This window comes from Alosa alosa, chromosome 5, assembly GCF_017589495.1.
Source record: "Alosa alosa isolate M-15738 ecotype Scorff River chromosome 5, AALO_Geno_1.1, whole genome shotgun sequence".
NCBI lineage: Eukaryota > Metazoa > Chordata > Actinopteri > Clupeiformes > Clupeidae > Alosa > Alosa alosa.
Genome location: NC_063193.1, coordinates 17,244,685 through 17,386,921, shown reverse-complemented (window position 1 = coordinate 17,386,921; position 142,237 = coordinate 17,244,685). Strand labels below are relative to the sequence as shown.

The 142,237-nt window shown below is 43.1% G+C and overlaps 8 protein-coding genes, 2 long non-coding RNA genes and 2 other non-coding genes across 20 annotated transcripts in view; 7 read left to right on the top strand and 5 right to left on the bottom strand.

The window, feature by feature from the left end:
- The window catches only part of LOC125294325 (tripartite motif-containing protein 16-like), a 7,525-nt gene extending 4,960 nt beyond the window's left edge, over positions 1 to 2,565 (top strand). The window contains exons 5-7 of one of the 3 annotated variants that reach the window (XR_007193514.1): positions 112 to 168; positions 421 to 1,951; positions 2,240 to 2,565. Coding sequence is in view for 2 of the 3 variants with exons in the window: in XM_048242900.1 (XP_048098857.1) it covers positions 112 to 168; positions 421 to 938 (575 nt within the window). In the remaining variant the exon portion in view is untranslated. Of the gene's footprint in view, positions 1 to 111; positions 169 to 420 lie in introns of all 3 variants that reach the window. The other 2 variants (XM_048242901.1, XM_048242900.1) reach the window with 2 other exon arrangements.
- An 11,083-nt stretch (positions 2,566 to 13,648) lies between these two features.
- LOC125294320 (E3 ubiquitin-protein ligase TRIM47-like) lies at positions 13,649 to 20,157 on the bottom strand. Of its 2 annotated transcripts, none has more exons than XR_007193513.1 (10): positions 19,537 to 20,157; positions 18,318 to 18,413; positions 17,773 to 18,006; positions 17,421 to 17,595; positions 17,182 to 17,220; positions 16,395 to 16,862; positions 15,818 to 15,918; positions 14,685 to 14,873; positions 14,385 to 14,436; positions 13,649 to 14,182 (listed from the first exon to the last, which is right to left on the bottom strand). XR_007193513.1 is itself a non-coding variant. In XM_048242895.1 (10 exons), exons 1-9 carry the CDS (start codon positions 20,122 to 20,124, stop codon positions 14,427 to 14,429), a joined length of 1,887 nt encoding a protein of 628 aa, XP_048098852.1. In that variant the 5' UTR covers positions 20,125 to 20,157; the 3' UTR covers positions 13,649 to 14,182; positions 14,385 to 14,426. The 2 variants fall into 2 exon arrangements, 1 of the variants encoding a protein (XP_048098852.1); XM_048242895.1 differs by having other exon boundaries at positions 14,698 to 14,873.
- Positions 20,158 to 27,097: 6,940 nt separating this feature from the next.
- On the top strand, positions 27,098 to 29,199 carry LOC125295022. Its single transcript, XR_007193619.1, has 2 exons — positions 27,098 to 27,183; positions 29,061 to 29,199. It is a non-coding gene; the product is annotated as an uncharacterized LOC125295022 (long non-coding RNA).
- Positions 29,200 to 29,457: 258 nt separating this feature from the next.
- LOC125295021 lies at positions 29,458 to 30,183 on the top strand. Its single transcript, XR_007193618.1, has 3 exons — positions 29,458 to 29,512; positions 29,635 to 29,724; positions 29,936 to 30,183. It is a non-coding gene; the product is annotated as an uncharacterized LOC125295021 (long non-coding RNA).
- Positions 30,184 to 30,638: 455 nt separating this feature from the next.
- On the bottom strand, positions 30,639 to 33,654 carry LOC125294888 (GTPase IMAP family member 7-like). 2 transcript variants are annotated; one of them, XM_048243936.1, is made up of 5 exons: positions 33,627 to 33,654; positions 32,917 to 33,013; positions 32,064 to 32,279; positions 31,857 to 31,880; positions 30,639 to 31,749 (listed from the first exon to the last, which is right to left on the bottom strand). In XM_048243936.1, the coding sequence occupies exons 3-5, from the start codon at positions 32,272 to 32,274 to the stop codon at positions 30,932 to 30,934; spliced, it is 1,053 nt and encodes a 350-aa protein (XP_048099893.1). In that variant the 5' UTR covers positions 32,275 to 32,279; positions 32,917 to 33,013; positions 33,627 to 33,654; the 3' UTR covers positions 30,639 to 30,931. The 2 variants fall into 2 exon arrangements, with proteins under 2 accessions (XP_048099893.1, XP_048099894.1); XM_048243937.1 differs by lacking the exons at positions 32,917 to 33,013; positions 33,627 to 33,654 and having other exon boundaries at positions 32,064 to 32,368.
- Positions 33,655 to 38,805: 5,151 nt separating this feature from the next.
- Positions 38,806 to 50,489, bottom strand: LOC125294608 (GTPase IMAP family member 9-like). Its single transcript, XM_048243489.1, is given in 2 exon segments — positions 38,806 to 39,782; positions 50,291 to 50,489. Coding segments are annotated over 2 exon segments (1,176 nt in total).
- Positions 50,490 to 52,341: 1,852 nt separating this feature from the next.
- Positions 52,342 to 56,952, bottom strand: LOC125294607. Its single transcript, XM_048243488.1, has 7 exons — positions 56,881 to 56,952; positions 56,133 to 56,270; positions 55,865 to 55,898; positions 55,578 to 55,750; positions 53,159 to 55,478; positions 52,785 to 52,965; positions 52,342 to 52,487 (listed from the first exon to the last, which is right to left on the bottom strand). Exons 2-7 carry the CDS (start codon positions 56,255 to 56,257, stop codon positions 52,342 to 52,344), a joined length of 2,979 nt encoding a protein of 992 aa, XP_048099445.1. The 5' UTR covers positions 56,258 to 56,270; positions 56,881 to 56,952.
- A 902-nt stretch (positions 56,953 to 57,854) lies between these two features.
- On the bottom strand, positions 57,855 to 67,797 carry LOC125294176. 3 transcript variants are annotated; one of them, XM_048242600.1, is made up of 7 exons: positions 67,031 to 67,797; positions 63,684 to 63,827; positions 62,941 to 62,974; positions 62,676 to 62,848; positions 58,995 to 62,556; positions 58,743 to 58,839; positions 57,855 to 58,050 (listed from the first exon to the last, which is right to left on the bottom strand). In XM_048242600.1, the coding sequence occupies exons 2-7, from the start codon at positions 63,812 to 63,814 to the stop codon at positions 57,935 to 57,937; spliced, it is 4,113 nt and encodes a 1,370-aa protein (XP_048098557.1). In that variant the 5' UTR covers positions 63,815 to 63,827; positions 67,031 to 67,797; the 3' UTR covers positions 57,855 to 57,934. The 3 variants fall into 3 exon arrangements, with proteins under 3 accessions (XP_048098557.1, XP_048098556.1, XP_048098558.1); XM_048242599.1 differs by lacking the exon at positions 67,031 to 67,797 and adding an exon at positions 66,095 to 66,230; XM_048242601.1 differs by lacking the exons at positions 62,941 to 62,974; positions 67,031 to 67,797 and adding an exon at positions 66,095 to 66,230.
- Positions 67,798 to 69,985: 2,188 nt separating this feature from the next.
- On the top strand, positions 69,986 to 97,657 carry ulk1a (unc-51 like autophagy activating kinase 1a). 3 transcript variants are annotated; one of them, XM_048243224.1, is made up of 28 exons: positions 69,986 to 70,608; positions 70,805 to 70,897; positions 71,000 to 71,041; positions 75,071 to 75,103; positions 75,231 to 75,267; positions 78,392 to 78,565; positions 78,969 to 79,042; positions 79,487 to 79,588; positions 82,669 to 82,727; positions 83,439 to 83,521; positions 83,662 to 83,712; positions 83,923 to 84,014; positions 84,517 to 84,646; positions 86,710 to 86,767; positions 87,139 to 87,219; positions 88,425 to 88,532; positions 88,755 to 88,888; positions 89,479 to 89,547; positions 89,952 to 90,079; positions 90,451 to 90,596; positions 91,337 to 91,449; positions 92,131 to 92,226; positions 92,769 to 92,923; positions 93,132 to 93,307; positions 94,312 to 94,430; positions 94,728 to 94,885; positions 95,073 to 95,208; positions 95,411 to 97,657. In XM_048243224.1, exons 1-28 carry the CDS (start codon positions 70,519 to 70,521, stop codon positions 95,464 to 95,466), a joined length of 2,793 nt encoding a protein of 930 aa, XP_048099181.1. In that variant the 5' UTR covers positions 69,986 to 70,518; the 3' UTR covers positions 95,467 to 97,657. The 3 variants fall into 3 exon arrangements, with proteins under 3 accessions (XP_048099181.1, XP_048099180.1, XP_048099182.1); XM_048243223.1 differs by having other exon boundaries at positions 69,987 to 70,608; positions 87,136 to 87,219; XM_048243225.1 differs by lacking the exons at positions 69,986 to 70,608; positions 70,805 to 70,897; positions 71,000 to 71,041 and adding an exon at positions 74,243 to 74,806 and having other exon boundaries at positions 87,136 to 87,219.
- Positions 97,658 to 98,006: 349 nt separating this feature from the next.
- ep400 (E1A binding protein p400) lies at positions 98,007 to 139,202 on the top strand. Its single transcript, XM_048242789.1, is given in 55 exon segments — positions 98,007 to 98,335; positions 99,194 to 100,555; positions 100,882 to 100,992; positions 101,682 to 101,766; positions 102,181 to 102,297; positions 104,471 to 104,898; positions 107,705 to 108,004; positions 108,502 to 108,687; positions 108,893 to 109,033; positions 110,295 to 110,373; positions 110,469 to 110,533; positions 110,993 to 111,050; positions 111,172 to 111,261; positions 111,690 to 111,803; positions 112,239 to 112,432; positions 112,780 to 112,954; positions 113,175 to 113,311; positions 113,918 to 114,087; positions 114,346 to 114,520; positions 114,651 to 114,787; positions 115,419 to 115,605; positions 115,871 to 116,040; positions 116,446 to 116,636; positions 117,264 to 117,449; positions 119,565 to 119,756; positions 120,595 to 120,783; positions 121,124 to 121,224; positions 121,512 to 121,816; positions 122,564 to 122,766; positions 123,278 to 123,447; positions 124,203 to 124,399; positions 124,617 to 124,728; positions 124,954 to 125,277; positions 125,821 to 125,895; positions 126,104 to 126,238; positions 126,336 to 126,380; positions 126,575 to 126,728; positions 126,971 to 127,206; positions 127,614 to 127,787; positions 128,030 to 128,077; positions 128,267 to 128,403; positions 129,732 to 129,788; positions 130,063 to 130,139; positions 130,649 to 130,830; positions 131,136 to 131,181; positions 131,305 to 131,411; positions 131,633 to 131,825; positions 132,282 to 132,412; positions 132,672 to 132,908; positions 133,988 to 134,159; positions 134,401 to 134,549; positions 135,835 to 135,981; positions 136,483 to 136,560; positions 137,145 to 137,336; positions 137,338 to 139,202. Coding segments are annotated over 54 exon segments (9,552 nt in total). The 5' UTR covers positions 98,007 to 98,335; positions 99,194 to 99,226; the 3' UTR covers positions 137,500 to 139,202.
- On the top strand, positions 122,097 to 122,228 carry LOC125295374. The gene has a single exon (XR_007193665.1). It is a non-coding gene; the product is annotated as a small nucleolar RNA SNORA49 (small nucleolar RNA).
- LOC125295373 lies at positions 123,696 to 123,827 on the top strand. Its single transcript, XR_007193664.1, has one exon. It is a non-coding gene; the product is annotated as a small nucleolar RNA SNORA49 (small nucleolar RNA).
- Positions 139,203 to 142,237: the final 3,035 nt, after the last annotated feature.

Below are 142,237 nucleotides of genomic sequence, written 5' to 3'. Positions count from 1 at the left end.
CTTGGAAATGGGAGGTGAATGAACCTTGTCCAGACCCAATCTCAATTTCAATTGAGATACGGTTTGGTGCTAACCGCTCACTTGTAATTGGTTGTAATGTTTTCTGCTCAGTGTCTGATGTCCAGGCTGTCTTGCCTGAACCAGTGACCAGAGAGGAGTTCTTACTGTGTAAGTTGGACTTGGAAGCCATGCAAGTTAAAAACACACACACACACACACACACACACACACACACACACACACACACACACACACACATACAGTCAGATGCAAAGAAGCACTTGCATACATGTACTCAATGCATTTGCATGCACACAGACTCATACTTGTTAGTCACATTTGGAAAGGACTCCCCTCAAACACAAACACGCACAAAAGACAAATAAATACGTATCATTGTACTGGCTTCTCCCCCAACAGATTTCACTCCCTTCACACTGGATCCAAACACAGCACACAGAGAACTCCATCTGTCTGAGGGGAACAGGAGCGTGGAATGGAGAGCTAAGGTCCAGTCATATTCAGATCATCCAGAGAGATTTGATTGGCCTCAGGTACTGTGTAGAGAGGGAGTGTCTGGACGCTGCTACTGGGAGGTTGAGTGTAGTGGGGAAAATGCGGTTGATATAGCAGTCTCTTATAAAAGTATCAGCAGGAAAGGAGGGTGTGAGTGTGTGTTTGGAGGTAATGACCAATCCTGGAGTCTGATGCTTGTCAGCTCTAACTCCTCTTTCAGACACAACGATGAAGAGACTAAACTCCCTCTAGTCTGCAGTTCGAAAAAGATAGGAGTGTACGTGGATCACAGGGCAGGCACTCTGGCCTTCTACAGCATCTCTGATACAATGACCCTCCTGCACAGAGTTCAGACTACATTCACTCACACACTCTACCCTGGGTTTTTGGTTGGCTTTAGGTCATCGGTTAAGTTGTTGTGACAGAGATATACAGTATAGACACTTCTTCCAGAGCACATCCTTCCTGTCTATTCTGGGTTTTGGTTTTGGCGATAAAGGCACTATGTCGAGTTCCATAGGCTTTTAGTTGTCTTGAAAGCAGCCACATGTAAATCTTTTGTTAACCCATATTGTATGCAATACAGCGGCTACATGCTAACTTCAGTAGATATCTGGGCAACACAGCGCAAAGGGTTTTTGTTTATGACAAAACAGTTGTTTCTTCCCATTCTGATGCTATTTCTAGTTTTCTTTTGTATGATTTATACAAACGCTAAATAGCACCTCATCTGTGAAGCTATTGTGACTCAAAAATAACTAAGACTATTCACCCAACTTCTCTTATATAGTTTGTCTAGTTAAGTTTGCTTTGCTATTAGATATTTATAATTAAGTTTGGTTTGCTATTAGATAAGTTTGCTTTGCTATTAAACTGTTATGACACTCAGGTAGGACCACATGTTGGAAAATGTCCTGCAATGTGTTGGTGATATGGAAATAGAAGGTATCATCTGCTAAATCTCCAAGCCACTTTACTTTACATGTCCTTTGTATCTTATATACTTTATACTTCTTTGCACTTCAGACTTGACTTGACTATTTAAATGATACTTTAATGTTCCTATTTATATTACCTAACTAAGTTGAGCTGGTTCTGAGTCTAAAGAATTTCACTACTGGAAATTATGTTGCATCTTGATCAAGTGTAGGAAAGTACTGAAGACAAACTCAGAATTTATTTAGAATGACCAAAATGCAAATAAAGACAGAGGTGTAATTTGTTAGATTACCCTAATTACAAAATGATATATAGCCAAGGCATTTCATGTTTTACCTAATCGGTTTTCTTGTTTTTGAAGATATATGTTCATTTTGAAATTGATGCCTGCAACACGTTCCAAAATTTACCACAGACAATTGTGGATTAATGTGACATCACATTGAGCTCGGCAGTGAAAACAACTAATAGTGAAAAGAGAATTTGGGATTGACGGGTACATGTGCTTTAGTGGATTATTTCCATTTAATTTTTATTTATTTCCATTTGGATTTATTATACCAATCCACCACATTCCACAGGAAAATATGGTACTATTTACTCTTATTTTACAGCATTAGTTACTAAAATAAAACACATTTGTAGCCAGAGGTTTCCAACCATTTGGGCTTCTGATGTCTCACAAACACATGTAATGTACACATTTAATGTCCAGGAGAGTTGGTAAAAGCCTCCACCGAACTGGGATGTGTCCCTCTAAACTTCACATATGATTTTATTTCAGGGGATCCAGCAGCAGAGCTTTGCCTTCTTCCATATCATTTCATGACCCCTCAGATTTTTTTGTTGTCCCTGCATATAAAACTTTTTTATTTTTTATAAAACTTTTTTTTTTTTTAACCTCTACAACTGTAAAATATTGCTTACATGCTGATCTTTCAATACTGGTGATCCAATGATGTCATTTGATACACAGAGGGATCACACTTTTACTTAAATACATTCCTATGCCATGTTTTACTGTACTTTTCATACAAGATGTGTACTTGTAATACAGTATTTTTGCATTGCTGTATCTGTATTCTTACTTAAGTAAAGGATCTGAATTCACCCCTGTCAGTCTCTCATTACAGCACTTTTCAGTGTCAACCAGTGGCGATTCTAGAAAAATGTTGATGGGGTGGCCGGGCTGGGGCACAGACTCAAAGAGGAGTGGCACATAAACATAACAAAAGTAAAACAATACATATGAATGCCTTCAATATCCATATTAAAACAAATCATGCATTATTAATAGCCAAACTGTTTTATGTAAATATTATTTCAAAACACAACTTTATGAAGTAACAAATAGCTTACGTTTTTGTAAATCACCTGAAGCACATAACTTCGTAGATGCAATGCAACAAGAAAGAGAGTATTTTCAGGTAAAGCAGTAGGGAGGTTTTCCACCATTATGTAAGCTAGATGTGCATAAAGAACAACTTCATTACAATGGTAGAAAGAGACATTTCATGCTGACAATCCCAACCATCCCAACTTTCATTTTTATTTATTTCCATTTGGATTTATTTATCTTCGGTAGGGTGGCGAACTGGATTCTGGGGGTGGCCTGTGCCTCCATCTGGCTCTGCCCCTGGTGTCAGCTCTGTATCTGATTTGGCATCGGGTGGATGGGGTAGTTTATATAAGAGCCCTTTAAGACATATATAGCCCCGGTACTCACCTGTTTCAGTCCTTTTTGCAGTGGCTGTGACCGTGTCATGGCCTTGGTGTTCCTACATCACACACATATAGCAAACCCAACTCTGATTGGTGCTACACCTTATGATGAGAGCAGATGCTCTCCTGTATCTGGCCTGTGGCATCAACCACTGAATGCTTTCTACCGGGGTTAAGATCATTGTGAGCTTTGAAGTGAGTTTCACAGTAAGACAACAGACAATCCAGACAGGAGTTCACTGCTTTGAGTTTTTGCCCAGTGTAGATGTACACAGACACTTTGGAAAAGGTCTGTCTGCACTGGGGACAGCTGTAGATGCCTCATTCTTGATCACAGCAGTCCTTAATACATTCAATACAATAGTTGTGTCCACATGGAATGGGGACAGGTCCAGACAAGCTGGACAAGTGGAAGACCCCTCTCTTTTGGCATCTGCCATTTCTTGTCCAGATCACACACACCCAGAAAGTAGACGGCAGTGTGAAAGGTCACTTTTGGTTTCCTGTATTTGTATCAGGAGGAGTGGCTGCCACATTGCTAAGGAGGATGGTCAGTAATATGCCCTATATTTTATGCCTGGTGCAGCATGGGTCGAGGTGGGATGTAACTAGTCTTTGATAGTTTGTGTATTGTGCCCAATTGTTCCTAGACATTCAAATCTGTTCCGAAGCGAGTTTTCCGTAGGACTGCAAGCCATGTTGTAGTTTGCAGATCTGGCTTTATTTCTGATACGAAGCTTGGAGAGGTCTGGTAGCATCTGAATGTGTTGGTGTTTTTTGGAGGTAATTACACTTCTTTTTGTGTATCACTTTGGCTCTGCCTCTGTCAATGGTCTGTACCCGCATTTTGCTTTGTGAAGTTGGCATTCATCCACTCCATAAACAGTGATATCAGTCTATCAGAGTGCATTCTCTATTCCCAGTTTCTGTTGCTGTACTGTATACTCACTTCCTGGAATGTCTCCCTTAGTTGATCCGTCTTTGATGGAAGGACATCAATCTCTGATTCCAAAATAGATTCTCTGTTCTAGCTCAGTTCATTTTTCACAGGCTCTACTAGGTCTTGCAGTGGATTTGCAAATTTTATTTTAATCTAACCTTGAGGCTGTATCATTGGCAGGGTTGGGTCAGATTACTTTGAAATGTAATCCATTACTGACTACAAATTACATGGCAATTTTTGTAATCAGTAACGTAATCAGTTGGATTACCAGAAACATGTAACTTAATCTGATTACTTTAGGATTACTTTTAGATTACTTCAATAAATATGTCCCTTAAGTAAAAGACACCACCACCGAATTGATGAAAGAATTCTCATTCTAAGAAATCTCTTTGCTCTGAGTAAAGCATTTCTCTGTGAATTAACTGATCTTTTCCTTCAAAAATCTTAATGTAGCCCCTTGTTTTAGTGTTACCATTTACTTTAAGATCACCAGGTCCCATTGTCTGAAAAACTAATAACATTTCTATAGCTATTCTTCACTTTGGGGGTGGTGTTTTGGTGGTTGAAATTTTCACCCCATCCCAAAATTGATCACTTAGTCATCATGGATGTGATCATGGATCACTATTCTCCTAACATGCACAACTCAGTTTAACCTTTATAAGGGCACACCTGGACAATGAATTTAGCTTTCGCTGGATTTTTTTGACCCAGGGACATGGCCTGAGATTGAATGACACCATGTCCATTTCAATTGTGGGGGGAGAAAATTTCTCAAAGTAAACGGTAACACTAAAACAAGAGGCTACATTAAGATTAGGAGGAAAAGATCAGGCAGTGTGCCGAGAGACCTGTCCCAATAGTAAACTAGATGTACCGCATAGTGGTACAAAATATGACCGCCGCTCAGTCCTGTACTCATGAGCATAGCGACTGGTCAGGGAACGTCAACCTGCTGCCCAACTTCCAGCACCCATATATATACAACTACATGATATTAAGTGTTAGTGCGTACACGCACGAAGTTTTCAGTAACTTCAAGTCGCTGCAGCAGGCCCAGGTCTTTTTTACAGATGGGTGGGTCCAGGACCTGGAGATGGTAAAAGTGGGGCAGAAAAACTGTCGCCCGTTCAAAGGTAAGCTTATGCTAATGTTTTAAGCACCACACTCCCCTCGTTCTCACTCATCTAACTGCATGCAGTCAGAATTCAACAAACCAACGTAACTTACTAAGACAAAACATCATGCATATGTTAAATGGTAAATTGTGAAAAAAATGACTCGTTTACTGCTCTTAATAAAAGCCGATTTCTAGTAAAACACTGTTGTTGGAGCTACTGGTGCATGAGCCTTTTGGTGGGTGTCTGACTGTATGATTATGATATTATGATAATGGGCTGCATTAAGATAGGGGAGGGATGAATAATGTAAAGGGTGATGAATGGTTTACATGTGGGGGCTGGGGGCAGTGTGTTGAAGGGAGTGAGTTTACTGGTGTTGTGGACAAAACAGTGTAGTATGCAGGTAAGCCCATCCATCCCCAGCCCACTTTCAACCACATTGTACCCTGATTGGCTGCATGCATCAAATAGCTCTTGTGTCTTGCTAGTACTGCTTTGTATTTCTCTACAAGCTATTAATAATGATGTTATGGTCTTAGGTGAATCACTCCATGCACTCAGCCAGAAGCCCCTACAGCCATGGGTCATACTTACAGCATGTGGGGAAGTGGAGAGCGCTCACTGCACTTGTATGGCTGGTGTGGCAGAGAAGTGCGCACATGTGGCAGCCCTCCTGTACAAGATCGATACAACTGTGCGTCTGCGGGGAAATGTGACTCCAACAGATGTTGAAGCGTACTGGGTGATGCCCTCCAATATAACCAAAGTGCAGGGAGTGCCTGGCCATACTATTGACTTTACAACAAGCTCTGCCCGAAAAAAGGCACTTGATCGGTCAGTGTGTGGAGACACCAGCACAGCACCCAAGATCCGGACCCGCTCAGGTGGCACATGTTTACCGCAGAAGACACTTGCTGATTTAAAACCCCTCACAGAACTCATGCATGCACACAGGTCCGGACTGTGCTCTGTAATGGAGGAATTCTGCCACCTCTATGTTGACCCCATTCAGCCATGTGTCCTGCCCAAGTCACTGCTGCGTCTTCGCGACCCACAAATGGATGGCTGTGACTTGTCGGTCCTGCTTCAACACTGTGAGGGCCTGACACACCTTGTGGCAGTGACAGCCACAGAGGCAGCTGCACTGGAAAAGAACACAAGACAGCAGCACAAGTCTGACATATGGCACAGCACACGGGCTGGAAGGATAACCGCCTCCATCGCCTGCGCTGTTGTCTCCACCTCCATAACCAGACCAGCAAAGTCAACTGTGCAAAAGGTGTGCTATCCACAGAAACCTTCACTGAGACAGACTGACAATGGCCCAGAGGCCATTAAATGGGGGAGAGAAAAAGAGGCTACGGCAAGGGTCTCCTACATCACACAGACGGAGCTGCGGCACAGGGACATGAAAAGTGGGAAGACTGTGGATTTATAATCAGCCCTTCTTTCCCCTGAAATAGGCCCAACTCCTGACGACTTGTGCATTGTGCATGTTGCAGGGAAAGGATGTGTGGAGATTAAATGCCCTTTTAAGCACAAGGACCATAACATTCTACAGGCATGTACTGACAAGGAGTTTTGTCTGCAGTTCACAGAAGGAAGGATGGAGTTGAAGCAGACCCACAAAATTACTACAAACAGGTACAAACTCAGATCTTTGTCACCGAAGTCACAGTTCTGTGACTTTGTTGTTTGGACGACCAAAAGCCTTGCAACTGTGCGTGTCATGCCTGGATTAGAACTATAGGAGACACTTTTGCCAACAGCACAGACTTTTTTTACAAGGTTGTCCTACCTGAGCTTGTAGCCCGTCACTACACTCAACCCCCACCCCCCCTGTGCCTTCAGCTGAGCTACCCTGTGCCTCCAGCCGATTCCCAGCCCACAGACAAACCCAAAAACGAGCACAGAAGAGCACAGTCAGAAAAACAGTGGCCACATTACAGCCAGGTAAAACACCCAAGCACAAGGTTGTCCCACCAGCCCCTACCAGCACCCCCTTCAGCTGACCTACCTGTGCCATTAGTTGATTCACAGCCCACAGACAAAACAAAAACGAGCCACTAAAAAAGACAATCAAAACACCATTGGCCACACTGCAGCCAGGTAACACCCCAGCCCAAAGAAGGGCATGTGAAAAGACTGTGTTGTGGTAACCTGACCTGTCATCCAGGTATGTTGTGAGCAGTGTCCCCTTTTAATCTGCCCTATGTCAGCGGTGATCCTGTGTGTTCGGGTTTCATGCCAATAAATTATTGAATCTTGAATCTTGTGGTGCTTTTGCAGACAGCCTGGAAGAGTTTGATGACATGGTTGCTTGTGATAATCAGAACTGTCCTATACAGTGGTTCAATTTAGGTTCGTAGGACTCAGCAGCAGCACCAGCCAGAGAAGAGTCATGGCAATGCGATGCTTGCACAAGTTGGTTGGTTGTTACTACTTTAAGTTATGCAATTGTGTTTTGCAACCAAAGAACACTGAGCACAATTCTTTCTTAATACAGATAAAGGGAGGCAGAATTCAATTCAGTCTTTGTGCATTTTATTTACAGAGATGGCTAAAATCATTACATGTTTAGTAACATTACAAAATCTTTTGGAAAACAAAACATATTTATATATGTATATATATATTTACATGTGTACATATTTACATGTGCATATTTACATTAGATGTGAGCATGGTGTATAATTCTAACATGACGGCTTCACAACAATACTTGGACACATATTGGTCAAAGCACAGCACACAACCACAATTTTATCCAACAAAGTCTTATCCTCCCCCTCACAAGGCACCACAAATCCAAGGCGTATTGTGTCATTTAATATGTTGAACTTAGAGCGCATACACCCTATCACTCGCTCCACGTGGATCCTAACATGAGCTAACTTCCTGGTCTCTTCCACATCTTTTGCATTAAGTTGGCTGTGGCCCCTGGTGAAGGCAGGTATTTTCAGTGTAGCGCCCACAAGGGCAACACTTTCTTTAATATCAAATCCACGGTCCGCTAACACAAGGTCTCCAGACGAGAGCTTCTGAAGAAAGCCACTGTTCTCGGTGATCTGCTTATCACTGTACGCCCCCCCACCCTTTGGAAATGAAAGAGATAGTACCTTGTGGTGTTATGCCGATGAGATATTTCATTGTGTACCTGCTTTTGTAGTTTGAATATGTCTGTGCCTTTGCGCGTAAATTTTTGTGCCCTTTCAATGAAAAGCTCAAAGCAGTCAATAATGACAGTAACACGATTCCCAAACATTTCTACATACTGATGTGGCATGCTTGCCTGTATACAATGTCGCTTTGGCCAGTACACCAAACGACATTGATGGTCTCAAAGAACAGATTGTATGCGGTATGTCGGCTAATGTCGAAGAGGTGTGCAACATGTTCGACAGGCAGATCAAGTCTTAAAGCGCATAAGGGTCAGGAGGAGCATTTGAAAATGGGAGAGTTTTCTTTCTTTTGTTTTTGGTAGACTGGGAATGATTTGCATCAGCACACCCATCAACAGACTGAAAGATGGAAGGCCAGTGTAGTACTTCACCTTTAAATCATTGTTTTTGAGAAAATTCTCATCCAGGGCCTTTTTGGAGAGCTCTTCCTTCAGTTTTCGATTCTCCTCCTGCAAAGCGGATTATTTCTTTGGTTTCTAAGGGCACACTTGGTGCACTTTTGCTGTTCATCTGCATTCCCCATTGAGTACCAGCATCCCTGATGTTTCAGTCTCCATATCTTCCTCTCTGCATGCATTGTCTGGGGCTGGTGGTAGGGGCTGAGTCTCTTGTCCTTCTATCTCAGCCACAGGTGCAGAGTAGTCTGATTGTAATAACAATAAGAAAAATAAATTGTCAATCTCTGTACTTGCCTGATGCCCAGGGCCCCGATTTGAAAATTCCATGTTTCTGCATCTGTGATCAGGGACCAGTTTAAAAGAAATCATTGATTCCACACATCAAGACATGGGATTTATGAATCTGGATTACTTTGATCCAAATGACAGTTTTGAAGAACGGCCCAGGGGTGTGACTTTCACACCATACTTTTGTTACTGATAGCTGCTGAGTATTTCAAGACTGTTACATTAGCATGCCAAATGCCTAATGACCTCCTAGAATGATTGGCCTTTGAGTCAGAAAAGCTACAACTCTGTGTGAAAGGTACTTACACTTAGGTTCAATCCGTTGTCTAGATAGAAACACCATTGGACATAAAATATATTGAATCTACTTGGCGTCTGTTACCAATATTTACCTGGGAACAAATGTGCTGGTTCATTCAGCTCAGTCTCAGGACCCGGTGTGGACAGTGCCCGGAGATGGGGTGGATTCACGAGACCTTCCATCTCAGTTGCAGATGTAGTGTTGTCTGACAGTAACAATAAAATAAATGTTGTCATATCACAACCACTATTCCAAAGGAATCCAGATTAGCTATACACAGGGGACAACATATATTGTATTATTTTAAGATTTACCTGGGTATAAAGGTGCAGCAATATCGAACTCAGCCTCAGGACCAGTGTGGGGGGGGGGTTGCGGTTGTTAGTAACTTTGACCTCAGTATGGCCGAGGTACAGGGAAGGGGCCCAGTCAGGATCACACTCAATCATTTCATAAGCAGGTTTGCCTGCAAACAGTCACCAAAATAAATTGCTATGTACCTACATGTACAACATTTAAAACTGATTAAGGTTAAGGTTACGTTTTACGCTAGCACATTGGAAAGCTAATTTTCTAGCCATTTCATGCTAGTTAACATTGGCCTAATGTCAAATCTAATGGTCTGGTTAAGTAAAAAAAAAAACGCTGGTTATTTGCCCACAACATAACATTTACAGAGAATAAGTAACTTACCTTTGTGAAAATGCTTTTGAACACACCATCATGTGTGGCGGACTGTTATCGAAGGTAATCTTGGGCCTCCTTACTGCTGCTATCCATGCCATTAAATTAGCCTTTTGTCACCTCTGAAACATGGCTTGTACTATTATTTTTCCACGCTGGAAAACGATAATAGGAAATTCGTTCTTAAGCTTTACTCCACTTCTATCATGAGAGCGACTATTACAGTTTATAACACAGCAGGTAGACGGCATCTTGAACACTTCCCAGCAATCAAGTCTGGTAGCGTTTTCCTACTTGTTGTTTGTGCTTGTGGATTCCCAAAATGCTTTGGATTTCACCACTGGGAATACGTCATGATGACGACACATTAGCGATCTTTTATAGAGAAATGGGAATTACACTTCATGTGAACATCGCCCTATCCTTATTAGATGTTCGCTGCGGTAAATTACAGTCCTTGTATGAAGCGTCCATTGTTTTTTCCAACCCACTTTTAACTTCCAACAAAATTACGTCTCACTGCAACGATCGCCATCTAGTGGACAAACGACTACTTCGCCAATACTGAAAATGCAGCCATGATGATGATGATGAATATTTATTTTTGGCTTTCTTTTAATCCTACTGATTTTCATTTTTTTTACGGGGGGGGCAAATCACAAATGAGTGATTATGAGCCAGGTTGATGTGGGCCCTTGAGACCAACATACCATAAAAGATTCACAGAGAACTGTGTCTGCCCTACCCTCCTTCGGGGGTCTAGTCCAGCGGGGGCTGCAGATGAAAGAAAAAAAATGACGGTTCCATGCTATCCATGTGGGGTACATGCTCACCAAGTTTTGTGTACCCCGGTCTTTCAGTGTCCGGGAATCCTTGTTGGTGTCGTCACTAAATGTACACATAAATTATTTTATTGTAAGGCCCCATGAACGAAAGTACACAAAACTTGGCATGCATTCAGAGGGTGTCATAATGATCCTACACTTTTAATTTCGTGCAGTTTTGACCTTGTCAGCCAGAGATATTGTGATGAAAACACCTAATTTTTTGCTTTTAATTTTTAACTAGGTGGCGCTATACATGAAATAAGTGGTAATGGGATGGGTTGACATGCCCCCTTAAGACCAACAATACAAAAATACGGTTCTCGAGATATTCACAGAAAACTGTCTCCGGCCACCTACAGGCCAGTTGGTGTATAGTAACATAAATTAATTTATTGTGTGGCCCCCATGAACGGAATTCCACAAAACTTGGCGTGCATACAGAGGGTGTCATAATGATCCTACACTTCCAATTTCGTGCAGTTTTGACTATGTTAGGTCACAGATACCTTCAATTACAACACCTCATTTTTACTTTTTTGTGTTTAACTAGGTGGCGCTATACATGAAATGAGTGGTTATGGAATGGGTTGACATGGCCCCTTGAGATCAAATACAAAAAAAAAAGGTCCTCCTAAACCCTACGGTTTTCGAGAGATATTCACAAAACTGTGTCTGCCCTACCCTCCTTCGGGGGTCCAGTCCAGCCGGGGCTACAGATCAAAATCAAAAAAACGATGGTTCCATGCTATCCATGTGGGGTTACATGTAAGTTTTCGTAAGTCTTTCAGTGTCGGGAATCATTGGACGGAAATTTGGGCATCGCGAAAAGAAAAAAAAAAAAAAAAACAAAAAAAGAAAAAAAAAGACTAAACCTATATGAGCCAGGCTAAGTTAGTAAATAAGTTAGTAAGTTAAAAGATAGCCAGGCTAACATAAAAAAGTTGTTTGCATGATAAAATGTAATTAGGTAATCCCCAACAATGTAACTGTCATCTGATTACACATTTTTTTTATTGTATCGGGCTGATTATAGTTGCTTGATTTTTGTAATAAGATTACGTAATCCAGATTACATGTAATCCGTTACTACCCAACCCTGATCATTGGTATCTGTGACTCAGTTATTATCAGTTGAATCAACTGGCTTACATAGAGTTTTCTGATTTTAACAGTAACTACTGAAGTTTAGTCTATGTGTGCAAAAAGGAAAGGTAAAGCATGAGCAGTGTGACTTGCTCATATGTGACCCTGCAAGGCGAAACCAGTCGCTTTGCACACGCACGGTGCTATTTCGAGAAAATCCACGATAAACAAACGTACGGGTTAAAATGTTGAATTTTACGTAAAAACGTAAGAAACAAATTTCACGGAAAAACATAAGTTTTGACTGTTAAATCCTGACTTTATTTAGGTGAAGATTCAACACATTGTCCACGCCGCTATAAGGTTTTACGGTAGAGCTGATTTACTCATTAGGCTACTCATTACTCGTTACTCAATGTGTCAGCTCTCTATCGTTCTTGGCAGATGTAACCGAATATGAATGTGTAAGACTTGCCTTTCAGGGCACGAACGGTCAAAAGCACGAACTTTTAGAAATATCCTGGCGTCATTTTAGGGACCAGAAGTTTTCCATTGACGTAGCGCATTTTAAAAGTATACACAATCTGTGTACACAGAACCTCTCCCCTTACTTCCCCCAAAATACATTAATTATATAGTGACACCTACAGTAATGGTCCCAGGTATTAACTAGGGGGCAGAAAAAGCTCATTGCACGGTTGAAACTGCATCGACTGACTATGCAGTTTCAACTGTGCAATGAGTCTTTTCGCAAAAAGTCTTTCGCAAAAGTCATCCGCAAAAAGTCATCCGCGAAAAGTCACGCTACCGTAAGGCTAATAATAGCTGTGCCCTCACATATCGCACGTGACAATTTACTTAAAAAGGTGATTTTCTCCTCTTCTGGTGTATCGTGACAGGAGAACCATGCCAACTTTGGATGCGGTTATCTTAGTGATACTTTTTGCAATACCCTCGATATACATATAGTTGGAAAGCTTAGTTTATGCCCGCTCGTCTAAGCACAATAACTTAATTTTGTAATTTTTACCAAAGCGACTGGTTTAGCCTTGCAGGGTCACATATGAATACACATGAATACACAGACTATATTAATTTTGTCCAAGAAAACTGCACTGTACATAAACATAAATACTACAAACTGCACCACATCACACAATTGCAATCAAATACTTAAAGGTAGAGTCAGGGATTTTATGCAATTTCAAGCCCATACATTTTTGTGTCACATTCAGCAATCATCTCACGACTGCTAGCTGCCCATTCCATAAGTACACTGTAAAAAGTAAAAAAAAGACAGCCCAGGCTCTGAAAACTGGAAACAAACAAAGTAGGGGCAGCCTGTCCCCTTAATAAAAAACGAAACCTTGTGTGGCATTTCTCTGGGAATACGTAGGAAGGTAAGGACAAGCTACCTCTCTGGCGTGTTCGTTTGGTCTATGGTTGAAATATAATGTATGTTTTTTTGCACAAAAGAGTCTGCTAATAAATTTAAATATAAACATAAACACAAACAAACCTGACTTCCTGCACAATCCCTGACTATAGCTTTAATGCTTTAAAGCAGGATCTCAAGAGGAAGAAGGAGAAAGGTATTAAACGGTGTGCTATATTATTCAGGACATGAAAGTGTCATTTGTTAAAGCAGAAACTTTTATTGAAGACAAACACGCTACCGTAATCGTAAACATGGTAAAACTGATACAAGCATGTGAGAAGATAATAAAGCCTCAGCTTTTAAACTGATCAATCAGAGTGCTGCTGAGTAAATGGTAGCGTTAATGGTGGTATCATTTTGATCAGAGTAAATTATGTACACTAGCCAATCTTAAAACCAATAGATAAAAGTAACTTGCTGCTAACATAAATGGGCACTATTCAGCCCCCAAACAGCTGTTAGCAAAAGTTGTGGTAAGTTGTAAGTTGTGGTTCTTGATGACAAAAATAGTAACGCACAGTGACTTTGATAGGTAACTTTAATCTGATTACTCGTTTAGAAATAGCAGCGCACTGGATTACTTGTTACCGAAAAAAGTGGTCAGAATAGAGTAACACGTTACTGCATCACTGTCACTGATCAGGATATTATCTGTATACGACTTGACTTTGGCTCTACCTTCCTCCCTCCTGTTCTCAGGTTTACACCGCTGTGTTTGGATCCAGTGTGAAGCGAGTCTAATAAAGGAGAAGATAGGACAAGCTTAGAACGTTTACTTTTGTAAGGTGTGTGTGTGTGTGTGTGTGTGTGTGTGTGTGTGTGTGTGTGTGTGTGTGTGTGTGAGAGAGATAGAGAGAGGGAGAGACAGATAGAGAGGGGGGGAGACAATGAGAGTGAGAATATGTTTGTCTGAGGAGTGTGTGTCTATGAGCAACTTACACTGTGAGAACTCCTATCTGCTCACTGGTTCAGAAAGAAAGCCTAGATTTTACTGAGACATAAAACACTGCATTACAACGACTAGTAAACATAATAACGTATGAATTGTATAACAAGATCACAGCATGCTCATTTCTAAATCAGTAGAGACTTCTAACCCTCCTGCTCTGTCACTATAGCTTGGCTGCATTTCAGAGATAAACAAGATTTTAAGTTATGTGGCTTCTTAAGTCCTATTACATACACACACACACACACACACACACACACACATACATACAGACACACACAGACAATCACCTCCCCAGCTCACCGGCGTAAAGTAAGCTTGACGTGACCAAGGTGGACAGCATTGGTCATGAGGTCTACCACCTCCTTGTGTGAGTAGCCAGTAATGGATGTGCCATCGATGCAGATGAGCTCGTCCCCCACCTGAAGCCGGCCATCCCGCTCTGCTGCTCCCAACGGCATGATCATCGCAATGTACACCTGAACAAAAACACACGCTCAAGTATATATTATATACATATATACACACTTATATTACAGGACTGTTTTGCTCTCCCTCTAATGTACCCATGCATTGTTTGTTGTTGTTAAAAAATATGTGACAAAAAATTGCTCTCAAATATGCAAATTATTTTTGCAAATGAATTAACATGGCTGACACCAATCCAACTCTCAATTGAGAACTGGTCTGGACACAGTCAGTTCTCTTTTGATTTCCAAGCATAACCAGCAGTGAAATGAAACTCTTAAAGGGACACCAGGCAAGCCTTTTTCTCTAAGAAACCCCCCCTCGCTAGGTCTGAAGCTCTTTTCCTTTTCTTTGCGTCTTCTGTCAAGGATTTTCGCTGCTTCTTCGCCGGCTCTGCCATTATACACACGTTTGCAACAATCTAGCGTTTCATTAGCCTGCCTGCTTCGGTCGGCGGGTAGGATACACTGAACTTGCAAGCGGGATATTCTTCCTACAGGCAGTAGGGGCAGGCGAGAGAGTCCTCATTCACCCTGTAACGAGTCATTTAACCATATACCGACTTACGAAGATGAGTAATTAACACGAAAACGTTGCCTGGTGTCCCTTTAAATACCTCCAGGAGTATAGCAAGAAAGCAAAATTGATGCCATCAGTGCAGCCATTGGCTGTGTGCGGTGCCAACCACCCTCTTCTGTCTGTCATTGTGTAAAGCTCGCTCCATGCTGGATATGTGGTTGTGATTAGTTTCTGAGATTGAATTCAAAGATTTGAATTCAAAATGTGCTCTCAGAATCATCTGGTCTCCAGGTTACAGTTGAATGGTAGTCAATCTTAAACAGAGCTTATGCTGGCAGCATTTTCCAACAAAGACTATTAGTGAGCTATATAGTGATATGGGCCATATTTAAAAGGTGGGCTGCCTGCTCAGAAGGTTCACATCAGAAATACTCACGGCCTGCCCGGGTCTCTCTCCTCCACAGATTTTTAGGCCAAAGCCTGACTCATCATGCAGTGTGATGAACACATCCAGATTCACAGTGTTCACAGCCGAGGCTGGAGAAGAGGAAGACGTCACTCAACACAAGTTAATATATATAACTGCTGAGAATGTGCTGTACTTGGGCTTAAATCTGATGCAAACATATGGTGGAATGTCTTGCCAGTTAAACAGATGTTCAGAGAAAAGAAAATTCTGATACTATTTTGTGACAACTAAATTAGCTCATTTATATTAACCACACCAAGGAGGTTGGTGTACACACATGAACACACAAATACACACACACACACACACACACACACACACACACACACACACACGTTTATAAGATTTGGATAGGACTGGCTAGGATTTCCCCATATCTTATTCTTAATCAAATCAAATGTCAAAGCGCAAAGTCAAAAAAGATGGCTTCAACACAGCAGTAAGTCTTCCAGACACCCAGAAACTTTTCACCAAGCACTTCATTCAGGTGGATGGCAAACAAAACTTGCAGATCTTCAGGCATTTATCCATCTCATTAGCTCACCTCCTCGGATCACCAAGAGTGTGACAGTGGCCCCTATGGGCACCTTCTTGAGCAGGCCCACCACCTGCGTGTGGCTGAGCATCTGCACGTCGCAGTTGTTGATCTCCTTGATGATGTCGTCCTTGAGCAGGCCACAACAGCTCTGCTCGTCCAAAAGCTTACTGACCCTCTGGCCCAGCGGGCTGTCGACGATGCAAAAGCCGAACCCACATGGCCCACTCTGCAGCACCACCTCTAATAGCTTCGGCCCTAGGTGGGTGCCCTCCACCCGACCCCAATACTCCACTGGGGATTCCAGGACGTCAGTGGATAGCATCTGTCTGTCCACAGTGCAATGCATGGGGACGGCTTTGGTCATGACCCTGCTGGTGGTGTTGGGCAGTGAGCAGCTGCGTTGCAGCCGCAACTCGGTCTGCTGGCCCACCACAGAGTGGGTCTTGCCAAACATGCTGCGACCTCCCATTTCCACTTGCACATCATATGAACAGATGAGGGGAGAGCAGAGGAGAGAAGAAGAGAGGGGAGTGTGTAAGAAGTAGTGAGTAGAGAGGAAAAGATAAGGAGATACGAATATTAGCGATTGCTGTTATAACTAGGAACAGCCAACTGTGCGTGTGTGTGTGTGTGTGTGTGTGGTGGCGGCATGCATATATGTCACCGTAAGATCTCTCTAGTCACTGGCTCAGGAATAATAACTGGTACAAATAATCACCAATTATATTATTTATACAGAGCATCTCTGATGTAAAACCTTAAAGGCTGTCAGAATCGCTCAGTGATGACTTACTGCGGTTTGTTCTTCTGACTGGGAGTTCTGGATCAGTATCTGGGAACCAGACAAAGAAGACCAAGGATGTGAAGATGAGACTGGCCTACTTATGGCCTAGTGCCCATATCATTTCAGCATATTTAAATGTTTAAAGTGTGTGTGTGTGTGTGTGTGTGTGTGTTTGATTAGATGATGTGGACTTGATCAGTCAGACCAAAATACTGTAAATAGCTCATGACTGTGGCGTTTTGTCCAACCTGCTGCAGATATCTTGACTACTCCTTGCATGATGATGTCATCTAGTTTCTCTTCCAGCTGCGCCTTCACTGCAGAGACAGATTCCTTCACAGCCTCAAATGAGAAACTTGATTGGCTGAATGTCTTGCTTGTTGTTACTGTACTGCAAGGAGCACTGGTGGCTGACACAACATTCTACAGAGAGATACACACAAAAGATCTGTCATGAAACAGACAATCATTAAATTGCAGAATGATCGAATGCTCCCTCAGGTATGATAGTAGCTTTATTGAGATTTCAGGAAATGCAACTCAGTACATGATCTGTAACTGCAACTCAGTATTTTTTAAAATTAATTAATGACATTATACCTTGAGGAAATGGATGTGGTCATTTGTGTGTAAAAGCTGCTCCAGCTCAGCATGTCTCCTCTTCATCTCAGCAATCTCCTGCTCCAGTTGCTTCAGCAGTCCTTTAGCCCGACTCACCTCAGCCTTTTCCTGAGCTCTGATCAGCTCTTTCACCTCAGAGCGTCTTCTCTTAATGGAACGGATCATCTCAGTGAAGATCTTCTCACTGTCCTCCACTGCTGTTTGTGCAGATCTCTGTTGGAAACACACAAAGAGGAGGGAAAGAGATGCACAGTCTCGCTCATGATGACACTCTTTTAGATCATGTGACAAATCCTGCCAGACTGACATTCTGGCTGTGTCCGAAATGGAAGGATATGGAAATATGTATCTGTATTACAGTATATTTTAATGTTATGTCAGATATACTTCCTGGCTGGCGTGATGTCTTGATAGCCATGACCTAGTTGTAGTGCATCATTGTGATAAACGTCACAGCACATATCATCTCAAACCTCCATCAGCCAGCTGTTGTGTCCTGTGTGCCTGTCAGTAGGCCAACTCACCCTGAGAGTAACCTCAACCTTCCTTAGTTCCTGCAGCTCCATCTCTCTTTTCTGTACCCTCTGCTGGAAGCTCCTCTGGATCTGCCCCAACTGCGCCTACAGGTATATTGAAGAAAACCATTAGATCCAAATCACAATGCTCATACTATGATAATATGACACTTTATGGTATCATACAGCTAAATATTAGCCTGGCGGGCCATCCTATATCATTGAAATGTATAGTCTGGAATCGAACCATTCACCTCGCTTAATCCAAGGGGCGGGCAGAGAATTGTCTTTCAAACTGCCTAGGCATGCAATAGGTCAGCGCTACGACCATATCCGTATCCGTTCGGCAAAACAGCAAATACATCCTTCTTCGAAAGGAATGACTTAAGTGCATTGTGTTGCTCAACTTTCAAAGAAAAGCACAAGTCCAACTCCTCCAAAGTTGACGCCAACGCCGATTCAAACAACCGCTCTTCGTTTGCCATAGCCACCTTCCTTGTTGTTCACTGTCGCAGGACTGTTGTTATCCTGTTAAGCCCACCTTAAGACTCTCTAACAAAATAGAGCGCTGTGATTGGATGACGTCCACAGTGTCAGCCAATAGAAATCCTTATGGTTTGGTACTAGACGTACAGGCTGAGCAAATTAATTTGCCGCCGCTAGGGTGCGTCTAGATTTCTAGGCTAGCTAAATATTGTAATGTTCCTGAATTAACATACTGTTTCACTCTGCTCATGTTGTTGAACAGACCATTTGTAAGAGGGCTATTTTCATTACATTGTGTTAGTGAGAAAAACACAAAAGATATTTTGTCAATCATCCATGGGCTCCTCACAAACTGTTTTATTTTTTGTAAGTATTACATCTGTGTGAATAACCCACCACCTATATATTGTTTTGTATATTGTTAATGAGAGATTATCTGTTTGATTAACAGATTTATGCATCAATTTGTGTTTTCAGCTCACAACAAGAGTGGTGGCAGCCTTAAGTTTGTGTAGAATTCTACAAGGAACCAATAAAATAATTCACTCCTCAACAGGTTAAGTTAACCATCTGGTTTTACAAGTTCACAACAGTAGAGGACCTCCCCCCGCCGCCACCCCCACCACACACACACACACACCACTTACATTCTGACATCACTCAACCCAACACTGGATTAGTGTTTACAATGTACTATTGTTAAACCACGACACAAAAAATATCCAGTGTAAACTGTCCCTACCTGTTTCTCCTTTCTCCCCGCAGAGGTGGACACAGTGTCATGGCCTTTGTGTTCATTCATCAGACAGAGAAAACAGACACAGCTTTGATCCGTACGACAAAATATCTCCAAAGGCTTCCCATGTTGGGCACAGATCCTCTCCTGTAGCTGACCTGTGGCATCAACCATTTTGTGGTTTCTTCCAGGATTAAGTTCATTGTGAGCTTTATAGTGAGTTTCACAGTACGAATGCACACACTCCAGGCAGGACTTCACAGCTTTGAGTTTTCTCCCAGTGCATACATCACACTCCACATCTCCAGGTCCAGCATAACAGTGAAAAGGAGGATTAACTTGAATTCTGGTCTTCGTAAATTTCTCCACCATTTCAGCAATCAGAGTATTTTTGTAGAGAACAGGTCTGGGAGTGAAGGTGTGTTTGCACAGGGGGCAGCTGTAGACTCTTTTCTGATCCTCCCGATCCCAGCAGTCATGAATGCACCTCATACAGTAATTATGTCCACAAGGAATAGCTACTGGATCCTTCAGGAGATCCAGACAGACTGGACAAATGAAAGACTCTTCGTCCTGAGAAATCGCCTCCGCCATTTTCAATCTCTCACCAACAACAAGCACACTTTGAGAAGCAGCAGCAGAGTGAGTTGAGTTTTGTTTCTGATTTGTCATCAGAACTCTCAGGAGAAAGACAGGTAAGGTAAGGTTGGGGAGTAGCCAATCAGAGCAGGGAGCTTGCCCGCCCTTTAAGATCTACCTGATAAAAGTGCATGTCATGGAGTCGATGAAAACAGTTTAGATCATGCTGTAAATATTGATCCCGTCTTTCACACATGGCCATTTCCCCATTTCCATGTTCCCCCACCCCGCCCTTACAAACTCACAAATATTAACTTGCACACAAAGATTCATGAAAACATATGCATGCACACAAATCTGCCTTTATACAGTGCCTATAAAAAGTATTCACCCCCCCTTGGATATTTCCCCTTTTACTTATTTGCGTTCACTTATTTTACTTATAAGTGAACGCAAATTTCTACAAAGTAATGTTAATGAACTAAAAATATAAAATGCAAAATAAGAGATTGCAGTGACTGACCTAAATCAACAGCGGTCCAGCCAATAGGTAGTGCTAATAGTCTCACAATTAGTGAAATGGAGATCGCCTGAGTGCAGTGAATGTATAGTATTGTAGCGACTGGCTGTCAATCAGCCATGTATAACCCTGGGCACGCTGATGGTTGGCAGCCTGGTGAGAAGGGGCGGACCCCCCTGGGTTGAGGAAGTTCTGTCTCTTTTCAGTTCTGGGCCTGACACAGCCTGCTGTGTTTTATGCCAACAGGTGTTATACGGTGGCTGGCTTTCATGTTAACTGGCTGGACTGTTTACTTTTGCCTCTGGAGTTAACATAACCGCCCCCTTCTCTTGCAGATGTGTTCAGCTGATGATTTAGCCTCCGATACCTGGTCGCAGATTCGTCTGACAAGAAGTTGTGTGGAATCTTGTGTCAGATAAGGTCTGATCTTCCTAATGACCGACATGATTTTGCAATTAAAGCTACATGCTCAGAGAAGTTAGATCAGTCATCAATTACACCGCCCAAGTTAGTAATATAAAGACACCTGTGTCTGGAAGGTCCAGTCATTGGTCAATAATTTTTCCTGGCTATAATTCCACCGTGAAGACAAAAGAACACTCAAAACAACTCAAAGAAAAGTTTTTGAAAAGCATAAGTGGGGGGATGGATACAAAACAAATAGTGAAATCCACCATTAAGGAATGTAAAAGGATTATGGAAAATGTGCAAATCTGCCTAGAGCAGGCTGTCATCACAAACTAAGTGAAACTAACCGTTCAAGAAGAATACTGGTGGGGAGGCCACCAGGGCACCTTTGACAACTCTGAAGGACTTAAAAGCTTCAGCAGTTGAGATGGGAGAAACTCTGCATACAACAACTTTTGCCCGAGTCCTTCAAGAGCCAAAGCTCTATGAGTGAGTGGCAAAGGTCTTATTATATCTCGACAAGTTCTCCCAAAGACATGTGCGAGACCGAGACTCCAAGGTCAAATGGGAGAAGGTTTCCCATTGAGTGACAAGAGGTTACAAAGAGGCTACAAGGGTAGCCCTAAAAAAGACATCACTTACCCCAATAATATTCTAATGACTGAATGAAAATCTTAAGTACATTCTCATCCAAAATCCCTGATTTGCAGTCTGAATTAAAGATGCAACATGTTATAAAACATATTTTAAAAAGGGGTATTCTGTAGACCTAGAAGTAGGCTTACCATTTACAGTGTTTCCATAATGGTCCTCTCTGCAGAATGCTCTGTTTACACAAACTCAAATCTCTACCTACCTTTTACAATGAGCTCGAAGATGCTGTGAGTGAGTTTACCAGTCACAACACTATGCAGCCTTCTTTTGCCACAAGAGCACCAGTTATACATTGGATGAGTAGTTATCCATTGGAAAACTAGATGTACCGCATAGCGGTACAAAATATGACCGCCGCTCAGTCCTGTACATCCGTTCCGCGAAAATAAATCACACTTCAATTTGTCTCCATATTTTACTCCATCCCCCACTCTTGAAACTTTTGTATATGCTTGTTTGGCATGCCTGAGTGTGTGTGTGCGGCTGCACAGAAAGTAGCCTACTGGTGCTGAAAAGGTAAATAGATTGTAGAATAGCCAAAGAAGATGTAGCATTGTTATAAAACCTTTAAAATCTCTAAACAATCACAAGTAGGGCAGTTCATCACAGTTCATCCATTGCAACTGGATTGATGAAAGGTCACTTACACCTGTAGGCTACATTGTATTTGGGAAAAGCAAAAGGTATCAGCATAATGTTATTTATTTATTTATTTATTTATAAACAAAAACATCTCTGTCAGTTCCATGCCGTTTTCAACAGCTATCAAAAACAAAGGTCATTTTTGGATGGATGGATTTTTTGTGAATGTTTCTTCTTCTACATAAGATTTTAGTCATCTTTAGTTCATGTAATACTTTGTCAATGCACAAATTAAGTAACAGTAGTCTGAAACGTTATTATTAATGCACAAATTAAGTAACAGTAGTATAAAAACGAAATGCTGTTTTACATCTAACCAGTGGTGCAAATAACTGACATGTCCAAATGGGCCTTGATGAAATGCGTCGCTAGACTGTTCATACACATTTTAACGGGCCAAAGTTGAAGAGCTGTTGTCAGTTATTGTTCGTGCAAATATAGGCTGATTCATGTTCCCTTGCATTGTGTAACTGAGGTCCATGGCTAGTCTGGCTTTCACCAGACCAAGCTCAATCTTTTAAGAAATCAAAAAATAAATAGCGGGCAGATCAGGCTGGGTTCACCCAGCCTAGTCCATAGGCACCCGATATTGTTTAATTTTCCGATTGAGATATCCACGCTCTGGCTATTCTAAATGCAAAAATGCATCAGGGAGTTATGACAAAACTGTAACTAACAAACTAGATCCTTAGCTTCCCTAAGCTACAGGTAGGCTTATAAGGTAGGCCTATATTTACAACATAAATTGTCAATATGCTATGCTGGCGACACAAATAAATTCTCCTTTGGAAACCAATGGCTTACGCCTTAGTATCAAGCGGACTTAAACTGCCATATCGTGGCGAAAAGTTGTAATAAAATTCACGCAGCTCCATGAGTCAAGGAAAGCGCGAATAATAAAGTAGCCACTTGGGACCAATGGGACCCACTACACAGTAGCTTAAGGTGTGTTGCTAAAGCAGCCATAATGAAATGAAGGTGTCATTGTTTGGATACTTCACACACACGTGCTTTTTAATTTCACAGACTACAACTACCAAGCTGGAATCAAAGCACATCGATTCCCCTCTCACACCCTGCACGCACTTAAAACAAAATAAACAGGCGTCTCAGTCTCACGCATGTATAGGCAAAACTGTATCAGACCGGTGTGTAACGTTGGTAAATCTTCCATTGCACAGAATGATTTTTGTAGCACGTGCAACAAATGACATTTGAAAGATACAATTACAGTGCTGCTATCAATTTGCTTGGTATAACCGCATTTATAGTTTTCTACAAATGCAATCAATCAAATTGGCCTCCATCACCATCACTCAACCAACGCTAACGGTAACATTACCTAGGTCCTTATTGATATTATAAGATTAACGTACCTGCAGTAAAAACCAAGCATGTCCGATAAACATCCTCAGATTTATTTCGGCTTCAAGAAGAAATGGGAATTACATTTCATGTGAACATCGTCCTATCCTTATTAGACGTTCTCTGCGGTACAGTCCTTGTAGGAAGCGTCCATTGTTTTTCCAACCCACTTTTAACTTCCAACAAAATGACGTCTCACTGCAACTATGCGCCATCTAGTGCAGGGGTCCCCAACCTTTTATGTACCATGGACCGGTTTGATTCCTATTTTTTTTCCACGGACCGGCGGCGGGGGGTTCCATGTTCCATATGTGTTGTGCATGCATTACTTGAAAAGAACTAGCTCCAGTTATGTATGAACAGTGAAGGTAACAATCTCTTAAACATGTGAAAAACGTGAACTTGAAGAAGTGAAAATTGAACAATATGAACTATGAATATTGAACAACTTGAAGCTACATCTATAGCCTACGTGTGAACATGCTTAACAAAATATGGGAACAAAACATGGGAACTAAACGTGCATTACGAATATAATCAGTGGGAGCCCTGCTTATGGAATGATGGAAGACAGTGACACCCTCAGTGTGTTTGAAATGTCCAGTCGATTGCATAATTTGGTCTTAGTTGCAGTCATTGCGAAAAACCCGCCTCGTGGTGGGAAATGGTAGCAACGTCTTCAGCGCTTTTACGGCTATCTCGGGATATTCTGCTTTGTTATTGATCCAAAAACCCGCCAGAGAGGTTTCCTTATAGACACTCTTAAGACCACCGTCATTTGCAATTTCGATCAACTGCTCTTCCTCCTGCGCTGACAAGTTAGGACTATTTGGGATATTGACAAATGGGTTGCGGACCCACTCATTGGTTTGCCGTGGATCTTTGGAGGATGGGAAGTAACGCTCAAACTCATTTGAAAGCGCCACAAGGTGATCGCACCAGCTGCGAGAGAAAGGGCCCTGCCTCAGTCTCTCCCAAAACCCCCACTACTGTTTGGAACATATCAAATACACCCCGGTCCACTCGTCGTCCCCACAAATCAAGCTTGGCTTTAAATGCAGCTTTATCTGCCAGTTTAAAGACAGTCGTCATTCTCCCCTGGAGTGACCGGTTGAGGTCATTAAGCAATCCGAATATGTCACACAGGTAAGCGAGTTTTGACACCCAGTCCTCATCACTAAAATGTGCTGCTTTTTTCTGTAAGAAATCTCTGCGGCGGCTCTCTAAACTCAAACACTCTGGCCAGTGACCTGCTAAAGATGCTTGTTTTTTGTTGCTCATTCTAGCAGTTTAGCTAACTTCGTGTGACATACTGTTCGCCAAGAACTGATCAAGTGAAGTGAGCTGACCTGAGGCTGCGCGAGCTGAAGGCAATATGTAAAAGTGTTGAAGGCGGGACAGACAGGCGTAAGAAAATAGACCTTGCAAAATGCAAACATGCGTGCAATCAAACAACTGCATATAGGCCTATGCCATGTAAAAACGTGACATTATTGCGAATTAAATTTAGTTTAGTTTGCATGCATTTTTTTTTAAACTCATTTCGTAGGCTATGGCCCAGTTAGGAATGTCCCGCCACCCGGTACCGGTCCGCGGCCCGGTGGTTGGGGACCGCTGATCTAGTGGACAAACGACTACTTATCGCCAATACTGGAAATGCAGCCATGATGATGATGAATATTTATTTTGGCTTTCTTTTAATCCTACTGAATTTGTAATTATGTATCGGCCGTTCTAATACTGATAGTATGTGGGTGCCTGTGTGTGTGTGCATGTGTATATGTGTGCACCGCCATCTACAGGCCAATGAGTGTACAGTCACTAAATGTACACATAACCTAATTTTTTTTAGACCCCCCCATGGATGAAATTCTACGAAACTTGGCATACCACCAGAGAATGCCAGGTCAATCATACACATAAAATTTGGTGCAGTTCTTAACATCTTAACTGAAGATAGGGGCGATTAAAGCAGAATAATATTGCATTTTCATTTTTTTACTGGGGGGGTGCAAATCACAAATGAGTGATTATGGGCCAGGTTGATGTGGGCCCTTGAGACCAACATACCATAAAAGATTCTTCATCCTCAGTGCCACGGTTCAGGTAGTTATTTAGGAAAAACTGCTTTTTTTGCGGTTCAGGAGGCCCAGTATGGGGTGGCCCCGGGGGCCTAAAAACGAAATTTTTCCGTAAAAGTCTAGTGGGGCTACATACCCACCAAAATTCATGTGCCCCGGTGGTTTGGTGTCCCAGGTATCGTTGACCAAAAATTCAGGAAGTAGATGACGGAAAAAAAAAAAAACTTTGACAATCCCTATATGACCGCTTCGCTAGCTTCGCTAGCGGCGGTCATAATAATAATTGCCAAAGGCTGCAATTGACATTAATGCCTTTGCTATTGACATAGCCTAGCTCTGAGAGAAGACATTTTCTGCCTCATTTTGCAACATTTTCCAAAGTCAAGTCAAGTCAAGTCAAGTCAAGTTTATTTATATACCGCATTTCATAGAGGTCATTCAATGTGCTTTACACAAACAAAATAAAGTGAAACTATTTTTTGCTGGTTGGAAAGAATGGGGTTGCGAGACTTGACAAAAGATTTTTCGGGGGTCACCAGACAAGAAGTTTAACAACCACTGTTTTCTGGCACTGAATGCCTAATGTTTTGATCATTCTTCACTGTAAACAAAAGTAATTTCTAGGTGATCTCATGATGATGGTATGCATCACAGCCAAAATATGAGGGCGATGTATGTGACAAACATGATTATTGTTAAAATGATAACTTTATTCAGTAGTTGAAAGCAGTTGTCGCAGACTGTAAAAAATAATACTGTGGTTTTGTTGCTTTAACTGTATTTGTTTAGTTAATATAACTAAACTCTGTGAAAATTGTCGAGTCAAAAAGGAATACTAAGTTTTCACTGATTCAACTTTGTTCTAAGTTCAATGAACAAGCATTTTGTTGTCTTCACTTAAAGGAGAATTCCGGTGTGATATTGACCTAAAGTGTATTGAAACATGATACCGAGTGTGAACGTATGTCTCATAGCCCATCTCGGCTTGTCCCCTGCACTCCAAAATCTGGCTAGTTAGCCGATGCTACCAACAGCTTTTTTCAATAGTGGTGCTTTCGCATCGGGCTAGCCATGCAAATAAATCACTGTTTTACACCCATTTACGAGGCTCAATGTATCTCCACACTTCATTGGTAGACTTCCGAGGGCCCTGACATTTAAAACGAGACATTGAGAACTTTGAAAAAGCACTGGTAGTTTACTTACAAGACGATTTATACAGACAGTATCACACCGGAATTCTCCTTTAAATGAACAAGTAGCCCTAACAAAACACGACACATGCTCGTTACTGCCACCTCTGGCCAGACCTGTTTACATCACTTTGCCCTGTTGGAAGAAAAGCACATGGAGGAATCATCTCAACTTTCATCCGACGTAATCCGTCAATATTCAGTGTTTTTGGTGAGTAGACTTTAGTACACAACCACTCAATGAATTCAATGAGTAGAACTATTTCCATATAATTGGATAAAACACTTGCATTTCGTAGATGTTTTCGCTTAACCACATATCTCGCTAGTTATACCAGTAAAATCTAGCTATCATAATGCTGTAATGTACCAAGCCACTTGAAGAAAACAAGTCTTTTCTCTATTCCTTATGGTTATTTCCCCTTGTGTATTTTACAAAAATAGCTAAGGAGATGTTTTTTGTTTGTTTGTTTAAGCCAAGTTGGTTGGTGGTTATCTATTTGCATACATTCACTTACATGGGTACGAACTAGCCTGCTAACTAACGGAAGCTTCACTTGTCCATCAGCATGTTCTTCCTTCACAAGGACTAATGACAATTTAACCTTAATTCAGATTAGTAAGGGTGATATGTTTGTTTTCACAGTTTGAGCCAAAAGTTTACTTTAAAAACAGCACTGAGAGTGTGTGGCAAGAAATGAGTCAATAACTGAAGGATTTTACACTGCAGGTTACTTGATGCTATCAAAGATCCTTTAGTAGCCTACATCCTATATCAAGATACAAGGAAGTTTATTGTCACATGCATATAGTTACTGGAAGTAAGAAATGCAGTGAAATTATGTCTGGTGTCAGCCTATTTGTGCATTAATGGGGGTGCAGTAGAAGAGGGGTTTAGTAGATTAAGTGGCAAGGGCTGCATAAGAAAGGTGGGGGAGGATTGGGATTGGGGGCACCAACAAGGAGCACCCAAGAGCAACAGGGGCAAGGAAAAACTCCCTTACCAAGGAAGAAACCTTGGGAAGATCCACGGCTCAAAGGGCTAACCCAACTGCCAGGGGTCTTGGTGTGTGTGTTGGGGGGATGACAGGGGAGATGGGATAGTGTGCTGTGTATGTGGGGAGAGGGCAGTGTGCAATATGTGTGTTGGAGAAGCTTCCTGATGAAATAATGTGCTGTGTATGTAGGGGAGAGGGGGGGGCAGTGTACTGCAAGTATGGTGAAGGGACTTACTATTGCATGTATTGTATGTATGATGTATGTGAGTGACAGTGGCGGCTGGTGGTATTTTTTTCTAGTGAAGCAGTTATGAAATTATGAAAAGTGATGGCAAGCTAATGGAGACAGTGATTGCCCAGAGTGTTGCGTCAATCATATTCAACGGCAGGAAGTGTGAAATTCTGCCCAATCGGTCACTGCTTCACGGGTGGGACTTATCTGCCATAAGGATCAATTGAAACGGAAAAAATCCACGAGCCGCCTGGGGTTTCACTCGATTTACATTGAAGTCAATGGGGAAAGATATCTATGGTAGTGAAGCAAAACGAAAAGTTGGTTAAGCAGTCTGATTCACTGTAATTCTCTGTTCCACCGCGGGTGCGATGGCGCTGTTGTCACTCACAGAACGGATTTCAGGAAAACAGCTCGTGTTAGTGACTGTATTTCTTTTTCAAAGGAGTAAAATTGTGATAATTGTAAGATTTTTTTTGTGTTTTGTTTTTTACTTTTTTTTGGTGAAGCACTGCTTCACCTGTAGTCTTATAGAAGCCGCCTCTGGTGAGTGATGACAGTCAACCATCTCCGATGCTATTTAGCACAGTGGACATAAATGTAGATTATTATTATGAACCCATTAAGCATATCTTTATTAAGTATGACTTCATTCTCACTATGTTTAGTATAGGTGATAAAAGTTACCTAAGCATTTCTACAGTGTTCATAGAAAGTCTTTATTCAAATCTGAATAATATTGTGTATCATAATGTAGGCCATGTAGTATCAATGTTTAACAGATATCTCAATGATGCTCTTACAAACACATTTTTGTGCATTGAAATCTCAGATGCTTGTAATTTATCTCTGTTACAGAAGAGTGTTAATGAAGTGGACCTGTAAACTGGGCCCATTTTCAACGTGGAATCAGAGGGTCATCAGAAGACATACTCTGAAGCACGGACAGCACAGCCACTTTTGCCCCTTGCTCTGCATGTTTTATCACCTTCAGAAGGCAAGTTGATCTGAACGGACATTTCTGTACACACAATTGACTTTTTTTATTTTATAGTGTCACCAGGTATTAACAGAATTGCCTGTAGAATGAACACAAAAATATTGATTTAATGTCTTTTATCTTTTCTTTTTTGTTGTCATATTCTGCATTCTGCATTCACTGCATCCTCACGGAATTCAACTGTCTGATGTCTGCTGATCTCCTGAGAACCTTCCTCAGTGAACTTGATGAATATCTGCCCATGTTTCTTGTCCTTTTCAGAAAAAGGGACCCTGCCATCACAAACATTCTTAGATGGCTTGATGCTCATGTAAGTATTGAACATATGACTCCTGCATTCTATGATGTGAATATTAATGAGCTCAGAGTTTTTTCTATTTTGTTTTTGTTTAACATTGTGTTTGCGTTTGTGTGTTTCCTTTTGCATTTCAGGATTCCAACCAGAATAAGCGAACAACAGTCCTGCTTGGCATGCCCCACTGTCTTTGTCAAGATACTTCCAGCATTCTAAAGACCTGTGAGGTAGGTTTAGCAAATGACTTCAATTGTGATTTGGAAGCACTGGTTGAAATACAAGGACATGCTCTACAGATGGAAACTCATCATTTTATAAAGCATGTAACATTGTATTTGAACTAAGCAGATTATTTTAACTGTTCTTAACTGTAATAGAATAAAAGCATGTCCCTGGTAATAAGTTAAATATTCACCTTTCTGGTGATTTGTTTTTCAGCCAACTGGTCCAGTTGAAGATGTCTTAAAAGAAACCAGTGTGGGGATCCTGATCGTGTATGAGGACTGCAGCAAATGCGTGGTTCTACAAAATCAATGACATATGTCTTGTTTTGGAGGAACAGTTTATCGTCATGGACATTTCCAATATTCCAAAGGCCTTTGAACTCTTTGGACTGATGGGTCTCAATATGGACTACCCGAAGCATCTAAAATTCACGTTTGAAGTACTACAAAAGCTGTTCTTGAACATTGCAGCTGTTTTCTCCAAAACAGGCTGCTTGGTAAAGAGTAGTACAACAACCTTCCGTAGAACTTGGACTTGGTCCTCAGTTTTGATTTGTTTTTATGTGTGTTTTCAGATTATTTTTTCTAATGTAGCATAATGGGTTTCCCCCCCCAAATTTGATGTGCTGTACATCCACCTGTGTATTTTTAGTTGTTTTTTTCTTTGATATTATGATGTGCATCCTCTCTTTGAAAAAAATAAGTATAAAAGTTTTTAAAAGTTAATAAAAACTAACAAGGAAAATACATGTCTGAACAAATTTATTTCAACTAATGATCCTATTTTGAAACAACATGTAAATTAATCAAGTTAACTTACATGGCTTTTTTGACACAACAAGAGTCTATGTAAAATTTGCAGTTGACTTGACTAAGAAAGATAAGTTAAATAAAATTTAATTTTATGTCAAGTTAACTCAAAAACGTAAGGCAGCAGGGTAACAAACCTTTTTAAGTAAACTAAATCTGTATTTATTACATTGCAATACACATATATATGTCAGTTTCATGTAATATACCTAATTACTTAGACAACATTTGTAATGTTAAATGAAAAATGTAAAACAATTTACTTTCCCTGTTTTCCCCCCCTCTAAATCACTAGTCCTATTAAAAAAACATGCTAAAAAGATGGATTAGTAATACACAGTAGACTAGAAAAACCTTTAATTCATGTTCTAATAATTTTGAGATAAATGTGTGTTAGTTCTCATGTAATAACACATTTCTTTTCAGGTGGTTGTAGTTTTTTAGCTGTCTCTTCAGCTTGAGCTTTCTCTGCTATTTCACGCAGTTGACCTTGAATTTTGGAGAGCTCACCAAAGACCTTCTCCTCTACGTCTACGTGTTTTTTCTTTTCAATATGCAATTTCTCCAGTTTCTCTTGTAGGAGTTTAATCTCTCTTCGTCTGATTTGTTTCTCAGTTCCTTCATACATGGCTGTGGTATAGAATCTTTCTCCATTTTGGTGAATCATCTTGTCAATCTTCTCCAGGAGAGAACTAACCTGGTGACCCTTATCTTTTTCTTTGTTTCTGAAGACATGGTACCGGCCATCACAGTCCTCAATGAGTTCCTTCAAAGCAGCTGGGCCTGTCTGGATGTATTTCTCAATGGTACAGTCTTCATCTTCAAGAATCTCTCCTCTGGTGAAGCCTACCATTGTGTATGCTCTGGAGTTCTCTCCAAATGTGTCTTGAATCATCTTCACCGTGTCTCTCTCCTCTTTGGTGAAGCGTCCCACGGAGATCAGAAGCAGGAACACATGGGGTCCTGGTGAGGACATGGTGATGCACTTCCCAATCTCTGCTCTGATCTTCTCATTGGAGACAGCCGTGTCAAACAGACCTGGAGTGTCAACTACCTGTACGGCTCGGGAGCCAATGATTGCATTCTTTTTTTGACATTCTGCTGTGACAGATACCATTGCAGTGGAGGACTTAAATTCCTCTTTTCCCAGGATGGTGTTTCCTGTGGCACTTTTTCCAACTCCAGTCTTCCCAATCAGGACCAGCCTAATCCAGTCAACTACAGGAAAGAGAAAGGAAAATGGTTGGTCACAAAACATTTCCGCATTTGTATGTATATCAATAGGTAATGAAAAACACGGCAAAGGCATGTCAAAGGTACTCTACCTTTATTTTTCTCTCTTTCAAGCCCTGGAAACAGATATCATCCATGCATGTATATAGACAGAGAGACAAGACAGAGAGAAGCACAAACACACATGAAAAAACACCAACTTGTTTTCTTTAACATGGACATGGACAAGACATATCAGTAAGACAAAGTCAATGTGATAGTCAGTGAGCTTACATTTGTTAAGAAATCAATGAGCTTACATTTGTTAAGTTTATCTGAAAACATTTCAGGTGTCTCCTCTTGCTCTGGTTTGTTTGTTCCCTTTGAGAGTATTTCCTTTCCTTTTGATATTTCGTTTTGTGGACTATGACCATCCTCAGGCTTGTGTTCTGTCAGAAAGATTCTCCTGGCTGTGACAGCTGGCTTGCTCTGCACTGCTTCCCTGGAAGAATCTTCATTTCCCCCCTGCATTCTCTCTGTATTTTATCCAAAAGACTTGAGTTGAGACTCAAGACGTTTTGAGTATTTGAGTAATAACACAAATCTTGATGGAACTTTACTGTTTGGAGTTGATGACAATTTTGTGAATTTCCTGTCATAAAACATGGAAAATTCACAAAATTGTACATGCACACATGCATTGACATTGATACTCAGTGAAAAACTTGGCAAAAAAGTTTGTCTACCACTACTGCTGCAGCAATAATTAAAAGCAGGGACTAAACTTTTATGTAATTCATTTCTAGATGGAGATTTTTTCTGGCATCTGCCAGAATGACAACCTTTAATGAGGCATGAAAAAAGATGTAAATCTAGCAAGCATGCCTGAGGCACAGGGTGGAACAAGTGGAATGCCGATGGAATGTAATGCACCAATTAAATGCTTTGTTCTGAAGAGGTACAAATGAATGTGGGTATACTGACAACACCCACATCAATCATCAATAGATGTTGCTCTTTATAACATAAATATCATCAGGTTGACATTTTTAAATTATACAGCAGAGTAAGATAACAAACACCATGGGATTTTCTTGCTTGGCATGGCTCTGTTTAAGTTCATATGTATGGTGAACTAGCTTTAAGCAATCCAGCTGGATAAACTGCTCAAACCTGGTCTTGGATAAAATATTCTGAAGCTTCAGTCCTGGGAAATCACCTGCCCTGTTGTAATATTGGAGTTGTAAGCTGTAACTTACTGTTTTTGCTCCTGAAATATTTTAGAGCACAAAAATGGCAAACGATTTTAAAAGATTACATGACTGTAAATACAACAGAACATAGGGCCAGTAAGAGACTCTATAAAATTCAGTTTGGAAATGACATATCCACCTATCCACCTGATAATAATAGATATTAATCAACATTATAATAACAATCAACATTAGAATAAGATAAAAAGATTCAACATTCTTGTCACTGAACAAGTACCAACCAGAATGTAGTTTTACATCTGACCAGAAGCACAAACAGTAGATTAAATGACTGTTGAGGAGATATCTACAATTTATATAAATCTCTTTGATAAGTAATTAGATAATAACCAGATACTACATACAATAGTAGTATACTAGTAGTGCTTATTTATACTGTCTATGAGTACTACTAGAAGCTGCGGTGTCAATTGCAATTATAATTACACATGACATTGAAACATTAGAAGTGGAATCAGAGTTGCAGCAACACAATGCCATTTTCATTTTCTAGATGTAGCATTGGCTGGGTAGGAGTTGTGCATTATGCAAAAAAATATTACCCCAATGTCTTAACAATATTTATGTTTTTAGTTCATAAAGGGATTCCTGCCGAGAAACAGAGCCTACCGTGAGTTGGTGATGTGCTGTCTTCTTGTTGACTCACCTCTTCACAAACCACTCATGTCTCACTGAAAACACTCACTGCCATGTGCTGAAATCTGATTGGGCTGTCTGTGGACTAAGCATTTAGAAAGTGAAAGAATTTTGACAACCAGGCCTTTGATGGCACAATATACCAAGAAAGAATCTAAACTGTATCTATTATATTATTTATTTTGACCTAGCACCTTCACAGACCTCAGGTCAACTATCTGGCTCAGTTGATGATTTACTGGATATTTGTTTTATTTAAACATATTAAGGAGGATATTGCTTCGCTGCGCGGCGGTCATAAAAAATAAAAGTAAAAAGACATACAAACTAAAATAAAAGTAAAAAAGAGATAAAAACTAAAATAAAAGTAAAAAGAGATTAAAACTCAAATCCAATAAATAAAATAAAATCAAATAAATAAAATATACTGCCCACATAACACATCTACATACCATCAACACACTACCTGGGGTTAAAAGCCAGAGAAAAGAGGTGAGTTTTAAGATGGGACTTAAAAAGGGACAGTGAAGGGGCCTGTCTGATGTGAAGGGGCAGATTGTTCCATAGTTTTGGAGCTGCAACGGCAAAAGCTCGTTCCCCTCTAGATTTTAGCCTGGCTCTGGGCTCTGTCAGGAGCAGCTGGAAGTCGGGGAGGGACATTATCAACTGGAGAGCCTGAGGGCTTCAAATGACCAACATATCCAGCACAAAGGGCAGGGTCACAGGCTGAAATAAGTCAAAAACAGCAGAGAAGGGGACAGACACTGAAGGGTCAATGGCAGGTGGTGAAATAAGTGTTCTGGCAGATGTGACTTTATCAATAAAAAAGTGAAGAAAGTTTTCACACACAGCCGGGGAGGCCTCAATTCCAACAGTCTGTGGTGCATTTAAAACAGAGTTAATAACTTTAAACAAAACACGAGGTTTGTGAAAGTTTGACAGGACAATATCAGAGAAATATTTTCTTTTAGCCTCTTTCACAACGGATCGGTAATGACGCCAGCAATCCCTCAGCATTTGAAATGACACTTGTAATTTGTTTTCCATTTTCTCTCAACTCTTCGGCAATTCTGTCTGGCAGCACAGGTTGTTTCATTTAGCCAGGGCTCCGCTTCCGACATAGTGTTATGCCGTCTAGTCTTTAATGGAGCCGCAATGTCTATGGCAGTTCGACAGGTGTCGAGAAACCATGAGTTCAGAGACTCAGTATCATACCCAGATGCAGGCAATACACAATTTTGACTGAAGGCAGTGGTGAAGCGAGCAGCAGTGGAAGGGTTAATAACCCGACATCTACGAGCAGCAGCAGCGCGAGGTTTGGCTGCTTGACAGCAAACGGTAGCTTCAAACAGTACAGGCATATGGTCAGAGAAAAATGCATCACAGATCTCCAGATTGTCAACAGGCAGACCGTAAGATAACACAAGATCAGGTGTGTGACCACGTTCAATGTGTAAGCCCAATTACACACTCACCCTTGAATATTTAAAGATATAACTCCAATGGCAAAAAAGTTGGGTCAATGTGTTAAATGCACATAACAACAGAATGTAATAATCTGCAAACCTTATAAACCCATATTTAGCTGCAAAAAGACACAGACAACATATCATGTGCTGAAAGTGACCTATTTCATGGAAAATATAAGCTCATTTGGATTTTGATGCTAGCAATACATCTAAAATTGTATTCATTGGTTCAGGGGCAACTAAAGGCAGGAAATATTGTGTAATAATAAAGACATCAAAAGGAGGAAGATACACTACTAATTGGGTTAATTGGCACCATGACTGGGTATAAAAAGGGCATCCCACAGATCCAGAGTCTCTCAGAAGTAAAGATGGCGAGGCATTCATATTTGAAAACCTATGTGGGCAAATAGTGCAACCATATAACCATAATATTTTTCTAGGCTACACTATTTACTGGCTATATTAGCCCATACAGTATGTACAACCCCTCCCTCCATCCCCCAGTATGGACTGTGGTCTAACATCATACTTGACCAATGACTGACCCTGTTACTGCAAACCTATCCTTGCACTGCTGCTATAATTCTTATATTACTATGTTGACATGTTTCTCTATATTGTCCACTTATACTATAACTGTAATATTACTATGCTTTTTTCTCTTATATTGTCCATATTTAATACTGGTCTGTTATATTATCCATATTTATTGCTGGTCACTAGACTAACCCTGCACTGTTGCACTGTTGGACTTATTTGCACTACCACCATGACACACCAAGTGGTATTGAGCACCTTACCACTGCATACTAAATCACAGGGTCAGTCCCTGCCCTGTCACTGCAAGCGCCTCATGCTTATACATCCTTAGTACATTCATGTGGATCCTTGTTTTAGTAACTTTAGTGTCTTTTACTGTTCATTTTAGTCATATGGATTTTTTTTTTCTTTTATCATCCTGTTTATGTTGTTGTGGTGTCTTAACCTTCAATTTGAATAACGTATCTATCTATCTATCTATCTGTCTATCTAGATAGTTTTTGCCTGTTATTAGTCCTTTTCCTCCACAACAGAAGCATTTTCGTTGGGTATAGGGGAACAAGCCATAAGAAGTAGGCTAGGCTATTTACAACGGCAAAGTAAAATATAAATATAATGTGACTCTAGGGGAGCTCTATAGTTGCCAAAAATACCTGAAACTGCATAGTATACCTTTTAAAGGACCTTTTTCTGTGTCTCGATCCATTCAACTGGATCTCTCACTTTTCTCTCTCTCACTTTCCCTCACTACTTCTCTTTCTTCACTTTTTCTCACTTTTTCTCTCTCTCTCTCTATTCCAATTTCAATTACTCTTTAAACTATTTTGATATTTTGATATTAATATTCATACTAGGCACCCCAGCAACACCTTAGTTACCACTTCAATTACCCTAGCAACATTCTAGCAATGGTTTTACATGCACTGGTAATTCCTTGAAAGTGTATTTATTTAGGCAATAGGCATAGACTTCACTCATGTAGAACAGTATTCTTCATCAATCGGGTTTTGACTTTGCTGAATAGCAGTTCACAGATCATCTTTACAGGATGATGCCTTGTCATGTACTATTTTCTTCAGTTTCCACCATATATTTTCAATGAGATTGAGATTCAGACTGTTTGCTTGCCATCTCATTGACTTGATATGTCTTTCCTGAATAAAACTTTGGTAACACTTTACTTGACAGTATCGACATAAGAGTGACATGACACTGTCATGAACACATGACACTGTTATGAACCCTAACCCTAATCCTAACCTCTAACCCTAATCCTAACCCTAAACCTAACCCTAATCCTAACCCTACAGTAACTTGTTATGACAAAAACCGAATGTCACTTAATAACAGAAGTGTTATGTCATAAACGTTTATGACTTGTTTATGACACATTCATGACAGTGTCATGTCACCCTTATGTCGATACTGTCAAGTAAAGTGTAACCAAAACTTTTAACCTTCTTTACTCTATGAAAGGATACATTATTATCCTGGAAAATTATTACCTCATCACCAAAACTCCTTTGAATTGGTGAAATGACAAAAGTGTCCAAAATGTGTCATTTGGACTGCACTAAACAACATTTTCAGCATAATCTCCTTGCCCAATGCAGATTTATGATTCAGTCCATGCTTCTCTTTAGCCCACTATAAACAAATTTAAATGAAAAATATAACTGCCTGACGAAAACAAGCAATTTTCCACAGTCATTGATGATATGGTGTTGCATGTCAGGACCAGAGGAAATGGCAGTCATTACCTCTAAATGCAAAAAGTGTACATTGACATTTTGGACACTTTTGTCATTCCATCAATCAAAAGGAAATTTTTAGTGATGAGGAAGTCCTTTTCCAGGATGATAATGTCCAGGATGATTATCATGGAGAGGAAAAGATGCAAAGGCAGTCCTGTGAAGCAATAAAACACATCAATACACAGGTGCATGTTCTCAAAAAATGTAAACTTTATTAAAAGATCCACCCTGTATATATAGTATACATGTATCAAACTCAGAAGGCTTGACATTATAGATATAACAATGGAGAAGACCATCTGATGAAGAGAACATACTTTGTACAATTTAGGATCATTGTATAACACACAGAAAAGTAATACATTTGTAAGGAAATCTTGTATAGCTAAAGAGTTCCCATCTGGACAGCACTTATTCCAAGGCACTTAGTTGCACAAAATGTACCACCCTAAATACAAAGTACTGATACCACACATATCATACAGAATACAAAGATAGTGATATCTGGAGAGTTTGTGCATCAGCAGCACTTGAGATCATCAGAGGGAGGAACTCCGAGAGGGCCAGTGAGGCAGGAAGAAAAAGAGAGAGAGAGAGTCTAGACAATGTGACAGTGATTGTAAAATTATTAAAGGAAAATTCCGGTATTTAGCACTTTGAGTCCCTTTTCTGGTTTGTTTTGGATGAACTAGAGTGGTGGACACCAACATTTTGACGATTGGTCCCGACTTTTCTGACTCGTTTTGAATCGCCTTTGACATCCGTTCAATATTTTTTCCAAAACAAGTAGCGTAGTAAAAAATACAGTTTCTGGCGTGTTTTATTTGCCATTTTGTAAAATCCCATTGATTTCTGTTGGAAGACTCATTGCACATTGATATTACTGCGCCACCGTCTATGCTTCAGGCTCAAATATTGAACGGAAGTTTATACCCGGTTGTGAGGTGTCTGAAAAATAGTTCCACAATAGCAAAATAAGGCGGCTGGAAATCATACATTCGCCCGATATATTTGATTTTAATAATCAACGAACACCACTAACCACTCGCTGAGTTGCACAGTTTTGAAAACGAACGTTAAGGGTTGTTTTAAGACATGTTTGAGCATGCCTGTAGGCAGCCACTCTGAGTAGTCAAAGGCGATTCAAAATGAGTCAGAAAAGTCGAGACAGGACCAATCGTCAAAATTTCGGTGTCCACCACTCTAGTTCATCCAAAACAAACCAGAAAAGGGACTCAAAGTGCTAAATTTGCTAAGTGCTAAATAATTTTCCTTTAAGATAATGATTATCTTGATAGTATTAGTAGAAGATCTTTGGCCTCTTTCTCTAATAGTGAAATGGCACTCTTTACTTTCTCCTTCATTTCTCACCCATCCAGACTATTCTTAAGATATAGTGCATTTTTGCTGGTTGTGCTGTAAGGTCTTAGCCATGGCTTTCGCTTCAGCTTTCTCCGCTTGTCTGCGAATTTCATCGCGACTTTTGGCGAGCTCAGAGAAAATGTTGCTATCTATTTCCTTGATCTTCTTCTCGTGGTTCTTCTCCAGGTCGGCTCGTAACTCTTCGAGTTTATTCATGTCTTCGTCCTTCTCCTTGACAGCTTCATCACGCAGGTTCCTGAGCTTCCTCTCCAGTGCCAGCTTGATCTTGGATAATTCATTGACCAAAAAAGAGACGTCTTTGTCTTCATTTGCATGCTCCAGTTCCTCCATTCTCTGCTGTAGCAGTCTCATCTCTCTTGCTCTGATCTTTGCTTCTGTCTCCTCAAACATGGCGGTGGTGTAGAAGCTTCCTCCATTTTGTTGAATCATTCTGTTAGTCTTCTCCAGGAGAGATAAGACCTGTTGTTCCCGAGTCTCTTTGTCCTTGTTACAGAAGACATGGTACCGACCACCACAGTCCTCCATGAGCTCCTTTAAAGCAGCTGGGCTTTTTTCAATGTATGTCTTCATGGCAATGCCCTCTTCCTTCAGTTCCTCTCCTTTGGTGAATCCTACCATTATGTATGCTTTCGAATACTCACCAAAGATCTCCTGGATTATCTTCACCGTGTCTCTCTCCTCTTGGGTGAAGCGTCCAACAGAGATCAGAAGCAGGAACACATGGGGTCCTGGTGAGGACATGGTGATGCATTTTCCAATCTCCTCCCGTATATTCTCATGTGTGACTGCTGTATCAAACAGACCTGGGGTGTCAATGACCTGCATCATTTTTTAACCAACTACTGCTGACCTCTTACATTTTCTTGTGACAGACCCCATTAAAGCAGAGGATAAGAATTCCTTCTTTCCGAGGATGGTGTTTCCTGTTGGACTCTTTCCAACTCCAGTCTTCCCAATCAGGACCAGCCTCACACAGTCCACTAGAGTAAAGACAAATACCGAGTTTAAAAAAAAAAAAAAACAAATATTCTATTTTTATCCTCAGACAGGAGAATGAAGAAGTTTTGAATGTAATATTACCTGTTTGCTTTTTCTCCCTTTCAAGCCCTAGAGAGAAAGAAAGAGAGAAATATATATACTGTATATATATATATATATATATATAATTCGATAAATATATTCGAAAACCTAAAAAGGTGTCCTTTCTTTGCCCTGCTGCAGGCCTGAGATAGAAAACATTATTTTTTTCCTCTATTTGTCTCTCTATTTTGGACAAAAGGTGTTGAACTTGCTTGCTTGGAAACCATCTGTTTCTGTAACTGTAACAGTAACTGTAACAGTAACTGTTAAAAACAGCACTCACCGACGCACTTATTCTCACTGTACTCTAATGTTCTTTTAAACTGTCCTAAAATTGTGAGAATTGTTCTAAAACTTACTGTTTACCATGTTGTTAGTCGCTTTGGTTAAAAAGCGTCAGCCAAATGTAATGTAATGTAATGTAATGTAACTCCTTTTGGCTAACCTGAGAACCAAACTGGTCTGGGGTGTCAATGACGACCACATCTGTGCCACCGATCACTCCTCGGGCAATTTGTGGTTTCAGAGTTACGGGTTCAGGGGAGGAGGGTGGTGCTCCCACACGAGCTCTTCCCCACACCACTCTTCCCCAGGAGCACAAGGTTCAGTCCCTCACCAGCGCTAGACACTGTTGAGGTAAAATCACATTGAGAGATTTCAAACGTCACTAATCTGGCTGCTTTGCCCAAATGAATGGGTCAAACAGGGATATTCCTATTTAAGATCAAATCATGAGTTAATCCTTTCCTTATAATGGAGGTTAATAGGGACTGTGTTTATAGCTGTTATCTGCAATGTTTCATTTATGCAAAACAAACATGTTTTAATGGTAAAACCATAGCCTATATAATTGCAAAACCCTATATAAACTTCTAAGTCCATAGTTCATTATTTAGAATGATAATAATACATTGTGTATAAGAAACTGAGATGTGAATATCTCGAGAACTGTAGGGACAATACAATAAATTAATATATATGTATATTAATGACTGCACACTATGCATGAACACACACACACCACACACACACACACACACACACACACACACACACATAAACACACACACACACATAAATGCACACATACACACACACACACACACACAAACACACATAAACACAAACATGTATACGCAAGCATGCACAAACAAACCCACATGCATGCACACACACACACACACACACAAACACTCACACACACAAACACACACATGCAGGCAAGCAGGTACACACACACGCACAAGCACACATATACTGTACACAAAAGCAAACACACACACACACACATGCACATACTCATTTACATACACAAAAGTTGGGGGATGGAGTAGGAGACAAATTGACAAGCAAGATTTATTTTTGCGGAGAGAATGTGCAGGACTGAGCATCAATCATATTTTGTACCGCTTTACGGTACATCTAGGTATAAAGTATTACAGAGAGATATGAAACGAAAACGAAACGAAACATCTTGCCACTTCTAGTTGGAGATTTGTCTCTCTTATTTGCCAGAAATGACATCTGCATGGCACCTTGAATGAGGCATGAAAGATGAGGTCTAGCAAGCATGCCTGAGGCACAGGGTGGAACAAGCAGAATGCCGATGGAGGTAGTGCATGGGCGTAGATTTAGGGTGGGACGCTAAGGACTAGTCCTAATCAAAATTTTAAGATGACAAAATTGTCCCCACCAATATTTTAGCGAACTTATTTGTACTGCTGATCATTCCGACAGCCAGCACCGACAATACAAGAAACATCAGGGTTATCTGACACGCAGGCTACATCGCATGGAGAATGCCAATGCACAGGCTACTTTGCAGTGGCAGTCACGGTGCAGCAGGTGTGTCAACGACAACGGTAAGTCACCAGGGCTGTTCGCCAATATTTACCCCATAAAAGGCCAAAAGTAAAAAAACATTTTGATATTGAATTTGACTGACAGAGCTTTTTCAACCGGCAGCCGTGGCCTAGGCTACTGGTTACGCCGGACTTGTAACCAGGAGGGTTGCCGATTCGAACCCCCCCCCCTCATTGCTACCCAAGCTGCTGTTGTTGCAGGTAAGCTCACTCGCGCGGATTAGTGTGTGTGCTTCACCTCACTGTGTGCTGAGTGTTTCACTAATTCAATGGATTGGGATAAATGCAGAGATTAAAATATACTTATACTTACAATTAACCACATTATAATCAATAGGCCAAAATCATAATTGTGTATCTGTGCCGAATTTCGTAATTCAAGTCCAGTGTAGAACTGAATAAGAAAATCATAAGGCTGTATATCTTGAACTTCCAGTATGTGAGAAACTTGACTTGCCTTAATATCTCCAACCTCAAGTATGCAGATAATAAGGAAATATAATTGTTATTTAATTAAACAAGGTGAACTTCTCCCCACTGTGCAATGCAGAAAAGGATGCTACAAGGAAGGGAATTCAAACACACTCAACACCTTACCATCTATTGGATGTCATTGTGGTTCATTGAGATATCTGACATTTTTCTGTTAATTGGCTTGGATACAAAAGGACATTGTTGCCTTTATGGTGTGTCCTTATGTGAACTTGCACAGGTAACCCACTATCTTACTTCGTGCGACTTCACACCAGTGGTTCAGGGCAGCCGTGGCCTACTGGTTAGCCGCCGGACTTAGACCGGAGGGTTGCCGGTTCAAACCCATCATCAGTAGGCACGGCTGAAGTGCCCTTGAGCAAAGGCACCCAACCCCTCACTGCTCCCTGGAGCTGCTGTTGTTGCAGGCAGCTTACTGCGCCCGGGATTAGTGGGCTTACCTCACTGTGTGCTGAGTGTGTTTCACTAATTCACAGATTGGGATAAATGCAGAGATTAAAATATACTTATACTTACAATTAACCACATTATAATCAATAGGCCAAAAATCATAATTGTGTATATCTGTGCGAATTTAGTAATTCAAGTCCAGTGTAGAACTGAATAAGAAAATCATAAGGCTGTATATCTTGAACTTCCAGTATGTGAGAAACTTGACTTGCCTTAATATCTCCAACCTCAAGTATGCAGATAATAAGGAAATATAATTGTTATTTAATTAAACAAGGTGAACTTCTCCCCACTGTGCAATGCAGAAAAGGATGCTACAAAGGAAGGAATTCAAAACACACTCAACACCTTACCATCTATTGATGTCATTGTGGTTCATTGAGATATCTGACATTTTTTCTGTTAATTGCTTTTGGATACAAAAGGACATTGTTGCCTTTGTCGGTGTCCTTATGTGAACTTGCACAGGTAACCTTGCTCATCTTTACTTATGCACGACTTCACACCAGTGGTTCAGGGCAGCCGTGGCCTACTGGTTAGCCGCCGACTTGTGACCGGAGGGTTGCCGGTTCAAACCCCGATCAGTAGGCACGGCTGAAGTGCCCTTGAGCAAGGCACCTAACCCCTCACTGCTCCCTGAGCCGCTGTTGTTGCAGGCAGCTTACCGCGCCGCGGATTAGTGGGTACCTCACTGTGTGCTGCTGGTGTTTCACTAATTCACAGATTGGGATAAATGCAGAGACCAAATTTCCCTCACGGGATCAAAGGGGTATTTATACTTATACCAGAGCTGATGCTTAAGCAAAGGTCGGCCACTGAAAAGCTGTGAATGTCGCTGAACACAGCTGTTCTCACATTAGCTGATTAAGCATAAACATTAACCATTGTTGCCTAATTACCAATTATTCATCAAGTAGTAACTTTTTTTTTAGTGTTTTTCACATAGTATTTTGCAGTATTTTTTAAAATACAAAAATACACACCAAAAAGTATTTTGATACAAAATACAGAGCCATTTCCTTCAACCCAATAAAATAAAAATTACAAAATACTATTTTGTATTTGAAATACATATTACATGTTTCAGAAATCTTCTGAAAGTTTTGTCTAAGTTTTGGGTTGCAATATACAGGTAGTGGGCTCTCTGTTAATTTTAATGAGTAGGCCTAAGCCTAAAGTTACAGCATATCTATCACAATTGACCAGACTTTGACCTTTGGTCTGCTTTTAACAAAATTCTGGCTATGATTGTTCCTTGTATTACATCATGAGCCATCACTGTGCCTATTGCATTCTACTGTTGTTAGCCTTAAGCCTAGCTCAGTCATTATGTTATACCACATCACCCTCCATTAGAAGTGCAATGAGCTGCATTGAGCATAATAAACTGCATTTAGAATTCCAAATTCATATTTCTAGATATTTTGGTGAAAGTAACTCAAAAGTAATACAATAGTAGTGTAATGCCTTACAATTCAGATACATATTATAATGTAACAAATTATTTTGAAATGACAGTAATGAGTAATACATAATACGATTTTGAAGTAACTTGCCCAACACTGATGACAACCATCACTTTCTATGTGTGTGTGTGTGTGTGTGTGTGCGCGTGTGTGTGTGTGTGTGTGTGTGGAGGGTCAATCAAATTCTATGATTGCCACTGATGTGAATGATCTCACAAATCACACAAACCAAATAAAGTTTTAAAAATGCTAAAAGTATCGAAATTGAGATTCTTCACTTAGTATTGGTATTGAAACACTAATGTTGGTATTGTGACAACAGGAGTTGGGGATGTGTCCCCACCAAAGCTGAGACCAAACCTACGCCCTTGAGGTAGTGTACCAATCGTTTTGTTCTGAAGAGGCACACATGAGATATTTCCTTTGTTGTTTGAGTTTACTGACAACACCTATAGCCTGAAGATTCCAGACCCAAATCTGAGAGATTAAAGGTCTGTCCATGAATAATGTGAATGAATAATGCCCCAACTCGAGGGGCGGCACCAAGCATGCATTTGAAGGTGTAAGGTGAAATAGCTTCTAGCAATACAGCTGAAAACTACTTGCATGCAATACTGACATATGATTAAAAACATCTCCAACAAGAGACTTGATTACCTTGACACCTTTAGAGGGCAATGCTTAAACCTGGTTTCAGAGATAAAAACTATCTTGGACCTTTATTCATGGAAAATCACCTTATTTGTGAAGTCAAACAACACTCAGAGTTTTGAAACATTGGGGTTTCAGTACTTAAGTATGGTGTATGCAGTAACTTACTGTTTTGTGATTTTGATGGCCTTTTCCCTTTGACAAAATACTCTGCAGCACAAAAAGGCGAAAGTTTTAAAAAGATCACATAAGTGCAAATACAACATAATATAGGGCCAGTGTGAGACTCTGTAAAACAAGTTTGAAATGACAAATCCACCTTCAAAATATTATTACAATGTCTACATGTAATGTGGGTAAGTTAACTCAAAGTAAGTGGTAAACCTCCTGGGCAATACCATGGAAAATTACATTTTTTGTAACACCCATAACGCCAATAAAATCTGAAGGTATGATATGATGTGAATGATTACATGAAATTTGAGCATTTGCTATTTTTGGCTGAAGAATGTAAATGAGAAAAAATGCACAAAAAATGAATGTTACATTCAAGAGCCCTCTGGCATTGTTTTTTTTAGAAGAATGAAGCCATTAAGCTCTTTTATTATGAGGTTTAACACTTCCTCTGAGTTACCTTACCCAGGTTTGTCACTAAACTACATACTTGAAATACACCCCTTGAGACCCGAAACACATATACTACTACTACTACTACTACTACTACTACTACTGCTTATAACAATAATATTTATGACCGCAAGTTTACTCAGGTTTAGTCAGATTATTATTATTTTTTTTCAAGATGTCCAAATTTCGGCCAAGGATTCCCGGGACACTGAAAGACCGGGTACATTTAAACTTGGTGGGCATGTAACCCCACATGGATAGCATGGAACCATCGTTTTTGTTTTGATCTGTAGCCCCCCCGCTGGACTGGACCCCTCCGAAAGGAGGGTAGGGCAGGCACAGTTTTCTGTGAATATCTCGAGAACCGTAGGGTTTAGGAGGACCATTTTTTTGGTATGTTGATCTCAAGGGGCCATGTCAACCCATTCCATAACCACTCATTTCATGTATAGCGCCACCTAGTTAAAAATTAAAAAGCAAAAAATGAGGTGTTTTCATCACAATATCTCTGGCTGACATGGTCAAAACTGCACGAAATTGAAAGTGTAGGATCATTATGACACCCTCCAAATGCATGCCAAGTTTTGTGAACTTTTGTTCATGGGGGGCCTTACAATAAAATAATTTATGTGTACATTTAGTGACCGTACACCAACAGTTTTCTGTGAATATCTTGAGAACCGTAGGGCCTAGGATGACCAATTTTTTCCGTATGTTTGCCTCCAGGGGTCATGTTAACCCATTCCATATGCACACATGTGCATAAACAGATACACACGCACACACATTCACAGTAATCATACGTATGACACATACTCACACAGTAGACATATGTACGCATGCATGCACATGCACAAACACAGGCACATACGCAGGCACACACACACACAGTTAGACAGTTAGAATCATATAGGCCTTGAATTTCCCCTGGGGATCAATAAAGTATCTATCTATCTCTATCTATCTTTCAGTGTGATTTATTTTTGTGGAAAAAATGTGCTGGACTGGGCAGCGGTCATATTTTCTAGTTGTTGATCAGGTGATGTTGAGTAAAGAAAAGCTTGCACTAAGATGCGGTGACAAGCTGACATTATGTTTGTGCATATTAGTCCATTTTATTGTATATTCTATAATTTATTTTGAGTGTAAAATGTCCAAATATATGCAATGGGATGCTTTCATGCATTTAATAATCTACATTTGTAAATAGAACACATTTGCAACATCAGACATTTTGAAATGAAAAATGTAGAGCTTTCATCCATCTTGAAATATTTCAGCATTTCAGACATGCATTCTAGTGCTTGCTGCAGTGCTGATTTTCCATATTTTTTCTCAGGATGCTTGTAGATCAACTTGAAAATGAACTTTTAGGCTACTGTCACACCATATTAGGGCAGTCTGAAGTAACAATGGTATTGGTAGCCTATACCAATTAGTTTGGCTAACACACTAGACTATTAAAGGGAAACTTACTGCTGTGATGGAAAGCAGACATTATAAGGCACTGTATTTGTGCAAGGAGAAGTGTTCTGTCATAACTCCCACCATCTAGGATTCATCGTCCACCACCATCAACCCTTAGTGTGCCAACCACCCCAAGAGAGATGCAAATGGTTTGTGCAAAGCCAGTGCTTCAGAAAAAAACACATATCACATAGGTTATCATTAACAAAAAATGAATAAATAAAAAGGCACAAAGAAAGAATGCACACAGGTGAACACAACAGCAAGTTCCCACCTTCAGAGTGAATGTATACTGTAGATTCAGAGTAGTGGTTGCTTTGCAGTTTAATTGTGTATTACGTAACTGTGTGCTCTTGGCTTTGTGTGTCTTAAACCCTGAAGGTGTGCAGGTAAGTTTCAAGTTTATTTGTCACATATTTAATTATACAGGTACAGTATAACCAGTAGTTAAATGCTTAAGTACCTGTCCAGTTGTGCACAGTTACCACTAAGTCCCCTGTGTTTCCAACTGTTAGTTCAATCAAATTTTAACTGATTGACCTTTCCTCTCTTTAACCTCTTTTATTTTGTACCGACAGTACTCATGACCTCGAGAAAGAGAGGTGTGAAAAATCGCTGGAATTCTCCTTCAAACAGACTCTCTTTTATTGCTGTGTTATTCGTCTGAATTTTTGTGTGGCAGCAAAGTAAAAACCACACCCCACGACCACAGTGATGACAGTAATTGAAATTGAGAAATTCTGTCATTCCAGATGTCTTTGAGTAATTATCTGGGATCACAGACACAAAGCAGCCATCATCTGTGTAGTCAACTGTATTTGAGTTTGTTTTAATATGTTGACTATTCTCAGAGAGACAATGAATGTCACAGGGTAAGCTTGGCAAGGCAATTTTATTTGTCAATTTAGGTAAGGTATTTATCAAGGTATTTATCAAGGTGTGTTATTTGTGTTGTGTTGTAGTTTGTTTAATCAAAGTCCAAAGACAGTCCAAAGTAATCTGGGCTATTTGAAGTGGCAGTTTAGTATGTTGTCGTTTTGAATAGCCACTGCATACCCGTGTTGGCGTGTTGTTGCAAAATTCACAGAATCATTTTAGGCAAGCAAACTGCATACAGAGGCCGTCTTTATTGTTGAGGTCAGACATGATAATCATCCAAACATCTTGCACTCGCTTGAGTTTCAGGGGTAGATCTACTAACACTTTTGCGCCCACCTTAGACGTAATTTCATCGCAGTGTGCGCGTAAAATCATGGCATGGTATGTACAAACAGCCCGCACTTTGGGACTGCGTGTAGCAGGAGCTGAGAATGGCAATTTGCGCTTTTCCGTGTCATACATATGCATTCATAGGAAGGTCAAGGGGAAAGTGGGAGTTTCCCATAAAAAGATGGGAGGAGAAGCATAAAGTAAGTAAGTGTAAATACTCTTTTGATCCCGTGAGGGAAATTTAGTCTCTGCATTTATCCCAATACGTGAATTAGTGAAACACACTTAGCACACAGTGAACAGAAGCACACACTAATCCCGGCATTAGGTGCCTTGCTCAAGAGCACTTCAGCCATGCCTACTGGTCGGGGTTCGAACTGGCAACCCTCCGGTTACAAGTCCAAAGCGCTAACCAGTAGGCCACGGCTGCCCAAAAATAGAGTGCGTAGTCGGCAGGATTAAAGTGCGTCTAATTATGTATTTCCCTGTACAGTATGTATGAAAACTCCCTGTGAAAGCTCACCTGTTTTGCGGTGAAAATTCTCCACCTCATAAATGCAGGTGTAAGACTCCTCACAATATTACAAACCTTGGCAACAGGATCATTTCATACAGCCATAGCATTAGCTATCAATACCTACATTTCCAATGCTGAAATAACAATCATCAAGATAGATAGATAGGCCCCAGTTGTGGCGCAACTGGCTGGGGCACCTGCACCGTGACCCGGGTTCGATTCCCGCCCTGTGGTCCTTTCCGGATCCCACCCCTGCTTTCTCTCCCATTCGCCTCCTGTCACTATCTACTGTCCTATCATTAAAGGCATAAAAAGCCCAAAAAATATATTTAAAAAAAAAAAGATAGATAGATAGATACTTTATTGAGTAAGGGGAAAATCAAGGTCTCAGAAGCATACAGACATCACACACAACATGCACTTACAGTAGAAAAAGTAATATACATATAAATATATTATACAATATACTATATATATTACAATATATATATAATATACTATAAAAAACTAAATCAAATATCAAATATCAACATAGTGTGCTTAAGGATGCTTAAGGATGATCAAGCATGACAGGGCAGGGACTGAGCCTGTAATTCAGAGAGCAGCTGAGGATGATTGCTTCCTTGTTGTCCCTGTCAAGGGTGCCATGGTCGTTGACCCCTCAACAGACACAAGCAAGATGCAATATATCAGATGAAGGGGTGGGGATAGTAATATGGACATATAAGAGAATAATGTATAATGTAGACAAGATAATATAACAAAACTATGTCAGTGCAAGAATAGGTTGAGGTAAAAGGGTTACAGCCATTGGTCAAGTATTGAGTATAAGGCAATTAAGCATCAAGTACGGCCACAGTCCAGGAGGGAGGGAGGGGTTTTGCAAATGTGCTAATATAGCATGTAAACAGACTATGCAGAGAAGTCTATCTCTCCTCTACTCTTAAGTGAAGCATTGAACAGTTCAATGGCCCTGGGGACAAATTACTTCCTCAGCCTTTCAGTTGTGCATGGCAGTGAGCGAAGTCTCCAGCTGATCAGGCTCTTCTGCTTTACAATAGTGCTATGGAGTGGATGACATTGATTGTACCCACATACCAACTGCCCCCCCTTCAATGCACATGTACAGAAATAGAAAACATACTGTTGTGACCTCAACAACAATTAAAGTAATGTCCATTCCAAGATGCTTCTCAACACCGGGCACAACTCCAGCGCTTTATTGAACAGAGTCGTTGCAGAGTCGTAACATACAATACGTTTTTCATCACCTCAAAACTACCCCCACGACACCCCCATACGTCATAACTCACTCTTGCTCTCACACCACACGCACACTCAGGCAATTCAAAAACAGTATACCTCACATAAAACCCCCCACATTATGACATCCCTCCCCCCATAGTTCAAAATAAGTCCCTTTTTCTTTCTTAGTTTTTTTTCCCTAGGTACACTTAATTTTCCTGGCAAACGAAATAACAACTTCAGTAAGCTAACCAGAACTAACTGAGAGTGAAGGGTAGACTGCCCTCACTCCCGCGGGCCTCCCGCTCCAAACTACAAATCTAAACGAACAGGTGCATTGCGGACTCTTGTCGACCGCCAGGGGACAACATTAGACCCAGCTTTAGCGGGCTCCCCCGTATCGGGATGTGGGATGTCCTCACCGTCTGGCTGACCTGCAGTGGTGCCCTCCGGAGTAGGGGGCTCTAGCGGGAGGATGCTCTGCTGCTCATTACCTGGATCCCACTCCTCCTCGGCTAATGGAGAGGTGCGTCGGCACAGTAGGTGGTCCACATGACGACGCCACACATTGCCAGCTACCTCAACTCTGTAAGAGAGCGGCCCTGTCTTGCCGATCACCATGCCAGGCAGCCACTTCTCCCTTCCCAAGAAGTCTCTTACCCACACTGTTGTTCTGAGTGGCAACTCCCGACTGACTGGGTGTCTTTTTGAGTTGGCTACCATTCTCTCTTGACTACGGAGGACTTTCGGTTGCATGTCTGTCAGGCCACAACAGATCCCACCTGGTGCGCACACGCCGACCAAACATCATTTCTGCAGGGGAGAGACCAGTGGTGGCGTGTGGGATGAAACGGTATGCTGCCAGGAATCTTGCTAACCTTTCTCTCAGTGTTCCACCTGTTATCTTCTTAAGTGATTTCTTCAGTGACTGCACTGCCCTCTCCACCAGTCCATTTGAAGACAGGTGGTAGGGGGCGGAGGTGAGGTGACGAACACCATTCATCTTCAAAAAACCCTTAAATTCAGAGCTGGTCAGAGCTGGTGGAAGACAGTGGCATTATCGGACACTATGGTATATGGAAGGCCATGTGCACTGAAAACCTCTCTGAGGTGCTCCACTGTTGCAGCTGATGTGGCTGACTTCACTTCCAACCACTTCGAATGAGCATCCATAAGCACCAAAAACATTTCTCATAGGAACGGGCCAGCATAGTCAATGTGCAGGCGTGTACAGGGCTTCCCAGGCCACTCTCAAGGGCACACAGACGCTGCTGGAGGGGCGTTCCTGATTTGCTGGCAGGCTGTGAGGATTTCACTTGGTCTTCTAGTGCTGCATCCAGTCCAAGCCACCACATGTAAGCCTGCACTACAGCTTTCATCCTTGATGCCCCTGGGTGCGCCTCATGCAGCTCCTCCAGCAGAGCCTGCCGTCCTTGTGGTGGGATGATGACGCAAAGCCCCCATAAAAGGACTTCGTTCTCAATTGTGAGCTCGATCTTCACGCCTCTTGAAATAGGGCTGAATATCTCCAGCAGGGCAAGTTGGTGGCCACCCTCCCATGACGTACTGGCAGACCCGGGCCAGAAGGGAGTCACGTCGGGTCCAATCTTTTAATTGGGTGCTTGTTATGGGTGCTGTCTGAAACTGCTGCATCCGACACACCAGCTCAGGGGGAGTGACGGGATCTAGCACTGTGTGGGGCAGTGGCAATCTGCTTAGACTACCAGGGCCTCTTTTTCCAAATGGGCGTACTTTTTCTCAGCTGGTGCCAGAGCTCGCGATGCAAAACAGACTGGGCGCTCAGTTCCATCTTGGTATCTTTAAGACAATACTGCTGACTGACAATACCGAGGCCAAATGGTGAAGCATCGGCAGCAATCACCAGTGGGAGTGTGGGGTCATAGTGGGCTAGGAGCACCCCTGAAGACAACAAGGCCTCCACAACTTGTCAAATGCATGTTTATGCAATAGTTTTGTGTAGGGGGGGGGAGTCATTCAAAATAAGTTATTTTTTATGTTCTTCACAGAAAATGTGCCAAGGCCAATGAGTCCGAGTTAGGAGAAATAATAAATCTGGACCCGAGTGTAATAATTGTAGGTGCTATGTACCTTAACTGTGTCCTCCTCCTAACTGGGCCTGCTGTGTGTGTGTGTGTGTGTGTGTGTCTGTGCGTCTGCAGGGGTGCCATCACTTGTGTGAAAGTAGTATTGCCAAATTTCTTGCCAAGCCCAATGTGTTGTATTTATATCAGAGACAATTCATTCGGAATGGGTCAAGCAGGAAGCCTACTTATTACCAGTGTAACCTTTCATTGTGAAATGGCACCCCTATGTGGTAATTGTTTGTAATGCATCTGTGCTGGCTTCATTAAAAGCTTCATATTATGGTTTATTTGTTTTATTGAAAATGTGAAAACAAAATAAAATAAAATAAAAAATAAAATAGAATAGAATAGAAAATGAAAATTAAATATTAGGTTCTTCTGCACTTTTTAAAGCATTTCCGTACAGACTTGGAGATGGATGAAAAGAATCTGGCAAAAATGTTTTGTTTCTTGGATTTCTCCTCAGAGCCCTTTTCTGTCTGGGATGTGGAGGTTTGTGCTTTGCTGCCCTGACCTACAATGGAGCAGGAAGTGTTTCAAAATGAAAGCTTGCCAACGTTTATGATAAATAATTCAAAACATAATTAAACTGACTAGAAGTAAAACTCCTTGTCAGAATCTCAACAGGCTACTATCAGAAGCTTTCCTGTTCCACTCTCTTTGCATTTAAGGCCTTTAAAGACATTTTTTTTCCAAGTCAAGGCCTTGTCCATGTTAGAGAACACCTATTATATCAATACTCTGCTTTGTCTATTACTTATTGACAAAACAATAATATAAGCTGAATAAATTAATGAAAATCATCAGTCACCTTGAATAAAGGCATCTGACAAATTAATGTATGTAGATCCATTGTTATTTTTGTAACTATGTCCAACTGTAGCTGTAGATGAAGGATCCTCCTGCAAATGACCCTCTTGTGGATTTATTGCTGATGTGTTTGTGTCCTGTATCAGCACCATTGGGGACACAGCATTTTTCTTAGAGAGGCGCTGCAATGTAAAAGAACCATTTTACATCACAATGCATTCAAAATACCGCATATTATATGCAGCAGTGGTTTTGTCTTACTTGGTGACCCATGTAAACTCAAGTTTTTGGGACAAGCCCTTGTCAAAGGGTTAATATCTGTTACATTACATTTATAATTTAGTATATTTGCTTTACAACTCTGACTATGTTTACCTTTCCATTGATCCTCCTAGACACATTTGATTTTTTGTTCTTTTTTATGTTCTTTCTCTCTTCTCCAGTGCATGGGTTGATGTCAACCCAGTCAGTATCAGACACCTCAAAAGATCTGTTGGGGCAAGCAGCAACCTTGCTTCTTTGGCCTGCGCTGGGGCTGGGAAGTTCAACCTCACTGGAAGCCATGATCACCATTCCAGCTTCCTCCGGCTTCGTTGCCAACTCGTTGAAATGTATGCTCTGGCATGAGCAAGGAGGCCGCGCCCAAGCTGCTAATATTTCAGAAAGCACTCTCATTGTTTCGCTCACCAGCCGGTCTATCAGCAAGTGCAATTTGGTTGTTTCATCCAGGGCATGAGAGGAACAGATAGAGTCTCCAGAGCAGCTTCCATGTGCTTCCTTTGCCATGCAGGGGTTGGAGCTCGGGGTTCCCTGGATGAAGTCCTCTGGGACACGCACTCTACATGGGCAAGATGGGAACAGCAGCTGATGCAAGAACTTTTTCACAGACTCCTCAGTTAACATGTATGCATCATTTCGTCTCTGCAGTGATGGTAGATCTGTGTCGGAAACGCTTCGGCCAGCCAGCAGGTTGCATCTCTGGCAGGTGTTCTTTTCCAGTAGATGACACACCTGATTGGTAAGGTCAAAGGAAAACTGCCGAAGCCCTCCATTGTTAATGAAATATTCCAACTTTGCCAAAACCTGGCCCATTCCATCAGCTTCAGCTCTCTTTGCTGTAGTAGAGGGTTTCTGTGACATGCACTTTTCCTTCTTCTGTGAAGCAGACCATGCAGTAGCAACTGGTGTACCCACCCCTATCTCAGGCTCAGTTATCCTGGTCAAGGTGGGAGTTATTTCCACAGTAGATGCAAATGGGCGAGAACGTGCTATATCCTCTTCGTAGAGAACAATGTCCTGTGAATGTGAACGCTCCTTCCTGATCACTTCATGAATACGCAGAGTCATAACCTTTCTGACAACATCTTTAGTTTGCGGCTCAGTGTTGTTATGGTCCACCACCATTTTGTCACAATGAGTTTCAGCTGGAAGTACATTCTCACATGAACTTTGTTTATCAAAGTAAACTGTGCTCTTTCTTCCTGCTGTTAAATGAAAATCCTTTGAGGGTTTCTTGGGAGAGGGCCTCTTGGGAGAGGGCCTGACCCTTGGGGAAGTCCTCTCCTTGTGTCCTGCATCTTGTTTGCCATGTCTCTGACCAGTATAACACTCCTCTGACAGCCCTTTCTGTGAACAGCATTGATCGCTTAAGGAAAGTGGAGTTTCAATTGCTGCCCATATTTTTAACTTTAAATCCTTTGCACTTTTCTTTGGTCCTATCTTGTCAGTGGAAGAAGCAATACTGCCTGTACCATTTACTTTTCCCCTCCTGGTGCTAGGAACTTCATTCAGATGGAGCATCACATCGTCAACACATTCAGTGGCTGCAAGACTCATTTCTGTTTCCATGTCTCCAGCAGCTTTTGAGCTTTGTTTGAATGGCTGAGAACCTCCACTTCCCTTTTCATTTCCCATTCCAGTTTCCTTATGCAAGATCAAAAAGTGCTTGACTTTATGCTGTACTTTGCCAAACATGTCGGTGGCAGACAAAGAAATACTCTCTTCACCGATTTCTGACACTGCAACCAGGATGTCAAGAACAGTGCCAACTATGCCTGTTGTGAGACTATCTGTTGTAACGATGTAGGGTAATACAGCACACTTCTTTGGCGATGCTATCTTCTCTGCTTTTAACACATTTGGTTGTTTGGCTGTGCAATCCACAAATGGACACTTGACATGTTGTAGAAGCACATGGAGTACAGTTTTGGTGGCCTTTGTCTTAAAGTCAGCGGTGAGCAGAAGGGGAGGCACCTTCTTCAAAGAGCTGGAGCCAAAGGAAAAGCCAGGATGGAGTGTGCTTTTAGAGGCTTTTGAAGATGCCAGGAGTTTGGTCTTCTTGGCCAGTGCATGTAACAGGATAGTGGTTGCTTCAGGATGCTCGTAATGGAGACAGGAGCTCTCAATGAGAGTCAAAACAGCAATCACCACTTTCTTTGTGATATCTCTTGCCTTTTTGAGGAGCTGTTCTTCCCCAGAAAGGCCACTGGCAGCCAATATCCGTGCATCCAGTCTCTTGGTGAGCACTTTTAAGGTCTCCTCCTCTAGTTGAAGAGCTGGGCCTCTCCCATCAGCACCAGGTCCAGTGGGTGGAGTGCTTAGGGAAATCCTTTCCAGAGTCACAATGAAGGCCTTCTTGACCTCCTGACGAATTTGTCCACGTAATGTGCGGACAAAAGGTAAATTTGAAGGAGACCTACGAAATTAGAATTATGACAAGTTTAATTATTTTGTGTCTATTGTAAATCACACTTAAGTTGTAGTTTTTCAAGAGCCATCAAACTTTTTTTCTTACCCTTTAAATACAGCAGCATCAGATGAGCTCTGAGGCAGCTGAGAATCCTCCAAGTAAGTTGCATCATAGTCCATGATTTGGACAACAACTGGTTTAAACTTCTTAAATGTAGATTTCGACAAATGTGAAATAAAGCCTAAGCATAATTCTACAAAGTCCAGTCTCATCATCTGCTAAGAAGAAACAACATTATGAGAACCAGTCGACACTCAAGCGGTAAAGGAAGAGGCATATTTTTAGTATGTAAGTGCAGATATTATCGCAGAAGAACTGCCGTAAAAACTTACATCCTGCATTCCACTTGTCACAACAGTCCACTGTCTGGAAGAGAAAGACATCAATAAAAAAATCCAGTTTAACAGTTACACCAAAACGAATCAACAGACTTTGTCACAGGAGTACAACATCCTGCAGATAAACAAATTCTGATGCGAACAGCATTGCTGTGTCACAGGAAATACTCCTTTATCTGGCCCTGTAACATAGGGCCTACACAAATATTTATGTTCTGCCCCAAATCTACATGCTTATGATTAAGAAAATATATGGACATACTCATCACTTAATTTCTCTATGACAGCAATGATATCGCAGTGAACAGAGCTACTTCTGTTGATCTTCACTCTTTTGTGTTCTTGACAGGCTGCAGGATGACCTTGGGTAGGGCTTCTTTCAGACATTTTTTTAAAAATCCTTCACAGGAAAGAAGAGGGATACAAAGACATAGGCTACATAAATATTTACGTGGTTGATTGTGTCCCTTGTTCCTTGAATCACTGAATAAGCTACTGTAATGCGCCCTTTTAAATTGCCCCTTGGGAACAAATAAAGTGCTTTGAATTGAATTGAATTAAACATTAAACACAGAAAATATCTAATACAAATTTAGAAATTCTCAACTTAGCCTACCATGGATTGGCCTACACAATCAGAATTAGTCTGAGTTACACACACGGTACATTTGATCATTTTACATTTTTGGAAATGACACCCTAAACTAAATAGGGTGAACTAGCCTACACTAAATATTAGGCTAAAAACACACGGCAGCAGATGGCCACGCATACACCTAATTTTAAGCTTAGCGCGCATAGGCTACGCCTGTAGGCCTACTCATGTTAAAACAAGCTATCTTTTTGTTTTTCCATCAAAGCGGGCTGCGTGAACTCGTGTCTGTGTCATTTACATAGCCATTACCTACTTGTCCGTTTTGTCTACCACACGATTATTTAGGACATACACAATCATACATTCAGTTAAAATTTCGTTATTCTAGTCAACTGAAGGCTATATTCGACCTTACCTTTTACTTTCAACTGAGGTCGTCGAGAAGAGGTTGTAGACTGACAAAAGTAGGCTATGCGTTTAATAATAGCCTATATTAATATACGTGTAAACGAGCCCTCATTATGAGAAACTCACCATTCTACATTACAGTGTTCTACGTGTAATCAATTGTTACGCACGGGCGTTCTGAAATCGTTCGCCAAATAGCCTATGGGTTTCCGTTTTAGGCTACTTAAAAATGAGAGGGTTCCAAGGAAATAGCCTGCCATGTCCTGAAGGAGCATTCTGGTCATCCTTCTAGGTCTCTTACGTTTCGAGCAGTAGTCGAGGCCAAGGCCAAGGAGTAGACTAGCCTACCTGTTTCAGACTTCCCAGCATTTGTCAATGATTTTGGTGCAGAGGCTTGATGCAATTACCTGGAATGGCATCACAACTGTCAAGAGTGGCACGCAGTACACCACACAATGGTAGATAAATAAAAGGAAGTTGGCTAAAGTCAGGTTTTTAAAAAAATCTAATAAATGTAATGGCATAAGCTTTATAAATGTACATCTATTCAATTTAATGACATAATATAGGCATACAGCAGTGGATTCATTTGTATAATCATGATTAAGAATATAAACCTAGAAGTTTATAACTAAACGTAAGGTGTTCAGTGTGGTGGAGGAGGAATATAACACGTTACTGGCCATACCAGTAGCGTATGTTTGGTTTCCATATTGTACAGTATGCAAAAGCAGGCATTAGTGTACTATTGCACTACATCACTTGCATTATTAAAAAATAAATACTTAATTTGTTTACTTAGAATGTCCAAGTTTTGTACAAGTCTAAACTTTTCATCCACCAGAAACATACTGTATCTTTAGCATTATTAGAATGTGCTATATTATTTACCTATAAAACAGTGTGATATGAAATGGTGTAGAGTACAACAAAGATACAAAGATTAAATTCAAACACGCACACACAGAGATATTTGCTGCAAAGTTTATTGTGAAGGAAAATAAATTATATTGTTTAAATATCAGATAAAATGTCATTTTCATCTGGATATCTTGATACTTTTAGACACCACGTTGGAGACAGATCTGAAAAATTCCTTGGCCCTCCAGAAGAGTGGGAACAGTGGAGTTTTTCTCTGTCTGACTGGATGAGGTGGGATGTCTTTCATTGTGAAGACCTGCAGAAGGATACACCTCAGACTTAACCACATAACCACATGTCAGGTCACAGACTACAAACAAAACTACCTTTTCACCAACTGAAAAGAGGATGTGTTGAAAATGTACTGAGACTGATTGTACTTGTACTTGGCGATAATGACATAGACTACTAAACATACACAATTATAATCTATACACATGTATAAATTCTGTTTTACATATAACACAATGAGCAGTGATCTGCAGTGAGAATCTGCAATGAACTGTTTCCCTGTCAATGGGTTTGTGACTTGTGAAAAGTGTGACACGCCCACAGGCGAAAAGATTTTTTTTTTTTTTTTCATTTAAACTTTTGTGCTGTTGGGGCATATGTAAGCAATATTCTTGGTTGAAGATAACCCTATATGTTGATGGAAACTGACAGATGCATCTACAAACTGGACACAATTAATTTAATTAATTAATTTACAATCAATCACTGTTTCCGTATAGTCACACATTTTAGTAAGCTTTCTATGACATGAACAAAGATCTAATTTGTTTAATTTCAATATAATACAATCTATATACCATATACAATCTGGAATGTTTACAATGGAAATAGATCTCTGTCCATTATAGCAAAGTACCATATAAGTGGATATCTGTATGGCACATCTGTGCATTCTCTGGTCTGTGGAACAAACTATTTTGTTTACTGAGGACTTACCTGTTGTCCCCTTCTGCATATAATTTTCTTGCAGCTTGCTTGCTCTTGCATATGCCTCAAACAACATTGGACTCACTGCATTTTTCTTAGATAAATACTGAAATCACAAACAGATAATATTGACTTGACTCATTCCTCAAGACAGAACTTCATTTTACACAATAGCAGCATAATGGAATGGGCAATAAAAAAACAAATTTCTTGTTATTTTTGCAGTAGTGTTAAAATAGTTTTGAGTTAACTTCACTGTACCTTGTTGTTGATCCTCAGAGTCCTTATTTTGGGTTTGATGCAGATCTTCACTTCAGTTTTTACTTTTCTCTTTGGCTTTCTTAATTTATTTGCTGAATCAGTGTGTAAGCCAATGATCAACCCTAAAGAGCTGGTGGAGCATGCGACATCCTTGACAGAAGGATTCTCAACATACTGTGTGGATAAACCAACAGCTGGGATGCTCTTGGCATCATGGGAGGAACAGGTGGAGTCTCCAGAGCAGCTTTCATGTACTGCCTTTGCCATGCAGAGGTTGGAGCTTGGGGTTCTCTGGATGAAGTCCTCTGGGTCAATCACTTTGCTTGGACATGATGGGAACAGCAGCTGATGCAAGAAACATTTCACAGACGCCTCAACAAACATGTAGGGATCCTTAAGAGAAGCACTTTTGTCTGTCTCATCATTTCCTCTGCACAATAATGGAGGACCTAGATCAGTAGGCTGGCTTGGTCTCTGGCAAGTGTTCTTTCTCAGCAGATTGACCAACTTATATGTAAGGTCACACGAAAACATCTCCATTTCCCCACTAGAGATGAACTCCTGATCTAAGGCAGCCTCTGAGGTTGTGTCCTGACATAACTGACATGCGATACCATCAGACATCGCATTTTTGCTGGAGCACCTCTGCTTTGATATGGATGTATCATATCCTGCTCCAGGCTTTGCTGTCCCAGGAATAGACCCTCCATCCACTTCCGATGTACTAGACACGGATATGAACGATGACTTTTTGTATAGATTGAAAAACTCTTTAATCTTTTCTTGTACTTCCTTCAACAAAGAAGACACATATGAAGTTTTTTCCTTTTCTGCATAATATGCAGACAGATCGTCACTGCCTGAGGTTTCACTCTGGTCTGAACTCATCTCTGACATGGTCTCAGTTCTTCTTAGACATGGTGGTGTGTAACACAGGAGTGTCTTTAGTGTATCAATGACTGTTAGTATAACACTAGAGGTCTGGTCCATAGATGAGGTCAAAGATGAGGTCAAAGATGAGGTAGATGCAAAGGAAGAGTCTTCCATTCTTTCACAAAGTACCTCGTTCACCAGTTCATTGGGTTTCATATAAAATTCCTCACTGGAGAGCCTCTTAATGGTCTCTGACGACAGACTAAAGGCCTCTGAAGAACTCGAGCTACTTTCGCTACTTTGTTTAGAATGACAGTTATGGCCACAAAGAATGTGTTCACACAGAGTTTTTTCAGGTATATAATACGATGAGGATGAGTGGGAGCCCAATGTACTTTCCAGTTGCGAGTGGATACTATTGACAGACTCAGTAATTAGGTCATCATCCACAGGACTTACATCTTCCTTCTCCTTCTTCTTTGCCTTGTGTATGTACAAAGTCAGCACTTTCTTGAACACATCTTTCATACATGAACCAGCATCCACATCCTCATCCATTTTGTTACCGGGAACTTCATCAGGAGGAAGGTTCTCACTCAAACCTCTTGGTGGGGATGCAGGTCTGCTTTCAAATTCATTTGTCAAATCAAAATCATCCAAGCTTTGTTGTGGTAATGGTTTGACAGATAAGGAAGACACTTCAGCTTGTTGTTCAACCTGATTTTCAAGCTTTGTGTGGCTTTCCTCTTTGGAAACATGTCCTTCTTTCAATATGAAAAAATCTTTTACCTTATCTTGCACAGTTTGAAACATACCAGAAGAACATGAATTCTTGGCATAGCCATCTTGGTATCTCTGCATTTTCTGCAGGAGATGGATTGCAGATTTTGTAATAGAAGAGACATGGTGTTCCATAGTTTGTGGTAAATGAGAGGTTTGGCTAGATTCTGCAGAGACAGCCCTGTCTCTCTTACTAAGGAGAACATCGCTCACGGCACGGATGGCTTTAAGTTCAAACTCCTCACTTGAAAGTGTCTTCATCCTCCTCCTAATATAGCCCTGCATTCTGTTTACATCTTGTGGGTCTTCAATTTGGGAAAGAATTCTAGCTATGGCCTCTTTACTCTCTGAAGGTGTGGAAAGTCCATCCACCAAGGTTGATCTTAATCTTTTAATTTCCTCAAGAACAAAGAGAGTCACCACCCCTCTTATGACCTCTTCGGTGTAAGAGATGACATCAGCCTCATGTGTAGTTTCAGTGTGAGATTCAAATAGGTGTAATTCTTCCACTGAAGCAAGTGATGAACAAACAACTCCTTGTGGTGTGTGTTCTTTGAGATGTAGATCATGCACTGTTGTTTTCTGGGAAGTCATTCTTTGGAATGAACATGCGTCCTGTCCTTGTTTCAGAATTAAATCTCTAATCTTGCTCTCAATGTTCTGGTAGATGTGATGAGCATAGACAGAATTCACAGTTTCAATGATATGCGAGAGATCTTGTAGACATTCCATCACTGTTTCCACAATGTCCGCAGCAAAAGAATCAACATGACCCAAGGATGCCTTCTCTCTGAAGGTATCCAACTCAGCCAACACTTTGCTCACCTTTCTGTGAGCCATGCTCTGAAAATCTGGACTTATCACTTTCTTGGTGCTTTCATTAGAACCATCAAGGTTAGATTGGAAAGGCTGTTGTGTAGATGACCTAGTGTCAGCAAGCGTATTGAGCTGGATCATCACATGGTCAACAACAGACACCTCTGACTCCCTTCCTGGTGCCGTTTTGTGCTGTTCCACTTTTGACCGATTTGACAGGTATGCATGGTAAATCTGGAGGATAACCTTTTTTGTGCACATAGTGGTGACATCATCTTCTAAAGAATGTTGGGATGGCTGTAGACTTGCAATATCTGTTTTGTTTTTCCGTACAGAGGTCTTTGATAAAGTCATGAACTGCTCAACCTCATTTAGAATCTTATGGAACATGTCCATGGCAGAGGAAAAAATGATCTCATCATTGAATCCAGGTATTAAAGCAATGCTCGCAAGAATGGTAATGACTATTTTGAATACGATAGAATCAACAGTCACAATGTAGGATAAATCAGGTCGATGCTTTGGTGTAGTTGACGGCAAGGAGTTTGAGTGGCAGGTCCTGTCCTCCAGTGCTTCTGAGTTGTTTTTACCTCTGAGAAGCATCGCAAGAACGGTCTGGGAAACTTTAACAGGGAAGTCAGGGGAAAGCTGCAAGTACAGCTCCCCTTTTAAAGGGCAGCTGATGGAAGGAGAACCAAATGAAAGGTTTTGTTTTGAGGTCTTTGGAGAGGCCAATATTTTGATCTTTGCAGCAATTTCATGTAAGACTTTGGATATTTCTCCTGCCTGCTTCTTGTTGAGATTGGAGCTCTCAATGAGATTTAAGACAGATATCACCACCTGCACAGTCATGGCTCTAGCTTCTGAATCTAGCACCACTTCTTCATGGTTGTTGACATTGGCTAAAATGTTCAATGTGTCTAATCTTTCATAGATTGCTTTAACCGTTTCCTCTTCTAGCATCATCCCTTTACTAGACTGAGTTGAATCTTTGGTTGAGGTGATCCTTTTAATAGCCACAAAAAGGGCCAATTTCACCTCTTCAACAATTTGAGCAAGGATGTAGTGGTTATAGGGTGTGTCCAAAGGAGAGCTGTGAAAGCAGTGTTCAGGGGAAGTTAATAATTTGATAGCTTTAAATAAAATAGCTTTAAAGCACTTTGTTCTGTATTGTTGCACTGGTTCAAGAATTGTAAAAACTGCATCACTTACCTGGCCTGAGGTGACACAGGAGCCTCTGGTGACTTCTGAGAGTCATAGGAATCGTCAGTGTGAAGTTTACAGGACTCCAAAATTTCAACGACTGGTAAGTACCTCTTGAATGTAGACTTTGACAAGTAAGAAATCAGGCCTAAGCATGTTTTTACAAATTCCAGTCTTGTCATCTAATATAGACAAGAAAAATTAAGCCAGTAAGAGCGGAGTTATGCACTGCAGAGGGTAAGGAAATTCATGTGTATAAGCTGTTAAAACTTACATCTTGCATGTCCTTTGTCAAGACATTCCATTGTCTAGAACAACACGTTGAATCGTGTAGTTAGAAAAAAGACTTGAAAGAATACATTTGTCTTCTTCAAATTATTTTATGAAACAAAAAAACGTATTAAAATAGGCCATATCAGTGGCTCCCAAGGTGTGAGAATATGGGTTCCCACGGGTCATGGAATTTCTGGAATATCATGGAATTTTGGAAAGTCTATTCCAGACATGGAAAGTCAGGGAATTTATCATTTTGGAGGCAAAGTCATGGAATATCAGGGAATTTTGTTCTCAGTTTAAAATTGACTTGCCAAAATACAATCTCCACTCAGAATTTATGTATATCTGGTTATTAGCTTTATTGCTTGCTTGAGTGGTTAGCCCAACTTTGTTCATTCAATACCCATTTTTTCATCTCCCGCTCTAAAAAAAAGTAAAAGATTCTTGAATGCTATGCGACTGTTCTGAAATCGTTGGTCGGTATATTGTACCATTCATTATAAAGTAGGTCATGGATTTTTTTTTTTTTTTTTTTTTTTTTTTTTTTTTGTCAGGGAAAGTCAGGGAAAAGTCATAGAATTTTACATTTCACTTAGGGAACCCTGAGTACATACAATGGGGGTGTAACAGGTTCAGGATAAAAACACAGAACTACAGGTCAAATTTGGGAACCACTGGGTGATATGAAATGATTATTCTACAAAAGGTGAATTATGCAGATAGACAAACAAACTAGCATACCCATCACTCAGGTTCTCAATGACACCAATGACATCGCAATGAACCAAGCTGCTCCTGTTTATCTTCACTCGCCCTCTGTGCAGGGGGTGGGCAGCTGAACGATCCGGGAATAAGATCCTGCCTGTCTGCATTTTTTATAGTAACCTACACAGTAGACAGTAAAACAAATCTCAGAAAACCATATCGAACAGCACTCAAGGTCAAACACAAAGCTCAACAGAATCTAATTTAACCTATTTCACACAGGTTCTTCTGAGGCTCTGGAGCAGAATCTAATCTAACCTATTATATACAGGTTCTTTTGAGGCGCTGGAGCAGAATCAAATCAAACCTATTTCATTAGGGTTCTTCTGAGGTACTGGAGCAGAATCAAATTTAACCTATTCATAAGGTTCTTTTGAGGTGAGAAGAAAATCAATTAAAACATAAATAAATAAATAACTTCATCAGACTGATGGGCTATGTATAGCTGATTTTAAGATAGCTAATGTTGTAATGAGTGATTTGTTTTCTCCTCATAGAAATGTAATATTCCCAGACAGTTCCCAACATGCATCAGACGTGTGTTAGATATAATATTGTTCAGGTTTTTGCGTTTTATGTCTGATAGTAGTGTATGTGACTGTTTATAATTGCATCATTAAGGATGAATTCTCTCATGTGTGTTTCCTGCTTGTAATAAATAAAAGGCTATACTTCCAAAAAGGCTAAACAGCTGTCCTCTTCTACAAGAAAACTAAGCTGGACACTAGGCTGTTGTGAGAAGAAGGTACATGCCATCGCTCAAGACCTCATCGAGCAGCTACAGCAAGAGGGGGCATATGGCCGATTCAGAGGCTTATTTTTCAAGAACCTAGGCCATGGTCGCTTTTGCCCCAACAGGTCCTCACTGACCTCATCCAACTAGACTACCCACCACATTGATACTAATGAATGGTCAGAGGGTTCTCTAAAGTCACTGCCGCCAACCAAGGATCTTTCATGCCACTTTCATCATTTTAAAACCATTATTACCATCATTGTTGTTTGTTGTTTTTCCGATAAGGTTTGTGACTTTATAATTTGTGCAACGCCTGTGTTAGTCTCTTCTGTTATCAATCCCACGCCTATCTCTCAGTGAATGGTGGCATCCCCTCTTGTTGTATCAGGGGATGAAAAAATCCCGGAGTGTTATAGGTGCTGATTAATAAAAGGCAATAATACATATCTAACTAATGACAACTAATGACATCACTATCAGTGATTAGATTAGTACTTAGTAACGCGTTACTCTAATCTGACCACTTTTTTCGGTAACGAGTAATCTAACACGTTACTATTTCCAAACCAGTAATCAGATTAAAGTTACTTTTCCAAGTCACTGTGCATAACTTTTTTGTCGTTTTCTTCTAGTCTCGGGAGTAACGTCGTACAGTATGTTCACTTTTCAGCATGAGGACAACTGTAATAGGGCCTACCATGCAGCAACACCAACAACAATGGAGGGAGGAGACAGATGCCGTTTTCTAACTGGAAATACAGTTTTTGTTTTTAGTTTTTGTCAGCTAAACATGACAACATTAAGGTATGTTGTGAACTCTGTGCTGGCGAAAAAGTGCTGTCTGGGAGTCTCCCGCATATTGATAGCAGCTCCCTCACGCCTGCAAATTAGATAAAATCTCCCGGAATCTAATGCGAGCGAGCAAGAGCGCGCACGTGAGACCGAAAGTTCAAATCGCGATTGCATCTGAGTGTAGCGCGCGCACGATAGAGAGGGAGAGAGCTTTTATCTATGGGAGAAAGGGAGCGTGTGTGCCTGAAGCGCATCGAAGACAGAGAACATCGTGATTGGCCTGTTTCGCTAAATCAACCAATCAGATGACTTCAGCATTGAGGTAAGTTTAACATCATTTCATTTGCATATTATTCAGGCTTAGTTGCCAAGGCTACATGAAAAGCCCAAACTACCAAAATCTATATATTTTATTCTCATAATTTCTATCTAGGCCTTCCTTATTAGGTGTACTGACTAGACAGACAAACATATTCATCTGTATTTCAGTATCAGTATGTAATGTTTTTGTTGAGGCGGCAGGTGTAGTAATGAATGTAACTAATAAAGTAACTTGTAGCCTAATCTACTTACTTTTAAAACCAAGTAATCAGTAAAGTAACTAAGTTATTTTTTAAAGAAGTAATCAGATTACCTTTTCAAGGTAACTGCAACACTGCCTAAAATGTGTGTGGGCTTCCAAAAAGTAAAAATATGAATTTCTCAACCCTGACAAAGTAGGCATATCTCCACGCAGTTTAAAATAACAACCTGTTGAACAAACATGGCAGATGTAGCCTAATGATTAGGGCTTCATTTGGCCTATTGTAGGCTACTAGAAAACACAAAGAAAAAATCCTACATAAATCTGCTCACTTACCAAGCAACCGTTAGTGATCCATCCATAGCGAAAGATTTAGAGAGTGGTTAAACAGTCAGTCATTCGTGGTATGAAACTTCTGAAAGGCCAGATAAACTAGCCTTAAGTAGGCCTAGATGAATCATCCAAGGCCTACTGTCAAGCGCTCTGCATTATGGCCGAGCTGCATATGAGCATCCTGAAAAGCGTCATGAATGGCGCGCGACATCAGCACAGGGAAAACTCTCTCTGCAGGAAACATTTCAGTAGGCCTAGCTTATGCACAAGAATCATAAAAATTCCCTGGGATCGATTCAAATACCTCGTTAGGCTACATCCTGTATTTAAAACGTAGGCTAATTCTATCGTAACATATTTGGAGAATATTAAACCATGGAAGGTCAACTTAGAATAGCTGGCTATAGCCTATAGCCTAAAACAAAGACTAACTTACAGGCTTCCATCTCTCGCCTGCCGACTCTTTTACTAGGCCTACAGTGTGAAAAAATGCCCTTCAATTGTTTGATCAGGTGGGGCAAATTTTAGGCCTACATGTTAGACCTATAGGCTAAAGCAGATTCATTTACGAAAGACACCATACAAATTGAACAGGTAGGCCTACTTAAATGAGGACAATAGGCCACAAATAGCCTGTAGCCTAATCTACTTACTTTTAAAACCAAGTAATCAGTAAAGTAACTAAGTTACTTTTTAAAGAAGTAATCAGATTACCTTTTCAAGGTAACTGCAACACTGCCTAAAATGTGTGTGGGCTTCCAAAAAGTAAAAATATGAATTTCTCAACCCTGACAAAGTAGGCATATCTCCACGCAGTTTAAAATAACAACCTGTTGAACAAACATGGCAGATGTAGCCTAATGATTAGGGCTTCATTTGGCCTATTGTAGGCTACTAGAAAACACAAAGAAAAAATCCTACATAAATCTGCTCACTTACCAAGCAACCGTTAGTGATCCATCCATAGCTAAATATTTAGAGAGTGGTTAAACAGTCAGTCATTCGTGGTATGAAACTTCTGAAAGGCCAGATAAACTAGCCTTAAGTAGGCCTAGATGAATCATCCAAGGCCTACTGTCAAGCGCTCTGCATTATGACGCAGCTGCATATGAGCATCCTGAAAACGTCATGAATGACGTCGCGACATCAGCACAGGGAAACTCTCTGCAGGAAACATTTCAGTAGGCCTATCTTATGCACAAGAATCGCAAAATTCCCTGGGATCGATTCAAATACTCGTTAGGCTACATCCTGTATTTAAAACGTAGGCTAATTCTATCGTAACATATTTGGAGAATATTAAACCATGGAAGGTCGACTTAGAATAGCTGGCTATAGCCTATAGCCTAAAACAAAGACTAACTTACAGGCTTCCATCTCTCGCCTGCCGACTCTTTTACTAGGCCTACAGTGTGAAAAAAATGCCCTTCAATTGTTTGATCAGGTGGGGCACATTTTAGGCCTACATGTTAGACCTATAGGCTAAAGCAGATTCATTTCCGAAAGACACCATACAAATTGAACAGGTAGGCCTACTTAAATGAGGACAATAGGGCACAAATATCTGCTCTACCTGATGTAGAGGTCTGCACTCACGCGGTAGACCCGCGGGTCCCGACGCAAAAGAGTGCGGCGCGGGACAACTTTTGAAAGCTCTTTGCGGGAGCGGGCGGGATGACAGAGGTGCGTTCGCGGGTGCGGGACAAACCGACGATTCACTGCACTCCCGCAAATGTAATATGTGCGTAGAATTAAATATGGAAATGATTAAAGTAGGCCTACTGTGTATAACTATAGTTCAGCTGGATGTTCTGTTAGGCAGCATTAAAAAACGCGGTTTAAGCATAACTGACGGATAGCAGGACTATAGCCTATATTGTAGTTTACGTGGGTTCAATTTGTTCCTGCTGCTCATTGTCAAAACTCAAAAATCGAAAGCATGACAGAGGAAGTTGTTAGCCTACATTCCGAACCAAGAAACTGACATCTGGAGTCTTTCTCAGGTGTGTGCAGGGCTCGAATTACGATGAAAGCAACAAAGTCAAAAACCTGAGGGGGACTCACATATCTGAAGGTGTCTGGCATTGTAATTTAATCTTAACAACCGCTCATTATCCATCCCTGTGCGATCTCTTACCATTAAAGACGTTAAATTAAAATATAGGCTACTACGGGACGTAGACCTACACTACGCATGACACTTCACCACCACACCACTAGACTAAATGAGCAAACCGTATCGATTTGACAGCACTCGCAAATTTGAAGGAGTCAAGCTGCTTTGATGTGAGTGTTTTTTTTTTTTTGTGATTTGCATAGGCGTTCATTGGGCTAGCCTACGTGGTTTGATACGTGCTGAAAAGTCTTGTTTGCTGTTGAACTTGCGCTTCACCTATTCTATGTTGATTGACAAAGCCATACATTATGGCCCATAATGCAGCCTACAATGATTGTGTTGTCTGATGATCTAGCTATCCTCTGCCATTCAGAGCTCCGGAAAGTTCCCAGCTATTTTAAAACACCTGTTAGCAATCTCTGATGTCGGAATATGCAATGGCTACCCGACAATATCTCAGTGCAAACTCCAAAATTGTTCGTCTATTAATTTTCCACGGTTCAACACATTAGCCTACTAGAACATAGTTTGGCTGGCTTTATTCATTTCTGCCAGTTAGTGCTTTTCCCCTGTGTATAAGTTACACTACATGCATTATTGTGTTTGACACTGAGGATAGCCTATCTGAGACGGTGGTCTGGTTTAAATGAGTTACATTGTGAAATTGAGAATGGCGCAGACTAAATCGTTTAGTCTATTTCTTTGTATTGTTACATTGAAATGAGATATGGACTATTACAATCAATAATATGTTGAAATTAATTAAAAGTAATCAATTTCTATGAAAAATCTATGTCTGTTGTGTGTGTGTGTCAAGGTAAAGCCTAGGCCTACCGTGCGCTGTACTGCGCAAAAGCGCCACTTGCGCCTAGGCTATTTCATTGTATCGCCTTGTTAGGCTATGCGCGGGGTGTGCCAACTTTTTATGAGATAGAGACCCCCTTAAAGACAAAAGATAATTCGAGCCCTGGGTGTGTGTGCTCCTTTCGTGAGACAGGAAGAAAAACTGAATAGGCTATCCCTCCTGCATGCGGGCATTAATGCGGGAGCGGGACAGAATATAGAAAAATCATTCCCGCGCAGACCTCTAACCTGATGTTCAATATATTTTGTGGTGCATGTTTTGTGGCCCGTATGCTAGATGTCGCTGTTGATCAGTCCCTGGATGATAGGCTCCATAACCTAATAAACTACTGGCAAAGACCTCATGTGGCGATGGCAGGGGGAAGGAATAAAGGATCAACATAGAAATTACTCTTTTTATAAAGAGGCAATTGACATTATGGAGTTATTCTGAACAGACACGACGGAAGGTGGTCTGAAAACAGATAGCCTACAGAGGATCCAACTACACGCCCCAATGTTGATGTTCGTTGTAGCCTACTAACCGCTTGCACAAAGCTCCTCCCTTTACTGTGTCCCTGCTGGGTATGGCTTCTGGAAGAGGCCAATCTCCCATATAGGCTACTAAAAAAAAAAAAACATATACTATAGAATACAATATACTAGTCAAGAATCATTTAAAAAAAATACATAACTTATTTGCACTATTTGTACGTGTAGTGTTTTTATTCAGTGATCATTTAGTGATAACCCTGTATGGTTATGGTTATGGTATTTAGCATACAAATAGCAACAATACAATAATTTAATTTAACAGTAAACAATTAAAAAGTTGGTAAGACTACACCAAGGAAAACAGCAATAATAACAACAATGTCAATTCAATAGCCTAATGAAAATAAATAAATAGCCTAGGCTTCTATCTAACATGTGTGTGTTGACATGTCCGTTCTCATAGTCGCTCATGAAATTACAAACAATGCGCATGCGCACACTGTGGTCAGACAGTAACCTATCCAGCCTTTCCATACTTTTGAGTGAATGCGTCTGCAGGTGAAACACTCACCGCTACCTAACTAAAAGCGTCTACAAACTTAATAAAATAGTCGATATTCAGCTTTCTCAGCTCGATAGACTACTTGTTTGAGAGTATCGAAATCCGGTAGGTTGCCATTTGGGATTGCTAACGCAGATATCATCAACTACATAGAAAACTTAAACCTCGTTGCATCATGTCATTTTCAATTTTTAAAATAGACTGAAGGGGACAACCCCATTTACATGTCGGCACTTATCATGACAAAAATGTACTCTTTTGGCGAGGGTCAGCCCATGGAACGCAAGGGAAGAGGGCAAGTTTTCTTCTATTTGAAAGTGGACGTGCACCGAATTGTTACAAAGGAAGCAACAACATCCTGATTTTCCCTCTGGATTTATTTTATTTATTCTCTGTCTGGAGTCCTACGCCATGGAGACTCTTGGAAAGTTTGAGTTTAACAGGAAAGACTTGATCGGACATGGTGCCTTCGCAGTTGTGTTTAGAGGAAGACATAAGAAGGTATGACCTATTTTCGTTTACCTCCGCTAGCGCAGATACATTGTCAGAGCTCAAGCAATGATGCAACTATTTCCAAGATTGCCTTTTAATACACCATTGTCTCGAATAGGCTATGTCGTCATCGTGAATAGCCTCTACGCAATGTCTTCTTGACCTAACTTGTTCGTCATCTAGCTGTATTTTGCTTTCTTTACAGAGGCATGATCTGGAGGTTGCCGTGAAGTGCATAAACAAAAAGAACTTGGCAAAATCACAGTCACTTTTGGGAAAAGAGATCAAAATATTAAAAGTAGGTCTTGTCCAGAATGCAACCACTTGTGTTTTTGCCACGCTGAAATATAATCCACCTTTAGTTACCCTGATGTTAACTCGTCACGTTTGATTTTTTTAGGAGCTGAAACATGAGAACATCGTTGGTCTTCTTGACTTTCAGGTAGGCTATGTTGTCTATGCCCGTAACCATGTATGCCAGTGAGTATTGAGGAGGCCACTCGGGCCAAGGGCATTGTAAAATCATTCCTCGTTTGGCAGGGGGGAGGAATAAAGGTAGGATCAACAGAAATTACTCTTTATAAAGAGGCAATTGACATTATGGAGTCATTCTGAACAGACACAACGGAAGGTGGTCTGAAAACAGATAGCCTACAGAGGATCCAAACAACTACACGCCTCAATGTTGATGTTCGTTGTAACCGCTTCCTCTCATTGGGTGTGCACAAAGCTCCTCCCTTTACTGTGTCCCTGCTGGGTATGGCTTCTAGAGGCCCATCTCCCATATAGGCCTAGGCTACTTTTTTTTTAAACATATACTATTCCAGAATACAATATACTAGTCAAGAATAATGTTAAATAAAATACATAATGTATTAGCACTATTTATACATGTAGTGTTATTACAGTGCATGAAAATGCACTGTTCTGTTATCCGAAGTCTTCTTCTTCTTCTTCTTCTTCTTCTTCTTCTTCTTCTTCCCACCAAATTTCTGCGTCTAATTCAGCTTCAACCGTTTAACGTAGAAACTTCGTTCAAACTTTGTAACGTAGGTCTTGAAAAGGAGACTTGAGGAATGTATTTTTTGCTTTTGTAAACTTTATACTTTTTGAGATATTAATAAAAAACAAGCTTATTTTTCCCCATAGACTTTGTATGGGGACTATGACATCATAATGGGCTGATTAACTTGATTTGCACCTGGATCAACTTCCAGCTGCTCAACTAGGTCCCATCAAAAAGCTAGTTAAACTGATCGCACCTGTATCAACTGCTTTCTGCTCAATTAGGCCAACTCTCTCTGTGTATCTCCATTCTACAAGGATATAAGGCACATTCCATCCAACTTTCTATCCATTCATCCTCTTCAAACCATTCACTCATCTACCCATTAAACTATCCCATCAACATCCATTAAACAATCTGCCTATGAACATCCATTCAACTTTCTGTCTATCAGCATCCATTACACTATCTACATTTAACTTTTAAACTATATACTCTGTCTCAGGCTTTAAACATACAATCTGGCTCTACAGATCCCGTTCAAAATTTCCTCTGCCCACAACTGTTTCAAAACAAATGTCCTCACTACAATAATTCACTATTAAATAATTTAACTATTTAAACTACTCAACTATTTAACTGTTCAGCCATTTCAACTGTCAGTTGTTATCAACTATGACTTCTGCCAACTGTTATCAAATAAAAGTTTGTTTTGCATTTTATGTTAATATACAGTATGTTTATATTTTCATGCACTGGTAATTTCCTCGAAATTACATTTTCTAGTTATTCAGTATGATCTGTTAGTGAATACAATAATTTAATTGAACAGTAAACAATGAAAAAAGTTGGTAAGACTACACCAAGGAGAACAACAATAATAAACAACAATGTCAATAGCCTAATGAAAATAAATAAATAGTACAACATATACAAACCATAATGCATAAGAAATGCTTAATAAACTAAGTGCATGTTAAACAGCTATGCTTTTAGGCCTGTAATATGATATTCAATTGGCTGCTGCACTTTGCTTAATTAGCAGAATGTGGCATTAAAGTTAGATATTAAAGAAAAGCAGTTAAGACATGCATTTCCATTAATGAAAACAACAACAAACTGTATAATTGGGAACAATCAATAGAGCAAACAAAATAAGTCCATATTGTGTAGCCCAAGGCAACTGTGTGCTGAATTGATGTCAAGGAGATCTTAGTACATTTCCATCTTTGAATCTAGGCAACAGGAAATTAGGGTGTTTGCAGCAGGTGGTTTGCTAGTGTTTTTCCAAACCATCTCCAGATGGTATCAAGGGCTGCACTCAAGAGCTGTTCCTTCCATTAGCTGCTCCAGACAAGAACTAGCAGAGAACATGTTACAGGAGGAGATTTGACAAGCGGAGGCACTAAAGGCTTTAAGATGTTAGAAAAACTGAAACCAGAACCTCTCCTGCTCAGTTGCAGGCTTTGTGTTTTGTCGTGTAGCAGCCAACTGTTGTGTGAGCATGCATGTTGTAAATCCCCTGCAAATAGACTTAGCCAGTTTGAGACATGCACTCAGCCATGTTGGCTGTCAGCTGGCTAGGCTGTGACGTGAAACCCTAACCAGACAGGCAGGAGTCATTTGATCCGCTTGGTCACACAATATGTAACAGGTGGCTGGCTGCTGCCATGCCACCAGCCAAACAAAGGCTAAAGAAAATGAGGCCGATTATGCTTAGTCAGCAGAAGTCACCCTCCCTGCACCCCTCTGTGGGCACATGCGGGTGGTCAGACCACCTGGACTCTCATCTCTGTCTCCTCACATCTCCCATCTTTTCAGACATTTTAGCGATGATCACTGGAATTAGAAATAGTGTTAATGACAAAGGAAATATTCCAGACTCACAGTATTGTGTTACTTTTGTTGTAATCTATGCGTAGGTACAAATACAGCACAATACGTGCTGTGCTTGATGTTGTCCCCATTGCATTGGCAGATATGCCAGAGAGAATGAAGGCCTCCTCAGATGAAATAAACACCATAACATATGCCCTGGGGCCCTTGGTAAATCATTTAGGCCTCTCCTTAACCCCTGTAAGATATGTCCATCCACAAGACATTAGAGGCTACACAGGAGTGCTGCGCAGAAACGACAGTAAGACCTCGCTAGTCTGAATGTCAAGCTGATTACATCAGCTTACTCACATTGATGGGAAACAGAGTCCCAGTCATCAACACAGGTTTTGTTTTTGTACTTCCCCACCACTGATGTAGGTGCCAGCAATAACAGTATGACTGATACAGTGCCGGTTAAATGCAATTGACTCAGCCTCAGTCTACAGCCTTTTGAAACCCCATGGACTCCAGTGGAGTTCAACAGCTAAAACAGACATGTCAACAAACAAGGCAAGTCACAGAAGGCAGCCTAGTGAGCAGCCACCCCCCTGTGGGGCCGGGTTCGTACAGTAGTAGCGAGCGGTCAGCAGCGGGGCACCACTGGCCTGGCTCAGCCAAGTGGAAACTATCCCGAGCTCAGTGGAATTGTGCCAGATTGGAATGGACCGGTCTTGTTAAGCGATGACCCCAATGGCAGTAGTTGTGTAACATCTGGGGGCAAAGTCACAGCTTCCCTGCCTCATATTTGGTGCTGAGTAACATGTTGCGTGGCTCGATTCAGTGATTTATATTTAGCGGTTAGCATGCGTAGAATTAATAAGCCATACGTGCACGATACCTAAGCTGTCAAATTTATTTTGTGGAATGATATGGGGAGGTAGCTTCGCGTCACACAAACACATGACATCATTATTTATTAGTGTGGTGTCGAAAGATGGACTTATACGAGGGGATGATCCAGTATCCATTGCAGGGGATTAAATCGTAAAACTATAATTACCTTCAATGTAATAGGTTACAACCGAGTTATTGCCATTTTATATCATATCAGCTTTAAGTATTATAATGTGTATGTTATGTTGTCATAGCAAACCTTAGTCATGCAATTATTGAAACAGGCAACAAATAGAAGATGTGGAGCTGAATCTTATTTATTTACCTGACATGTATCAAGTGAATCTGAGGAAGACCGCAAGGTCGAAACGTTATCTGCCAAATGAGAAAATAGACTGAAAAAAGGATATCAAAAAAGAATGCCAAGGAGTGGGCGGATTTTTTTCACAAAAACCTGACGTGTATTCAAACCATGTTTTTGCCATAGAGGTTTGTAAACCATTAATCTATGAATGCTTAAACAGAAATGCAACATTGTATTTTTATTACAGTGTACTGCACTTAACATACTTTTTGAATTAATCTGACTGGAATCAATACTCTGCTATACTATCTGATACTGAGTTGAGATAAAATGTCAGCAATTAGGCATACATTGGTCATTGTCATGGTCAAGTTTGACTCATCGCAAAGCCATGGAAATCTAGTATTGGCAATTGACAGGCACTGACCATTTGTGTGTTTCTCCAACAGGAGATTTCGGGCTGTGTGTATCTTGTCATGGAGGTATGTTTACTCTGGGAATTCTTGTTTGCACCACAGGAAACTATGCTGTTTTGATTTATTTGTTTTTAGATGATCTGCTTACTTTAATGTCTCCTTTTTCTCTGATTCCTTTTGTTCTCATACACAGTACTGCAATGGAGGTGACCTGGCAGAGTATCTGCAGGGTAAGTGTGACAACACAATCAAACAGTGTGACAACATCGTCATGAATACAATTCTCTCAGATGCATGAGTTTCTGTTCTCCTTACCTCATGCAAACCGGTAAAGTCAAAGCAGTGTGATCCACATCAGCTTCAGTTGCTCTTAATCTTTAAAAGTGGCAAAATTGACACCTGAGCACTGAAACATCAAAGAGGAGGTGTTCTGACTGAGGGCTGGCACCCTGGCATTGACAGACTGAGTCATAAGCTATCGGCGCTACGAAGCACCAGTTGTGATATTTATCTTACGGAGTGTAATCGTAGGTAATGTCATGTATGAAAACTAGTATTGTTAGGCAATACTATAAGTGCAAGTCCAGGCCAGCTGAGGTGTGGCGATGACATCATCGATACGCAAGCAGGATGTGTGGTTTCGCTGTCTAAACAAATTCAAACGGGCTACGGTTTCAGATTTTTCCACTCTGGGACCAGGTTTCAGAAAAGTGCGGTTTCGGGCAGTGCGTTTACAGGATTCGTTTGGACGCTCGGCCAAGACGAAGCAAAACCTCTGCGTTTAACCTAAAAAGCGTCTTCGTGTGGACAGGCCCTGAATAAAGAAATACACGGTTGATAAAGTAGCTTTGGTAATGTTTATTAGGACAGCCCATTCTGACACCCAGCATCTATCCTGTTTCAAAGACCTTTTCTTCAGCAGAAGTAAACAAATAACACCATTACACAATTTTTTGTGAAAATATGTTTGAGTTGCCAGAAGTGCTTTCATAAAATGATTAGCTGTGACATGCTGGCCTAACGAATGAGCTGACATCTGACTTGCGTCAGAGAAAGAACAACATCAGAATCACTGAGGAGATCATAAATTGAGGACCCTTGTGCAATACCTTGTGACTGACGTTAGTCTCTGTGTGCATTTCTTAAAACTCAGACGGTCGCACATTCTCACCAGTTCTGTTTCTTGTCTATTTTTGTGACTCTCAGAATAGCACGCATATATTCACACTCTCTCAGTGGGTCGTACATTCCCACTAGCTCTTATTCTTGTCTATTTTTGTGATTTTCAGAGTGACACACATATAAACACGTTCAGGCCTACACCCGCTTCCCTTCCAAATTTGCAGCATTTGCGTGGACGGGTCTATTTTAAGGTGCTTAGCCGTTGCCACTGACCTAATTTTGCCGTCATGCCAGAGCCTTCTGAGGTTGTATTCCCGGGGCAGCGGCATGCCGAGCGCTGCCAGCGGAGGTGGCTCTGTGGGCACGGGCCAGCCAGCGCGCATGCACCCACCCACCCACCTACACACACACACACACACACACACACACACACACACACACACACACACACACACACACACACACACACACACACACACACACACACACACACACACACACACACACACACACACACACACACACACACACACACACACACACACACACACACACACACACACACACACACACACACACACACACACACACACACACACACTTTACAGACACACACACACACACACACACACACACACACACGCCATCACACACACACACACACACACACACACACACACACACACACACACACACACACACACACACACACATGCCAGCCCCCAGCTCAGATAGCAGTATGAACTCACCCACCTGTCAATAACTTATCTTGCCTGCCCCGGTGGAAAAACACAGAGGATATAAATATCCCCCAGTTAGAGGGTGGAGGAGAAGAGGAGGGGGTGTTTGTGTAGGTGGGGGTGTTAGCCATCTGTGTGCTGTGTCCCTTTGTGTTGTGCTGATTTTAGACACACCTTGTCATTGGCTGCGGGCAGGGCTGAATTGTTCTCCCAGGAGATTTGGGGCTTTGTTATTCATTAGCACGTTTCCCACAAATAACAGTTCTGATCTCCTAGCAGTCCTCGGGTGTTTAGTTTCAAATCTCTGTGAACTCCATCCAAGTGTTCAGAGGGATGCTGGACGAGCTGCAAAGCATCAGAAACCTGTTGCACCCTGACCACAGCAGATACACATCAATGCCTAGGTTTGTACTCAGAATAGGCTAACATATTGCCAGAGGCGTCAGTAGAGGATACATAGCAAGCCAGATAGCATATGAATGCTACATTGGTATAGCCTGACGAGCCAGACCCACATTAAAATGTAGGGTCTGGGCACTCACCGTTCGCAGTGCTTAGTCCGAGGGGTGGGATAATCGGTTGTCTTTCAAATTCCCTCTGCACGCAATAGGACAGCGCTATGAGTCCCATGTGTTTTCCCACCAGCGAAGCTAGTTGGCTAGTTCAAACTTTTGCCAACTTAAAAAAGCTTAACTCGTGTCACACTGTTCGCCAACAGCAACATCCATCTTCTTTGTTTTCAAGTAGCAGGGAATTCAAGCTAAACCGTTGCAACTCTGCCATCAATCATTATGTTAAGCCCGCCTAACGACTCTATACACAATTTGATTGGCCTGATAGAAGTTTACATTTTCGAGCTCACAAGCCAACGGAGAGTTGCTAGACTAGCCCTCTAGGGTGCGTCTAGATTTCTAGGCTAACATTGGTAATGAAATCATTCCAAATTATATTCTCCAATAGGTACATTTTGCTTTGTTGCCTATTGGGGGGGGGGGTCAACCATTTGCAACCAGATGGTCGTTTCTATAGAATAAATCCTTTTAAGGCAGCACACACCCCCGTATTGTATTAAGGTTCTGATCCTCTCTCCCCGTCCAGAGTAATTTTGTGACTAGTTGGCTGATCCCCTAGTACATGGACTACTTAGGTGGGAGTCTCTTTAAGTGGCCCCAGGTTGCCATGGTGATGTCATCACAAACTAAAACAAATTAGACCCCCATGACTTAAGGTTAGCATGTTGATGATGCATTTTGTGATAACTTTATTTGTTTGTGCAAAGTCCATGGCTGTTGATAATCAGTAGACTGAAATAAGGTTGATAGACATTTATGAGGAATGCTCTTTTGTTTTTTAGCTGGGTTGAAGGAACTTTGCAAAAGACATAAGTGAATAAAATGACCTTTGCCTCCTCCTCTTCCTCTTCCTCTTCTCTCCCTCTCTCTCTTCCTCCCTTCTCTCTGTCTCTCGTTGTGTCTTTCACTCCCCCCTGTAGCAAAGGGCTCCCTTCGAGAGGACACCATTCGCCTGTTTCTGCAGCAGATCGCTGGGGCCATGAGTGTGCTCCGGAGCAAAGGCATCATCCACCGAGACCTGAAGCCGCAGAACATCTTGCTGGCCTACAACACCAGCCGCAGGGCCAGCCCCAGCAACGTGTGCATCAAGCTAGGTACGAGTGTGTGTTTGTGTGTGTGTGTGTGTGTGTGTGTGTGTGTGTGTGTGTGTGTGTGTGTGTGTGTGTGTGTGTGTGTGTGTGTGTGTGTGTGTGTGTGTGGGTGGGTGGGTGAGTAAGAGGGAGAGAAAGGGGGTGAGTGTTTTGTGTTTCTGTTAGTCACTGATTGCATGGGGTTGTTGGGTGTACTGTTTGTTTACATGAAGTCTGTGTACATTGTGACTAGTGGTTCAGCTGGGTGAAAAGATACTTTGGCTCGGCCGGACTCTGTCAGCTACATTACGGGTCTGAGGGAGAGACCACAGTCAAAGCTACATAGGGGTGTTACAGAACTTTGTTGTTGTGCTGCAGTTCTGATCGTCTCTCTCTCTCTCTCTCTCACTTTCTCTCTCTTGTGCAGCTGATTTTGGCTTTGCCCGATATCTTCAGGGTAACACCATGGCTGCCACTCTTTGCGGCTCTCCTATGTACATGGTAAGTGGCAGTTCAGTGGCAACTCCACACTTTTTAGTAAAGCTACTCTAAGCACTGAAACACATAAATTGAGAACACTTTTTGCCTGGACGCTGACCTGTTTCCTGTCCAATTCCATCGCTATTTATAGCTGAAATGGTAATTTACTGCATTTTAAGAAGAGGTCTTTTCCTCAGTCTCCTAAAGCAGGTCATCATTATGACCACATGTTTCAGATGCCTCCCGGAGCTTGTGGTTTTAAGTGTGGCTGAACTACAAAGAGCTCTATCGTGTCTATCTTTAGAGACTTTTCATTCTTTACCACAACATAGAGTATTACTTTAAGAGCTGTAGCTTGATCACATCATGATCAAGTCTGCATAACTTTAGCCCCATGGACTATTGGACTCTCTCTCTCTCTCTCTCTCTCTCTCTCTCTCTCTCTCTCTCTCTCTCTCTGTACAGGCTCCAGAAGTGATCATGTCTCAGAATTATGATGCTAAAGCCGACCTCTGGAGCGTGGGCACAATTGTCTATCAGTGCTTGACCGGCAAGGCACCCTTCCAGGTAATAACTTGAAGACACATTTATACAGTAATTTCCTGTGTATTAGCGGCATTGTGTATAAACCACAAGACAGTGTTAAAAAAACAAAACCATATTAATACCATATTAACTGCCCCTGTGTATTAACCTCATAGCTGAAGAAATTTAGCAAAACCAATGTATAAACCGTGGCTAATAGTTGGGAAATTATGGGTACATGACAATCAGAATATGTACACAGCCACTATATGTAGACTATACACAGACATGTGAACCTGTCACAGAAGTACAGACAAATTCATACACCTACTTGCCTACATAGTAGCACACTGTTCTGCCTTTAAATTGCACATTTTCCCACATATTCTCACAAATCCCACTCACATTCTTGCTGGTTTTTGTGCCTCCAAATACGCACACAAACAAACAAACAATCACAAGCGTGTCTAAGAGTGTTTATGTCTGTTACCATGGTGTGATTGTTACAGTAATAATCTCTCTGAAGGAGGTCAAGGTTCTGTTGTGGGATTGTTCGTTTGTCCCAATCCTCCCTGTACAAATGCGCACTGATATTACAAGCGCATTTTAGCCATAGTCGGCCCTATCCTTATTAGAAGCGGTAAATTACAGCTTTATTGCACTTTACTTTGGGTCAGGACTAATCTCTGACCTACTGGTCTGGAAACCAAGGAGAAACCATTTTCCATGGAAAACGCTGTTACATAACTAAATGCTGAGCAAACAGCGCCGGATCTCTGGCCTATGTTAATGGCCTCCTCCTGCCAGGGGATTGTGGCTTGGTTGAAACGATGGCTGACTGGCTGACGGGAAAATAGGTCTGTGGCCTAGGCACAGGGCAAGCACTCAGCATGCACAAGGCAGTGAAATGTGCTCTTGCAAATGTTTCCCAAGACTTCGGTAAACAGCACGTGTGGAGTGTGTTTGGACTGAGTACACAGCTGCTCTTGGGCTTCTGTGTGTGTGTGTGTGTGTGTGTGTGTGTGTGTGTGTGTGTGTGTGTGTGTATTGCAAGACGTGAAGCAAGACAGTAGGCAAGAGTGGCTCATTTTACACAACCTATTCATGTGTGTTAGGATATGTGCTTGCTCAAGCGCATGTGCAAGTGAAAGTGAGAAAGTGAGAGTGGGAGAAAGAGACGCTGTTTGCTAACATTGAACATTGTGTGTGTACTTCTGTGTGGCCAATGTGCTTGTGCCTATGTGTGTGTGTGTGTGTGTGTGTGTGTGTGTGTATGTGTGTGTGTGTTTGTGTGTTTGTGATGACGTATAAGGTGGTCTGGACATCGTGTCCCTGTGGTCAGATCGTGTTTACCAGCCCGTGGGTGGACATGGCAGAGGTGAGAGAAAGCTGATGGATATGTCAATCACATGGTTGTCCTGTGCCAAAGGACACGTGGGCAGGGTCGCTGCCTTGGTGACGGTCGTTAGCAGCATGCCAGAAATTTACCTTGCTCGAGTCAATATTATGGTCTGCTGCAATGTGTGTCAACACAGGCATTTGTCTGAGAGGGAGACTCCTGTAATGCTGGTGTCTTCTTTGTTGATCTGTGCTGCTTGGAGGAGCACTGCCCCATATGTCCTCTCTTTTGGTCTCTGTCCAGAGTTAGTAAACACTGTGGTGGCCGCAGTTTTTGTACTGAAGCATTATGCTTAAAGTCTTCAATAGGTGTATCAGATTATCTGAGTGCTGTCTACGTGATTATTTTAAAAGGACGATTGTTCTTTGTGAAGTTTTGTCTATGGATAATGTAATCAGATTTTAACGCATTTCGGAAATACTATAAGTAGCTTTAGCACATAATTAGAAATTTAGCTCCAACCTGTGAAATTGAGTAGGACAAATTGTGTGTGTGTGTGTGTGTGTGTGTGTGTGTGTGTGTGTGTGTGTGTGTGTGTGTGTGTGTGTGTGTGTGTGTGTGTGTCTGTGTGTGTGTGTGTGTGTGTGTGTGTGTGTGCGTGTGTGTGTTTTTGTCTGTGTGTAGGACACACATACATGAGTAATCAGTGACTTAACACTTTCTTGAGGCTTGTGTCCTGTTTATGCTACTAAGGCAGAGGGCCAGCAAATCCATTAACCAGCATGGGACCTCCATGACTTTGGGTCTTGCGATGAGTGGAGACATGGAGTTTTATGAGCGTCAGGCGAGACGTATCAGTGCTCTTTTATCCCTTTGATTTATACATAATGCATCGCTTCTTAAACATGATCTCCCGTGACACACTAGGCAACCAGAGAGAGAGAGAGAGAGAGAGAGAGAGAGAGAGAGAGAGAGAGAGAGAGAGAGATAGAATGTGAAAAGAAATGTTGCCAGACTAGTTCACTGAGTACACAAACTTGGCCGCCTATTGGCCGTTGAGCTAGTGATGTCAGGTTCAATGTGAAGTCAGGGTAACTGCACTGCTTGTATTTGCTGTTCTTGTGTTTAATGTGCTGTTTAATGTGTATTTTGCATAACAGGTTCTACAATGTTTTAGCCAGTCTGCACCCTGCACTGTTGACAGGGATTAAAGTTTATAGAATCATAATGTAAAAAGCCATCCATATTTAACCATGCTTTGTCCACATTTGTGAAACCACCACTTCATCTATTCATGTAAAACAAAATGTCAAATGAAGCATTTTCCTCCAGTTAAGACAGTGCCTGGTTGCCACTAGATAGTCTCTTCCCATGTCATACCATTTTAGAAGTGTTTCAAATGAATGTTCAGAGTCATGTGTCACTGCAGATGGTTTCTTAACTGTGATTATCTACAGTACTTGGCCTGGCTCATGTGATGTCCACATGTCGGCCTGATTTTGTCTTTCATTGACCATTGGAATATAAAATGGCATACCTGGTGTATGGATCAGATTGTTGTGGTGTGTCCATCAGAAACTATGACAACAAATACTTTTAGTCATCTGAATACTTGCCCATAAAAATCTGTCATGAAAACTTGTTGAGAGTTATCCTCAGAGGTGCAGCGTCATCTTAAAGATGATAATGAAATTCAACTCTGTGTAGATCCCTGTAAGGGGCTCTTGTTTATGCCTTGTTGACTAGTTATCCTATCTTCACTGTGTGTGTGTGTAACCCCCAGGCCAGCAGTCCACAAGAACTCCGCCTGTTCTACGAACGGAACCGGAACCTGACCCCTAGGTGAGTGGCCAGAGGAAAGTTCTAGATAATACTGTAAACAGAACCTATAAACGCAATAAACAGAACCTATAAATGTGGTGTGTCACAACTGCTTGCAACACAACACAACAATCACACGCACACAGACCCCATCTATGGTCTCCATCTCTTACGCAATAGCACACACAAACACACATTCTCACATTGACTTTGCAGTTTGATTGCGAAACAACTGCTAATGACGAGAGAGTGCTGTGCTGCCACAGTCCATTTGATCCCCCTCTACTTTTAGACATGGACATGACCCATAGTCCCAACAAACTTCATTTTAAAGCCTATAGGCAATATGTGTGTGCAAAAAGAGTAGAGTAGTAGCAAATAGAGTAGTTCACGTCTCTTCCTTCTCCTCTCTCAGATGGATCCAGGCGTGTTTGTTTTTATAAGCTGGCTCTCTATTTGCATGCTGATCTATTTATAAATTGCCTGCAGAGACTTGATCCACCACTGGTTCTAATGTGACCCATATAACACAATCGTTCCAGACAGACAAACACACACACACACACACACACACACACACACAGATACACACATATACATATGCGGAAATTGAGGCAATCGGATTTTGTTTAGTCATAACAGAGGGCACATATGCCAACACATGACATACAGTATTTGTATGAGTGTGTGGGTTCATAATAATATTTTTTTCCGAAATAAAATTATTGGCAGCATCCCCCGGGAGACGTCTGGACCACTGAGACAGCTGTTGCTGGGGCTGCTGCAGAGAAGCCATAAGGACCGCATTGACTTTGGTCAGTGCATACCAAACAACGCCGCCACCCGCTGCAACAACAATACACTAACCAAGCCAACTCATATTTGAGGTCTGGCAACTGAGTTGAAGGTGTGCTTGTCCTTTGAATTCACAGTATTTTGTTGGTTTGTTTTCCAGATGAGTTTTTCCATCATCCGTTTCTGGAGGCAGGCTCCTCAGCTAAGAAATGTGAGTGTGCTGCTGGAAGATCATGTCTTAGCTGAGTTGGAGAACGTCCCTCACTCAGATACAGTGTATATCGATATGGTGATCATCATTGCCTGTCTCTTACTTTTTCCCCTCTTCCTGTGTGTGTGTGTGTGTGTGTGTGTGTGTGTGTGTGTGTGTGTGTGTGTGTGTGTGTGTGTGTGTGTGTGTGTGTGTGTGTGTGTGTCATAGCATCTCCAGTGCCCATGCCATCCCCATACCCCAGCACTGGCTCTGGGAGCAGCAGCAGCAACTCCTCCACTCCACATCTAACACCAACTCAGGTGCACACACTCACACACAGACACACATACACACACAGACATTTCTTATTAGCATCCAGTACAAATCCATACAAATACACATATTCATGAAAGCACGTGTGCACAATGACACATGCACAAACATACACAAGCACTGTTTCATGCAAATGCCATCAATAGTCACAAGCATACACAGGTTTATTATAAGCTCAATAAAGATATAGTTGGTTATTCTGTTTTGGTTTCATAAAAGTTTGTTCATATTTGCAGTCAGCAGACAATTAAATGTCATCTCTCCCTTCCATGCTTCCATGTTGATTGACAGGGAGTGGGCTCTGAGCCACTATGTCTATTTCCTATTTACTGTGCCTGGAGTGTGTACAAACAACACAAACACAAACACTGGAACACAAACACAAACACTGGACGGACAGCTAGAGGGATCAGAATGGCAGATAGCAACCTTTTAACTAGATCCCTTGTTGTCTTTGTAGTTATGGTTTGTGGTTGTGTCTCTTTACAGTCGGACGCAGAGACCCAGAGGCCCGGCCGTCTCCTCCTCCCCACCACGCCGCCTTCCCCTGACTCCCTGCTGAAAGACTACACCTCCTCCGAGCTGGAGGACTACGTCATGGTTCCTGCACAGTTCACCAGTAAGCACCCAAACTCACAAGTCGTTAGGGCCAAGGATTCCAGACACCAGTGGACCAACGGTGCACAAGCGTGCAAACTGCCCACAATGCCAAGCTGAGGCGTCATCATACACCTGCAGTTAGAAAATGACATTTAACACTGCCAGAGAAGCCTAAACAATCAGAACGAATGACTGTCATTGATAGTGATGATAGTGAGTGAATCTATGGAGTCGTGTTGTGCCATGGGGGAGTTACTGAGTGTGTGTGTGTTTGTGTGTGTGTGTGTGTTTATGGGCTCTATTTTAATGGTGTGAAACGGAAGTGTGTTTGCAAAACGCAAGTGACTTTGTGGGCAGATCTTGAGCGCTGATGCTATTTTACAGACGGGATGATTGGTTTGGGCGTAACGTGCAATAAACCAATCAGAGCGTCATCTCACATTCCCTTTAACAACAGACACGCTTGTTCCATAGCTGATTGTGGCTTATTTGCCAGGCGCAGCCAGGAGCGTTCACAGCGCTATAATCACTGTTCAGTTGGGAACAGTTAGCTATTGATTTTTCCTCCTGACAAAATGTAATACAGAATTGTCACAAAGACATACTTTCCGATGTTTTGGGATCATTCTCACTGAATCACGAGGTTATGAATGCATGGTGATATATTTGCAATGTACAATGTAATCTAACATTACCTCTCTATAGACAATGCATATCTTCTGTCAGTTAATCTCTTCTCTCCCGTGCTGCGCTGGGGCATTTGGGTTAAATGGAATCGGCATGCAATTCAACATCACGTCTCCTTAAGTCCTCTAATATTTCCTAATTTATGTCATCAACACATCAGTGATTCGTGAACATGTGTACGCTAGATTTATGCCTATGTTTTTACATGGACACCACACTGATTTCCCTCAAGTGGTAATATTTTTCTTTGAAATTATGTATGGTTTACAGAAATGGGAACTACGTTGTATAGATGAGAGGAGCGAAGTGTGCGTTGCGCAGCACAGGCGGCCAAGCAGGCAACTCAACAACTAGAAACAGTTTCCAAGTTGACCTAACTTTCAACTCTGCACAGTATCCAATTAACTGCATGACAGTAGGCTATTTACAATATTTTTTGTAAAGTAGAGTTTGTAAACACGTTATCATCAACTTAATTCACGCACAACATTTGTTTGAGCAGGAGAGAGAATAACAATGAATGGATGCAGCAACTACAGAAATTGTAGCCATACTTACTGCTTTCTTGTACTGTATCTGTTGCTGGTTAACAGCACATAAAAAGCTGATTTAAGCTAATTCACTAACTCAAGACTTCAAGGCCATCATGGATATAAAACGTTTTTTGAAAATAACGAAAGGATGGAGGGAACATAGCACAGCTTGGAGTTATTTCAGATGGGCTACAACAAGGTAGGCAAAATTATGGTGCTTAAAACCCTGGAATAATGCTTAGGCTGATGTTAAAGCCCACGCAATGTTTAAAGCCATACACAACGGTAAATTGGAACAAAAGTAAAAGTAACTTTAGCCTTTATAAGACTGTATAAAGTTGTCCAAATGAATAGGTCGTAATTAGGCGTTGTTGTTGTAAAGATATTGCATGTAGATGTTGTACTATATAGGCTACTAAATTTTTAGGTCATCAATGCACAAACAAAACTGGAATATGGACAAATATTATCAAGGCTTTAAATGTTTCTGTCTTTGCACGGGGGTGTCTAGATTGGTGTGCAACGCATTCATTCATGCAGGCCTGTGGTCATGCATGCGCCCTTAAAATAGCATCTGAATTTGCGCCACAGTCTTTAGACCAGGGAGTTCCTGGTCTGTGGCGGATTGTTTTCTGAAACTGCAAAATGTCAACAGTGAACGTTTGCGCCGGAACACACCCCGTCTTTTCGCTGAAGTGCCCCCGTGGGCGCAATCGAATTCCCTAATTTACAGGCATGTACCTGTGGAGGGAAAATTCCAATATGCGCTGACTGCAAAATAGGAAAGACAAAAGCGCGAGTATACAAAGTCAATTGCGCTGGGACGCAAAATAGAGCCCTAAGTGTTGTTTTGTGTCCACAGGTGAAATTGTGTGTGATGCAGCAGGAGGCCAACCTACTGACAGTCTAATGCACAGCGGGTGAGAAACACACACAGTAATAAATCCATGTCACACACACACACACACACACACACGCGGGGTTAAAGCAGGTATTTCATTCACAATGGAGTGTGAGCGTGGGGTCATCTTGACACCACACATGACCCTGTCCTGTCTGCCAGCGTGACCGTGTCTTTGTTTGCCGCCTGTGTGTTTGCCTGTGTGTTTATGTCATTGCAACAGTTTTTTATGACCTGTTATGTAACAACAGTTTTTGTGTAGCCTGTGTAGGTTTTACTTATGTGTTTTGTGTTTTCGAACCCTGGTGTGGTGTGTGTGGTAATCCACTGTGTGTGTGTGTGTGTGTCAGTCACTGACCCACTACCCTGCTGTTGTTTTCTTCTCAGTAGTTTCCTGTTGGCTGCCGGAGCTTGTGCAGGCAGGACTCCTCCCCCCTCTCCTTCCTTACGCACCTCTCCACGCCCTGTCAGGTGAAACTACAAGCCTGTGTGTGTGTGTGTGTGTGTGTGTGTGTGTGTGTGTGTGTGTGTGTGTGTGTGTGTGAGGGTGTGTGTGTGTGTGTGTGTGTGTGTGTGTGAGGGGTGTGTGTGTGTGTGTGTGTGTGTGTTATGACACATGTCTTATGTCTTATGTCTATGTGAATATGTGTGTTGTACTGGGTGTTAAGTGTCAGTGCTTAGTTCAGAGTATCTGAGGTGAGAGATTTGGCACCATCTGACCTTTTGTCCCTGGGGTCTGTGTTTACCAGTCGAAACTCAGCCCTCTTTAAACACACACATTTCATAAACGCTTCAGCCCATCTAGGTCAGGGAGAGCTTTAAAACAAACACTTATCGCAGCACTCTCCAGCACCCAGCCATAGAAAATGCTGTATCAGCACAAAATGGAGGATGAAGTAGCCTGATGGTCTGAGGTTGCGCTCGAAGATTAGCCAGTGTTGTGTTTACTTTACTGTTACATCAACCACAGGAAGTGCAGTCAGTGATACATACAACGGAAATTCCTCCCCCCCAGAAACAACACCTACAAAATCTACAAGTCCCCAAGCAGCTAGCTTGCTTGTGAGAACATCCACCTCTTTTCTCTGGGATCAGGACTACTATTTTGAAACGTTTGGATGACAAAGGTGGTGTGTTGCAGAAGCAGACGTCCACATTCAGTGCAGGCTGTGGTTGAGCACATGTAGACTCTCCTCTGTGCTTCCTGCCAAAGCCCCTCTCATGCCAGCTGTGTGAAGGGCTGCAGACAGCTGTGGGCAGTGGAGACCGGGACAGGGGCAGTGGAGACTGGGGCAGGGATAGGGGCACTCATCTCACACACACACACACACACACACACACACACACACACACACACACACACACACACACACACACACACACTGCCAACTAATGGAGGGGGCGAGTGGGTTGTGTGGTTGTGTCAGTCACGCGTGCACAAGATGGTTTTTGCAGGAGCACCAAGCCATCAGAGCAGCCAGCCAGTCTGTCTCTCTGTCTGTCTCTCTGTCTGTCCCTGTCAGTCAGTCAGTGTGTGTGAAGGGCCACAGTGGGTGCATTGTTTGAGAACACACCAATACATTTCTCTCTCTCTCACACACTTTCTCTCCATTTGTCCCTCTGTCTCTCTCTCTCTGTCTGTCTTTCTCTCTCTCTCCCTCTCTTTCTATTCTCAGGCCTGCTGAGTTATGTGGCAGTAGTTACAGCCAGTCTGTTCCCATCCCTGTGCCCACTCAGATTCACAACTACCAGCGTATGGAGCAGAACCTGCACAGCCCCTTCAGGTAGATATGGCTGCTTTTCACCTCTCATTGTCCTCTCATCTCAATGTTTTAATCTCTTAACCTCTTTGCTACACACTTTGTTTCCTTTACTTACATTACCTCGACCGAATTCTCTTATTTCGTCACAATGTTTCTTTTTGCTATTTTGTTCCTTCAAACCTTCATAATGACACTATGTGCCTGTGTTACCTATGCCATACTCACACTTATTGCTTGTTGCAGGACTGCATTACCCATGCAGCACTGCTGTGGCAAAGCAGGAAGTCCCTCTCCTGTCACCTCAGAGGGAGAAGCTGCACCCATCTACAGGAAGCTGTCAACCGGGGTCTGTCGGCCTAACCAGCCCTCACCACTGGGTAAATCACATATAACTGCACAGAGATGTATCATATGCACATGCTCAGATTAGGGTGCCTCTTCCGGCCAAGTCTCTGCATATCTGAAAATGTGCTAGCAAACAGAATATGTCTATGAGTTTTTCGAGATTATTGCTACAGTTGAGCTGACAAAGTGTGTTTATGTATCTGTTACAGGTGAGCTACACCAGGCGTGCAACTGAAACACTCCGTTTGCGGAGCCATACTGCAACAGTTAACTTCCATGTTAATCAATGGAACTGTCTACAGCAGACATGAGAGTGCTGTGCACATTTGAACAAAATTAGACCATTCTTCAAAAACTTTGCAAACTTTTCAAAAATGTTTTGCTCTGCGAACGGAACACTTTAGTTACGCTGCAGGGTGAAGTCCGACTGTAAAGGTCATGCAGGGAGAATAATAGACAGGAGCAGGAGCAGCCCTAAATATATAGTAGTATAGAATTATAGAAAAAGAAATGGCATGTAGGCAGTATTTAATTGAAGGCTTTTCTTTTTCATACAAAAGTGCCTTATATCAGTTCTTTTGTTTTTTCATGTCCTTATGTATGTTGTGTCATTCGTCCACAGTTGGCACCATCCCTGAGAGACCTGATCAGTCTTCTCCTCGGGGCACGCGGACTGGCATGCAGGGGCGAGGTAGGAGAGACGGTGCAGTGCCTGCTTTGCTGTGCCCCCTTTAGCAACAGCTCAACTCATTTTTGATATTTATTTCATGTTGGTTGAACTTTGCACTATTTTTCATAGACTATTTAAAACACAGATGTTTCCAAAATCTTTTCCACTCAATTTAAAACGTTTTCTGGAAAAATCTCAGATCTCCAGGAACTGACAATGGGCCCTTCAGATCTAAAACATTCCTCTAAAGTTTATAATGAAAAGGGGGCCCACTAGAAATATGCCTAGAAATTCTCATTAAACCCTTTAAAGTGCTGTAAACTTTATGGAGTATAGGTGAAAATAGCTGAAGAAGTCATAAACATTTATATTCATATATTTTTTTATTCAATTTTGTTCCTTTTTTCTTTCTGATCCTGGATCAGACCTGAGCCCTCAGTACAAAATTCAGACCCGGGTGTCGGTCGAGCGCCACACAGACCTGGGAACAGATGCCCCTCTGAGTCACAGGAAGAGATCCCACAGGCAAAGCCCGGACCCCACTGTGCCTAAAGTGAGTCTCTAGTTTAAGAATAAAGGGCCGTTTACACAAAGAATGATACCTAAAAGATAACAAAAAAAGGATCGCTCCAGCTAATATGAATGACAACATCCGTACACAAACTGTACTAATAATAACAACATGAAAAGTGATATAGACTGGACCATCGTTTGTTTCGTTTTTTGTAACTGTGTAACACTTTAACTCAAGTAAGGTTTTTAAAGCAGACATAGCAAGCAGACAGCCTGTCATCTTTAAAAACATGCCCTGACTACAGTAATGTACATGTACTGTACTGAAGTCCAGTTATAGTTGCGACTGTAACTCTGTAAAGGGGATGTCATCATGTCTTCGTGTCATGTCCCCTCCGCTGTGTGTCCCAGTTTGACCTCCACAGACGGCCCAGTTCCCAGAATCTCCTGGGGCCCCGCATCCGCACTGTGCCCAACCTAAACGAGCTGGAGGGCGGCCAGGGCACCGTGCCCACTCTCACCCGACACGCTGTGGACAGGAGAGAGTCTGTGAAGAGGTACACACACACACGCACACACTAACGCACGCACACACACACACACACACACACTAACGCACGCACACACGCACACACACGCACACACATGCACACACACGCACACTAACGCACGCACACACACACACTAACACACGCACACACACACGCACACACACATGCACACACACACACACTAAATCACGCACACACACACGCACACACACGCACACACACACACACACACTAACGCACGCACACATGCACACACACACACTAACACACACACGCACACACACACACACAAACTAAAAACACACGCACACACACGCACACACATGCACACAGACACACACACACTAAAACACTGTGAGTGAGAACTTCATGGAAGCACTTTTTTTTGTGAAGAAGTCATTAATGGATATCTATAAAAACAGCACAGAACTAATGAGCTCTCCAAGGCTCTTCCCCACGGCACAATATTCTGTTCAGAGTTGGGAACAACTGAGCTTTTGTGCTGGATGTTCAAATAACAATGATATGTCCAAGATATCTACTTTGTTATTGAATGTTTTAGAATTGTTGTTCAGAAATTTTCAAATATGGAGAGCTGTACAAATGCCTGTATGGAGAATTCAGTGCAAATAAAGAAAACTGAAAGAAATCAACAGTATTAGCAAGTATGACACAGTCATGTCTCAGTGTAATATGTTGATGCTAATGAATGAGTCTAAGGCTGTGTTGCTGGTGTGTTTGAACAGATCGATGAGCACAGGCCGCCTGTCAGATATGTTGCTGAAGGCTGTGTTTGGAGCACAGCTAGACCGTGGCAGCACAGACAGCCTTAATATGGAGAGACCTATGGACACAACAGGTACACACACACACACACACACACACACACACACACACACACACACACACACACACACACACACACACACACACACACACACAGGCACACACACACACACACAGGCACACACAGGCACATACATTCCCAATCACACCCTTGTGCATGTAAAATTACCTACCTACATATTGGAAGTATAGTATGTACCGTAGTTGTGCCACATTTTTGCTTAAAAAACAAGTTATGCTAGCACATCTAGACACACACTGGTACAGATTAGCTCACTGACACACATTCACAGTACACAGAAGCTTTACCTTTTAGTGGTCCCACTTTCTTTATTATGTGTTCCTCCATTGGTTAAATAACACAGGCGATTACATTCCTATTAAGCTCTAAGAAGGCTATAACTCATGACCCAGTCAAGGCAGAGTTTGACATTTTGCTGACCTGTGAAAACTGTAAAGTTCAGTCCAAAGTAACATACTGCCCAGTTTGGTAACCACGGAAGCATGTATTAATGTAGCCCATCTTCTCTTGTTCTCTTTCATCTCATTATCTTCACTCTCTCCCTTCATTTCTTTCCTTTTACTTCACACTTTCCTTGTTTCTGTTTTTCTTTTTTGTCTCTGTCCACCTCTTCATCTCCTTCACCTCACAATGGCCTGTCCCTCTGTTTTATTCTGATTTGGACTGCACTAGGGGTTGGAGGGAGTCCCTCACGGGCCATCTTCACAGTGGGCTCCCCAGGCTCTGCCCCCTCTCCTCCACTGACCAGCAGGCCCAGACTCTTAACCGGTATGTACAGCACACTGACCCACGGGTCCTGGATGAGGGGCTTTGTGATGTGTATAGTGGTGTTAACACACAGATGCTCCCTCTGTGTATCTGAATTGAATTTCAACTTGATGGTGGTGTCACATTACCCCCTACACAAATTCTGCCCTGGTAATACCTTGCTGAAATATATATTATTATCTATATACAGTATATTATTATATATTTCACTGATGTACATCATTAGTTGTATTAGAATCTAATTTTAATAACCATGTTTGAGTCCACACTGTTGTAGTTAATTTCTAGGTTTCTCCTTACAAGGGTATTAGCTAAATCTGAATCGCAGTTTATATATGTTTATGGTTATTGTTATTAGTCTGTGAAATTCTATTTAGTCTGTTAATGATATTGGTATTTTTTAGGCTTTTTGATTTTGCTAAAAACTGTTAACTTTAATGTAATGTTTATTGATGTCGTTGTAAGTCGCTTTGAACAAAAGCGCCTGCTAAATACCGTAAAGATAAACATAAACAAATCTTTGACTCTCTGCTCTCCTGCAGTGTGCTCCACCAGCCCGGTGAGCGCAGACTGGACCTACGGGGTTCGTCAGGCCCAGGCTGGAGTGCAGGGGGACGGCTGCGACTGCAACATGGGCCCCCTGAGCAGAGGCGTCACCTTTGAGCCCCCAGAGCTGCCGGAGGAGACTCTCATGGAGGTAGTTTGTGTGCAGTGTGGCTGTTCCATTCCCCCTTCCTCTCTTAATTCTTATTTAAGCACAAAGAAAAAACTTTTTTTAGTCTTTATTACCTCCATTTTGGAGTCTTCGGTAGAACATATTAAGAGGGTGTTATAACATTGTTTTGCTCTACACTCAATCAGAAAAGAATCTGAAATGACCACATCTGTCTCTGGTCCACACACAGCAGGAACACACGGAGGCGCTAGGCCATCTCCGCTTCATCCTGGCCTTCTCCCACTGCATCATGGAGATCGCGGCTGCAAAGGACTCTGGGATTGAGACGTGCGATGCCCCAGACGCCTCGTTCCTGGAACAGAGCGTAGTGGCTGACCAGATCAGCTTGCTGAGCCGCGAATGGAGGTGAGGCCCAAGAGGAGTTAGTAGCCTGTGTCCATGGGGTGGCCAGTATTGTGCAGATTGCTGTATCAGTATCTTTATCAGTTTAATCAGGCATGTCAAGTCAAGTCAAGTCGGCTTTTATTGTCAATTTCTTTACATGCACTGGTCATACAAAGAATTGAAATTTCGTTTCTTACTTTCCCATGCAGACATAGACATGCTTTAAATACAGACATAGACATACTATAGACATAGCCATAGACAATAAACATTAAATTAAAGTGCAAGACTGAAATATAGAACATGTATGTATCAAAATAGAAATATAGGACATATATATAAAAAAAATAGAGGTAGTTGTGTTGTATATTTATATAGTCTTAACAGTTACATGAAGTTTAAACTTGTGCTTGTGTGACCTGTATATTTACATTGATATGCAGTATGCAGTAATTTCAAGGGGGGGGGGTTAGGGTAGACAGGATCCTAGTTTCCTAGGTTCCTGGCTGGCTGGTGGGTGGGGGGGGCTGTCAGTGATGGGAGAGTGGGTAGAGTGTTCAGCATCCTGATTGCTTGGTGGATGAAGCTACTTGCCAGTCTGGTGGTGCGGGGCGGAGGCTCCTGTACCGCTTCCAGAGGGCAGGAGGCTGAACAGTTCGTGTGCAGGGTGGGTTGTATCCTTGACAATCATTAGTGCTTTGCGGGTGAGGCGGGTGGTGTAAATGTCCTGCAGGGAGGGGAGTGGTGCTCCAATGTTTCAATATAAATGTTTTATGATCTCTAAGTTCAGTATATTCTATATTCTTATGAACTACATTCTTCTAGTGTGATGGAAAGAGTATATGTTTGACCATATATGTCTGTAAAACACACACACACACACATATATATACTACCATCCCTGTATGGCAATTTTGGAACAAATGAAACGAGAGTGTTATTATGCTAACCTTGTGTGTATGTGTGTGTGTGTGTCTGTGTGTGTGTCTGTGTGTGTGTGCGTGGGGGGAATATGTTTACCTCAGCTATGCTGAGCAGCTGGTCCTGTATATGAAGAGTGCTGAACTGCTGTCATCTGTTATACATACTGCAATGGAGGACATCAAGCAGGGCAAACTCTACGCCTCCTGCTCCGTCAAACAGGGTGAGACTGGCAGCACCAGATACACACACACACACACACACACACACACACACACACACACACACACACACACACACACACACACACACACACACACTCACACACACACACACACACACATCTGTAGAGACAATGAACTGGTCGCCAAGTTTGTTGATGTTTAACTTGTGAATATTACCTCAAAATCTTTGTAAGACTAAAGAAAATAGTTTAGAAAATTGAAAATGTATATCAGTGTTATTGGAGAGAAATGAAGTGTAATGTAAATTGTCTCCTGTGTATCCTCTGTTTGGGTAGTGGTGCGTAAGCTGAACGAGCTGTACAAGTCTAGTGTGAGTTCCTCTCGCTCTCTCAACGCCCGGCTGCAGCTCTTCTTCACCACCAAACAGAGGCTCATGGACCGCATCAACAGCATCACAGCCGAGAAGCTCATCTACGCCCACACAGTGAACATGGTACGTAACCACAATGCATCGCTTTCTTTACATATACATAAACCCCAAGAAGCTGTTCTGAATGAATGATGCTTGGGTCATGTAATCAAGTCCAGTACAATTGAATTAGTAATCATGCATTCTCTCCCTCTTTCTTTCTTTCTTTCTTTCTTCGTTCTTTCTTTTTTTCTTTTTGTTGTGTGTGCAGGTCCAGTCCACAGCCCTTGATGAGATGTTTCACCAGGGCGAGGCCTCGGTGGAGCGCTACCACAAAGCCCTGCTACTGATGGAGGGGCTCACCTTCATCATCACAGAACCAGCAGACATACACAACATTGACAAGTGTGAGTGAAAACAGACACACACACACACACACACACTTGCAAAAATTGCAATGTAGTACAGTCTCTCATACAAATGCTTACACAGGGACAGAGGGACACAGACATATTTACTTTCAAATAGACAGATTTACACCTGAGATAACACATGCTCATTCAAACATAGCTCATTAACTGAAGTGCAACTACTTGTCCCTCCCTGCAGGTAAACAGTGCATACAAAGGCGCCTCTCTGCCCTGCAGCCTGGCACATACGTGTGAAAAGAGGGCGTTAATCCCCAGTTCATCTCCTGTCTCTGCTCTCTCCTTCGCCATCACAACCACAACCGCCATTCTCTCCTCTCTGAAGTGTGTTGTGGCTACCTTATGTTGACGATCATTTGAGAAGCTCTTCCACCTGGCACTGGTAAAGGTGAGGGACTAACACGTGCCAGTGAGAGCCTCATCAAAGACGAACACTTTGATCACTCTCCTGGCAGCTGTGATGTGGTGACCCAGGTGTGGGAGAGCACACTCTCAGCTTATTCTTGGCAACCAGCTGTCTCCATGGTATCTTGGGAGAGTTCATGAAGCCATTTGGCTGCCACATGCCGACTCAGTGTTACTGTAGGGGTGGGGGATGGAAAATCAGGGGTGTTTCTTTATAATAATAATAATTATTATTTTATAAGTCGACAGACCAGGAAAATGGAATCACATTAATATTGACAGGGTATGTCAAGGAGGGTTTTGACCAAAATATTGCCATTGTGTAATAGACAGTTGTTAGAGAGGAAGACAGTATGAACTTTGAGTTGCATCATACTTTTGATACTTGATTTCTGTTATACATTGAATCAAGCAATATTCTTTCCTTACAACCACTTGAAGCATCAGAATTATCTACTAGGGTGCTGGGCGCTTCAAGTGGACTACAGAATTGCACAACTCTTTTTGCAGTTACAAATCTGCCCTAATATTTTAATCTGCATGCCTGTGTGTTTTGGAACCAATGCACACACTGAATGTTTGGCCAGATTAATTAATGCTCAGTTGCATTAATTTGTGCAGTGTTTAATGCAGAGTTGTTGAATGTCAAGAAAGATGTCCCTTTTGGAGTAAGTATTGCATGTCTAATTATGGGAGAAATTAACAAAACAGCACTTTATGCACTAAACCTACTGTGTTCAGAACTCCTTTGCCTCTTTTATCCTGCTACTGCTTTTAGTCAATCTGCCCGATCAGGAAACAACATGGCTGCCGTTTTCAGGCAGTATCCCATTATATGTAGCATCCCAGGTTGTTGTTGTTTTTTTGTTGTATTGTTTTCATTGTTATCCTCTGACTTTGTCTAGTACATGCTTTGTTTATCATTTTAGTTCTAATTTGAAACAGATTTTATTTATTTAATTTAGTTATAGGTGTTTACAATGTTTAATTTTGCTTTGATACCAAAATAGTTAATATTTAAGTTTAGCTTTGAGTTTGGTGTGAGTTTTACTATATAGTTTGGATAACTATTTTAGGACACTCATTGGGTATATTTGACAGGGTCTGTATTCACGACTTTGTTGTAGGAATGAAATTGAATGTCATTTTCCATAGTTGAACCCATAACAAAATCTAACAGAATAATATTATGTAGGCCTATAGCATGTATCATTGAATATGTAGAAAATGTGGTGTTTTGCTTTTGTATGCTGGTGAAATCTTGGACATTGTAACTCTTACCAAAGCATCACGCCTACTGCCTCGCCTTAACAAAGCCAAGTTCCTTTGGTCTCAAAAATGCATGCTGTATGCTTTGGGTAATGCCGCCCTCTAGACACAAACACAGGTCCTGCCATTTCTCCTGTGCGGGTGCGCGTGTATGTGTGTGTGAGAGTCTGTGTGTGTGTGTCTCCCGTCTCACTCAAATGCCTTCTCAAAATCTGGGTTGACAATCAAGATAGGCTTGAGTGGTTGTACAGTAGTACTGTAACAGGATCTGCACGTTGAAAGTGTAAATGGTACCTATTTTTTTTGCACTAGTGCTGAAATATTCATGTGTGCAGATTAACAAGTATGATTGACCATATTTTTCATTAAAAATGTAATATTACCGAAACAGATATGATCTGTTTCTTTTTTCCCCATGAAATTCTGCATATAAAGTGTTTTGTACTGTTGAGTGATTTGATTATTGTGAGAGTGTTTTGACTGTTTTGTGATGGGTTGTTTGTACTTGAGTTGTTAATGAATGTTTCTGACACAACCTGGATGTAAGGATGCACAGAACACTGTAATAGTGACAACAAAATGACAGCCTAATGGTTTTAATTATCAGGCAAAAGATAGAAGCCTATTTGTAAATTTACTGCTGCAGTATTTATATTGTTTGTATGTGTTTGTTTGAAACCAAAATCAATTTTGCATTTTGACATATGTGTATTTGAGTTGTTGAAATAAAGAAGTTTGCTTTTTACTTTTTAAATGTGTGTTCTTAATGTAAACTCAGTATTTTGAAGTCTTTTAATACCTAGGCATACTGATTTTTATTTAATTGTAGCCTACACAGTTCAGCAACAATTGAGTTTATTACAACAAGGCAATGTTCATCTATAAACGGTGACAAAAGCCTTGATAGCCTTTATGAAAATATACATAAGCTCAATAAATAGGCTTGGCATTGCAAGATGTATTGATAAACGGATTTTTTTGCAGTTTATAATGTTGTAAATCGGTAACTTTTCCATACATATAGGTTACTATTTTAACCATGATATATTATTTTTTAAGATATTATTGTTGAACATAAAGAACATCAACAAGCGGAACAGAACCCTTGAATGTTCAAGTAGGCTTCTCGTCTACATTTGTGTAAGCTACTTCATTGGATAGCATTGTTTGCTCCTGATACATGGTTGGTCTAAAGGACTGTCTGTTAAAATGAGCCATGACCCCTTGTGGAAGAACTTCCGGGTTTAGTCCGAATAATGAAAAAACTAAGGTGGCTACCGCCATGTTTCTGAATGGAATATCTGTGGAGCATTTATTGCATTTTTAAGAAATTATCGTCATTGTAGAATTACTTACCTGTAACTGTCGGTTGTAAAGTTAACCCTAATTTTGAGTGTTTATGTTACGCGCGCAGAAGTGTAATTTGTAGCAGGTAAGTGTACATGGGCCGGGCAGTGTTTTGTGTTTAGCATCTTATGTGCCGCGCTAGTCCAATAGCGCTAACCGTAAGCGTTTATTATTATTTACCTTTTGAATTGACTATTGGTAGTGTTTTGAATGCTACCAGAGGGTTGTAGAAATAATTAACAATCATTCACATCTCACTGTGCTTTGCTATTGCACTGCATTATCCATATACCGCAGTTTTAAATTACAGCGCTCGTTAGCAAGGCGGCCTGTTCTGCTCACGCATAGGCCTTACTATAGCCCTCTATAGGGGCCGTAGCGACATAGCACTTCCAATGTATCATATCGAGACGTCAATTGAGTGGTGGGTTGTCAGACTATGTGGTGCCTACATAAGGAATAACAACGATTGAACACAATTTTGGTTTGTTTTGGTTGTTAACTTTTTTGTGCTAACAAGAAATAACCCCGTTGAAAGTAATTTTCATCAATCAGTCTGTAGTCTTACCATAAAATGAGATACTGAATTATTGTTAATGAATCAGAAGTAGTCAACACATATTGGCCAAGGGATTATCCTATCCTCCAGGATTATGTTGTGTATAGCGTGGCAAATATCAATATAAATTTGTGTATTCAATTTGGACAGTTCCATTGATGGATGCATTCAATATTGCAATAATGGTGTCTGGACATTGTTTTGGCTGTCACTACAACTGATGTCCTTGGATGTGTTCTTTAAAAGATGTTTGGTCATCTGTTCCTGGACATTTTTACCTGAGCTCATGTTATGCATGATTTGGTTGACTTCTTCAATGGTTTGCTCTTGATGAATGAAGTAGCTTTAACTACATTACTGAAATCATACCAATCTCTCCTATAGACTACTCCTTCTACATAACTACAGAACTGCGCAATGCACCATGGAGGAGGACCACCAAATGTCCAGCGGCAACTACAGCGATCGAAACCCACGGCCAGCTCAGAGGCTGAGGAACAGCAGCAACAGCCCCTTGCGGTTACCCAGCAACAGCAAGGTGCCACCAACCACCCACAGTCACCAGTGACTTCGTTCACTTCCACCACTGCCACGGCGAGTCCCTCAGCCCCGCAGTCCCCCAATTACCAGATCATCATGAGCCGCAGTCCAGTGACAGGCCAGAACATGAACATCACCCTGCAGAACGTGGGCCAGATGATGACGGCCGCGGGCAACCAGCAGATCACCCTTACGCCCCTGCCTCTGCAGAATCCTGCGTCGCCAGGCTTCCAGCACCAGGCCCCGCAGTGGCGCTTCGAGGGCACCTCCTCCTACATCCAGGTGACCTCGCCGCTGCCCCAGACCATACAGCCCCAGAGCCCCACACAGCACAGCCCTGTGTCCCTGCAGGCGGTGCCCCGGCCTGGAGCTCCGGCGGCCACCGCGACCACGCTGGGGGTGTGTGGACAGAGCCCAACGCGGTTCGTGGAGGCCGGCATGCTGGTCCGCCAGATCAGTCTCGGGAGCCCGAACGCGAGTGGGCACTTTGTCTACCAGGACGGCACAGGGCTAGCACAGCTGGCCACACAAACCACAGCTGGCCAAGTCCAGCTGGCGTCGCCCGGCGCGGCTGGGGCGGCACGCGAGAGGAGACTCTCCCAGCCCCATTCCCAGACCGGAGGCACCATCCACCACCTGGGGCCTCAGAGCCCCGTGACGACGGGCTCCGCTCTCCAGACCCTGGGCAGCCCTGGCCACATCACCACCTCCAACCTGCCCCCACAGATCAGCAGCATCATCCAGGGCCAGCTGGCGGCGCGCCCCATGATCTTCGAGAAGCCCGCTCAGGGCGTGGTGGCAGCTGGGGCTACCTCGTTCGGGGTGCCGGCCCCCATGCCTCCCTCTAGCCCGTCACGCTCCAACCCCTCGCAGGGGCTCCCCAGCATGCCCCTCACACCTACTGGAGCCATGAGGAAGTCGGCGGCCAAGAAGCTGGAGGAGATCGCGCCAGCCACCCCCGAGGTGGCCCAGCTAAGGAAACAGTGCTTGGAGCACCACGGGAAGAAGATGGACGGCCTGAAGGAGGTCTTCAAGGAGTACCTGATCGAGCTGTTCTTCCTCCAGCACCTGCAGGGCAACATGATGGACTACCTGGCCTTCAAGAAGAAGCCGTGTGTCCCCCTCTTCACCTACCTGAGGCAGAACGACCTCGACCTGGAGGACGAGGAGGACGAGGAGGAGCAGTCTGAGGTTATCAACGACGAGGTAGGAGAGAGATGTGCGATGCATGTGTTTCAGGCTTCCACGTCGACCCTGCTCTGCGTTCAGTTTGCACCTTTTTCTCCCCCCCCTCCTCCCGATAATCGGTGTCTAACCAGTACTTCAAAGGCGAGATTTTTCAAAGGCCTCTCATGGCTGGAGGCTCCATTTCGGAAAAAGGGTCGTCTCCCCCCAACACTCTCACGAAGGACCTGTCCACGTGTGTGGGAGGTCATTGTTTGGCAGTGCGGCGGTAGCAGAGAGGTTGTTTTAGCACGTTCGTGTAGATTCTTAGCCCTCAAATACACGTTTCCATGCCAACCCCCCCTCAGGTGAAGGTCGTGACCGGAAAGGACGGACAGACAGGGACTCCAGTTGCCATAGCGAAGCAGCTCCCGCCCAACGTATCGGCTGCCTTCTCTGCTCAACCACAGCAGTTCCAGGTGATGGAGACTCGAGTAGAATTTTGTCGTTAGATGTTTTTCATTTTTTTGGATGCGTTACTTAGAATACATCGCCGTAATGCATCTTTCCATCATCATCATAAGCTTTGTTAGATAGGAATCTAGTCTAAATAGAAACGTTGTTGTCTAAGTTTTTTCATAGTTGTTCATACCTCAGCTTGTCGTTTGTCCAGGCTCATGCATGACCTGCATGTATCCATTTGCCTGCTACCTTTTTTTTTTTCTTCCACAATTGATGTCACAATTGATATCACATTGACATCATAATACTGTGCAGTTGGAACATATGGGACCAAGCATAACGTGGTGCATCATAATGCTTGTGCAGTTCGAAGCTAATCGCCTTGCAGGCGTCAAAAAGACATCTAATTTAGTAAGCGGTTGAAGTTCATGTTCAATGACCTTGCTTTTCTTCTGGTTTCGGCTTCTTCCTCTCTAACTCTAAAAAGAGAAGACACGTGTGACACAAAAGCAATCAATAATAATTACACAATCTGCATTTAATCCCAGGGGCCTGTGTGATTTCCTCTCTGTGAACTTTAAATGTGCCCCCGAAAGGTTGAATTGAGCCAGGCAATTTGGAACCAGCAGCAGCAGCAGTATCCTGGTTGTGTTTGAAACGCAACGAGTTGACACAGTTTTCCTGACTGAAGCGTTCTGTCTTGCAGGTACATCAAGGGGTGGCTGGGGGCGGCATCTCCAACCCCGTCGACATCGATGCCTTAAAAAGGCAACAGGCCATGGTCCAAGCAGGTAGGGGAATCACCGTTGGACAGAGGACAGGATTTTAGTTTATTTATTTATTTATTTATTTTGTTTTTTTTTTTTTTCCCTCAACTTTTCTTTCCTTCCCCTTTTGGTTTTCTCCAGTTTCTTTACCTTTCCTGGTTTCCTTTTCTTCCCCTCAGATTGCTTCTGCTTAAACTCAGCACCTTACACCAGCGCTTTGTGTTTGGAGCCTGTGTGATTTGGTTACAGGGCTCATAGGGTACTGCCTCCCTAACCCCTATATGGCTGAATGCGCGCAGAGGGTCTTTGCTCTTTGCCAACAGTACCTGTGTGTGTGTTTGTGTTTGTATGCGTGTGTTTGTGTTTTTTTTTTAAATTATTATTATTATTTCATTTTTTATTTTCCGTTACGAGGGTATTGTGTGTTCTGCACCCCAGATCAGGCTAAGAGATCCCGGATTGAAGTTGGTCGCCATGGGATGATATTCCAGCATCCTGTAGGTCCTTTAGGATCGCCTGGCGTGCCACTCCAGCAGCTTATGCCAACGGCGCAAGGTAGGAATGCCGCTGGGGGTCGCCAAGGCCGGTTCTTGTTATTTTTATATTGCTTAAGTTTCCGATGTCCGGTCGGAGCTGTCCATGTCAAGCAAATACAGCCACTCCTTTGGAGAAAGCTCCAGCACTTCAGAAGCAGCAGCAGCAGCCATATCCTAGTCACTTGTCATCCAGTTGCAAGAGCTGACATCTTGCCTTCCTAGTGTGATTTCCCAAATGACAGGGAAGAGGAAAGTCACGAAGACCACAAAGGACCAATCCTACATATTCTCAAACTGAAGACGCCATGTCTTTATTTTGTCATTCATGTATTGTTTGGTTTTTTCCACCATGCCACTTCATTCATTTCTTCGGAAGGTTGGTTCTGATCTTCTTTGCTGGAAATTAGCCTTTCCCGAGATGCCGCATTTGGCTAATTGGAAGAAAAGGTCACAGATTATCGAGATGACAAAACACAGAAGAATCGAAAAGCGCAAAACTCAATAAACGCCAAAGCTCTTTCCAGCGATTCCATATTTGTGCGCACCAAATGATTTGTTTTATTTCCCATTTTTTCTGTGGTTCTTACTTTAGTTGTAATTGTCATTTCCACTCCTCTTCCCTTGCTGTTCTCCCTCTTTCCCAGAATTCATCATGTCCGTATTGTCAACCTGGAATATCCGTGCATCTCCGTCCTCTTGTGTCCACCATCTAGAGGCTCTTGTTTTTGTTTTTGTTTTTTTTGAGTTCTCTTGCCATCATCATGTTTTGTTCCGTATTTCCCTTACGTTTTTTTTTTGTCTCCAGTTCCGGTCCGACTTGGCTTCTTTCCCTCAGTTATTGGCAGGGAAGCTCCTAAGGCCAGATGCCCTATGACCAGAATAGAAAAAAAGCACCGTAGACTTCTGTGTGTTTGTTTTGTCCTGTCCGTGTCCTCTCCTACCCGAGGAGCGCCGCTATGTCTATAGCTCAATGCCTATGGCTGACCTCTGGCAAAGGTTGCTCGCTTCATGTGCAGCAGGCAGGCGTCCTGATGGCTTCGTATCTAGATGATGCCGTTGTCCGTTGGCATCCCAACTTGTGCTTCTGTCGTCTGTGCAGCAAAACCCCTGCCCACCCTAACCTTGCTTCAGGCCATACCCTCAGCTTTTGTTGTGCATCTCCTTCTGTCCACCCCCCACCCCACACACCTCTGCTTTGCAATGCCTGAAGGCTCCCCCAAAATCAGAGGAGATGGCTAAAGCAGCCCCTTATTGCCAGAGTAACCTGTGCTTCATGCATGCTTAAATCTGTGGTGTCTTTGTGCTTACTGTGATCCTTTCATTTCCCTTCCTTTTTCTCCTCTTTTCTCTTTTCAGTTTGTTTTCTTTTATTTTGTTCTTAAAACCTTTTTTTTTTCTTTCTTTTTTAAAAAAAAAAAAAAAAAAAATGAAGTCTTGTGGAAGTAAATGCATGGAGTGATATCAGTAGAAAGTTATTGTTTGATAAAAATAGTTATTTAATTTTTCTCATGATCATGATGGTTTCTGTTAGTAGAAACATGTAGATTCCACAATTTGTTTTTTTTTATGATTTGTAATGTAGTCATTGTACATTTCTAGTTCTTATTAGTTATCACTTTAGTAAGTATTTGTTTTAGTGAATATTCTTTAAGTATTTATGCATCACTTCATGCTCTGCAATTATGCCTCCCAGTGGGACATACAAGCTATGGAACTGCTGGTTACAAATTAATCTGATCTCAAAAGCAACAAAAGCAGCGGTTCAGAATTGTCCCCTTACTTCAGAGAGAAGGATCTCCTCACAATGTTCCAGCTCGAGTGTGTATTGATAGTGCAGTGATGAGTTTGCCTTAGATTGTGTTTGTAATGAGCGTTTTAGTGAAGTGCAAGAATGATCATGTTGGAGTGACTGCCATGGCTGGAGGTGATGAACAGGGATCTCTCTCTGGACCCCCCTCCTCACTCTCACTCCTCCTTCATATCCTCTTTCTTTCTTTCTTTCTTTCTTTCTTTCTTTCTTTCTTTCTTTCTTTTTTTTTCTTTCTCTCTCTCTCTCTCTCTCTCTCTCTTTCTTTCTTTCTTTTTTTTCTCTTTCTCTCTATGCCCTTCTTATCTCTCTATTTAATCCATTCGACTCATCTTTACATCCTGCCCCTGCTTGACATGCCCCCTGATACCCGCCCTTCCCCCAGGCGGCATGCCCCCTACCCCCCAGACGGTGCAGATCGCCGGCCAGAAGCCCAACCAGCAGCAGTACGACCCGTCCAAGGGCCCTCCCGTGCAGAACGCGGCCAGCTTGCACACGCCTCCGCCCCAGCTGCCGGGCCGCCCGCCCCAGATGGGCCTTCCCATGGCCCTGGCCCTGTCTCAGCAGCAGCAACAGCAACAACAGCAGCAGCAGCAGATGGTTCTGGAGGCCCAGGTGCAACCTGTCGCCGCCCTGCAGGGCCAGATAAAGGTGCAGGGGCTGCAGGCGGCGGGGGCCGTGCTGGCGGCGGTGAACCCACACACGCAGCTCCAACAGCAGCTCCAGCAGCAGATGCAGCAGCAGGGCCTGCACATCCAGCTCCAGCAGCAGCAGATCCAGCAGCCACAGGGCATGCTGCAGCCTGGACAAGCGGTGAGTCACCACCACGCCTGCAGTGACTACTTGGAGCTTATGGAGTTGTGGATTTGTGTGTATGTGAGTTTTGTGTATGTATAATATATATGTACAGTACCCTCCAGAATTATTGGCACCTCTGCTAAAGTTGAGAAGAGAAATATAAAATCATCTTTTGGATTGCCAATCTGCATGGTGAAGGGTATGTGATTTATGTGGGGCTATTTTAATTCCAAAGGCCGAGGGAACTTTATCAGGGTGCATAGTATCCTGGATCCATGAAATAACTGGCCTTTAAAAATAAAAATCTGCCTGCCTCTATGGGAATTTATAATGGGGTGCCAATACTTATGACCCCTGTTTTTAAAGGAAGAACATTTATTTATTTGCATATTCATTCCAAAGAAAATTGGTGTCCTTAAAGGTTGAAATAACTAAGGCCTTTCCAAAAAATTTTATATTCCTCTTTTTTAACTTTCTGCCAATTATTCCTGGGTGTCCTCTATGGGAAATTTAAAATCAAGGTAGGGTGCAGCCACACCCCAATATCACATCCAGCATGCATGCCAAGAGGAAAGAAAAAACACCCTGTTTTTGACGGAAGGTGCTTCAACATCTCCTCATATCTCCTCAAACTTTAAGCTACAGACACTTAAAAAACACATCAACCAAACTCGAACCCCCTCCTCCTGCTTCTCTGAAATCACAGGTGTGGAAATATTTTGCGGTTCATTCATTCACATCAGTTAACACTAACTTAGGCTACTCAACTTTGCAAGTGAAGTTCTTGATGGTCCAAAATGCACATTAAAAGTCTAATATTCCGTGGCCACTAACCTTGTGTCTCTTCGGAGTGTGCTAATCAAATTATCATTCTGTGTTATTACATTTCACTATGTTCACGTCTATGTTTATGTCTTCTGTTTATGTCTTCTGTTTAGTAGTTTGCGGTATAAACAGTTTCAAAATACATTAATAGTAACATAATTTAAAAAAGAAAATCAAATCGAATCGTGACTTTAAAATTCAAAAATTAAATCGAATCGAGGATTTTGAGAATCCTATGTGTGTATATCCTATATTTATTTGTTTGTGTGTGTGTGTGTGTAGGATAGGGCTGGGATAAACGATTATTTGTTAAACGATTAATCTAGCGATTATTTTTTCGATGCATCGATTAATCTAACGATTCATTTTTTCAGTCCGATTCGATTTCGATTATCTCCCCATTAATTCACTAATAGCAACTTCTACATGTTTATTTACATATCTGAATGAAAAAACATGAATTCTTTAACATTGCAATATATGTTTATTGCTTTTAAGATTACAAAATAAAAGACTATACAAGTGCAAAGTAATGCATTCTTAGTCAGAGGTAGCATTCAATAAAGTTCAGTAGTGTATGTCTAATTGAGTGCCTGTCATTTTTAAGACGCACTTTTTTGTGTGGGAATCCTTTTGCAATTAACGGGATGTGAAAACAAGCAGCTGCAAGAAAGAGAAAAGCAAAAGCAAAAGCAAAGAACGTTCTGGGAACCATAGTTTTGGTTTAATGTACTATGGGATAACGTTATTTTTGGTTCCCCAAACGTTCTGGGAATGTTAGTTTTGAGTAAGTTTTGGTTCCCATGGAAAGTTTGCTGAATGTTCCGGGAACGTTAGTTCTTGGTAACGTTATCTAAAGGTTGCAACCTTTAGAGAACCTTCCCTAACATTCCCTAACCGTTGCAACCTTTGAAACCTTTAACCATAACCGTTTGCAACCTTTAGGAACGTCCCATAACGTTCAAAAGCGTTGCAACTTTTAGGGAACCTTCCCCTAACATTGTAACCTTTGCATACCAATTTTATTATTACTTTAAACTACTTTAAACTGCATGAGCAGGAATGCATTATTATATATTTGCAGGAATTAATGAACAGGCAAATTGATGGGATTTATAACTTTAATATAAAATAATCAAAATACAAAAAAATATAAAAGGTTTAAAATATATATATAAACATCAGACTCCATGTTAAGTATACTAACACAAGGAATTTCACTTTGGTAGGTGCTCTATACATACATTCAACAAATAGACAGACATACTGTACAATACAGGTCTTAAGACCTTAACAGAGTTTACTTTAACTTTAATGCAGCAGTTTTGAACAAATTTGCGTAGCATGGTCACAATGCTAAGTGGATTTAATAGCAATTTAGCCCACTGTGTTCTATGCAGTGCTTCTATGTGGCAACAACAATCCTTCAACAATCGTGAATATTTTGTTACATGCACATGCAGAGGAGGAGCAGCGGGCTCGTTACGAGAGAGAGAGCGGGCGGGGCGAGGAAAGGTTGTGTGAGTAAAAAGTGGCTCAATGAAATTATTTTATCTTATCTTTAATTTAAATAGTAGGCCTACAACATAGAACATCAACGTGTGATGGCCGGTTTTGATTTCGTGGTGCCCAGCCACAGATTAGTCAACGTATGAAAAACACTGAAGGTGTAAGATTAAAATTATTTAGCAGCACACGTTATGCTTGACGAATCGGCGTTCATATTTTGCGTCGACGTATTTCTTGTGTCGACGTCATCGATTACGTCGATGCGTTGTCCCAGCCCTAGTGTAGGAGTGTCTAGAACATTCTTTGCCTCTGTGCGTGTGTGTGAATTTAGGTAGGTAAGATGTTTAGTTTTACTTTTACAAGTGAATGTACCAATGAAGCCATCTTAAGTTGCTATAAATAAAATCTCTCCTTTCTTTCTTTCTTTCTTTCTTTCTCTCTTTCTTTCTTTCTCTTTCTTTCCTTCTTTCTTTCCCCCCTCCCACAGACGGTGGCTCTTGTACGTCCATTGGCAGACCCTACGCAGGCAGGCGGCCAGCGTCTGATGACCAACTCCCTGCAGGGCTCCTCTCTCTCCCCCGTCCCCCTCTCCACGCCCGGCTCCCTGTCCTCCCCGCTCGCCTCCGCTGGGGTTCGTCCTGCCAACGCCCTGTCCAACCCCGGCCAATCCAAGCTGGCCACTGCCAACGGGACGTCCGCTCTCAAGATCTCCGCTGGGGCCCAGGGTTCTGCTGGCCAGTCGTCCCAGGAGAACTCCCAGGACAAACAAGCCGAGCAGGCCAAACTGGTGAGGAGTGAACACTGGACATCTAAAATATGGTCTGAAAATGTGTCATCACTAATGGCCCAAAATCTGAATCCCATCTGCTTATTAAGTGATGATGGCATTGTGAAGTTGGTTGGAAGCTATTTAAGTTGTTGTGCCTGTGATGTCCAATTTATGATCAATATAGGTCTGTATATCTGAATCCAACAAAAACTAAACCAGTGGAATGATAAGTAGGCCATGTATTGCACTTGTGTGTTCATGGTTTCCACACTAACTTCTCAATGCTTGTTACTGATACCAGGAAGCATTTTAAACAGCCCTTTAAATCATCAAGGGGTGATGATGATTGAATTGAGGGGAAGGGATGTATTGTATTTCTGTTATGGTCTTTCATGTGGAACTTAGTGTTGCTGTAAATTTGATACCCTAGTTAGTATGTTCAATAAGCAGGTTTCTTTTATTCAACCCGTTCTATTGAGTTCTGTTGAACATTCCTGCTTCTCTGTGGTTCTCAGGAGAGCCAGGTGCACCAGCGCATTGCAGAGTTGCGTAAAGAGGGCCAGTGGTCCGCCAGCCGACTGCCCAAGCTGCAGGAGGCTTCACGGCCCAAGTCCCACTGGGACTACCTTCTGGAGGAAATGCAGTGGATGGCCGCAGACTTCGCCCAAGAGAGGCGATGGAAGATGGCTGCCGCCAAGAAGGTAAGCAGCATCCTGATGAACTGAGATATGATGGGTCTGAATCAGGAACTGAATTCACCCCAAAGACATTAGAGCTTCATACCTTTATCTGCAGTTCCACAAAGCTTAGCTGATCTTTTTTTAATACAAATATGTGGGGTTTTATCCGTCTGAAATGTGTTTGCTTGCGTTCATTTAGTCAACTTTCTCCCATGTCTGTGTTCAGCTGGTGCGCACATGTGCCCGTTACCATGACGAGCAACGAAAGACGGAGGAGCGGGTGAAGAGGGAGGAGGAGCTCCGACTTCGTCACATCGCTGGCGCCATCGCTCGGGAGGTGGAGTTCTTCTGGTCCAACATCGAGCAGGTACACCCTCCCCCTCAGACACTGGCCGTGTCTTAAACCGCATACTTCCATCAGTACACTGCTAGTGTGCACTGAGCGGTTACTTGCGTTGTACCCACTATACTAACTAAGTATTTGAAGTGTACAAGTAGGCAGTTTGAGACAGAAGTGTACAAGTAGGCAGTTTGAGACAGCCACTATCATCACTCGCTAGCTTTCAGCTAGGCACGTCATGCACTAAGAATACACAAACATGGAGGGGTTTGGGATGTGTCAAGTTGGGCCAGATTCCTTTCAGTAACAGGCAAACTTAAAACAGTAGCCACGTTTACGTGGACAGTTTTTTTGTCATTCCGATTAAACTATTCCGATTAAATGTCCAATTATGTGTGCCGTCTGTTTACATGGGGTACATTCTATTCCGATCAGGTGCTCTCAAGAGCTTTAGAATCTTTGATCGGATTAGCCGTTGTTACCTACTTTTCCTTGAGAAGATACAGCAGGCAATCCGATAGACCGTATAAATGGCTGTTCAATCGGAATAGGAATGGACTCAACCACTAGCCTGGCTAGCGCCACCACTTCTCAAAGAGACGTGGTCTGGGAACCAAACGTTCATTTTCTCGTATTTGAAAAAAATGCCCAGATCCGTTTATTGGGTGCCACGGATGTCTATCAAATGCGTCTGTGCATAGCTCATCATCGTCTTGCTTTCCCACCTGTTCTGTGATTGGTTCCCTATCTCAGGCGAAAATTTGCTCCATGGTCTCCAGGCTGCCTTAGCAGCGTGAATCAAATCGCGCGCAAGGCAGCATGGGAACACCCAGGCTACTCAACCACCTCTTTCATTCTGATTAAAATTCTGATCGGATCAGGCATTTTTTATTCAGATTGAGGTGTTTATATGAGAATTTTTATTCCGATTGAGCTGTTATTCCATTTCTGATCAGATTAAAAATGTCAGACTAAATGTGGTTATTGAGTGAAAAAGGCACAGCACAAGTGTGAAAAATTTAAAAAACACAATGTCTGTCAACTGTGAGTAATACATGTAATACATGTGATTGAGTAGAAGTAACAACCTGACACATCTAGGAATGTTGTGTCTGAGATATGGACCAAAAACAACATTTCCCAGGGAACACATTTTTATACCACGCTTAACATAGCACATATGTTCACACATAACATTAGTAAATTCCAGGTGGTAAGTAAGTCTGAATACTCTAAAACTGCAGCAATGGTTATGTGATTAAAGTTCTCTTCTGTGTTCTGTCCTTAGGTGGTGGAGATCAAACTGCGCTTTGAGATCTATGAGAAACAGCAGAAGGCCCTCCGGCTGCAGAAAAAGAGTAGCAAAGGTAAGATTTCCTTAAAAAATGGTCAGATGTGTTTTTCTACGGAGTGGCTTATCGTATTACCGTAACTGTATTGCTGTGTTTGAAACACTTTGTAGGGCCGAGCACGAAAGCGACGCCTTCACCAAAGGAGGAGGAGGAGAAGAAGAAGGAGGCTCCAGCTGTAAGTGATCAGCTCATTTTCTTTTCCTTTGTTTTGCTCCCTTCACACGGATCACGGCACACTTGTAGGTGCAGGCAGGTCACAGTGGTGAAATTGCCTGGTCAGATTCATTGTGTGCCCTCAACCTGGGTTCACTGTTTGCAAAAGTCTACTGTTGCTGCAGAAAGCAAAGTTCTCCACTTATCAAATGTTGATTTTTTCACATTCAACTCTGGAAAAAATTAAGAGACCATTGCACATTTTTCTGATATCATCCTACAGTTGCTGAGTGACATTCAAATGAGTTGACGGTCTTATTCAAAATAAAGAGACCACTGTAAATTTGAATATGGCCGTCAACTCATTCGAATGTCACTTGTCAACCGTAGGATGACGTCAGAAAAGTGTGCAGTGGTCTCTTAATTTTTTTATTGGATGTGTAGTGGAAAGACTCATTTGCTCTTTTTCCTCCTGTCATAGGAGCAGCGATCTTCAGGCCGAAAGAGAAAGACCAGCTCCTCCTTGACTGATGAAGAAGGTAAAACAATGGGCAAGTGAATTTAACTAAATAAATTGGACTATTTCTTCAGATTTTCACTATGGTCGTGTATGGATATCAGTTGTTTGTGTACTGACCATGTGCGTGTGTGCATCACCAGTGGAAGACGAAGAGAGCACCATAGAGGAACAGGAGGCCATGGAGGTGGAAGCCGACCAGAAGGCCGAATTGGAAGACCTCACTAAAGATGGTTAGTGGATTCTCTCTCTCTCTCTCTCTCTCTCTCTCTTTCTCTTTCTCTTTCTCTTTCTCTTTCTCTCTCTCTCTCTCTTTCTCTTTCTTTCTCTCTTTCTCTCAGTTAATATGCGGTTTCATTGTTGTGCTTTGACAATACTGTACATGACAATACTACAGTCATTCTAATAAAGCAAAATGGAATTGAAATGCATGGTCAGTCATCACATTTTGTACAGGTATTTGTATCCTGATGTAGCCATGATTGTTTTGTTGTTGGACTTACCTCTCTCTCTCTCTCTCTCTCTCTCTCTCTCTCTCTCTCTCTCTCTCTCTCTCTCTCTCTCTCTCTCTCTCTCTCTCTCTCTCTCTTTCTCTCTCTTTTTTCTCTCTCTCTCTCTCTCTCTCTCTCCCTCTTTCTCTTCTTTCTCTCTCTCTCTGTAGCTGAGGTGCCCCTGGATGTGCTGGTGAAGCAGTATGCTGGAGCGTATGCTGAAGACTTTGAGTGGCCACATCCTGCCTCCCACAGTGAGGATGAGGAGAAAGAGGACGTCGAAGGTGAGCTCACTTCCTGTCTGTTCACTCTTGATGTTCAAGGTTCTACTTTATGGCCGAACTCTTGCGCAATCCATGCCACACGCAGAACACTGAAGTGAGGAAACGGAACGCGTACGTCCCCGAAACACTGTTAGTAAGGTGCAGAGTCAATGAAAATATGACAACGATAATATGAGAGAGAAAAAACAACTCCCAAAACAAAACAGCTCCTTTTTAAAACAGACAACTGATAGCTCTGTGAATTGAGTGTATATCCAATCCATGGCATACCAAACTGGGTGAGGCATTTAAAAAGCCTTTATTATAATGGCTACAAACAGTTCCCATTAATAATTTAATGTGCTTTTGATGGTGTTGCTCTTCAGTCTATTTTGGCGTGCAGGCGTTGCAACGCTCACGGCGTGCTTTTCTCTTGTGCTCGTTTTCTCCGTACAGAGATGGAGGCGCCCCTGGGCAGCCCCCATGAGGCGGTGCTGATTGACTCGCTGCTGAGCATGGAGCAGTACCGGGGGACCGAGAGCACCTCGTCCGCCGCCACAGACGGCAGCAAACCTCCCAAGGACATCGCTGAGGTGGCCTCCGCCACAGAGCTCATCCTACCCAAAGGCCAGGCCAAAACCAGCTGCTCGGTGAGTGCCCTGACATAAATTGTGTGTGTGTGTGTGTGTGTGTTGGGTCAGTCCGCATTTATTCAATTTGATCACTTAATCAGTGAGCTCTTTGGGTCTTGATGACAGCAAGAGCCACAGTACTCTTGCTGTTGGCTTTTGTCATCTGAACATCTGAGTCGTCTGAGAGGGTGTTGTCTGTGGTTTCCTGGGAACATTTGCAACGATTGATGGCAGACATTTTCATCTAAGTGACTTTCCAATACAAGGGAGTGGGTGTAGTAGACCTCATCGGTATTCATCTCCTCTTTCTCCCTGTCCTCTCTCCTACGGTGTCTTTTTTTTCCCCTTTTCCTTTATTCCCCCAGCGGTTCCAGCCTCCGTCCCTGCTGCACGGCTCGCTGAGGGACTACCAGCAGGTGGGGGTGGACTGGCTGGCCAGCCTGCACAGGAAGCACCTGAACGGGATCCTGGCTGACGAGGCTGGCCTGGGCAAGACCGTGCAGACCGTGGCCTACATGGCCCACCTGGCCTGCAATGAGGGTAAGAGGGATCAGTAGCTTGACGCCACCGGGACTTCCCAGAGCCCACACAGACCAAGACTGATCTTTTTTGAGTCTCAATAGTCCTTGTAGTGATTTATATCCAAATGGAATATCATACCAGAATATCACCTTTTCACAGTCCTCTTGTGTAGATGGTACAAAGGCAGAGGTCACCAATGTGATTGTGGTTTGTGTGCGTGTGTGTGTGTGTGCTGCAGGCATCTGGGGTCCCCATCTTGTGGTGGTGCGCAGTAGTAAGCTGCTGAGTTGGGAGATGGAGTTCAAGCGCTGGTGCCCCGGCCTGAAGATCCTGCTCTACCTGGGCAGCCCCCGCGAGCGCAGATACACCAGAACGGTACAGTCCTCTCTGCGGTCCTCAAAGAGCGCCGACACAGCCCCTGATTATAATGTTGTTTGGAGATTTAGCCCAGTCTAGGAAGAACTCAATTGAGGTGTGGGAGGATGTGTAGTGTCTAAAAAAAGTATTCACCCCCCTTGGATATTTCCCCTTTTATTGCTTTAAATTAAATTGACAAATATTCACATGACAATATGACAATATTCAAATGACAAATTTATTAGACCTTTTTTTACAATAATGTCTTTAATGTCAAACTGAAAGCACATTTCTACAAAGTAATGTTAATTAAATAAAAATATATTTTTTATTATTCCATTTATAAAAGCAGTAAAAGTGGAAATATCCAAGGTGGGGGAATACTTTTCATAGGCACTGTAAATGCACCAGTAAACCAGTAAAATGAATATCCACCTAACACTTGAAATGGGGAGCAATGTTTGTAAATTGGAGCCCAAGTTATCTGCAGATATCACTAAAATATGTCAGCGTAGTGTTCTTTGATTGGTTGCTGGTTAGCAGTTACACTGGAAACTGTTTGACATATACAGGGTTACAAATGTGAAGTTGACTTGATGTGCATTGGTGTGTGTTTGCGTGCAGTGGTGGTCGGAGGTGAATAGCTTCCACGTGTGCATCACGTCCTACAAGCTGCTGATGAAGGACCAGAGTCACTTCCTGCGTCGGCGCTGGAGCCATCTGGTGCTGGATGAGGTGCAGCTGCTCAAGAGCATGAGCGAGAAGCACTGGGAGACAATCTTCACCATCAAGAGGTCAGTCAGGACACACACACACACAAACACAAACACACACTCACTCACTTTGCTAGTACTGCATGTCATTATGAATGAAAAACATAATAGAAGTGTGTAATGTACTGGAAATCATAATCTGAAGTGGTAAAAGCTATTTCCAATATGCATGCATCTCCTAAGTATCTGATAAATAATAAATGTAATGAATTTAACTATGGTGTTTATATGGGTGCTGTTCACTCTAATCCCAACCTGTTATTGTTGTGTCCACTGCAGCCAGCAAAGGATCCTGCTGATTAACAGCCCTCTGCAGAACACGCTGAGGGAGCTGTGGACCATGATCCACTTCCTGCTGCCCGGCATCACCAGAGCCTACGCAGACTTCCCCGTCAAGGCCGGCACCGACCAGAACCAGGACTACTGTCACAAGCTCGTCATCAGACTCCACAGGGTAGAGAAACATCTGCATACACATACATACAACACGCATGTACACACACACACAGACACACACACACATACAGTATATAGACACACACAGACACACAAGCTGTTTGACTCGCCGCTCTCTCTCCGGTCAGATGATCCAGCCATTCATCCTGCGGCGCTCCAAGCGAGAGGTGGAGAAGCAGCTGCCCAAGAAGTACGAGCACATCCTCAAGTGTCGCCTGTCCGTGCGACAGAAGAGCTTATACGAGGACGTCCTCACCCAGCCCAGGTGAGGCACAACACACACACACACACACACAAATCTGAGGATACGTAGGAATTTCTAAGAAGCATAAGAAATAGATGCATTTTATAACAGAGACCACTGTCAAGATATCTGATCTTATCTCTCAATAGACCTCTAAAGTTTGCCATTTTTGCCCATATAAGGAGATATTGAATCTTCCTATTTTTCTTAAAAAAAAGAAAAATAACATGGGGGAATTTGAATTATTGCATTTGTTAAACTCTCACGTGGTCGAAGAAGTCTGGAATTCAAGCGTTTTTCTCTCTTGCTGTTGCTTTTGGCTTTTGTCATCTGAACATCTGAGTCATCTGAGAGGGTGTTGTCTGTGGTTTCCTGGGAACATTTGCAACGATTGATGGCACTACACTACACACTTTTGTCCTCTGCCTTCGAGTAGGTACTGTGATCTTCGCTACATTAAGACGGCAAAGTTTTGCTACCCCGGAGCTAAGTTGCAGTGCAACTTGCCATAGGTAGTTAGCTTCGATTATGGGCAAAGATGGCAGCTTTGGGTCCATTTTGGAGCGAACTTCAGAGGACTATTGAGGTCAGTCAAACATGTTCATCATCACTGCTACATGACTAACCCCCCCTGTCCTCTGTCTCCCACTAGTGCCCAGGAGGCGCTGAAGACAGGCCACTTTGTGAGCGTGCTGCAGGTGCTGATGCAGCTGCAGCGGATCTGCAACCACCCGGACCTGCTCCAGACGCGGGACACGCGCAGCTCCTACACGTGCCAGCCGCTGGTCTACAGCACCCCCTCTCTGCTGCTCGACGCACTGCAGCGAGACCAGCGCGAGGTGAGGGAAGTGAGACTGTGTGTTTGTTTGTTGTGTGTGTGTGTGTGTTTGTTTGTTTCTGTTGGCCTGCTGGGGAGAGGTGGTTGTCATATCATTTTCAAACAAAGTGTGCCTATAGGGAAAAAATGTCATTCAAAGTGATGGTATCTGGGTGTGAATTGCAAGAATAAGGCCAAAGCACCCTCCAGCTTTTAGTGTAAAAAGCTAAGCTTTGACTGTTTATTGTGAAACTAAATGTCTGTGTGTGTGTGTGTGTGTGTGGTAGAGCTTGGACCTGTCCTTGTTCGACCTGATCAACAATGAGAACAAGCTGAGTCGCTATGAGACTGAGGAGGTCATCCCCAAGCTGAAGGTGACCCGGCAGCTTATCGAGGAGATCCACAGCGCCCCAGAAGCGCCAGCCCGACCCAAAGCCTGCAAGATCAAACCCATGAAGTATGTAGTGTGCACACCATTCCACACACACACACAAAGTACACATGTATGTGGATGGACACACACACACACACACACACACACACACACACACACACACACACACACACACGTGGATAGGCATACAAAAATATGCACTATCCACTGCACAAAGGCCAAGATCAACACATGAAAATGCCACATGCTGCCACATTTACCCATATACAGATTATTCCACCACTGGGTGTTACATGCCAAATGTGTAACCTTAGGATAAGACCGTCTTAAACTTTATTGCCCTAGTTATTCCATAGCTGCCTTTTGAAGTGAAAACATGTTGCCCTATAAAACTACTACTATCTATAAAATACTTTGACGTTTTCTCTTGGTCAGTCTTCTGAAGCTCTACACATGGTATCTTCCCAGGTTGTTCCAGCCTGTGCAGTATGGCACCAAGCCCGAGGGCCGCCTGGTAGCCCTGACCGGCACCAGCCCGGCCCACCGGACCACGGCCAGCACTGCCGCCCCCACCACTACCACCGCTGCCACCGCCACCTCCGGAGCCACGGCCCAGCCCAGGGGCAAGTCACCGGTCACTACTACAGCCTCCACACAGGGTAAGAACACAAATACACACACTCACACACACACACACACACACACACACACACACACACACACACACACACACACACACACACACATATACACACACTCACTCCACACACAACAAACACACAACCAGTTGAACATTAAGAATGGTAATGGCAATGTTTTCCATGTTTGTGCTGTTTGGGTATGGACATTGTATGTGTGTGTTAGATGCAAGTTTTGCTGTAGTGTCTACTAAACCTTTTGACCACAGGCCCTTGGTGCTTTATTGCTTGGATTTTACTAATGAGTGTTAAAAACTGCAACTTTATCACTAATGATATAAGACTTGTGATATAAGCTTTAATAACTGGTTGCATTTTGTGTGTGTATATGTGTGTTAATGGTTAATGATAACATTTTATCCTAATAAGAACCCTTGAATGCACTTTCATGATTTAGGGGTCTCTCTATCATTAAACAGTCGTGGAAAATCTAGTCATTGCAGTCATTCCATTTTGCCATCCCTCATGCCATACAGGCTACAGACAGCCCCCAGTGTTACAGTACTGTTATTGTCTCAGATGGCCTTCCTAACAGTAGATCCCTTGACCCCCTCCGCCCCCCTCCCTCCTTCCATTATCACTCCACAGCGGTTCAGATGGCCTCCTCCTCTTCCTCCTCTGCCCCTCCAGCGGGGCGGGGGGGCGTCCCACTCCCTGCCCCCCTCCCCACGGGCGCTGTCCCACCCCGGGCGATCGCGCCCCCTCAGGCCCTGCAGCCGGGCCTGGTCTCCCAGAGGCTGGTCCTCAGCTCCCAGGCCCAGGCACGCCTGCCTAGTAAGTGGGCTCATCCATCACCCTCTTCCTCCCTCCCTACCCACCCCCATCTCTCTCTCTCGTGCTCGCGCACGCTTGCTCTCTCTCTCTCTCTCTCTCTCTCTCTCTCTCTCTCTCCTGCTCTCTCTCTTTCTCGCTGAGCACCCCACACGTGTTCATCACAGCAGACGAGGGCAGGTGCACTACAAGGCAGAGAAGAGGGTGAGCGAGAGCCACCAGGAGGCTGCTCTTAGCTCTATTTGAAAAGAGCTGCTTTATGACACAAAAGAGGCAACTGAAATATGAAGTGCATATGATAACACCACTAATACAACTAAAAGGTTATCTGATGATAAATGAAAGTTGACCCTAAAAATATGTTGGTCATGTTGAGTGCATATTGAAAATTCATATTATGTTTTTTTAGTTTTTTAGTATCTAGTTATATAAAACATTACCATACATGAAAGCACAACTATAGACGAAGTCCAACTAAGATTAAAATGACTGGAGAGCTCAAAGGACTCTGGGAGCTGTAGTCCTCCTGCTGGTGCCTCTCTCAGCCTCTTGTCCCCAAAGACTACTGCATGACCAGCACCCCTCATCCCCCTCAGTAGCCCACCCTCATTCCCTCCACCGGCCCCCCTCCTCCTCACCCATTCCCACCCCCTGTCCCCCAGCCTTGGTTCTCTCCTGCTCCTCACCCCCAGCCTTGGTTTTCTCCTCCTCCTCCTCCTCCTCCTCCTCACCCCCCTCACCCCCAGTCCTCTCCTTTAACACTAATCCCTCTTTGTTTCTGAGCCTGCAGAGACACGGGACCAGACCCCTTACAGCACCAGTTTCTCTTTGATCCCCCTCCCCCCCACACCTACTCTTTTAGTTGATTAACGTATGTTGTTGTTTTGTTGTTGTTGTTTGTTTGTTTGTTGCAGTTTTGGTTTGTTCTCTTTTCTGGACTCCTCTGTCTGGGCACTGCCAGATGTGCACTGCTTCCAAGCATGATGCAGTGGCCATGCTTCTCTCGGAGGGGGGTCCCCAGTGCGGCCTCACCCCCTTACCCACCCACCACACCAGAGACCCTCTCAACCACACTGCCTCAGAGCTGAACTCAACACACACACACACACACACACACACACACACACACACTCACACTCACTCACTCACTCACTCATTTAGACCAGTGTTCTACTGAGCACACACCCAAGGGTCCAGGGTCTGAGTGACTTAAATGTCATGACTAAAGTGTGCGTGCCTTGAAGCTCTGTGCAGACTTCCATGTACCCACCGATTTTATTTATTTTATTATTATTATTTTTTTTTTTTGTTACCACGCAGTCTACGCTGCAAAAGCCCCTATGTGCGCATGGACAAACTCTAATAAATCTTATACCCTATAATCAAGGCCATAGTGACCAGGCACTTTACATAATTTACATTACTGAGCCACTAATGATATCATCATATAATCAGGTCACATGCACCAAAACACACAAGGTTAAGAGTAGAATCTGTGGGTCCCCGATTCCCAGTATGCCTAGTGTTAGTGGATGACCACCAGCCATACTGGGGATAATTGTTGGAACATCCAGATCAGCTGATCTAATCAGGCTCTGATGGCGTGTGGTTGAGCAGGCGGTGCACTGCACTTAACTGACAAACTGTGTTTGTTTCAGGCTTCTGTCTGTGTTGAAGACTGCTGTGTTTTTCTTTTGGTTGCCTCTGACCCCACCCTACCCCACCACCCTGTAGGGTTTAGTGACAGTTTGACAAGACCCACTTGGTTTTAACCCACCCTGGTTGTGCATGTTCTAGTTGCGTTGGTCACACCTTCAACTAACCAAGACACTGTTGGATTTGGATTGTTGGGATTTTTGGATTTGGATTTTGTTTACAGCCACATTTTCATGACTGATTTGTGTGATGTTTTTTTAATTTAAGCTTTGTGTGTGTGTGTGTGTGTGTGTGTGTGTGTGTTTGGTCCTGTCTCTGTGTTTTTGATGTGTGTTGATCTGTTCTTCCCTGTAACGTTTGTGTTTTTTTGCGTTATTCTTGTTGTTTGTCTGTCTGATTTTGTGTGTGTGTGTGTCTCCTCTTTTTCCTGTGTGTGTGTGTGTGTGTTCTCCCCTGTTGAAGGTGGAGATGTGGTAAAGATTGCCCAGCTGGCGTCTCTGGCGGGTGCCGGTGGTGCCGCGGGTGGTCAGGGCCGTGTGGCCCAGCCGGAGACGCCAGTCACCCTGCAGTTCCAGGGCAACAAGTTCACGCTCTCGCCCAGCCAGCTGCGGCAGCTTACCACTGGCCAGCCCCTGCAGCTGCAAGGCACTCTGGGTAATGTACAACCAACATTCATACCTCTTTCTTATATTCCCCACCTCTGTTCTGCTCTCTCTGACTGGACTGTAGCTGACTTTCTATTGTCTAATTTTTAGTCTGCATTTTGTTTTTTAATTTTAATTTGTAGTATACCTTTTTAGTCTGCATTTGTTTCTGGTTTTTAATTTGTAGTAGACTTTTTAAGTCTGTGTTTGTTTTTGGTTTTTAATTTGTAGTGGACCTTTTGTAGTTTACTACTGTCTTCATTAGAGAAGACAGACCTTACTGTCCGGCCAAGGCTCAGGCCAATCCAAACTTTTCTCATCTGTTGTTCCACGTTGGTGGAACACACTGCCAGTTCCTACAAGGGCAGGGACATCCCTCTCCATTTTCAAAAAACTCCTGAAGACCCAGCTCTTTAAAGAACATCTCCTCTCATAGCACCACTTACAACAAGTCTTGCTGATCCCAGCACTTAGCTGTCTTGAACTGACACTCAACTGTTTAAAAACACCAATCACTGATGCACTTATTCTTACTGTACTCTACCATTTTTAAATTGTCCTAAAATTGTTGAGAGAATTGCTTTAAAACTTAACCGTTACCATGTTGTTAGTCGCTTTGGTTAAAAATGCGTCAGCCAAATGTAATGTAATGTAAAAGATGATGGATGTGTTTTTCCTGGTCAGGTTCTTCTCCCTTTCTACTAAGTCTATCAACCCACAGTTATAGCGCCACCATTGTAACTCTCTCTCTGTCTCTGTCTCTGTCTCTCTCTGTCTCTGTCTCTGTCTCTGTCTCTCTCTCTCTCTCTCTCTCTCTCTCTCTCTCTCTCTCTCTCTCTCTCTCTCAGGTAACATCCTGCAAATCGTCTCGGCTCCGGGCCAGCCGTTGCTTCGGCCGCAGGGCTCCATGGTGATGCAGACAGTCGCCACTCAGCCGGTGGCCGTGCCCAATGCCACCCCGGGCACCCCTCCGCCTGCCTCCGCTGCTCCCGCTGCTGCTGCTGCCGCCGCCGCCACCTCCACGACCACACATCCAGGTGAGGCGAGAGGTCCGAGGCATGAAGTCACCTCACTACAGACATTCACCCTTAGCACTAAAACAGTACTTAGCACAGTAAAAAAGCGAGTCCAATAAACGATGGGGTTTTATTAGTAGATCCATAGATCTAGAGTTGTAGCGCATAAACACTCATGTATAACTGCCTGCATCAATTAAATCTGCACCATGTTCAGAATGAATCTTGCGGTTGTACAGGAACGTCAAAGGCCGTGTCTGCACATCTTCGGTACACTAGTATTGATTGGTGTGTTGTGCTTGTGTGCAAAAAGCCCTGACTTTTCTATCACGTTTTTCCCCCCACAATGCACCTGGAGTAGCAACAGGTACCCTCTCGGCCACCACTAATGCCACCAACTCTGCCCCTCCAGACACTGCAGCCAATGGCAAGACCCCTACCTCCACACAAGCCATGCAACAGGTGATGTCCACATGCAATACACACATCATTTACATCTTTAACCTTTCTTTTTAATATCTTTATACAATTTTTGTCCATGTATATGTATGCATACGCCTATGTATATGCGTACATGTATATGCATATATGTGCGGATATATTCTTGTGCAGTTTTGCCTGAATATGTGTGGATGTATAATCATGTTTGTGCACAGTTGACTGTGACTAGTTTGTGTGTGTACATATGCACTAATGTGTGTGTGTGTGTGTGTGTGTGTGTGTGTGTGTGTGTGTGTGCGTCCTGTTAGGAGTCGAGCGAGGAGCGCCTGCAGCTCTCTCGGGAGCGCCTCACCCGCCTGCTGACCGTTAACGAGCGCCGCTGCTCCCGCTCGGTGTTCTACGGCCGCGACCTCCTGCAGGCCTGCTCTGCACTCTCCCACCGCCGCCCGACGCACGCCGCTGCCGCCTCCGTGGCACAGCCCCAGTGGAGCTGGGTGGGCAGCGCCGGCTGCCAGAGGGCCCGCCAGACCTGCGTGGGCACGGTGGCGCCCCTGCGCTCGGCCCTGCTGTCCCGCACGGACAGACAAGAGGCCGGAGAGGACGTCACCAGAAGGTATGAGACGAGCGCAGGCTGAGGGGGTCATCATGTAACCCCAACCCAGTGTCAACAAACTCCGTTCTCTCTCGCCGGAGGCTGTCTGGTGCTTCTGCTTGGCTCTCGTGTGCATGCAGTCAGGTGGTGGTGTTGGGTGTAATGCATTTTAATACCCCATTCACTTTTGGTCTCTACCATGGAATCTAGCTTTTCTCTCTGTCTTTTCCTCTCTGTCTTTTCCTCTCTTTGCCTCTGTGTGTGTGTGTGTGTGTGTGTGTGTGTGTGTGTGTGTTGTTGGTTTCCCCTTCTAACACCGGGATATGCTGTCATCTCGCAGCAGTCCCGGCTTTTTCACGGGGACAGAGTAACGAGCGCTCTTCCCTCCCTGGAGGACGCTATTCCTCTTCAGGGCCTAAGAGATGCCGACAGTGATTGTCTGGAATGAACCGCATGGCTGTGCTCCAAATGTTCCAATTACTATGCTCTCTGCTCTTCATCTGCTTCACAAGTGGCACTTCATGCTGTGACTGATACTTTCTCATTCTCATCCTCCTCTCTGGCCTCCCTCATCTTGAAATTGAATCGAATTTGGTCCATCGTCTGTGGGTTTTGTTCTTGGTTTAATTTTTGGATATGGAGACTCCTTTTGTCATGAGGAGCCTTCAGTTGAAACTTTAATAAAATGTTGCTCGCTTCGAGTTAGGCTGTGAGAGCTCGGAAATAATATCCAATTTCTTTTATTTTATTTGATTTATTTTGGTCCAGGTTCTCCTGTGTGGTTCCTGCTGCTGTAGCCCCTCCTCCACAGATGTACGCAGCCAATCCGCCGGCTCCCTACAGCCTGGAGCAGAAGTCCCTGACGCGTCGCCTCCAGGAGGCCGCTGCGGCTTACTCCTCTGACATCCGCCGGGCGGCCTGTGTGCCTCTGGTGTGCCTGCCCGACCGGCGGGCCCTGGAGGTGGACTCAGGTCAGTCAGTCAGACAGACGTGGCAGATGGGTTTTCATTTCTGTTCCCTTTTATAGTGAGATTGTTTTATCAACATGAGTGCCTCACCCCACCCCACCCCACCACCACCTACCCGCCGCAGTCTATATATGGAGAGTTTAGTTCTGAAACGCTTTAAAAACGTTTAAATTAATTTTCATAAATAATTTTTTACATTTTGTTTTCAAAGTAATTTCAGTAGAGCTGTAATTGGGTATTGTTGTTTGATTTGTTTTTACTCAATCACACACAATATAATAATACTCAAACACAATTGCAGTTTTATTGACATTACCTGAAATACACAATTAAATTACATGACTTTAAAAAATGGCATCCAAAACACATTCATCAAAAATGGAGATAATAGTCTTTTGGAACCAAACTCTTAGCTTTTGATGACTAAGAAAGTCCATATGTTGTTAGTAGAAGTGAACATGAAGTGAGGAGCTGTCATCTGAGATATCTGACCTTTTGGTGTGTGTGTGTGTAGGTAAGCTGGAGGCTTTGGCCATCCTGTTACACAAGTTGCGGGCGGAGAACCGGCGTGTGCTGATCTTCACCCAGATGCTGCACATGCTGGACATCCTGGAGGCCTTCCTGGACCACCGCCTCCTCACCTACGTGCGCGTGGACGAGAGCCTGAGCAGCGAGGAGCGACAGGTACGGCCGATCTCCGCTAACACCCTTCATCATCATCAGCATCATCACCTCTCATTCATTCATGTGCTTCTGCTTGGCTCTCGTGTGCATGCAGTCAGCCAGGTTTTGGGTGTAATGTCTTTCAATACCCTTATTCCCTTTTGGTCTAACTAGCTTCTCACTCATTCTTTCTCACTCACTCACACTCGCGCACACACACACACACACACACACACACACACACACACACACACACACACACTGGTTGGTTTCCCCTTCTAACACCGGGATATGCTGTCATCTCGCAGCAGTCCCGGCTTTTTCACGGGGACAGAGTAACGAGCGCTCTTCCCTCCCTGGAGGACGCTATTCCTCTTCAGGGCCTAAGAGATGCCGACAGTGATTGTCTCGCATGAAGTGCATGTAATGCATGTCCAAATGTTCCAGTTAATATGCGCCGTGCTCTTCGTCTGCTTCAAAAGTATCACTTGATAGTGTAATTGATGCTTCATGCTTCTCATTCCCATCTTCTCATCCCGGGCCTTTCTCATCTATACAATTTCACCCATTGTTTGTGGGTATGTTCTGGGCTTACTTTTCTTGGCATGTTCATCTCTGTGGTTGTATTTATTTTTTTTATATTGCATGAGTGAATTTCTAACCTATGGCCTCAACAATGATTGGCTAGCACAGTCCGCATCTATGGGCGCTCTAAGAGGTTTGTATGATACGGATATCCTTTGTGTGTGATACTGACTCTGCTGGTGTCCTCCTAGGAGCAGGTGAAGAGCTTCAACCGGAACCGGCAGGTGTTCTGCACCATCCTGACCAATCGCTGCTGCTCGGCCGTGGGGCCCGTGCTGGACGCCGACACCGTGGTGTTCTACGACACCGACCTGAACCCCAGCATGGACACCCGCACCCAGGAGTGGTGTGACAAGATCGGCCGCTCTAAAGACATCCACATCTATAGGTCAGTGGCCAAGAGGTTTGATTTGTGCTGCCTAGTGTATCAAAAAAAAAAACACACACACATCATTGTTTTGTTTATTTGTCTTTGTTGAAAGTAAAAGTGGTCAGGCATAAACATTGATGAACTTTAGTATTTAGAAAAATCTGGGTGTATTGAAAGTTTCAATTATACAATTAGATGTTTGTGCTACTACAACAAGTGTGTGTAACTATTGCAGATTGGAGAGTGGGAACTCCATAGAGGAGAAGCTGCTGAAGAGCGGCACCAAGGACCTGATCAGAGAGGTGGCAGCCCAGGGCACAGACTACACCCTGGCCTTCCTCACCCAGGTGAGTGGCCCCCAACGCACCCTCACATAGACAGATGGAATTATGGGATGAGAGAAACAGTGTGTATTGTACTGTATATTATGAATTTGGACGTGCCTCTAAAGGTTGCCTCCTGACTTACCCACCTTTCTCTCTTATTCTCTCTCTCTCTCTCTCTCTCTCTCTCTCTCTCTCTCTCTCTCTCTCTCTCTCTCTCTCTCTCTCCCCCTCCCCCCCCTCCTCCAGCGGACCATCCAGGACCTGTTTGAGGTGGAGGCGGGCTCGGGGGAGAAGGTGGAGGAGTTTGTGGTGCTGCACCAGGAGCCGTCCGCATCGGAGGCCATCTCCCCCCGCGTGGCGCGCCCCTACATCCAGGCCCTCAACCACATCAGCCTGGAGCCCACGCTTGCCGACACGGAGGAGGAAGAGGGGGCGGAGGAAGACGAGCTGGATGAGAAGAAAGAAACGCAGCAGCAGCAGGAGGTGAAGAAGGAGGAAGCAGAGGAGGTGGAGGAGGACGTGAAGGAGGACGCCTTGCATTTGGAGGAGCTCACTGCGGTCATGGACCAGGTACACTGGCCTCAGTAATGACTTGTAGTAGCCGAGTGCAGTGGTCTAATATCAGTCTTCAGTCTGATTATACTATTAAATCTGTAATGTAATAACATCCGTAATGTAAATTGTGTAATCAGACTGAAATCCAATTTTATGAAATCTGAATAAATAACCTTGAGTATTAGATTTCAATCCGATTAAACCCTTCATGTAAATAATACTTTATTTGAAGATCATCATAACTTCTGAATGGAGATGTGTCATCATGGAATCAGATTTTTTACTGGTTCGCTTAGCATATAAACTGGAATATTCCGAATTCTGATAATGGTCCGATTGGTGTTTTACCGTAATCAGATTATTCTGCACTTGTAACGGCATTGATTGTGTGAGTTGAAATTGTGATTAACCTGCAGAGTAGGTAGTTTCCCTCCTACTTTATCTATTTCAGGTGTGCACCACAAACGCTGATGTCAGCAATGCTATTCTCAAGTGGAATGTCATTGTTCAGTGCTTTATTAAGCTGTGAGTAATGGCTTCTTTCCTCTTAATTCCCAGCTGACGCCCATAGAGAAGTACGCCCTGCACTACCTGGAGTATCTGCACTGCAGGGAGGATGAGAAGATGGCCCAGGTGTGTGGCTTCCTCCTTCCATATTCGCCCTCACACTGCAGAATTGCATCCACACAGCACACACATTGAACATAGCATAGCAATAACCAACATTTTCCAAATGGGTTTTTCAATAAAGTGATGAATATCATCATTAGTGATGAAAGCTGTGCAGACTGGTATAAGCAGTGCAGTGATTGTGTGTGTGTGTGTACGTGTGTGTGTTCAGGAGCGTATAGAGAGTGCCAAGCATGGCTGGGAGCTCGAGCAGCAACAGAAGCTGAAGGTGGAGCAGGAGGAGAGGCTGATCATGGAGGAGGAGGATGACCTCTTCACTTACACCAGAGAGGATGCCTACAACATGGTAGCTAGCACCGCAACACAGACGCCACACTGAGATGAGCCGTTATTCCCGTACTGTCTTGCACATGCTAATAACGTTTTTTTCCTCTCCCCATCAGGAGTACGTATTTGAGCATGAAGATGGCCAGACGGAAATCATGCCAGTAAGTTTATTCGTCTACAATGTTGGTTAATGGAGCACACATCTGTAAAATAGCAACGCCATCGATTCCCACACAGAGCTATTACATTTGTTTATTGACTGTAGTCAGACTAGCAGGCTACCCACACTACTAGCAATTGAAGGACTTGCCCGTTAGAATTGCTACTTACACATCTCATTGTGTTTTGTTTGCAGCTGTGGACCCCACCGACACCGCCGCAGGATGATAATGACATCTACATTGACTCAGTCATCTGCCTGATGTACGACACTGCACCCATGCCAGAGTCCAAACTCCCACCTGTATACGTGCGCAAGGAGCACAAGAGACTCAAGATGGACCCATCTGGTGAGTATGACCCCCCCCACACACACACACACTCAGCCCCCTCCCTTTCTCCCGCTCTCTCTCTCCCTCTCCCTCTCTCTCTCATACATACACAGAACTCCTGTTTTTATCACCACATATTATTATCCATATTCAGTATCATGTTCAGTGTTCATGCTTTGTGTCTAGGAACTAGATCTTGTGCTTGTGCCAACCTTGTGTGTGTGTGTGTGTGTGTGTCTCCATGTCCATCTCTGTCTCAGCGGTGGGCCGTAAGAAGAAGAAGGGGCATGGTGAGGCGGTCATCCCGCCGCGTTCCCTCTTTGACAAGGCCAGCATGCTGAAGGTGCGTCGCGAGGGCAAGGAGCAGAAGAAGAACTTCTCGCTCAAGCAGCAGGCGCCCTTCCCCAAGCCGCTGCCTGCCCTGGTCAAACCGGCCGCCGAGGCCGGACAGGACAACCCCGAGTGGCTCATCAGCGAGGACTGGGCACTGCTACAGGTAACACCGAAACCCAGCATACCTGAGTGGAGAGAAGCTCCTAGTCTTTATCCTTCTGCTTTTTGGTCTGATGTCCACCTTTCTTTGTTTTTCTTTGACCGTTTTTTACAGTTTTCTGGTGTTCTTACAGTTTTCTGGAGTTCTTGTTTGTTTGGTTTTATTTTTTGTTTTGTTTGTTTTTTTCTAGCAGAATTGGTCCTCTTCCCACACTTAAGTTTAGATGGAGACTTGATTGTTTATCTGTAGTTGTTAATAACTAAAAGTTATTGCAAATAGAACGTATGAATACTGAATCTACTGTGTAGCTGTCTAGTTCAGATTGTTGAAAGCTGTATGTTGGGGTGTATGCGTATGGAACGTGTGGGACTTTAACTGTGCCCGCTGTGCTGTGCTGTGCTCTTCTTCAGGCTGTGAAGCAGCTGCTGGAGCTGCCGCTGAACCTGACCATCGTGTCCCCGGCTCACACCCCCAACTGGGACCTGGTGAGCGACGTGGTCAACTCCTGCAGCCGCATCTACCGCTCGCCCAAGCAGTGCCGCAGCCGCTACGAGAACGTCCTCATCCCCCGTGAGGAGGGCAAGGTCAGACACACACACACACTGTTTTTTCACTATAAATCAGTCATAGGCCTATACATTGACATTAGGATGAAATACAGCCATTGCATACAATATTTCTATACAATTTACCTTCTCACAATGGCATGTTTGATTTACCAGCACAGATATTTTAATACTTTTGTGAACACAGTCTTGTCATTATGGTTTGTGTGCTAAGAAACATACTGTGGAATATCAATCTTTTCTTTCCTGTGTCCCTTTAGTTGATGTACGAGGCTAATCCCAAGAAAAAGACCAAGAGCATTTATAAGGTAGGAGACATTTGTGCAGCGTGTTAATTCTCAGGATCCGTTCGGAGTTAAATGGATCAGTAAAGGCAGTCAGTGTTTTATTAAATTGTTGGCTTATGGATGGCTAAACATAAATATGGTAGCACTATATATATACATTGGCCATCAACTTTTTGTATGTGTGTCTGTCTTTGCCCTGTGTGTGTGCAGTCCAAGAACAGTCGCCCTCTGCGTACGTGCCAGATCTACACGCAGGACGACAACGCCACCCACATGCAGCTTTACAGCAGCCGCTTTGAACTCATGAAGATCATCGCCAGCAAGAGGAGCCCCCCAATCAAACCACTGTAAGACATGCTCCACCACATCACATTACCTTACGCCACTACTTGGGTGAATTTCCTATTGTGATGCGGTGTTTAGAACGTCAATTCTTTTTTTTTTTAATTGCGCACCTATGTAGTAGCTCCAGTTTTTTGGCTGTATCACACTTGTATTTTAATTCGCCAAACTCGTTGGGAAGTTGAAATGTACGGTCATGTTGCTTTAGAGCTATGAAATAATCTGACAGACATTCAGGACATAGCAAAACTGGCTGTTCAACAAATGCCTTGTTGTCCATTATCCCTTACTTACACACCCTAATCAAACCACTGTAAGATGAGGCATGCTCCAACACAACACATCTCATGACCTTACACACCCCAATCTGACATGAGCTGACATACCTCTACATACATCTATCAGATGAGCTCCTGGTATTGCAATTGTTGCCTCATCAAATCACCGGAAGATATTGTAGTAATTATCCAGAGAAGGCCTATGTACCACTGTGCAACAGAAACCATTGCCCAGTCAACCTGATTCACGTAAGCATCTGTTTATTGGGACTTGCCCATTACAAAACCCCTAGGTAAGCACCAAATGTCCACAAGCCCAAGCCTGTGGACATTTGGTCCAAAACCCAAGGATGCTTTATACAGAACAGTCAGCACATATAACAGACGCTTTGTATAGAAGAGTCAGCACATATGACATAAGGCTAAACTGATGTCATATATTATTTCATGGAAATTACAGCGTACCTTTCCACCAATATGATCAGTTGGCTTCCTTCTAAAAACCCTGATTGGTTTACGAAAACGTCAGTCACCTGCTGAGGAGGCGAACTCCCAATTCTGATTGGACGTGTTGCGTATAGGAAACAGGAGGTCCTTGGACCTCGCTTCTAGCATAAAAGATGGAGCACAGTAGCTCCTTCTTCAGATTTTGCGCATCTTCTCACTGGGAAGTATCTTCTGTACAATATCCATCCACTCTACTGTGCAGTGGTACATTGGCTTAGTCTTAGTCAGGCTGTGTCACTGTTGTGGTATTGTGAGTAAACTTCTATTGTCAACCGTAACTCTCTTGTCTCGGCTCTTGTCTTGTCTCCTTGGATCAAGTTTTCTTCAGAGTGCTAATTGGTCTTTTAGTGAGAGTCTGGTGTGGGTTTTTTTCACCACAATATATCTGTAGCATCATGAAATATGTAATATCCTAGATCGCTACGCTGCTCTGTTAAGTTTGGTGTAATCACTGCTCGGGGTAACTGTGCCATCTGTTTGTCTAATGATGGGGAGTGCCCGTCTCTGATGTAATATTCTCCTTGTCGCTTTTGTTTTGTTTTTTTCAGACTGGGTATGAATCCATTCCAGAAGAACCCCAAACATGCCTCTGTCCTGGCAGAGAGGTAACATCAACCTTCATAATTCATTCTAAAATGAATTCAGTTGAATAGAATCAAGTTGAAGCAAATCAAATTGTACCCAACAAAAAGTGAAGCGCTGTCATGACCTCCCCCGCCCTGGTCTGTTAAGGCCGGGTGGAAATTGGGTTACCGTGAGGGATATGGGTTGCGAAATGTGTGCGTGCGTGTGTGTGTGTGTGTGTGTGCACGCATCTCTGATATGGCAGTGGGACAGTACTTTGTGGACGTTTACATCTGGTCCTCTCTCCATTTGCAGTGGGATCAGCTACGACAAGCCACTGCCCCCAATCCAGGTGGCCTCACAGCGAGCCGAGCGAATTGCCAAGGAGAAAAGGTGTGTGTGTGTGTGACAGTTTTTTTTCCAGCACCTTTTATAACATCGAAAACATGTGAATATTAGAATAAGCTGCTTTACTTTCCCATAAAACAGCCAAGCTCTTTGGCTTGGGTGTATTTTGCACTGTAAAAATGAGCCAAGCAATCCATTAAAATGTCAAGCCCTAACAAACACTCTTCAGGTCGGGGAGTAAACCAGACCACCACGTTCTGTAAACATGGTCCACTCATGGAAATTACTGCATGGCGTACCCCTTGCCCCAAGGCAGGTTTGACAACCTATGTGTTAGTACTAACAGCACCTTCCTCTCATCTCTCTCTCTCTCTCTCTCTCTCTTCCTCCTCTCGCTCCTCTCCTATCGTCCCCTCTCCTTTCGTCCTGGCTCTTCTCTCTCTCTCTCTCTCTCTTTTTCTTTTTTTCTCTCTCTTCCTCTCTCCCTCCCTCCCCCCCTCTCTCTCTCCCTCCCACCCTCCTCCCTCTCCCCCCTCTCTCTCTCTCCCTCCGTAGGCCCTCGCCGAACAGCAGCGGGCCCAGCAGCTAGCACAGCAGCAGGCGGCGGCGGCTGGAGGCCCCCAGGCCGGCGTGGTCCAGCCCCAGGTGCAGGCGGCTGGGCAGGTGCAGGCGGCGGGAGTCCCTCCGCAGGCCGCCGTGGCTGGAGCAGCCGCCGTGCCGAACACCGCAGTGCTGGTGAGGAGGAGACACACACACACACACACACGCACACACACACAGCCATAATCAACGCTATTATCATACTAATCGTTCTAAAGTGCAGCTGCTAAAGTGCAGCTGCTTTATGTGTGTGAACTGAATGAGTTAACATCTGTCTGAATACACACACACACACAGCCATAATCAACGCTATTATTGTACTAATCAATCTAAAGTGCAGCTGCTAAAGTGCAGCTGTTTTATGTGTGTGAACTGAATGAGTTGATATCTGTCTGAATGACAGTCGTGTGTTTTATTGTTTTGTTTATTTTCCTCTCCAGGCTGGAGCTATGAAAACCACTGGAGCTGGCGCGAGCATTACATCAGGTAGGGTCTGGTCTTGTAATGCTTGATCTTCATTGGTGATGTGTGGTGGTGTGTAATTGTTTTCTACTTCTGTGTTCAGTGCATGTTCTGTGTTCTGACCTTCTGTGTATGGGTGCCTTTCAGCTACAGTCGCAGGGAATGTGATCGTAAACACCGTGGCAGGAGTTCCCGCCGGGCAGTTCCAGGCCAATAAACGCTTGGCCTCCCCAGTCATCCCGGGACCTCTGTCTGTACGTAGAGCCCGCTCACACACACCACACCCTCCCATCACTCTGCCAAGGTTATTGCAGAGCCAATAGATTCATGCAACTAATAATACGTCCTCTGTAGATGCATCTGCTTTGCAATTGAACTGTTTGTCGGATTATACTTTCAGCCTCTAGTTGCTTGTTCATATGACTGACCCTCTCCCTCTCTCTCTCCCTCTCTCTGCACCCTCCCTCTCTTTCAGGCGGCGGGTACGGCCACGGCTCAGGTGGTGCACGCGCAGCAGAGAGCCGTCCCAACTGCAGCTGCTCCCGCAGAGGTCGCCGCCATAGCAACCGGCCACGTGGTCCGAGCGGTCACCCCAGTAACCGCCGCCGCAGTCGTGTCGACCAATCTCACCCCGGCCCAATCACAGACCCGCTCGCTGGTCACTCCAGGTACTCCAGATCCACAGTGTGCGCACTCTTTGTCCTCGGGTCAGTGAGAGGGCCTGTTCAGTTAATCCGCTGTGATCCTCTGTTGATCTGGGTACTGCTTTGCAAAACAGCTTTTGAATTTCAGGACTGCGATAATTGATGTCCCCTCGTTTTAAGACAAAGGGAGAAAAGGGCTTTACAAAGTGTGAGCAAATCCTGACTGCCTATATCTCTTTCTCTCTCCCCTCCCTCTATCTCTTACCCCCCCTCTTTTTCTGTCTCTTTCTTTCTTTCTCTCTGTCTCTTTCTTTCTCTCTGTCTCTGTCTCTCTCTCTCTCTCTCTTTCTCTCTCTCTCTCTCTCTCTTTCTCTCTCTCTCTCTCTCTCTCTCTCTCTCTATCTCTATCTCTATCTATCTATCTATCTATCTATCTATCTGTCTCTGTCTGTCTGTCTGTCTGTCTGTCTGTTCCTCTAGCTGCAGGTATGCAGCTGCCTCAGGGGAAGTCCATCACTCAGGCTCATCTGCAGATTCTCAGGCAGCAGCAGCTCCAGCAACAACAGCAGGGAGCCTCGCCTCAGATCAAAGCTGTGGGCAAACCACAACAGGTACACACACACACACATGCAGTACAGTAACCATAACAATTCAAAACAAACTAACAAACCACTCTTACGCACTTACACTTACGCACGCAACCTGACACAAACCTCTTTCAGACTTAACCACACACTGACACACCCACACGCGCACTCACCCATACATACATACATACATACATACATACATACACACACACACACACACACACACACCCACTCACACACTCACTCACTCACTCCCTACCTGTGTATGTCTCTCTCTCAGGCTGAGCTGCTGAAGCTGCAGAAGCAGAAGCTCCAGTTGGCGCAGCAGCAACAGCAGGTGGCAGCAGCTGTAGCAGCCGCCCAGGGTGCCCAGCCCGGCGCCGCCCAGCAGCAGGCCCAGCAGGTCCAGGCCGTCCCCTCTGCCACCCAGGCCAACCCCCAGCTGGCGGCCGTCGCCGCACCTAGACCCGGGGCCGTGCTGACGGGCACCGTGGCCAACCTGCAGGTGGCACGCCTGGTGAGTGACGAGGGCGTTAAAAAGTTCTCTGACAGTGGGCCCGAACCCAGGTGCTGGCAGGACCGCTCAATATTTGAAAATATGATGCATAGTCATTTTAAAAAAAATCTTTTCAATTCAGGCACAGAAATGTTCTGTGCTTTAAGCCCCTTGAGTGACAGGGAGGGCTGCTTGGAGGCTTAACACCAAGAACGATAACTATATAGCGATAACTATATATAAAAATAACTATATAGCAAAAACTATATAACAATAACTGACAGTCACCCCAACGATAACATTTTTCATGACTCGTTATAGTTTGTATGAATGGCCCTTAACGCTTCATGTGTGGTTGTACTGGAGGTGAAAGCGTGTCATGTTAAAACAGTGTGACAAAACATATCCTGCAAGCCAATGAAACCACAGGCTGTCCTGGGTGTGGAGGTTCTCTATTGAAACAGGATGCTGTGGTTGTGTTTCACTTTAAACCAGGCAATCTGGAGGACTACAAAACATAGCTAATAGAAAATGCCAATGTCCTCCACTATCCGCACGAGTGGAACGCTCGCATACAATACAGAGGATGTGGGCTTTATTTAGGCCCATGTTTCAACAGCCGGCCAGCTCTACAGAACTTATCCCTGTCTATTACTAGCCACGTTTACATGGACACTTTTTTTTTTTTTTGTCGTCATTCCAATAAAACTAAACCAATTGAAAAATGTGTGCCGTCTGTTTGCATGGGTTACGCTCTATTCCCATCCGGTGCTCTCAATCACTTTAGAATCTTTGATCAGAATAGCCGTTGTTGCCTACTTTTCCTGGAAGACAGAAGCAGTCAATTGGAAAAGGAACGAACTACACCACCTCTTTCATTCCGAACAAAATTCTGATCGGATCAGGCATTTTTATCATGATTGAGGTGTTTAATACTTTGTATTCCCATTGAGCCGTTACTCCGTTTCTAATCTTATTAAAAGTGTCCATGTAAACGTGGCTGCTGTAGTGTTGTCCTAGTTCTCGGGTTCAATATCATGTGGTAGTGTGTGGTTCGTGTCCACACTGTCTCTCCTGACCCCTTCTCTCTCCACTGCTAGACGCGTGTGCCAGCCCAGGGCCAGCTCCCGGCCCAGGCGGCCCAGACGGCGCAGGTGGCGCTCTCCAAGCCAGTGGTTTCGGTGCCCGCTGTGGTGTCCTCCGCTGGCGTCACCACCCTGCCCGTCACCGTGGCTGGCATCAGTGTGGCCATCGGACAACCCCAGAAAGCAGGTAAGGGTCTGTCCTGTGTCCTTCTTTTCATTCTTTCTTTCTTTCTGTTTGTCTCTCTCTCTCTCTCTCTCACAACCTATGTGAAAGCAGGTAAGGGTCTGTCCTGTGTCCTTCTTTTCATTGTTTCTTTCTTTCTGTTTCTCTCTCTCTCTCTCTCTCCCTCCCTCTCTCTCGGGTAGTAGTGAGTGAGTGTGTGTGTGTGTGTGTGTGACGGTCTTGTCTCGTGTGCTCGTTCCACCAGGTGGCCAGGTGGTGACTCACCCGTTGCAGGTGCAGCAGGTTCAGCAGCTCCTTCGGCAGAAACAACAGCAGGCCGCCGCTCAGGCAGCCGCCGCCGCCCAGCAGAAAGCAGCCCAGCCCCAGCAGAGCCCCGCCGCCTTCCAACAGAAGGTACACACACACACACACACACACACACACACACACACACACACACACACACACCACAATCAGTAATGCAAACTCATACACAGACACAGCAACGTAGTCTCATCATCCACAAATGTACAGACCCTTCCCCCCCTTGTGGCATTTAACACTAAAGAACAAGATCTTGCTGCTGCTGCTTGCCATTTGAGCTATGTACTAGGACCTTAGCATCTATCTATAAAGCAAGAAGCGTCTGTGGCACGCATATCTCGCTGACCGTTTGTCAGGCTGACCTAAGATTTCGGATCTGGCTCGCGCGTGGCACTAAGGGGTGCACTCTCGATTTTGAAGGTTTTTGAATGCATATTTCAAAATATGCTTATTTACGTTTGACGTTTATCGCTGCACTGCACTGTTTCCAAGGGGACCAGTTTCAGGGGAACTCCACCCCATGTCTATTGTGTGGCTAGGTCTCACTTTGATGATAGTCAGTCGCAATTTAAAACACGGATTACTCGGAAACCGCTTGTGGGTTAAGATGCAAGATGATTATCTTATTATTATAAGATGTCTGACCTCAACAATAAAGACTCCCTGTATGCTGTTTGCTTGCATAAAATGATTACGTGGATTTGGCAACAACACGCCAACAAACCCGGGTATGTAGTGACCACTCAAAATAAAAGTATGTGCAATAAACTAACGATTCGAATAGCCCAGGCTACTTTGGACTTGAGACTTTGACTAAACAAACGACAATTCCGACTGCAAGGTCCCAAATTGAAACGAACGATAGGCTAATGCCACATAGCTAACGTTAGACAACATCTTGCAGTCTGAGCGACGTCACTTATCACGCCATCAAAAGTGTGCAATAAACTGACGCTTGGAATAGCATTAGGAAGTTATTTAGTAAGCTTAATACACATTTAGCCTTAACTCAAAACAGTTGTTAGGCTTATGTCTGTAACAAGGCTGAGACTAACGCAGCAAGTTGTTGCGGTAGTATATACTGTATATAATGTAGCCTTTGCTAACAAATGCTTTTGCTTAGGTCCCGTTGATGTGGACTCTTAAGTGGTTAGCCTTTGTATGTTATTAGTGTTTGTTGTGATTATATGAATTTATATACAGACATTTAAGGAACACAACAACCGGAACAAATGCCCAGGTTAACAAATGCTTAGGCCCTGTTGAAGTGGACTCTAAGCGGCTAGCCTTAGCATGCTGTTAGTATTTGTTGTAATTATATGATTAGCATTGCACTCAGTGACATCTCTATGTGGGTCTCTGATGTGTGTGGTAGTTGGCCACGGGGCAGGCAGCCCAGGCAACCCAGCAGCAGCAGAAGGTGGCGTATGCCGCCACCACGCAGCTCCAGCAGCCAATCAAGACGCAGTACTACACCACCATCGCCCAGCCCCAGAAGAGTCCCGCCACACAGCAGATACAGGTAAATATACACACACACACACACACACACACACACACACACACACGCACACATGCACACACACACACACATACACATGCACACACACACACACACAGAGGTGCCCCACAATCCAGTACACTAGCCACAGATGCAGTACAGACCATGGGCTGCCAGGCAGAAGGTGGAGACACACTGTGCACATCTATGCATCCCCAACACAGACATATAGCAATACATGCACTAAATACAGACAGCGTCTGTGTTCATTCTCATCCCTCAGCCTCATCCAGCCTCGCCTCATCCATCCAGCTGAATAGAATGTGACCAAGAGTGTCCGCTTACCAGAAGCTTTACCCACAGCTGTGTCTGGAAGCACTACATGAAAATAGATGTGTTAAATACCTTAGATTGAGTATAGGCCCCAGCTCTGTGGCTGGCTGTCTGTCTCTGTCTCTGTCTGTCTGTGTGCTTGTGTCCAGTCTAGCAGTGCTTTGTGACTCATGTCCTGTTTGCTTCTAGGTTGCTAAGCTTCCCCAGATAGTACAGCAGCAAACCACAGTAGCCAATATCCAGCAAATAGTGTCCTCTCCCCAGCAGGTAAGAGATACAGGGCTTTTGTGTGTGTGTGTGTGTGTGTGTGACTGTCCCTCCCACACACCATGCGAGGTGTGTGTGTGTCTGCATGGGTGTATAAGGTCAGCCTCCCTCTTGTACCCCATCAGACAGGGCAGTGTTCTGGAATGCGAGAGTAGCTATAGGAACTGTCCCAGTGCTCTACTCCAGTGTCATCTCATGCTCATGCATCCTCTAGTTCACGGTCTCTTCCGTCTCCCTCCTGCCGATCATCACATACGCTTCATCAGTCTCTCTCTCTCTTTCATCCCATCTTTTCTCTATCTCTCTTTATCTCTCTCTCTCTCTCTTCCCTTTCCTGCGTGACTTTCCTTATCTGTCCTGTCTAATTCAGTCTAATTTAGACCGACTCAGCAAGAAGTCACCTCGATGATGATGATGTTCTGGAGAAAGTCTAATTACCCCCCCCCTCCTTGCCTCCCTTCTTATCAATTTGACTCCTCTCTCTCCTCTCCCACTCTCCTCTCCTTCTCTTCCTCCTCTCCTCGCTCCTCTCCTATCGTCCCCTCTCCTTTCGTCTCTCCTCTCTCTCTCTCTCTCTCTCTCAGATCCAAGCCCAGCCACAGGCGGTGACCCTGCCCCAGGCGGCGGGGGCAGCTGCCGGCTCGGCGGTGCAAGTGATCCCGGCCGCCTCGGCCGCCGCCGCCGCCCAAGTCGTCCAGCAGAAGCTCCTGCAGCAGCAGGTGGTCACGGCAACGGCCTCCGCCTCGCCACAGATGCAGACCCCGCCCCAGCACAGCCCCTGCACAGCAGGGTGCCACGGCAACCCAGGCGTCTGCCGCGGCAACCTCCGCGGCGGCCGAGACCCCCGCCCAGGCATCGCTGGCCCAGGGCAAAGGTCAGGGACGCGGCGGGTCAGCCGTGCGCTCCAAGGCCCCCGCCAAGCCCAGCGGAGGCAGCTAGAGGAAACCCTTCATCCTCGTCATCCTCTTTCTCATCTTCATCACCAAGGAGCAGATCTCCAAGCAGGAGCATGAAGACACATACAGGGTTAGGCCGCAGGTGGACCACTCACAGTGGCCTACAGACGGGTCTCTGGCCCATCTGAGAACTAGCACACACACACACACACACACGTGTGCACAAACACACATATTCCAGCAGTAGGGATACATGTGCTCATGGACCATTCACCTGGTCAACCAGACGGACTCAACTGGCCTTCCCAGTCTTTGTGTTGTCCTGGGTGGAGTAGTGAGTGGAGCATATCCATGGCAGATATTCAGTATGCAGTAGAGCTGCGCTCACCCACATGTGGGTTGGGATGGTTGTAAGGGGGTGTGTTTGTGTGTTTTAAAGTTTTTGTCATTGAGGGTCCAGGTGAGTGTCAGTCCCCTGGCCAGTATCACTCGAATTAACTTTTTATCCCCACACACACACACACACACACACACACACACACAGCTTTTTTCTCTTCAGCCTCACTCTGTTTCTCTGTGTGCATAATTCAGCAGTCAGGACCTTCCTTCTGATGGTCCTCTCTAATTTCTATTGTGTGTGTGTGTGTGTGTGTGTATGCGTGTGGCGGTGTGTACACACTCCCATCAGATCAAAGCGCTCCCAGTGATCATGTGAAGGTGTGGTCAGGGCTCTGGAGTCACAGATCCTCTGGGACAACTCTACTTGTTAGTGTGGCTCAGCTCGCCATTCATGGACTATTCATATATTTGCATGCAACAACAAAAAAAAAGAAAAAAAAAAAAAAAAAAGGAGAATGACATGGAAGCTTCTAGAAAGTCTCTCAAAGCTGGCATAGTCACACCTAGCCGCCCTGTCACCTTCTGTGTTTTTGTTGATAATTTTCTAAACTTCTATACTATTCTAAAAAAAAGAATCACCCCGTTTTTTCTTTTCTTTTTTTTTTTTTTAATAACGGCTCCATCACCAGGAACAGGTGTGGTGTAATTTGATGTAGCAGAAGAAGCGTTTCCCTTCATAAATATGTAATATATATAATTCCTTATTGATTATTGTCGTGTGGTAATTGTAATATAGCGGATTGTGGTTTAGTATGTCTTGCAGAAGGCTAGGCCGCTAACGCTAGCTTTGAGAGACTATGGACGATGACCGCGGTGTGTTCACGTCGGCATACCTCAGAATGTGTTTTTGTTTTTTCCCTCTTTGTTCCTCCCACCGTTGGTGGACTATGATCTGTTGAGGGATGTCAGAATGGGGTCTTGCCTTGCTGATAATCTGTTATAGTGGTTGTACTATAATCATACATCGCATCACCAGCTTGTACGGAAGAGAAACTGCATTAGAAAATATTGCTTGTTTTGTTTTCATAATGTGACCGTTCATCAACGACTCTTTCTCCCTTTAAATATCTGCCATGATGCTTTTTTTATCGTGTATCTGATGTGACACTGTAAACTTGTATGTAAACATTCTTCAGTGTATGGTTTCCGTTCTATGTCCTTTTTAAAAGCAGTTGATATGTGTATGAGTGTGTGTATACGTGCGCATGTGTGTAGGTGTGGGCAGGGCAGACATGTAAATAATGATGGCAAAACAAAAAATCATTTGTACATGTAAAGTAGTTGTGTTTTCATTGGAGTTTTTTTCAGCCAAACTGTATAAAGTGTTTTCATTTTTATACACAGTCACCTGGTCTGGGCTTCCTTAATTCTCTGATTTGATTTGTTCTCACTTCCTGATTTCTCCCCGCTCTCTCTCTCTCTCTCTCTCTCTCTCTCTCTCTCTCTCTCTCTCTCTCTCTCTCTCTCTCTCACACACACACACACTCTCTCTCTCTCTCTCTCTCTCTCTCTCTCTCTCACACACACACACACTGCATTTCCAGCTGGCCCAGGTCTGATATGCATGTGATGGTGTTGTTTTCACCAGTAGAGAGCACTGTGGCATTTTTCCTGCTCTTAAATGAACAGTAGAGCTGACTTTCCTTCATGCACACACACACACACACACACACTGCATTTCCAGCTGGCCCAGGTCTGATATGCATGTGATGGTGTTGTTTTCACCAGTAGAGAGCACTGTGGCATTTTTCCTGCTCTTAAATGAACAGTAGAGCTGACTTTCCTTCATGCACACACACACACACACACACACACACACACACACACACACACACAAATAGACACAGAAAGAGACGTACGCACAGAGATGCGTTTGTTCAGACACACATGATCTGCAGACACACTGATCTGCACGAGCCACAGTGCCAGGACTGGTTATATCCTGGTGTCCTGTGGTGCTTGTGGACAGAGTGCAGATTTATATTAGGGAGCCAGTACAGAGATGGAGGTGTACATATCGGAGCATTTGTGTGAGACGAAGGTTTGAGATGCACTGTTGAGACGCACCTGTGAAGGTGTGAGATGCACTGATGCACTATATAAATAATATTCAGGGGAGAATCCTTGGGTACATCTTGTTTAATGCTCGCTTTGTTGTGTATTGTTGAGGAGCAGCCGTGTGTGTGTGTTGTGTTGCACAGTGGAGCAGAGCTGCTGACCAGAGCATAGCTGTCAGTTCTTGAGAAACTACACTGCTCCAGACTGCAGTGCAGAAACCCTGAGACTCAGCAAAACCCTGCAAACAAACAAACACACACACAGTAATCCCAGTTGTGTACATATGGTCAGTGGCCATGGAGAAAACAGAAATGAATTAATTCTCAGCCATGCCCACTCCTAGCAAACTAGCTTTGAAAGCTCCTTTACAGCTGCAAACTCTCGGTGCAATATGTCCTTGTACCTGTTGGACAGGGTGCGGGGCGCTTCAACGTGGGCAGGATAAAAACATTTGAAACTGACTTTCCTTCATGCACACACACACTGCATTTCCAGCTGGCCCAGGTCTGATATGCATGTGATGGTGTTGTTTTTCACCAGTAGAGAGCACTGTGGCATTTTTTCCTGCTCTTAAATGAACAGTAGAGCTGACTTTCCTTCATGCACACACACACACACACTTGCGTCTTATTCAGTGTAATCTCTCTCCCCTACATAACAGTTCCCCCTCCTCTCCTCCCTTCTCTGCCTGGCGAGCGAGCCGCCCTCTAAGCAAACCAAGTCTGACAAGAGAGGTGAAGTGGAACGATAGAGTACAAGGAGAGAAGAAGATAGAGAGAGGAGGGGAGGCGTCTGGGCTAAGCTCTTTCCTAGATACTGTGCGTGCGCATGTGTGTGCACGTGTGTGTGTTCCCGCATCCGTGCGTGTTTGTGTATGCATGCGTGTGTGCCTGTGTGTGTGTGTGCGTGCGTGCGTTTGTGTGAGCATGCGTGGGAATGTGCATGTGTGAATGTGAATGCCGTGTGTGTGTGCATGCACATTGCTCCTCCTGATCACAAAAGCAAAGTGATCAGCATAAAAGAAGGTCCCATCACAGAGCCAGCCCTTACCCTTCAGACCGTCCATTTAAGTCTCTCCAATATCTCTCTGACAGGTGGGACTTGTTCAGAATGGTGTTGTTTCTTACAGTCTAGATACTAGAACAATTGCTATGGATCCCATTTTGGCTTTGTGATCTACTGTGCTTTTATTTACTGCATTAGATTGAGTTGATAAAGTATGTGTGTGTGTGTGTGTGCATGCTTGTATTGCATATACTTTAAGCATGACACATTGTGTCATTTAGTCCCAGTCAGTCCCACTGTGTGGGTGTGTGGTGGGAGCATAGCAATGCTTCTGACTGAGCTGCACTTGTAAGGACTGGTGGAATTACATCTTTTACATGGTCCGGCTGCTGTGTGTGTGTGTGTAGTGTTTGCATGCGAGAGCCTGTTTGAGTGGCCGTGCTCAAAGCGGCAAGTCACATCCCAAACAGGCCCTGGGCCAGCATTGGCAATTATGGCTCAAGAGGAGCATCACCTTGGAGATGGGCCACTCAAGGAAGAGCGAAATGAGATGAGATGAGATGGACGAGGAGGAGGAGGAGGAGGAGGAGGAGGAGGAGGATGTGGTGCTTTTGATTCAATGGCCTGTAGCGGCTCTAGCTGAGCTGTGGTGAAGTCCGGAGAGATTTGAAAGAGGAAGCAATGCGCACTTTAAACAGATAGATAGATAGATACTTTATTGATCCCCATGGGGAAATTCAAGGGTCTCAGTAGCATACAGACATCACACACAACATGCACTTACAGCAGAAATGGTAAACATAGGTATAAGTATAAACATATAACTAAACTCCACTGTACAATAAAGACAGTAGAAGATAAGAAAGATAAGAAAACTAACAAAACTAACAATACTAAATACACTATATAAATTAAATTAAGAAAGTCCAATGTGCTTGAGGGTGATCAAGCATAAGACGCTTGTAGTGACAGGGCTGGACTGGTAAGGTGCTAAAGGGAGTGAGTGTGTCATGGTGAAGGTGCAAAAAGTAGTCCAACCATAGTCCTTTAGTTATGTGTGCATGGCAAGGTGCTCAAGAGAGTGAGTGTCATGGTGAAAGTGCAAAAAGTAGTCCAACATTAGTCCAACAGTGCAAGAGTAAGGTCTAGAGACCAGCATAAATAATATGGACAAAAACATATGTGGTGTGTGTAAGATTCATGCCAGTGGTGAGGGTTTAGCCTTAGATTTCACCCTGTGTGTGTGAGTGTGTGTGTGTCTGTGTGTATGTATGTGTGTCTCTCTTTGTGTGTGAGTGTGTGTATTAGTGTGAATGGTT

Bases quoted from the DNA above. Each gene is read 5' to 3' on its own strand.
- LOC125294320 (XM_048242895.1), bottom strand. From the start codon at position 20,124: ATGGCGGAGGCGATTTCTCAGGACGAAGAGTCTTTCATTTGTCCAGTC. The intron at 18,007-18,317 runs GTGAGTTGGCCT...TGTTTCCAACAG, and splicing joins AGGTTGAGGTTACTCTCAGG to AGATCTGCACAAACAGCAGT. The intron at 16,863-17,181 runs GTAAGTCATCAC...ATGATGTGCAAG, and splicing joins AGTCAGAAGAACAAACCGCA to TGGAAATGGGAGGTCGCAGC.
- LOC125294888 (XM_048243936.1), bottom strand. From the start codon at position 32,274: ATGCAGGGGGGAAATGAAGATTCTTCCAGGGAAGCAGTGCAGAGCAAG. The intron at 31,881-32,063 runs GTAAGCTCATTG...ATCTGTTTCCAG, and splicing joins TTCAGATAAACTTAACAAAT to GGCTTGAAAGAGAGAAAAAT. The intron at 31,750-31,856 runs GTAGAGTACCTT...TCTTTCCTGTAG, and splicing joins TGAAAGAGAGAAAAATAAAG to TTGACTGGATTAGGCTGGTC.
- LOC125294607 (XM_048243488.1), bottom strand. From the start codon at position 56,257: ATGTCTGAAAGAAGCCCTACCCAAGGTCATCCTGCAGCCTGTCAAGAA. The intron at 55,479-55,577 runs GTAAGAAAAAAA...CTAATTTCGTAG, and splicing joins GATGCTGCTGTATTTAAAGG to GTCTCCTTCAAATTTACCTT. The intron at 52,488-52,784 runs GTGACTGATGAT...GCTCCATTGTAG, and splicing joins GTCAGATGCCTTTATTCAAG to GTCAGGGCAGCAAAGCACAA.
- LOC125294176 (XM_048242600.1), bottom strand. From the start codon at position 63,814: ATGCAGACAGGCAGGATCTTATTCCCGGATCGTTCAGCTGCCCACCCC. The intron at 62,849-62,940 runs GTAAGTTTTAAC...TGTCTATATTAG, and splicing joins TGACAAAGGACATGCAAGAT to ATGACAAGACTGGAATTTGT. The intron at 62,557-62,675 runs GTAAGTGATGCA...CTGCTTTCACAG, and splicing joins CCTGTGTCACCTCAGGCCAG to CTCTCCTTTGGACACACCCT.
- ulk1a (XM_048243223.1), top strand. From the start codon at position 70,519: ATGGAGACTCTTGGAAAGTTTGAGTTTAACAGGAAAGACTTGATCGGA. The intron at 92,227-92,768 runs GTATGTACAGCA...GCTCTCCTGCAG, and splicing joins CAGGCCCAGACTCTTAACCG to TGTGCTCCACCAGCCCGGTG. The intron at 94,886-95,072 runs GTACGTAACCAC...TTGTGTGTGCAG, and splicing joins ACGCCCACACAGTGAACATG to GTCCAGTCCACAGCCCTTGA.